Raw genomic sequence first — 121186 nt, 5'->3', positions numbered from 1 at the left:
CTCTGCGGTGGTGGGCAAGCTAAAAGTGGTTTATAGATTATTCAACGTCAGCGTGAACAAAAGTAGCAATTCAAGTAAATTGGGTTAGGCTTGGGGTTAATCCTAACTTGACCAAACCTCATCTTTCAACTTCAAGTCAACCCAACCTGAACAAGGTTCAAATCTTATGTTAAGCTAAGTTGGGGTTGGATAGACTAGTTTCAAGTTGGACTGCGATGGCACAAATATCCAATCAAGTCATATAAATAAGGTAAGATTGGATATTTTTGTTAAGCCAGTATTTATTGCTCGAGATTTTATTTGTTTAAACAATTATATAAGAATATTTTCTAATCAAAACGACTCCATAAGTTAGGAAATGGCCGAGCGATGCTAGCATGTGTTAGGACAAAGATTTACGTGGTTCGGCTAAATACCAAGGAGATTTGACAATAGGCTGCATTACCATTTTTTGTCCCAAAACTTGTCTAATATTAGTATAAGCATGACAAGGTGCAATCTGGCGCTTGTGCACCTTGTTATTTAGGTTTCTTGATCCTGTATAAATATCTAAAATCTACCTAACGAATAACTGATATGAGACTAAACGCACACCCGCATGAGTCCTTACATACTCCCCCGTTTAAGCCTTGACGTCCTCGTCAGGCTAAGAGTTCAAATCCATTCAAATCTAATCACAAATACCACAATCGGCTCGTGGTTAACCCCAATGGATCCGTGCTGCAGTGTTTCCTAATCTACATAGGTTATAGGCTGGGTCCGCTCTGATACCATTTGTAAAAATTCAGGATCTCATCCAAAATGGCTAGCTAGAAGATATTATTTGGGTTCCTTGATTCTGTATAAGTACGCAAGATCTACTCAGCGGATAGCTGATGTGGGACTAAATACACGTCCTGCATGGATCCTCACAACCCCCTCCATCCAATACACACACACACATATATATATATATATATATATATATATATATATATATATATATATATATATATATATATTCTCAAAAATAAATAAATAATAAATAAGATAAAATAAAAGAACAAAAAAAATAAAACAGAGAGCAAGTTCTTGGGCTGCAGCCTGCTTTATGGGCTGAAATCCTGGGCCTGAGTCCCTGTATTCGGCTGCAGTGTCCAAGTGAGCTCGCCCCCAACGAATTCGATGTGTTTTAGGTTGACCACAATCCTCAATTCTTGTGGCTTGCAGGCCTGATCTAACCGATGTAAAATTGGCCCATGGGCTGGTCCATATGCATCCCCAGCCGAAAGGACATGTATTCCGAAAAATAGGGAAAGTAAGATTGTGAAGTCCCGCATCAGCTTATTGAACATTGGGCATTATTTTTAAGAAAGAGAGGTATAGCCTACGCAATGGGGAATAGCTCTCCCAAATATCCCTGATCCTCTTGAAGGTGAAATTTGATCCCAGTCATCTGATACTGCTGCTAATGACTTTACCAGGTTGAAAATTTGGCACCTTATAGTTCACTTTATTCAAATCTTAAGAGTATGAAAACAATGCAAGTACCTTTTCTCAACTAACCAAATTATTTAGGAAAAAGATTCGGGATTATTTGTGTAAGGAACCATGCGGGCGTGTGTTTTGTCCCACATCGGTTATTCGCTGAATAGATCTTGGGTTCTTATATAGGATCAAGAAACCAAAATAATACATTCCGGCTAGTCCTTTTAGGTGAGCTCTTAGTTGTGACAAATTGTATCAGAACGGATCCGATCCATAATCTATGTGGACTAGGGCCATGCCGAGAACATCATGACTTAAATGGGGGAGAGTATGTTATTATTTGCTAGGTAAATCTTGGGTGCTTATATAGGATCAAGGAACTAAAATGATACCTTTTGGCTAGTCATTTTGGATGAGATCCTAAGTTGTTATAAATTGGTTAATAGAAGGTTTGATTCTTTATGAGGTGCGAACCGTTACTCTTAAGATAAAATGGGAGTGTGGCGAACATTCAACAAAAGTCTACCGGCTAATACAACTAAACTGTACTCGAACTATGTCTTATCATGAAGAATTAACCACTTCTTTAATTATTTTTCTAGAAAGTGACAAGCTGCTTGACTTGAGTTATTAGCATATAAATCCACATTAATCTATGCCCTTCAAATTAGCCCTTCAAACTACATCCATAAAGACACAATGTTCAACTAATATAAAGTCACCTTTACAAGCCAACATTATAATTACTTGTATTTGATTTATGCACGCCACTCAGTGATTTGGACATGAGGTTCCCCCAGATGGCTTATGGGATCAAATTGAGCACACCATGATAGATTAGAATCGACTGATGTCGATTGATACAATCCATTTGCACCTCTTAACTAATCAACGTTTTGTTTTAGATTGGAGGTTCAATGTAAGTCATTTCAGCCTGGACCAATCAAATTCACCAGGCACGTCCGATTCCTATTCATCCAATTTCTATTCTAACTGTGGACAAAATCTGCATCTAAATAAGATAATTGTAGGGATCTTAGGATGAGACATGCGGCCTTTGGGACAAGACTGTCGGTAGGATATCCCTAGCATAAGTTTGAAAGGGCAATACTTGTCAGACTGCCTTTATTGAGACCCAACTTTACCACCTCGGATTCTTTACTCACTGGTAGTTCATCATCAACCGGAAGACAGACACGAAAGAGACAGAGATTAGTGAGCGGAAGGATTTTGAACGCCATGGCTGACTTCATTGGAGGGGAGCATAGAGAGAGAGAGGCTGCTTTCTCGCTTGCTTGTACGGCCAATCAATATATTGAGATAGCACCGAAAGTAGTCATCAATGGAATTGGCTTACCAGTGGGTGGGGTCACTTATGATTTCCTTCACAATGTTTCTCTTAAACTATTTCCTTTTGTTCAAGCTAATATGTCCATTTTACTCCACGCTTTGTGATGTCACGACCTTTGTGACATTGCCCAGTTTTCCAATAGCCAATCCATCGACCTATCTTTTCCAAATTCTGGAACTCCATTATTTTAATCTTGCATTCTGTTTCCAGGACTTTTTTTTTTTTTTTTGATAGAAGAGGAAGAGCAAAGCTTCACCTTATCTTCGTTAAGCAAATGAAACAGACTATAGGTCTTCCTCTATAACATAAGCATAAAAACCGTTAAAATATTTGGAGAAGATAAGAAAAATAAGAGAAAAAGAAAGGAAAAAGCAATTTTATATAGGATGAGATAGATTTATTTATATATTTTATATTTTCTTACACTTTTCCTCACATGTGACCTCTGCTCTGATACTATTTTGAAATCACCACTTGTCCCAAAAACTTAAACTGATATGATGAGATAGATTTATTTATATATTTTATATTTTCTTACACCATACAAGAAAAATAATATAGGTTGATATAGAATCATGCTAATAAAGAAAAATAATACTCACTGGTATAAGTTGTTATATGACCTCTAAAATCACTATAACAAGACTATGCTAACAAAGGAAAATAATACTGATCGATATAAGATCACGTTAACAAAGAAAAATATTATGAACTGATATAGATTGTTACGTAATTCCTAAAGTTAGACCAACAGAAACAAATGGTTACAAAAAATAAAGAGGTTATCTTCTCCCACACATTTTATCAGCAACATTTCATACCCAGTTAGTAATCTGCATGGAAAAAGCTATTCCCAGGCTCAGAAGTTTTCCAATGCCTCGAGAAGAAGAGTTTGTTGATCTTTGAGAAGTATTCCAGAGCTGCTGTGTTTTCTCTATCATGTTAGCCTAACACTCCACGAAAATATTGCTTCCACGGTATAATATCCAAAATCCAGAAAACTTGGGCTTCTCTTTACTTAAATGTCTCGAGTGAAGTTGCCCCTTCAATCCCGCATGATGTTGCTGCAACTACCATATTTGAAATACCAGCTGAAGATGACAAGGACTCGAAGCTAAAGCTGCTTCCATGAGGAGGTCATCAGCAATTGGTCTAAGCCATACTTTTCCCGGTTATTTTGCGCCCAACTGATAAGAAGAATCAAAATGGCTTGCAAGCAAGTGCAAAAGTTTGTTCGTTCTCAGATCTTAAAAGAATGTGACATTCCATGGATTGTAACGTGACATTGAGCCATGAAAACAGGCAGTAGGCCCAATGCATAATCATCCACAGTTCACAACCCAATATGCATTCACATCATGCTAGTTCTCAAGAGAATACATTGTTTGGTAATGAATCCTAGAGAATTCAAGTTACAGAATGCATCATATAAAGACTACAGCTAAGAATCTCTTTCTATTTGAAATCGAGCTGCCATGTCAATGGGGTAGAGCTAGAGTTCCATAAACAATAGAACCTCGGTATCGAGGGAAAGTCGTACGCAGTTGGCATGCCATGTAACAAGAGGAGATTAGTGTGATTCATAGGGTTGTCGCAATTTATAGGACATTCTAAAGTGCCAATCCTTGCAGTCTTGGAGTCCCTTTTTTTTTTTTTAGGCGTAAGATTAGGCTTCGAGGAAGCATTGTTATTGCACAAATTAGAATGTGTCACATGTTATGTACATGGTTTGAAAAATATAGATATAAAAACTAGGGGCACGCAACAAGTAATTTAGAGAGAGTTTGCATTATATAATAGAATAGATAATGCTGCTAACTCAATTGTATAAACTTCCTATAACTTGAGGTGGAGAGGATTCACACTTTACTTATTCTTTGTACTTGGTCATTGTTCTAAAAACTTATTTATTAGCTTATTTGGCTTACAAAATAATGTTTATATCTTTTTTGAATCTTGTGCAATTATGTACAGTAATGACTAGATATTTCATCTAGTTCCATTGGATTAATGCACCAGCATTATTCAGCAGACATTGATGGATATGAGGACAATCATGGCGACTAACTGGAATTAGTCATCACACTAGAGTGAGAGGACACAAACTTAAAACATTAAACAACAAACATAATAAAAAGAAAGGAAAGAATCAATATATTTGAAATGGCCCAACACTTTCCTTAAGTCGCCTCCAAATTGGACAAGCAATTAACCTGCCTAATTAAAACTTCCTTCCATCAAAAATTGCTCTTTAGTATCCTTCTCACCTCATCACTGTCCCTGCCTATCAAAAAGACTTCCACTAATTGCTCTTCTTGTGAGGATATTCTTCTCTAAGCTTCACACACTACTGTGGGCCAAAACAAGCCGAGTGCAAGGGATGTCTCCCACGTCATGGAGTGCTACTGCCGACCCAACCCGGCCCTCATTTGTTCACAAGTGGAGAGGACAAATGGATTGATGTGAGTTAAACTACAATGGTCAGATATCCTATTCGTATGGTCGGCTTAGCATGTTTTCTACCTAATAAATACTATATATACATGGTGTTATTCCATATATTTGGCGATGGCCATGTGGTGATGATTTGGATTTGGATTCGGTGTTGGATTTGGCATGCCTTTGTGCTGAATAGAGGTTGTGATGTCACTTTCATGATCAATTATTTTCAGGTTTTGTTGGTTTAGCATGGACGGACTTTTCTGACCAAGAAATTTTGCCGGCTGACCATATAAATCTTCCATAAGATTCTTGAGCTCGTAAATATATGGTTTCAAGTAGAGTTGATGAGGCACTGCTATATGAAGTTGCATCGAGAGGTTCGATGCTTGTGATTGTTTTGTATGTATTGTAGAAAGTTGGATGTTTTCGAAATCTAGGTAATTATTTTTATGCAAAACTTCTGATTTATTTGAGAGTTTTTATTTTTTTCTGAATTTTAATTTAGTGTAATCAGATTATCGAACTTTTAAATTTGTTCGACTCAGACCCTAGCTATGAATTCCTTCCATCTGCCATGATGAAATTCTCACATGATATTACATGAGGCATCATCTACCTCTACTCTATAAGCTGGTCACGTGATATCATGCGACAAGTCCATCACAGTGGCGAGACAAAATTTATAGTCAGAGTCCGAATCAAACGAGTTTAAAAGTTCGATGCTCTGATTGCACTAAATTAAAATTCAGGAGGATATTAAAAATCTCCAAATAGTTTAGAATTTTTTATGTGATTATTCCTTTTTATAAGTGATGAAGCTTTTGAGGATATGTTCGAGCAACAAAAACTGTTTGTGTTTGATATAGTGAAGAGCTAGCTACAATCAGATGTATATGGAGTCAACTTTCTTTTCTTAGCTGGTGTTTTTATGTATCTTCGCATACTGGTTAGAGTGAACAATACTAGAATGAAAAGATACTCTTACCACAGAGAAAATGATTGCTTACACTGTGCAGCGAACCCGAAAAATGGACAACCGGTTTTTTATTAAATGGCTCATGCCATGGGTGGGCACTGCACAAGAGCTGGACCATTACAACATAACAAAGAGCTGGTGGGATCTCAAGAAGTTTGGATGCATTTTGGTGGTCCTCTTAACTAGTTAGATTCTTTGTCTGCCCCCTTTCCTGATCTTGGTCTTCTTGAGATCAACTGTAATTCTCTCCCATTAAAATCTAGTTGGGATGTTCTAGCAGCTGTTACTACTTGTTGCCTATGTACTGAGAGGAAAACGAGAATTTTCTGAACGAGTCTTTTCTTCATCCCCAGATCATTGACATATCAAAGTTTTTGGCAAAGGATTGAACAAGAACTCTTGGTGATATTAGGGGTGTAGGAAGTTGCACCCTATGAACTCTTGTTAATGTTGTTTCCTTTCAAATTATAATTAATAATATTCTCTTCCTTCTCTCTCGTTTTCTTTATGTTCATTGATTACACACACACACACACACACACACACACACACACACACACACACACACATATATATATATATATATATATATATATATATATATATATATATATTTCCTTTTGTCATCTTTCATTCCCTAGTAAAAGAAGGCCGGGCTTCCCCACTCTTGCTAGAAAAAAAAAAAAGAAAAAAGAAAAAAAAAGGGAATTGGTAGGGGCATCTCCAGTGTTAAAATCGAATTAGATATTAGTATATTTATATCCATATTTATTTTATTTAATAAATATAGATACAGATATATATGTTAGTCAGATGCAAAAAAAATTACATCCATATTTATTATAAACGGATACGGATACAAATCATATACCAAAAGTATGGATAAATATGGATATAAATCGGATAATTAAATTTTATGACCACGGAGTCAAAGATATTACTAAGTGCATAATAAATTAGATAAATCGCATGTTAAGATGGTTATTTATTTTTTTTTAAAGTTTATGAGTGTATTAAATAAGGTTAGAAATAGAATCCATAGCCATTTTTCTTCGACGAATATGAATATGGATCGATATGGATATTAGTCGAATGCTCAAATTTATATCTATATTTGGATAAATTTGGATACGAATATAGATTCGGATGGATATTATCTAATCCACTTTTATCCCTAAGCAGCTCAATTATCTCCTTTAGGCAAATATTATGGCTTTGTATGTGACCGTTTTGTATTGTGTCAGCGAGGTTGGTTTTTGTGGGTTATTATCTATACGAAATCTATTGATAGGAGCCAATGCCATACATCAACATTGTCCCCAGTGAAAAAGAAAAGTTAAATGTATTTAGCCTACTAGACCTCCGGAAATCGTTATTGTGCAGCTTGAAGCCACAAGAAGTGGAGCCCTATAGTTCATGTTGATATAACCTATTTGGCATGGCCCACCGTGCCTTTTGGCAAGCCAACCGGATTATCTTTAGGCATAACTAAACATTAATTAAGATGCTAAAGAGGCTCCTTGATTTGGGACTGAGGAGATGGATGAAGTGACCATCTGCTCCTTGATTTGGGACAAAGCCACAAACAAGACGAAGCAGACGGATATATAATCCAATAAAAAGGTCCAATTCAAAGCAAATTTAATGGAGACGGATCAACTGATCTGAACCATATATGAGCCAAAGAGGCTCATTTCTCGAGTGCATAAAGTAGTTGGTTCTATATGTAACATGGAGCTAATCTTTTTGGTTTCATAAATTAATTAGAGGATTTTTGCTTAACTAATAACTTCCAGATATGTTTGAGTGAAGGCTAGCGCTTAGATAGCTAGACTGTGAATGAATATCAGGTCCTAACTCATAATGATTGCTACACTCAAAAGGAAAGAAAGAATGAATGAAAGAAATCATAAATGATTGAATAGATTGGCTAAAAGATAGGCAAGATGGAGACCGATTTGGAGTCGGGACCATGGAAAGCATAATTTTTGTAGAACTATTTGATTGAAATCACATCCTAGAAGAGAGACTAATTAAAAGTCAAAAATATACCATTTCTTTCTTTTTTTATTGGAAATCCACATTCTTCATTTTGGTTCGACATTTGCTCAAGTGATTAATACGAGTTACCTTGTCATCACTCCGACTTTAGAGATGCCTCTTAACACCATCATCCTATCAAAAGATAGAATTTTAAGCTATAACACTAATGAAACAAACTTCTAATAATTGACACTCGAGTAAGTAGACTTTATAACACCATGCCAAATAAAAATATTGACAATGTATTAGGCCACACATACATGTCTTTAAACCTCGAGGCTGAGATCTAGCATTAATTAAGGTTAAGATAGCATCAAGATAATAATCCGAAATGCCAGTCTAACTACCAAAACACGGCAAGTGTCATTACAGCATGAAGGTTAATAGAACATAGATGACAAGACTCAAAACTGTCAACTGATAATTATCAAGCAGAAAAGTTTCATTTTCCTTTCCTTCTTTTGAGTGCGTGTGAGAGAGCAAAGTTAATTCATCTAAGTCTACTATTGTACCTTTTGTAGGCTTCCATTTCCCAGTACTTCTACAAGCCATATATATTCTCGAGTTCAAGAAGTTGCCAAACCTGCATACTTCCTTGCTGCACTTCCACATTGAACCAATGCTTCAATTGTGGCCATATATATCGAATACGATCGAATTATAACCCAATTTATGCTGGTCTTTCACCTATAAAAAGCTAAGATGCAGCTTCTGAGTCTCTAGCAGCAGAAGGTCGAGATTAGGCCTGAGAGATGGTTTTCTGCAGAAATTTTGGCTGCAAATTGTAATACTCATGAGGACTTCTTAGCTATGAACTGTCTGCTATGAAACCATGACAACCAGCTGGTGAAGCTTGTGCTCTTACCAATTCCCACAGTCGAACATAGCACCTCCGAAGGTAGGTAGTTCCATTAAACCTTTTTTTGTTTCTATTCAAGTATGGAGGACAAGTGGATCATTAGTTTTTGGCATCATCTTTTTTTCTTTTGTCTTTTTTTTAAAATTTTTGAAAGAGATTGATGGATCATATCATGCATGTGGTCGAAAAATCTAATAAATTCGACCGTTGCTTGGCCAGGAGTAACAACAATGTCTTGTGTCATGCACCAAATGACACCAGTTCTGTGATATTTCACTGAGAATTATATTGTGCACAAACATGTTCATTAGGCCTAAAGCCTAATTTTTCCTGCATATATCATGACCGAGCACAAAAATTTAATGATTTTTAACTTTTTACATATCAAAACTAATGTAGATGATTATATACATTGTAAGGCAAGTGAACTATACCTTAATAAATAGAGATGATTATCTTGCATTCAATTGGGAATGCCTCTCCCAAAGTTCATGTTGACAAGTCGTATACATATATAAGCACCAATTTGGAAAAGATTCAGCTACCGATGATTTACTTTTCTTTCTTTATTTTATAAGATGAAAAAAATTAAAAAGAATTTACGCATATGTTTTCTATATTTACATAATAATCTCTATCTTTTCTGTATTTATATTTTAATCCTTCAAATCTTGTAACTTATGGCTAAGACATCCCTCGTGTCAACTGGATGATAATGGAATATTTTACTTATATTCTCCTAATAATATTAATTTCATATTTTCTAGATAGCCTTGTCTCTAGCTGTTAAACTCATCCAACCCCTTAATTAACCATGCCTCTCTATCATTGGTCCTCACAGCAGCCAAGTGCCGAGCCAAAACAACACAAAGCAAGCAAGAAGAGGCCGAGTCCTAATTCCTTATCAACTTAAGGGCACTTATGTCATTCTATAGTCCTAGTTAACCTTAATCTATGTTAGAACAATAAAATTAGCGGAAAGACTGATTTGCACAAATAGAGAACTTTACAAGGTCTTTTATATAAATAAATAAATAAAGAGATATGGGCTAATACACAAATATAGAAGATTCAGAGACTAATCTACAAAAAACTCAAAATAGAACTTTTGCTGCACATTATGATAGACAAGCAGTGAAAATGATCGGCAGTGGATTGGTTGGTGGTATTTGCTGCTCGCTAAACTTTATCTTTGATGAGAACTTGCCATTATGTTAACCAAGTTCTTAATAAGAGTTCTGGTGAATATATTCACAATATTAGTGATATTCGAGATTGTTTCGATATCAATTAAGTTCTTCTATTTAAGGACCATGTGACCTCTTGTACCAATCAATCTCTAGAGTCGCAATCAATTATTAAAACTAGCTCCTATGTTATCTCAAATGTTTATGGGAAGTACCATGCAATGCCAAAAAAAAATTTACAGTTCTTTTGGAGCCTTGAAATTTAATCTTTACTCCTCCTCATATCTAGCCAATTTTTCGGTTTGTCTTCGTGCAGCCTCCTACCATCGTCCTCGCAAGTTCCAACCTAGTGGGCCCACGCAATCTCTCTATTTATATCACATTTGCTCCCATACGCTCCCTCGCTGCTCCCCCTCATTCCCTCTTGTCTTCAACCTCCATGGCTCCTCTCCTCCCCTTCCTGCTCCTCCTTATGTTCCACTCTACCTTTTCCCAGCCTTCTCCCGGATACTATCCGAGTTCCAAGTTCAGGCCTATAAGCTTCTATCAAGGTTTCAACAACCTTTGGGGCCCTCAGCATCAGTCAGTCTCCCAAGACCAATCCTCCTTAACAATTTGGCTCGACAGCAGCTCAGGTCTTCTACTAACATTTCATCTCCTTTCACTTCTTCCCTTCCATCATACTTTAAGCTGTCTAAATGCGAACTGCTCACTCTCTTTGTGCCTAATACGTATGCAGGAAGTGGATTCAAGTCGATCCGCCCATTTCGAAATGGATACTTTGGTGCATCAGTCAGGCTTCAAACTGGCTACACTGCTGGTGTGATCACAGCGTTTTATGTGAGGAAACTCAGTCATTAAAATAAACAGTCATGCAAAACTCTATCAGTTATTACGTTGTTTAGCTTTTGCTTGATGGTTTGGTGATCTGTAGCTTTCGAACAATGAAGCGCACCCTGGATTCCACGACGAGGTGGACATCGAGTTCTTGGGGACGACGCCAGGGAAGCCATACACACTGCAGACTAATGTGTATGTGAGGGGGAGTGGAGATGGGACGATCATTGGTAGAGAGATGAGGTTCCACCTATGGTTCGACCCCACTGCCGACTTTCATCACTATGCTATACTGTGGAACCCTGATGAGATCATGTAAGTGATTGTAATTCAGTATTGGGCAATTAGGATAATGAGGTCATCATGCTTTGTAGGAAAAAGAAAATAAAATAAAGGAGTTTTTGTACGAGTATCCTTCTAAATATTGAATTTTGCATGAATACCCTTTCAAAATTAATATTCGTATGTATACCATTGTAAAATACTTGTTTTGCTATTTTACTTTTTTTTTTACTCTTGATTTTGCATACGTACCCACACCATCTAATGCCGCTAAAAAATTAATAGGTTCAAATTAAAATGACTAAAATACCCTTAATGAGTAGATGTGCAAAAAATAAATATTTATAAGGCGATCGCGATGGACGACAAAAAAATAATTTTAAAATTTTATTTTATTTTTAATTATAATAAATATGGTTTTTATTAGTGGTGTTAGAAAAACAATTATGTTAAGGGCATTTGTGCAAAAACAATGTTCTATGAGGGCACAGGAATAAATATAAATTTTAAGAAGGTATTCGCGCAAATTTGGATTTTTAGAAGGGTATTCATGCAAAAAATTCTAAAATAAAAGATGAGATCATCATATCCAGCAGTCCAAAAGGACCGACTTCTTTAGGAAAAAAAGGTGGCAAGTTTCAGAACATATCACTTAAGAGATCTAATTTACAAGCACCTGTGTTGTAGAATGAAGGAAAAAGTTTAAAGTTTTTTTTTTTTAAAAAAAAAGAAGTCAATAAGCTGTTGAATTGTTTCAAAAACTCACAGTACTATACAATTATCAGTGAATTGGGTTAGCCCAGTGGCGATGCCCCACCTCCAAATTTTATGACATGGGTAATTTTATGATGTGAGCCCCACCAAGTACGTCATTTAATTGAAATTATAAATCAAATCTTTCTTATACATAAAGCTAATGAAAAGTTTGCTAGAAACATGCAACTTGTTCAATGGCTCTTTTTAATATGCTACAGACCAAAATCTCCCATTAGTTTAATGTGGGCATTCTTCTCTTTGAACTGTGCAAGCCATGGCTCCACAGATATCAATCATGAAGGAATTATGACAACCACTGGGATCTCTCTCTCTCTCTCTCTCAGAGAGAGAGAGCAAACAGGTTCATGCAGAGGACTTGATGGATGTGGGGACTTACAGCCTATTTGGGCAGAAAGTCACGCCTGAGACTACTCAGTCCAAATTGGTATGGTCTTATCCAAAAAGTAAATAACATAGAGATTAATTTTAAAAATAATCTTTAACTTAAAAAGTAAAACAAGAAAGATGAATGATACAAACTGATAACAAAATAAACAACCAAGTTATATTCTTGGATTCCTTAACAGTTAAAAAAGAATAGAGAACAGTAGAACTCCGAGGACTTAGGTAGGTAAATATTGTTATTCTCTATCTACAAAAGCACATACTAAGCTATATTATTCGAGAAATGTCCTCAATGATGTGATACACATTTTAAAGCTACTTTCTTCATCTAAGTCTTGCATGAGTGCTAAGTAGACTCAGCTCAATATATTCATCTGCGCAGATTCTTTGTAGATGATGTGCCGATAAGGAGGTATGTGAGGAAGGATGAAGCAACATATCCGGTGAGGCCAATGTGGTTGTATGGCTCAATTTGGGACGCATCGTCGTGGGCTACCGAAGACGGCAAATACAAGGCCGACTACCACTATCAGCCATTCGTTGCGAGGTTCGCCAAATTCATGATCGGAGGGTGCTCGGCCTACGCGCCATCGGATTGCCGCCCGGTCGCTGCATCACCATCTGGCTTTGGGCTCAGCTCTCAGCAGAATGCTGCAATGACATGGGCACAGAGCAATTATATGGTCTACTACTACTGCCAGGATTCCAGGAGGGATCATTCCCTCACGCCTGAGTGCTTCAATTGATCCATCTTACTGTCACTTGGTCTGCTCTAGACTCTTTTGGTGTCTCTGCTTTTGTGAGGGCTGCCCTACTACTAAATGATTCAGTAGTTGAGGCGTTTGGGGTATTAAAATTTTATCAATCATTTATGTGTGGGTGTTGGTATTGTATTTGAAACTAAACAAATAATGTTGGTTTGGTCTATGCTGCAATTTGGGTAATAAAAATTAGTGAATGAAAATTTCAGCAGTTTGCAGCAGCAGCAGCAGCAGTTTAAGCCATCTCTAGGTGTAATCAATGAAAAAATTTAGGTTCAATGTGAATGGATCCACGGGTATTTAAGACTTCCAGAGGATTTGAAAACCTATGTCATCATCCAAGTCTTCTCATGTCGAGTGTAAGTTGAACTATGAAGCAAAATTCCAAGTGGATGAAAGGATTGAAAAGATATATCCGCAAAGCTGTCAACCTCGCATCAACTCACTAACAGTTGCATAAAATCATATAATCATGAAATCTCATAATTCTAATTCTCCTCTCAATATTCTAATGCTGAATATTAATTTTGAGTTCAATTTGTATACGACTCTTCATTTGTCAAAGAAGAGGAGGGGTAATTTGACAAGTTCGACCATGTCATGACATTATGCTCTCAGATTTTTCAAATGCAGAGAACAGGTTAAACATACTTTTTTCAAAATAGGGAAAAAAAAATCTGGAATCACAATTAAACAGGTTTAACATTGGTATATGGTGTTCTTGGTTCTTAATCCCTGTGGCTTTTTCATCTATTCTATTAAAATATACATATCATAGACATTAATTAGCAGCAACCACAAATTAACAAGGGCATCTGGAAATCGTGGAAACCATGAATCCATTTCTTAAGATGAAATCCATGCACAATTGAACTTTGAAGAAAATAAGAAGAGGTTCATGGGGTGAGGGTGATTGAATCATTTTAGGCAGTGTGGGTTGCAAATATTAATCTCTCGATCCTCTACAAATCCAGATTGTGGCTTTTAATTTATAGAAAATGAGCCCAAGCTGCAGCTGTAAATTAAGGACATCCATAGAGCAACCAAGATACTTTGGGCTACACCACCCAAGACTCAACTTGGAACCTCCCCAAAGAAAGGAGAACCATGAGCACCGGGGTATTGTCCGGTTCACCGCTTAACATGAGCATGCTAGGATGCCACAATGGATGGAAAATAAAAATATGATAATAGTCATCTCAGCTTATCTTGATTCTTGAGTGAACAAAAAAAATATATTGACCGGAAATGCAGCCAAAATAGACAAGAACCTAACAATAATGGATGACCTCTTGGATGGATTATCTAACGCAATTCGATTTATAGGACTTGCAGGACCAATTAGGCCTCTCTTGATTTGAGAATTGATGGAATAAACCTAAAAATCCACTTATCTAGCTTTATTTAACTAAATAAAAGCTGTTCTTGGCAAACCAAGAGAGTTGGAATAAGAAAAGATATTTTGGAAATTCAGAATAAAATTGCTAAAAAAACAATTTAAGGTGCTATTTTTCTTTAACCTGGTTAAAATTATTTATCCATTTAGATCAAACAGGGACTCAGTGAAGTCCCTTGATGTTCTTGACCAAAGAAAAGGTGCCTTGATTTTTGCACAAGATATTTGGGGTTGTGCCTTGATATCATTAGGAATGAGGGTTTTAGGAGTATTATGGGAGTGCAACCCCTGCTAGATCAGAATACCTGCAAGCCTCTCTATATTTTTTTTCAAAAGAAAGAAGAGGAAGACTGGTGCAAAAAACGTATTGTTTGGCCTTTTCCATGTCCCTACGAGCATGTGGAAATGCAAGGGTGAGCTCCACAGTTGCGACTCCAGCTATACCTAATCCTTTTTGAAAGGTTCATGCATGAATGCATCGCCTTGAACATGACAGGGTAGCTACCAATCATGCAAGCCACACTAATGAATCATAAAAACAAAACAATAAAAGCAAGGGATGGAATTCATCTTGCTCTCTACTAATAACATATTTTCCTATTAAAAATCACAAGCTTACGTATTGGTTGCGTGGCACCAAAAGCTACTTAACATATGCATGGCCCTGCTCAGGATGTGCCGTGATCTTTCTTCCCTCTTTCTCCTTTGGATGGTCCTATGATCTGATGTTTGATAAGATGTCATCCGGCTACATTATTAACTCCCTGCATGTATGGAGAATAATGTGTACCTCAATTGCCAGCAATCCCATCTAAGATAATGGAATCTAGCGTCAAAAGATAGTGGATCCGTAAGCCATCTAATAACTATCAAGAAGTCCCCTCTAAACAAATATGGAAAGCTCTTCATATTTGGTAGTTCTGCTAATAAAAATATTGTATCAAAACTTCTAATATTATCTGCAGCTACAAGAGTACCACTAATACTTCTAATAATAAAACAGGCTCCACTAAAAATCTCTCTTATACTGCCGTCAAAGTTGATCTCTAAGAAGTAAGAGAAACTAAGTGCCCAACATATCATTTTAAGAGTCAAAGTGACATCTCTCCAACCAACTCATGATTGGGGAATCTAGTGTGGCATCATTGTCATCAAAACATCCTCTGTAATTTCCTTATTTTGTTTTTGGTCGTAGGGGTGGGGAGACGTTATATCGATGGCGGGCCGAGGGGATCCCACCGTCACAAACGTCTCATCTATCTCTGATCCTTCGACTTTTGACGCAGAGGCTACAACGTCTATATGGAAGTCTGGAAGTCTGTCTCCCCGACAAGATTGAAACATGACCTGCCTTGCGAGGGGCAATGCCATTGGCAAAAAACTTGGCTAAAACGAATTGGTCCACCGATATATTCCATGTGTGGTCTCACTTTTGCCTTGGAGTTTAGAAACCTGCCAAATTTCTTGTGTCAGGTCCCAAAAGAATTTGCTTGGCTACGTCCATGTTTGTGGTTAATTGGAGAGTGAAAATAGTGTAGCAGTCACGCAGGGAGGAGCATGGCGGGCATGACCCTCCTTTGGTTTCTCGGACGGAAAGAGAAGTAGTTCAACATTTCCTCTCCTTCGAGGATTTGTTAATGAAAACATTTCAAGTAGAGTAGCAAACAATGCATTTACTTTTTCCTGGTTAGTTCCCTTGAAACTGCTTCTTCTTGTTCGACTTTATGAGATATTTTCTTCTCATTTCTCATTCAAAAGAGTTCTCTCTATCCATCCTTTCATTTTCCTACTAAAACAATCGAGCGTGATCCTAACTATTTACAGGTCATCTTTGCTTGTGCCTTAAACTAACTCTCATGTAAGTTTTTATACCCTTCCTGAACTTCCATCGATGCATAATAATTAGGTCCTTACCTTCTTGCCCGGCTCCCACATTTTTAATGAGTTCCTTCTAGTGCTCATGGTGGGTCACATGGAAAATACAAGAATAAGGATATCTGCAAACGATGGAGGAGAGCCAGGAAGTCCCTAGGGGATCAAAGCCTACAAAATATCTAATCTTGATTGTTAATACTATGATGTGAAAGCTTATCCATCAAACAAGCATGGATATGAACCTTGTGATCTCCATGTAAAAAATATGTGTAGGTACTCAGTTGTCATAAAATAACCTACTTGGTCCGGTTTTTGCTCCAAAAAAGGGAAATGCAAGTGCATCAGCAAAAATGAGTATATTCATCAGGTAACATAAATAATTAAAAAACTCTTAAACCAGATGGATATATCACAGGCATTCTGTCTCCACTCGCATGCGGAGAGCTAGAAATGCAAATTCTCATGTGTAGTTCGACTCCACCATCTGTTAAAGCATTAACGAAGCAGAGTATCGTAATTTTATATTTTCTTTATATCAGAATGAATACAGATTTCATCAAAAAAGAATGAAAACCGATCAACCATACTTTTGCCACAAGCAAAGACTTAATCTAGAATGCAAGTAGGGAGAGAGAGAGAGATTGACAAAACTTTTCAAGTGCATATCAAAATTTTCTTTTCTTTTACTTTTTACAATAACTTGCATACCCCCCACTAGTTTTAGCCGAAGAAGATCAGATTTTCAGATGATTCCACATCAAGCTGTTGATTTCGAAACCCGAGCTGCAAATAGGATTCTGTTCCCAAAAAACTCGTTAGCTTGTCATCAAGACATCAATTGCATTGCCACAGTTGCCATTTTCTTGCTGCGAAAACTAGAAAAATAACCCACCTTCACTTCTTAAAATATGACCTAAAAATGAAAGAGAAGTGATAAGATCCATAATAAAGATTATCACAGCAAGCCATCATGGACCAGATAATAAGCATGACACTTGAGTCCCATTTGAGGGACAAGTTAATCATACCCTTCTCATCAATTATTACTGCACATAGTTTGATGCTCTGCACAATTTAGCCCTCTCTCATACTCTGTACGGGTATAAACTCTTTAGTCCGTACACAGCCACTTACAATTTGAGCAATAGTAACATTAGACTATGCAAAACTTTTCCATACCTTCTCTTATGGTGAAGAGACCTCTGCAACAGCTTCAGCTACCAAAGAGTATAAGACATCATCGATCAATAACAAGTGAATAACTGCAACCTGTCCTCGCTTATACAGCCAAGGAATCCAGGGCCTGTGGAGTTTCGTTGGTACTTCAAATCAAGAATTGGGTGCTGATGTGGCTTTAGACGGGTATGGACTTGGAAAGAAGGCAAATCCCAAATGCACACCCCATGAGTTGACTCATCCCCATAAGCAAACAACGGGTTCTTGCCATCTCTGCATATGATCGCAGAATTTGACATCCGAAGTTCGCTTACATTGCCATAACCTATCTCATGTCTCCGAAAGGATGAACCATCAACCCTTTTCATGAGGACATGAGAACCTAACTTTCCCGAATTAGCAAGAGTAGGTGAAGGTGACAGTGAAGTTTGAGAAGGGATGCTATCATTAGAGAGCTCAACTCTGGGGCGAAATGAAGCTACTATGTCATTACATGAACTGCCACAAGCGAGAGATATGCATATATGTTGATTCTCCATTTCAGGTAACAAAGTTGGTCTGCAGCGAAAAATTAGTAAGGAATCATAATCTAGTATAATTTAATGAAAGTATCGAATTAAGCTTTGCTGCTTTAGCTTGTCAAAAATAATATATTCTACAAAGATTAGAAAAGGTAAAATATTTTATGATGAAGCGCATTAGCAAATGTTAACACGAATTAGAAACAATAGTAATATATTCAGCTGACAAAATCAAATCCAAGTCAACTTATTCAATTTGATTACCTTGCATGATACAAAAAGCATTAGGAGAACACCAAAGCACATAGAAACAAGTAGTATACATGCTTTTCTTGATCAAGAGAATAGCTGCTGCTAAGATGGTCTTGCCATGTTCCTCACGAATTTGCATAATTAAAAGGCCAGGCTGATCCTGATGCAGCCATTTTTAGAGCCTAGACGGAGTTGTTCAGTTTGGGCGTCAGGCCAAATAGGTAAAAGACCAGTAGAATTAGAGGCCGCCCAGTAGTATATCATAGCCTGATGGGCATTTGAAATAAATGTTTGAGAGATCAAAGATCTTTGAATTTACTTAGTGTTGGGCTAAGAAGCAAATCCATCCTGGTCTGTTAAAGAGATGTATTTGTGAAGAAAAGAGATTCAGGAAGGAAAAATAATACCAAAGGACATTATTTGTTTAATGATGTTTTAATTTTGTCATACCTTGCCGACAATTTCATATCCCCGTATGATTATATCTTCAATGAATAATGAAAGTATGAGTTATTCCTGTAGGCGTTCTAATGGAATTTAATACATTCTTCATGTTTTTCACTCTCTCTCATTTTGTTTCTCGAGAATTTTGTCACAAAAATTTTCTAGTTGGATTTAACGTGCTTAGCCTTGACAATAATACCTATATTCATATATATACCATTTAAAGTTGAATTATCATGAGAATTTGCAACAGGTTATAATAGACTTGGACTTGGTGTTGTATGCTGTTCTTGTACTATTTAAGTACAATAGTGATACAAAAGAAATACAACACCACTTTATAATGTAATAAATTCAGGAGATAGATGAGTTAATGCATTAAAGAATTTTCAGATTAATATTACATTCATGTTATTATTTTTACCAAAAAAAAAAGTCTTGATCAGGAAGAACGAAAAACCAATGTATTGACAATGAAATAAACAATAATGGAATTGGAAAGTAGAATTTATTCAAAATCAAGTTGCCTAAGGCAAGACTAAGTCAGAACCTGTGGATGCTGTTAGTTTTGCACCCCTAATGATCTGCAGAAGTGCAATTGATTTGAGCATAGTAACATAGTAAGAGTTGAGAATTATATTTGTCAAAAGATGAAACTCATAATATGGACAACGGACAAAGAGCAGACGAGGTCAAGAAAGAGAAAAAAAATGCAAAAATAAGATCAATTATCGGATGAAAGGAATATGTGCAAGTAATTCTAGATATTGCTGCGATATATATGAGTGCTTCCTAACTGAAAAATCAAACAAAGTTTGCAATGGATGGAGAGTAATATGCATGATAGCAGAATAATTTGATTTACTTGGAAAAAAACATAATTAATGGAATTATAGCAAATGAAAATCACAAGAAAGCATTCTCAAAAGCAATAACAAATGGCATGCCTCTCTTGGGAGGTTCTAGATATCAAATTCTAAACAAATTTCATACATCAGATAAGTGTATCAAGTGTACTACTACTAACCTTCCACTGCCACCAACGATCTCCCATGTACAGGGGCCTAACGATGAAGCAGTAAGGACTCTGTTGGCTCCATTATCAAGACCAATAGAGTGCACAGTATGAACTGGGTGCCTAGACAGGCCCTCTATGGAGTTCATTGGTTGTGCAGTTTGACGAACATCAAACACTAAAAGCATGCCATTCTGTGATGAGAGAAGAAACCAGCCACTTTAAATTTATGATTTAAAACACTCTGCAAACAAAAGCAAGAGCTACTTCATAATGTGAAGGACAAGTTTATACAGGAATAATACCTGCAATCCAGCATAAATATGATACGGACTGTTAATATCCCTTGAGCATGACCAGGCAGGACTCTACAAAATATTAACATTGATATGTAAGTTTTATGTTACAATGCTATGTAATTTGACAAAGAAGCGCAGAATGTTTTAAGTCCATTGTAGCGAATGAAAAGTAACTGGAATATTGTTAGTTCTGGAAAGTACAATTCATCAAGTTCTCTTTAGAAGCAGTGAAAAGCCATCCCTAATGAAATGAGAAACAGGGTGGAAAAAGGAGTGAAAATTTCTCAACAGAGCTTGATAACCTATATAATAAATCTGTAGATACCAAACCTGAATCCAATATGAGGAAGAACCATGAATTGAAAATTGCTTTTGGTACTGGATTTAGTCCAAACAAAGCTTGGAATGTCTTGGTAGTTGGTATGATGTATACAGAACTTTATGTTAGTTTTTGTTTTATTTTTACATTGTGATTTATTTGAGGGATAAAAATCAGGAAAGTGTTCAGAGAAACTTCGCCGGTTTAAAACTATAACCATAGAACTCCACTGGAAACTCCTTTTAATCAGGAAAGTTAATATTTCAGTTAATCAGGAAATTCTGTTAGTTCATATCTGTCAACAGAGTCTAAGTATAATAATAGGCTGGATTAGGAAGGTCCTGAATATATAAAGATTGCCCATTAGTTTCAACTAGGTCACATTCTATAAAGAACTATGAGACCAACCTTAGAACTTTCTTATAAAGGAATTCAAGGAGCAGGAAACTTCTAGTTAGGGTGCTGTACCCACTTCATAAATTCATCCCAGCACCTGCTTCTTAAGTACTACCTCATTCTTTTTTACTTTTTGGAGACATTTGCATCCCTGCATCCACACCTGTATTCACTACTGCACCCACTACCACTTCTACTAAGTGTGGATTCCAGCTCCTCGTCATTCTCATTCCTTCTTCTATGCCTCCTATTCAAATCTTTTTCTCTTTCTTCTTAGTTTGGAACCTTCAACCCTGTCCTTGGGGTTACATCAGTTGAATGATCAGTTACATCTTTCACACGGCGAACAAGATGATCATCCATGGAGGGAACATGGAGGACAAAACCTAAGGATGTTTGGAAAAGAGCTCCCAAAAACTATGGCAATGTGTATTGGTAATTTGGTATTTTTTCAAGAAAACGCATACAATTTTTACATTATTTTATATATTACAATAGTTATTAGGTGACATTAGATTATAAAGTCAATAATATGTCTAAAATCTATATATTTTTTAAAAAGTACAGATCCACTTTACGTAATTTGTAGTAATGAATGAGGTGGTTTATGATGTGCACTATCAAACTTGTAGAAATGGATTCAAGAAAGAAGGATAAGGATGCAAACATTGATTGGTTGCATGGTATAATGATTTCGAGCCAGCATCATTGGATGTGCAAGTGGTGCATGCAAAGTGGAGAGGGAATGAGACAGCTAGGTTTTAAAGCAGCATTTGGCTAGTGGTTATCCCATGTGACTATGAGCAAAAGATGTCCACGAGGTTCAATGGTTGATGAAAGCACTTTCATGACTTTAAGAAGGGCAAAGAAGAAAAATATAGAGAATAAGCAAAGATTGATTGTTGGGTAAATGAGCTATCATTTTATCACTCTAGAGATCAGGTGGACTATAAGGTATTGGATCCAGATGATATGGAGAAGGCCCAGATTCAGGTTGCTTTACAGAACAGTCTAAATAATCAGTGGCAGAGGAGGCAGCCATGCACATGGTACAGTTTGGCCCCCATAGTACAAGAGGGTTCTAGTTTCAAGTCTGTCAAGGCATATCCAGGCTATATAAGGAGCCAATCAGCGGCTGCTGGTACAGGTGACAGTTAGAAAGCATCTAATTTAGGACTTTTGATAACAAAAAGGGAAAGAAACCCAGAGATATAGCAACAACAATCAGTATTCATGACTTAGATCCACATACCTTACCAGCAAAAATTCAAAGTAGTAGAGGATTAATTTCATACTCATCAAAGGATAAGAAAATGGGCATGCGGAGAGCTATTGCTTCTTAGTTCCATTATAGCCACATTCCTGTAAATACTACAGACAACACTCACTACAATTTTGTTGTCAGCTCTATTCGGATAACTAGTCAAGCTGTTGATCCTCCAATATCAAGAGGGCTTTATGGTGAGTTGCTTGATAATAATAAGGGAGAGCTGGAGAAATAGATAGCCTCCTAATAAAGAAAGTGGGATGCATACAAGTTGGCATTGATATGCGATGGTTCGACAGGGCCCAACAGGTGAGCATCATCATTTTTTTGACATTTGTGACACGAAGACATTGTTCGATAATTCAGTTGATTCTTCTAACAAGGCGCACAATGCCTAATACATTTTAAGCTTGATAGAGCATATCATTAACCAAATAAAGGAGCAGCATGTTGTACAAGTGGTTACTTATAATGGACTACAGTATAAGGCCATTGGAGATTTTCAGATGATCAAGAGGCTATTATTATTTGCACCCCATATACCGCCCATTGCTTAAACCAAATACCGATGGATATAGGAACAAGGTGAAACATGTCTTGGAGACAAACTAGACCATCACTAAATCCATAGATAACCATACATGGGTATTGGCTCTAATGAGGAAGCAAACTAGGAGGTAAGATACTGAGGCCAACAATCACCCACGTCGCCACAAACTACATTACACTTGACAGCCTCATTTAGAAGATGGCAAGCCTTTGCCTAATATTCATGAGTACAAAGTGGCAGAAAAGCAAATATGCCCATAGTGACATGAAAGCGAGCCATGTGAGGAGGTTAGTAACAAGCTAACAGTTCTGGAAGCAAGCCGAGAGAGTAGTTAGGTGGCACTCGCACCTCTGTACCAAGGACTCGGGGTTGTGGATGACGAGAAGTATTCCCAAATGGGTTTTTTGTTCAAGTGATGATTACCGCCAAGGCCAAGATTAAGCAAGTGGATCCAAAGCATGCTGATGAGTAAATTAACATCATTGAGAAGAAATGGAATTGCTAGATGGACCAGGAGTTGCTTCCGATAGATTATCCAAGTACAATCCTCTTGTTGATTCTTATGACATATTATCATGCAATCCTTCCTTTGCTAATTAAATTTGCATGCCTTGGCAGCCTATTATCTTAATCCAAGGTTCAAATATACTGTCCCAGGAATATACCTAGATTAGGAACCGCTGACTGCTTGCTCGGTGTTATCTACAAGGTGGAGCTTGATACCAAAATTGCTGCCAGTTGCCTAGAGATAAGTAAATTTAATAGGAATAATACTTTATCAACTCAACCAAAGATTTGATGCCATAATTGGTGTATGTTTCCCAAATTAAAGCTTATAGGGAGGTCTCCAATAGCTTTGGTGAGAAGGTAGTTGTGGCAAACAAAGACAATATGAAACCATGTATTTTTGGACACAAACTCTAACTGATCTAATATTTCATGATAAATTATGTCTGAATTGAAATTTACTTGATTGCATTTGCAATTGAATGGTGTTCCATTTTAGGTTGTTATCCAAAAACTTTAGGATTTTAGCAATCCAGATCCTCTTATAAACATTCTCTTCCAATGGTTACGAGTGCAACTAGTCAACCTTCTCCTTAATTTACAATAACAAACTGAGGGACCGCCTAACAATGAAGAGACTTGATGACTTAGTTGACGTGCACTGTAATCTACAACTCAGATTAAAATGCATCCATGCAAAGGTAGAGCTAAAATATGATGACCGGCTTCATAATGAATTTATATAAGATGACGAGGATTCATTATTGGCTTGAGGGTCACAGCAGCCACAGCTTAATAAGCCAGGATCACATCCTCAACCAGCTAGTGTCATAGCAAAGGAGGCTAGGGTGAATGTAAAACACCAGGCAGAGAGATGCATGTCACACTCACAAGTGCCCATGCCTAGCAGTAAGTACAATCACAGAGCTCAGATGGGAGCTAATCAGGATCACAAGGATCTATACTTGAGACCACCCAGATGCTGAGGAGAGGTTATCATGAAACTCGATCCCATCAGGAAAGTAGGGCCAGTCAAGTTCGAGGGCTTGTCAAGCCATCAAGCAAAGTCGGTCAGTCAAGGGCACCCTCGGAAAGAAAGCAAACAAGAAAGGGAAAGTAAGATGTAGATCCACTGGAGAGGGTTGGTAAGGATCCCCTTCACATAGATTCTGAGGTCACCGAGCGCTCAGATGCCCAAGTGCCTCACAATACAAATGATGATGCCAATGACAGTTGAGATGTATTTGGTAAGCAGAGAGGTAGTAGTGAACATGCGGGGATGCACACCACTCACAGCCATATAGTATGAATCTAATCATCGATGAGTCGTTTAACTCATGCCACGCAAGATGCAACCACAATGCATGATTTAAAGCCTGCAAAGATATGATAACATATAGGAGATGGGCCCTCAAGGTGGTTCAAGATCTGAGACTGCTACAGCTAATGAAATGGTGCGCAGAATAAGATCCTTGGTCATCTCTAGATCTTCATTGTACATCGTATCCTTTTCTACATAGCTAGTGTACTACTTGTACGCATATCCTTTGATAGATGTCTCATATTCAAGTGTCTACCACCCTCCATAGCCTCAGCAAGATTACGGGTCAAATTTTGCTTATGCGATCTTCTCTCAGGTGGGATGGTCAGCCCAATATCAGATAGAGCATCAATATCAGGGTAGTTGTCCAAGAGGATAGGATTATTGAATGCAAGGGTGGATACAACACCTAGGCTAGAGTCAAGTCTAAGGCTACAAAAGAGATCCTGGCATCTACAATCAACATAGACATTCCATGAGGGACTAGATGGTGGTACATATTTTGTAATTCAAATTTATCTTATATGTATTTTCAATATAAAAACTATGGATTGTTTACTTTTTCTTATTACAAGTTTCCGGGACTATTTGATATGTATTTCTATGACCATCCGTTTATAGTCATCATATATCTTGACCCTCACACCCTTAGCATCGTACATAAGCATTTTTTTTGAATCTTTCAGAATTTGGAAATACATCATATCATCAAACATTGTCATGTTCTTTAGCTACTAGACCATAATAACAGGGAAATTTGCTCCTGAAGAAGCTATACATATACAAATAACATTCAACACAAGCCATATACACTAACAAAACATAACCCTCTAGGATGTAGAAACAGAACATAACTAAATTCTTCCACTATTAAGATGAGCAAGCAAAGGCAATAGCTAGAATGGTTTAGAGTAGCTTGTGCAGCAAAACTTAACATTTAATACCCTAAAGGCATGTTAGAATTTCTGAGACAGAGAGAATAAGACTACAATTGACAAAATCACATAAGCAAGATTGTTCTCGAATAATAATAGTGATGGTGACAAGCTCAGAACAAGTCAATGCTATATTAGCATAGAGCCCAAGCAAGATTGTTCTCGAATAATAATAGTGATGGTGACAAGCTCAGAACAAGTCAATGCTATATTAGCATAGAGCCCATCTTTGCTAGAATTAGTCTACCTTCTTAAAATGCAAAGGTATCTACTAATCAACTAGCATTTCAAAAAAAAAATTATCCGAAGGTCATTCAATCAAAATTCCAATAAGCATTCCATGTGAAGGTACTTATAAAAGATTACATCATATAAACAATATATCTGTTGAGGTTAAAAAATACCGGTAGGTCATATCTGAGGACAACATTGTTGCTTGCCACACTGCAATGAACAGACCCTAATTGTGTGAATTAACTTTTCACGAAAAATTACCAAGCAGAGCATTCAAGTAAAAGACTCTGCTAAATAAAAAGCATATGGACCTGAAAAGTGATAGCTTCTTGCCCAATGATGCAAGAAGTGCAAGTCCATTAGGAAGGAAGCACAGATCCCTAATAGCTTTAGTATCAGGAGGAAGATGGATTTTATCAATTCCATTCGGAACTAACATGCTAATCTGCAGAAAGAGCGAAAAGCGTCAGAATATAAAGCATAAAATAAGCAATGAACAAGTTTGATCTTTGACGTAATCACTGCTATAGCCTGTAAGTGGTTTTAGTTCCAATATTTATCACATACCTTACTTAAAATATGCTCCCCTCCTACTCCAGGTGCCTTCCCTGAGACAATTAAAATTTGTCTAGAAACATCTATTCCCATAACTCGAGCACCATCCAACGCTAATTCATTCTGTAAACATAAGCAAAATAGTGACATGGTTGTATGTAGCAGTTAGCTTTTTAAAATCCTAGATTCTCAGGTCGAAATTATTAAATCACAAAAATTGGTTCAAATAAAAAGCTAGGCATTCAACACAAAAGACATGCAATGCATATCTAAATAATCATATATTCAAAGCTACAATAACCTTATGACTGCAATACCTAACTTATTAGGAGCATAGTATGTCGTATCGGCCCGAACCGATCAGTATGAGGTGTATCATACCATACCAATTTAATACTGATACCTGGTAACGGTAGCGTACTGACATTCGGCGCACAAAAAAAATTTCGTACCATGCCATACCAACATTGTGCTAGTGTGGCACCAGTACGGAGTTCAGTACCGAGACAACAAACCTTGATTAGGAAGCATCAATCTGAAAAATGCCGCTTTAGTTGTCTAAACTCTAAACATTTTGGATATGGAAGAGTTCCTCTGCAGCCTCACAAATTAATCTCTAATGGTCTGGAATGTGATAACTCCAATATCAACTTATGAAAAGAAAAAATAAATTACAGACATGCATCACATGGGGTAATAGAAGTCCACAGTTAACAGCAGAATTGACATAATGATAGTATCAGCTCGCCAGAATATAACATGGCCTAGTAATCAAGCCATATCCTGATTATTTGGGGCTGGCAGCTAGCCAGTAATAGGCCAACAAAAACAATAGCCAATATGTTACAGATTTAAGTAGTATGCAGTAAAAGCAGACCAAGGGGAAGGGGGGGGGAAGGGGAAGGGGGGGGGGGAGGTTGACTCCTTAATTAACACAAGCCAAACCAACATTCCAGTTTGAATTTACCCAACACCCGCAAACAATTCTTACCTTAAAACCTAAAAGGGGCTTCTATTTCCTCTCAAACCAGAGCACAATTAAAGGGCTTATTGGTCAAATACCTTTCTTCTTTATGAATTGGTGTCCAATCTACCATAAACATAATCAATAAGTTAAAAAACTCACGAGATTTAACCTAAACTTATTAATTAGAGATACAACTAATGAAAAGACAATAAGTACTGCTTCTAACTCTTTCAAAAATGCAGACCAACCAAGACTAAAGCAAGTGCTGACACAGTCATAACATAGCACCTTATCTAATGATCAACAAAAGAAAGCAAATTTCAGCTCTTGAAGTATCAAAAACCAAGCATCTTCTTATAAAGAGCACCACAAAAGTATATGACTAGCCAATGAGAAGTTTCCATCATCTATCATCTCGAAGATACGACCCTCCCAATCCCAAGCTACACTATTGGAGAGTTTCTCACAATCCACCAAAAAATTAACAGCAATCCCTAAGACTTCATATTTTCGAATATAAATTGTACTTACTTCAATTAACATATTTCATAAGCCTAAACTACAAAGATCTACAAAACTAGTAATGTTTAAAAAATCCTATATATGCAGCCGCATATTAGGAAGTGATCTGCTGACTTCACCAAATGCTCTCTTTGCAGTTAACTTATGTGTCTGGGCTATTGCAAGATTATAATGGATTTCCTAGGGCTGGAAGTTTATGGGAAAGCAGATATTATCAGGGAAGCAAGAGGTTTTGCTTGGTGAATGCTTGGTGCCAGCAAGCTTTAGAAGCAACTGGGATGATATTCAGGTAGTTTGCAAGCATCCTGCATGTCATGGGATGTGAGCCCATGGAAATGATGGATGCAGGAAGAAGACACACAATAATCAGTAAGGAAAGAATGAATGAGGAGTTAATTTGGCCTAAATTAAATTTAAGTTCAACATCATTTCAATAATATGGATGATGTTAATTAAGTATACAAATACTATATATCAAATTTAACTAATTAACTGATTAAAGTCCATTGTCCGCCAAACTATATTTGAAACCTAAAAATCTAATATGACGCAAAGCTAAAGTTTACTCAGCTAAAAAGCCAACTAAAGAAGCACCAACGTCAAAAGTTCTCTAGGAGCTTGCCTTGATGCTCGGCCGAGGTGATGAAACCCCTAAGCACCTCAACAATCCTCAAGAGAAGTAGGTTCACTAAGGCAACACCTAGGCAAGCAACTAGGACTAAGCGAGAGGCATCTAAGCAAGCACCTATCTGATGTCCAGCACTACTCTTCTATCTTTTTTGCCCATCCTTTTAAAGCTTTGTTAGCTTTATTTTGATGTTGATTTTGGTCTCCTGGACCTCTTATAAACAGGGGGCTGCTCAAGGATAGTAAGTGGTTTATTATTTTGTTTTATGTGTTGTTTAGAAGCATGTAACATTTACGGGAAGTGGTATTTCACAGTCCTATTTGAATTTTGAAGCTAGTTAGGATGTCCAGTGGTTTATTTTCGCCAACTTTTATATAGAACCACATTACGGGTCGGAAAGTGATATTTTGATTTCTTGTTTCATAAGATGTGAAACATGATATCCAATGCTCAAGATGATCGTGATTTAGGAATGTTGAAACACGAATAAGTAATTTTATGATGTTTATATTATTTTCAGATATAAATACATTTGTTTCTAATGCAGTTATTGGACTTTTCCTACATTACCACTTTGCTTTCTTCAGGCAAACACCTTTTTGATGCCTAGCGCCTCAGGCAATATAGGGGTCTTGTCATCTTGAGGACACCTTTTGCTTTTGACGACCTTGTAAACAAGGACAACTAGATAGTGTTTGGACCAACCTAGGCCCGTTTTAATCATTTGCACCCATGGAATGTCTCATTTCTCCTAAACAAGAATTTCGCTGTCCACTTCTTAACTAGCGATTCCATTACTCCAAGAGTAAAAATCAAGCACTTGTCAGTATGACACTCTTCACAACTTCAATCTTTTCTTAAATAGCCATGTCGAGGCAAGGCAACAACCATAGCCATTATTAAGGAGATTCATGGTGCTTAGCAGATGGATAATCAAATTCTCATCCCCTCAGTGCAGGGGAGGTTCCATCCAGGTAGAAGATAACCAACAAGATCAAGGTTTGTTTCAGTGGCTTGTTTGAGTGGATAACTCTTTAATAGCTTGTGGCTTCCGCAAAAGCATAAACCAACAAGATTGGATTCCATAACTAGGGTGATGATAATCTCTAAGAATTCATGATTGATATTCTTGTCAAAGAATTCCATTATATCTGCAACCATCTATAGGTCTAACAGACCTATACCAATGTTTATTTCCTCTACCCTTCTTTGAAGGACACAACCAAAACTTTTATGGCTAGTTCAGATGCTTCGATTAAATTTCCCTCAATAATAATATCCCCAGGGAAACAATAGTCATGATCATGCTTTCTTAAATTGTAACACTTTATGTAACACCATGGTTCTTTGTCCAGTAATGGCCTGATTTTACTTAAAGTGAAATATCTGGCACTTGTTTTAGATGGATAAGAATCTCACTTTTCCAAATTCTTAATGTTAAGAGCCTTCACCATATGAAAAGTGCAACTTATCAAGCAATCATGCAAACCTATCATCCAAGGTTCGTCGTACTAGTGCATGCCAACCACGTACTAGGCTATTGTTCCATGCCAATACCAAAACGAGACTCGGTATGCCCTTCATACGGAGTCTCCATATACCGAACCAACCCCACATCGGGCAAACCAATACTGTATCAGCATGGCACCGCTGATAAGGGGTCCGTTACCAAGATAACAAACCTTGCTATCATCAATATCCAATTAAAGCATCACCCACAGTTTCATGCAAATGATAGATCTTACCTTTGGGATCTCACTTGGTAACATCACATATGACCACCTTCTTGGGGATCATGTAAAATAGGCATTTGGTGAGTCACATGCTTTTTCATTGTTCACCTTAATTCACTATGTAATTCTCCAATACATCTTCATATCTACAAGAAACCATCATTTGCTCTCCCTCTTCTTCTAGTATTATTCCACATCTTTTGATTTAATTGATCGAACATGTGATTTTGCTGATCATAATCCTAATACTAGATCATGAAACCTCCTTTAAGGCATCCTCTTCTGGAAAAGCAAGCAACACAATATAACCTTTAACAACAACATTATAGGTGCATTTGGTTTGCGGTCGGAATCATACTAGGAGAGAGTAGAGATTCGGTTTTAGAGGATTGGAGTATATTCCTACTCCCCCCGAAATCGGAATGGAAATGAGACTCCCCCCAACCAAATGGCTGGAATGGGAGTCACTTGTTCCCATTCCCATTCTCGAGTCCAACTCCGTCCAACCAAACATGCCCTAAGGTTTGATGGCCCAAGCTTTAATGGGTGTTTTCTGAGTTCTAACTTTATCACCTTATAATGCACGAATACAGCAGATTCACAAACCTAAACTTGCAAACGAGTATTAGTTTAGATTTTGTAGGTAGAAGAACCACAACAAGATCAATTGTCAGTTTGTAATTACCATCTATACATTTGGATGCCTCCCAATTTCCATTGCCTTAAGCACCTCAGAAACATTTTTGTAGGCTCTTAACATCTCATGGATTCCAAAATCCATTGATATGCCACAAAATTTAAGGGGTTATCAAAGATGTAAGAACTATATAGTTGTTTCGTGTCTGTAAATACAGCATAAACCAATGTTTTAAGTCTTGATATTTGGCCTTGTTCCGGTACCTTATTGGACCTTATTGGTACAATTTGGTACAGCACACCCCTTATAACAACATGTGGCATATCTTGGCACAGATTCATACATGTGAAGTGCCAGGTCTGCTGATTATAAGCATACTTAATGGAAAACTGACAAGGATTGGTTGATTTGTTGATTTTTTTGCAGCTTGAAAACAGTCATTAACATAAATGAGCAATTATTTGAATGGGTAATACAAACCATTAACAGTCAATCTCCACAGCCAGATTTTTTTAAGCCACAATTTCAGCTTTTCATTAAATTTTTACCAACTATTTTCCTATTATTAGATCAACTTTGTAAAAATACATAGGGACATTGCAAGAGGTATGGTGATGATAATCTTACTGAAGTGTTTTAAATATTCAATTCCACGTGATGATATGCATAAATCTTAATATTGCAGATTTCAAAATGCATGATTAACAAATCCATACAATTGAAGATAATTTTCATTACTTATTTTCCCTTTTGGAAGAAAACCGTTGGAAGCACCACCTATTCAAATTCATGATGATCTGAACCTGGAACCTCCCCCCAGAGCATGGCATCAAGGAGGGGCCAAATCATCACCATGGGTCTTTGTTCCTTTTCAATTTCATTTTTCTGTATGATTGTATGTGTACATGCATTTGAGTCCATCATGCAGAATTTTGTCGATACAAAAAAAAGAAAATCATGCATGAAATAAATTTAAAAAAGGAAAAATTCACAAGAATTGTTTTGAAATCAAATGCGATGGAGAATCATCTTCACCTCATCATCATATATATATGTATGACAAACCTGTAAGACAAAGCTGGACCGACGGAGTCCACCACCACAAAAACTTCCAGAGGCATGGATGTTTTCTGCAATCACATAACTCATTATTATTAATGACTTGGTGTGACCGCAGATGAACTGTGTCTAAATACCATAATATGTCTTATTAACCGCAAGCATAGACCAATCTAAGACCACATCAGTGAAGACCACCAAGCTCATATGCTTAGATGTGTGTGATAAAGCAGTTGACATATCTGAATAAGAATTACCCAATGAGGTCTGTGCTGAACCAGCACTCAATGTTACATCAATATTTTCAAAGAGCCTCCTCCGTACATCTCCTGATGATGAATGCTCTAGGCATGCCATTTTCTGCATAACCAGAACACAAGCCAAGCTTAACAAAGACTTTTTTGTATATTGCAAAACATACAGTTTAAGTGGTTGTAGCAATAAATTCAAGAATGAAAGATCCAGAACTTTCTTACCTGTTTCTCAAAACCCTCTCTATCCATTGTACGCTTCTGCAAACCATAAAGCAGAAACTAAAAGATGCCAATTCGAACAGAGAAACTAAACTAAAATCTGCTGGATAAGGAAACAACCTTTTTTGTCCACTAAAAGACCAACATGAAGACCAAAAATAGGCATGACTATCTTGGAGGTAATATTATACTCAGCCATACTATTTCACAAAACCAATAATATATACATATATCTCAGAGCAGACAAACCATAGTTTAACAGAAAGGAAGATGCTGCTTGCATGTTTACAACAAAATCAGCACTGTTGTCAACAATATAAAAATTATGCAGCTATACAGTAACAATTTTTGCTGTAACGAGCTGTACCACCCAGTACCACGCAAACCTTAATATACCAGTAAGCACAGTCACAAATTCGGTGTTCAAGAATTATTCACTTAATGATAGTGTTTCAATAAACAATATGGGAAACTTGCCAAAAGTTCGGAAAGAGTTTGGATAACCAAGAATTTGAAGAAAAAAAAAAGTAAAACTACAAAAATATGTGTTTCTACAATATTTGTTATATTCAATTAAAAAAAGCATTGAAGGGCAAGAATAATAAATGATAGTAAAAAGCATCAGCACTAGCAACTATATATTGTATCATCAATTTGTGATGCATATTTTTTTTATTTTTCGTAATTCACGAGTAAATTGTAAATTTCATGTAGAATTCGGAAATAATTGTATAGTCCTTAATTGATTCATTTTTGGAGAATAATTTGGAGAATCATTGAGCCAAGAGAAAAAACTAAGAAGAATTTGACAACTTCTCAATAATTCAGAAAATATGTCACTATGCTGGTAACATACCAATACGGTACGGAGGCTCGATATGGCACTATGTCAACATATGGTACAAGTGTTGTCTCACCACTAGCAGCATACCATTTGCCGATATGGGGCATTATCATACCAACCTGTACCTTACTAGTAAGCTACCAATATGTTGCCTAGTACAAAAAATCCTTGACAATAGCATAAGAAATTTGGCAAGATAATTTAGGATGCTTGTTGATAAAAAAAAAGGAGGTTCTATTATACCTTATGCTTGCTTATCTCCTCAAGTAATTGAGTTTTCTGCACAAAAAGAAAAACCTCAAGAATATATAGATATTGAAAAAAATATTGTGAAATGTTCAAAATGAAACACTCCAGCCTCCTATTCTTACTGGAGAAGTAATGGCAACTAGCTTAGATGCTGGTCAATGTTCTGATATATTGCAGCAAAACAAACAGCAGACAGAACAAATGCTATGGCCCTATATAACTTAATCTAGAATAACTGAAACAACTTATGAAAAGAGTACAACTTATGATTCGAACAAGAAATCGTTTTCACATAATCATGACCAGAAGCATATAGTTTTACATGACTGAGGAGCTCTTGGTTGCATGTAATTGAATTTGCTGCAGTTCCAGTTATTGCAATTAGTTCAAGTCTAGAATTTGGCTTCATGTACTTTTGATACCTGACATGCAATTGGAACTATACATTTGGGCCCCAATGCATCATTGTTTTTTCTACAGCCAAAACAACCAAAGGTTGAACTGTAGTAGTTGGCTACGTGCCAAATAACAAACCAAAGAAATGAGAATTTGTTCAATGTAGTATCATAATATTCTATAACAATAAACAAATGTCATGATGCAATATAATATAACAATATTATAATATTATCGTAGTAATATGCAACATTATAATGACAATTGGCTATTATAATACTAATAGAGTAATAGTAGTGATATTATATCATTATCATATAAAAACATAATAACATATCAAACTTACACTTATCGAGTTATCGTACTTACATAAACAAGTATTATTATATCTGTAATGCATGGTACAGCATTGTCCCAACTCTATGGCAAAGTATGTTAACATAGTATAAGAATAGTAAGCGTACAATAATAACATTACATTTGGGCCCCAATGCATCATTGTTTTTTCTACAGCCAAAACAACCAAAGGTTGAACTGTAGTAGTTGGCTACGTGCCAAATAACAAATCAAAGAAATGAGAATTTGTTCAATGTAGTATCATAATATTATATAACAATAAACAAATGTCATGATGCAATATAATATAACAATATTATAATATTATTGTAGTAATATGTAACATTATAATGACAATTGGCTATTATAATACTAATAGTAGTGATATTATATCATTATTATATAAAAACATAATAACAGATCAAACTTACACTTATCGTACTTACATAAACAAGTATTATTATATCTGTAATGCATGGTACAGCATTGTCCCAAGTCTATGGCAAAGTATGTTAACATAGTATAAGAATAGTAAGTGTACAATAATAACAATACATTTGGGCCCCAATGCATCATCATTTTTTCTACAGCCAAAACAACCAAAGGTTGAACTGTAGTAGTTGGCTACGTGCCAAATAACAAATCAAAGAAATGAGAATTTGTTCAATGTAGTATCATAATATTATATAACAATAAACAAATGTCATGATGCAATATAATATAACAATATTATAATATTATTGTAGTAATATGTAACATTATAATGACAATTGGCTATTATAATACTAATAGTAGTGAAATTATATCATTATCATATAAAAACATAATAACATATCAAACTTACACTTATCGTACTTACATAAACAAGTATTATTATATCTGTAATGCATGGTACAGCATTGTCCCAAGTCTATGGCAAAGTATGTTAACATAGTATAAGAATAGTAAGTGTACAATAATAACATAATTGTATAGTATACAACATAACATATAAAATTTTAATATTGTAGTAATTTTTTAACTTCTGACATATATCCTATATGTTATATAATATACATCATAATACTATAATATTATATTGTTAGAACATAAAATTATGGATATGTATTTTTCAAAATATAAATATTACATAATATGCATTACATGATACACACACACATCTATATAAATTACTACAATTTTATGTTAGTTTAATACTTTGATGTATTACTAATTTATTACCTAATATTTTTGTAACAAGTTTAAATCATTAGTTACAGCAACAATAATATTGTTATAATAATGAGACAAAGTAATGGCATATTATCATATATTATAAAGACTAGAAAATCACACGCAATGCATGTTTTAGAGAATCAACAAAATAAACTAATATAATTACAGACATTTTTACCTTTTATTTCTTTTACTTTTAAAGTTATGTATCATACTATTAGCATATGGAATGTATTGAATTATATAACCTGAATCTGACTCATTTACACTCTTATACAGGGTTGTACTTTGAGTCTGGATTTGAACCTAATACAGATACGATGATTTGGGTATGTAAATTGGCCAAACTTTACTCTCTGATCTATTACCCCTGTAACAACCAGCAACAATCTTATGTCAATGTCATGGTAGCTATATATAATCAAAGACAAACATTAGGACTAACAATTATCTTGAGATAAATCTTTAAATTCCAAGAATTAAGAGTCTAAACTTTTCCTTGTAAGATAAGAATAGTAGAATATTAGTGTATCCTTTGGGAAGGCGGGGGGGGGGGGGGGGGGGGGGGGGAGAGTGGGGGAGGTGGGGAAGGGGGAAAGAATATTAGACCAGTAATATTCCTGAAAAAAGAAGTCCAAAAGCTTATATCACGATCATATTTTTTGTTTAAAAATAGTAGTTTTCAAATACTAAAACATGTATAATGTCACCATTGTAGTTTAGTTATAACAACTAATATTATCATTGTAAAAACAGCTTCAAATATATAAAAAATATCTACAAAGTTTTGAGGTTTCAAGCCACTGTATATTAATGGTATTATCAATAAAGTACTTATTATTAAAATTTGTAAAAAATAGTTTCTTTTTTTAACAAAATAGTCATAATTTTTATAATTTAATATATGATGGGACTATAAGTATAATCCATAAAGGCATCATTTGTTTGAATAACTTCTACTTCCAAAGAAAGGAGGCCCATATGTCCATCCAGATCAAGCATGTCAATCCGGCATCTCCAAATCAAGCAATGGAAGGACTATCTACAATTGTGATGCAATGACGTCTGCCGTAAGTGCTCGAGTCGAGACAGTTCAATTCTCCGGGGAACAGAAAGACGGTGAGAGTTGAAAGGAGGCACATCCCTCATCGCCTTACTATCCTTGGATTACATTTGGAGGGCGTCTAGCATATGTCTTAGTGGATTGCCTAATAACTAAAACGAATAAAATAATTGCCCAACCCAGCATGATCGAAAGTCCCGCTAAGATGAGGAATCGGGAAGGCAATATTGCCTTCTCATTTTCAGTGCACATAGTCGATGAGCATCAGATAAAACTCAACTAATTATATCTATTCATCTCAATGCGAACATCCATTAAATTATCTAATGATTTATTAACATCAGATCCATCAAATCCAACTAGATTCGTGAGCCCTCTATATGCACTAATTATATCGTCTATTCATCTCAACATGAACATCCATTAAATTATCAAATGAATTATTAACATCAGATCCATAAAATCCAATTAGATCTCCGAGCCCGCTGATATGAACTTAGCTCATTGGACGAGCTCGGACCATCGACCTTGAAATCCATATCAAATCATATAAATTTGATGAGATTTAAGTTATTATGATCGGAGCCAATATCAACAGACAAGATTAGACAATACTTTGCGATCCACATCAGATCCAACAGATCAAATAAGAAAGCAATCAAGTGATCTCGATTTGCTCCATTAGGAGCAGGACAAACTGGCAAAATCATGCAGGTTCAATTTAGATACACGTCAAGGTACGAAAACCACCAAAGCAAGCAAGTTTGGTCTCATGGAAGATTTCAAAGTGTCCATGTTAACTTGGGCCTTTCAATTTCAGTATAGTCCATCAGACGGATTACATGTGAAGCTTAAACAAGCATCATGCTCCTCCTAAGGAATAGGAAACAGAGTTCTTTGGAGAAAACTTAAAGTGGATAAAAGGGGGCTTCTAAATTTCAATGTTTAAAGGTCCTCGAGCTCCTTCTTCTCCTATCTTTCTTATCTTCTTTCTCTTTTTCCCTCCCTACATTCTCCCCTTACGCCCTCTCCCTCATTCTTGTTTGTGGTTAGCCAACACAAAGGAGAAATCATGGTTTATATTATTGGTTTCAATACCTGTCCTAGTACCATGCTAGTACAGTAATTAGTATGAGTTGGTTCAAGGTACTGACACTCAGTACACCAACCAAATATCAATTTGCTACCAGTATAGTCTAATATGGCGAAACATGGGTCTACGATAACTCTTTGATAGTACAAGATGAGCTCCCTTAGAGCTCTTGATCAACCCATTGAAGGCTTAATTGGTGCCATGTCATAGGGAGAGGGCACAGGGCAGGCCCCTCCACTCTCTGTCCCTTGTCAGTAAGGGTGGTATGGAGTGTTTTCCTCTCTCCTCTCTACGTCTAACAAAAGAGAGATAGATGGGATGAGGTAACATCCACAAATATTAAAAAAAAGAAAAAAAAAAAAAGAGGAGCTATTGCATGCAAATCCCAATATGCACCTACACAAATTAAAGACGAGATAAAGAGCAAAAACAGAAATTCTTCACAAATCACTCCCTAAAAGCCCTCATGTCCAATATTAGGAAAAGTGAAGGGCAGAAATGTATAATGTCACCATTGTAGTTTAGTTATAACAACTAATATTATCATTGTAAAAACAGCTTCAAATATATAAAAAATATCTACAAAGTTTTGAGGTTTCAAGCCACTGTATATTAATGGTATTATCAATAAAGTACTTATTATTAAAATTTGTAAAAAATAGTTTCTTTTTTTAACAAAATAGTCATAATTTTTATAATTTAATATATGATGGGACTATAAGTATAATCCATAAAGGCATCATTTGTTTGAATAACTTCTACTTCCAAAGAAAGGAGGCCCATACGTCCATCCAGATCAAGCATGTCAATCCGGCATCTCCAAATCAAGCAATGGAAGGACTATCTACAATTGTGATGCAATGACGTCTGCCGTAAGTGCTCGAGTCGAGACAGTTCAATTCTCCGGGGAACAGAAAGACGGTGAGAGTTGAAAGGAGGCACATCCCTCATCGCCTTACTATCCTTGGATTACATTTGGAGGGCGTCTAGCATATGTCTTAGTGGATTGCCTAATAACTAAAACGAATAAAATAATTGCCCAACCCAGCATGATCGAAAGTCCCGCTAAGATGAGGAATCGGGAAGGCAATATTGCCTTCTCATTTTCAGTTCACATAGTCGATGAGCATCAGATAAAACTCAACTAATTATATCTATTCATCTCAATGCGAACATCCATTAAATTATCTAATGATTTATTAACATCAGATCCATCAAATCCAACTAGATTCGTGAGCCCTCTATATGCACTAATTATATCGTCTATTCATCTCAACATGAACATCCATTAAATTATCAAATGAATTATTAACATCAGATCCATAAAATCCAATTAGATCTGCGAGCCCGCTAATATGAACTTATCTCATTGGATGAGCTCGGACCATCGACCTTGAAATCCATATCAAATCATATAAATTTGATGAGATTTAAGTTATTATGATCGGAGCCAATATCAACAGACAAGATTAGACAATACTTTGCGATCCACATCAGATCCAACAGATCAAATAAGAAAGCAATCAAGTGATCTCGATTTGCTCCATTAGGAGCAGGACAAACTGGCAAAATCATGCAGGTTCAATTTAGATACACGTCAAGGTACGAAAACCACCAAAGCAAGCAAGTTTGGTCTCATGGAAGATTTCAAAGTGTCCATGTTAACTTGGGCCTTTCAATTTCAGTATAGTCCATCAGACGGATTACATGTGAAGCTTAAACAAGCATCATGCTCCTCCTAAGGAATAGAAAACAGAGTTCTTTGGAGAAAACTTAAAGTGGATAAAAGGGGGCTTCTAAATTTCAATGTTTAAAGGTCCTCGAGCTCCTTCTTCTCCTATCTTTCTTATCTTCTTTCTCTTTTTCCCTCCCTACATTCTCCCCTTACGCCCTCTCCCTCATTCTTGTTTGTGGTTAGCCAACACAAAGGAGAAATCATGGTTTATATTATTGGTTTCAATACCTGTCCTAGTACCATGCTAGTACAGTAATTAGTATGAGTTGGTTCAAGGTACTGACACTCAGTACACCAACCAAATATCAATTTGCTACCAGTATAGTCTAATATGGCGAAACATGGGTCTACGATAACTCTTTGATAGTACAAGATGAGCTCCCTTAGAGCTCTTGATCAACCCATTGAAGGCTTAATTGGTGCCATGTCATAGGGAGAGGGCACAGGGCAGGCCCCTCCACTCTCTGTCCCTTGTCAGTAAGGGTGGTATGGAGTGTTTTCCTCTCTCCTCTCTACGTCTAACAAAAGAGAGATAGATGGGATGAGGTAACATCCACAAATATTAAAAAAAAGAAAAAAAAAAAAAAGAGGAGCTATTGCATGCAAATCCCAATATGCACCTACACAAATTAAAGACGAGATAAAGAGCAAAAACAGAAATTCTTCACAAATCACTCCCTAAAAGCCCTCATGTCCAATATTAGGAAAAGTGAAGGGCAGAAATGTATAATGTCACCATTGTAGTTTAGTTATAACAACTAATATTATCATTGTAAAAACAGCTTCAAATATATAAAAAATATCTACAAAGTTTTGAGGTTTCAAGCCACTGTATATTAATGGTATTATCAATAAAGTACTTATTATTAAAATTTGTAAAAAATAGTTTCTTTTTTTAACAAAATAGTCATAATTTTTATAATTTAATATATGATGGGACTATAAGTATAATCCATAAAGGCATCATTTGTTTGAATAACTTCTACTTCCAAAGAAAGGAGGCCCATATGTCCATCCAGATCAAGCATGTCAATCCGGCATCTCCAAATCAAGCAATGGAAGGACTATCTACAATTGTGATGCAATGACGTCTGCCGTAAGTGCTCGAGTCGAGACAGTTCAATTCTCCGGGGAACAGAAAGACGGTGAGAGTTGAAAGGAGGCACATCCCTCATCGCCTTACTATCCTTGGATTACATTTGGAGGGCGTCTAGCATATGTCTTAGTGGATTGCCTAATAACTAAAACGAATAAAATAATTGCCCAACCCAGCATGATCGAAAGTCCCGCTAAGATGAGGAATCGGGAAGGCAATATTGCCTTCTCATTTTCAGTGCACATAGTCGATGAGCATCAGATAAAACTCAACTAATTATATCTATTCATCTCAATGCGAACATCCATTAAATTATCTAATGATTTATTAACATCAGATCCATCAAATCCAACTAGATTCGTGAGCCCTCTATATGCACTAATTATATCGTCTATTCATCTCAACATGAACATCCATTAAATTATCAAATGAATTATTAACATCAGATCCATAAAATCCAATTAGATCTGCGAGCCCGCTAATATGAACTTATCTCATTGGACGAGCTCGGACCATCGACCTTGAAATCCATATCAAATCATATAAATTTGATGAGATTTAAATTATTATGATCGGAGCCAATATCAACAGACAAGATTAGACAATACTTTGCGATCCACATCAGATCCAACAGATCAAATAAGAAAGCAATCAAGTGATCTCGATTTGCTCCATTAGGAGCAGGACAAACTGGCAAAATCATGCAGGTTCAATTTAGATACACGTCAAGGTACGAAAACCACCAAAGCAAGCAAGTTTGGTCTCATGGAAGATTTCAAAGTGTCCATGTTAACTTGGGCCTTTCAATTTCAGTATAGTCCATCAGACGGATTACATGTGAAGCTTAAACAAGCATCATGCTCCTCCTAAGGAATAGGAAACAGAGTTCTTTGGAGAAAACTTAAAGTGGATAAAAGGGGGCTTCTAAATTTCAATGTTTAAAGGTCCTCGAGCTCCTTCTTCTCCTATCTTTCTTATCTTCTTTCTCTTTTTCCCTCCCTACATTCTCCCCTTACGCCCTCTCCCTCATTCTTGTTTGTGGTTAGCCAACACAAAGGAGAAATCATGGTTTATATTATTGGTTTCAATACCTGTCCTAGTACCATGCTAGTACAGTAATTAGTATGAGTTGGTTCAAGGTACTGACACTCAGTACACCAACCAAATATCAATTTGCTACCAGTATAGTCTAATATGGCGAAACATGTGTCACGCCCCGGACCCGGATCCGTGACACGGCCGTGCTATTGCCGACTATCGCCCACAGTAGCACGCAGCCTCATACAGGGGTAGCAGGTAGCCAAAAGGATTCATCCTTATATATATATTAAAAGTTTTGCAGTACAACCTTCAAGTTTGAAAACCAAAAATACAGAACTTCTATACTATTCAAATATACAAAAGTATATAAGCTTCTTCCAAAAATACGAAGCTCTGTAACAAAATAAAAACATATCTGATGGCGATCACTGATGAGGATCTGAAAGAAACGAAACATAAACAGATGTGAGCTACACGGCTCAGTAAGTAATCCTGCATAATCGTATCGGATCAACCAGTATGCTAAACATGTAAATCAGGGTTTGAGAAGCTGACATGCACGTTTATCTAATGATCATCATGGCATAACAAGTATGCGATTTAAACAAAGCAGTAGTGCAAGTCACAAAAATTTTCATAATATATGCATATGAAACCGTGCCCCCGGCATGCCGTGGTCCTTTTTCTCTCGGATGCTACTGCGAAGTCAGACTCGACCACTGGCGGGGCCAGCTCAGTTACTATTCAGCCACTGGCGGGGCAGGCTCAGTTACTATTCAGCCACTGGCGGGGCAAGCTCAGTTACTATTCAGCCACTGGCGGGGCAGGCCCAATTCCAACTCAGCCACTGGCGGGGCAGGCTCAGTTACTATTCAGCCACTGGCGGGGCAGCTCAGTTACTATTCAGCCACTGGCGGGGCAGCTCAGTTACTATTCAGCCACTGGCAGCTCAGTCATTCTCAGTAGCATCTTTGAGCCCATTATAGTGCCTCTTGGCTAGATAGTATTTCATTATACTAACTTGCATGCATGATTAAAATATCAGCATCCTCATGTTGCGTACATAGCCATAGCTTCTGGGATCATGCAAGTTACTTATGCATTGTAACATATCATGCATGAAACATATATACTTAAAATAAATGCTTAGAAAAATATTAATAACATGACATGATCCATAACAGGATTAGGACAGGTTACTTACAGTGATTCGTTTTCTCCCAAGTTTCTTACGTCCTGGTGACGGATCCTGAGTCACCTAAAATCACATTATAATGAGCATATTATTTCCTTTTACTTGTTTGGATTCTACCCGAAATTTAGCCCAAGTCTAATGTGTTCATATTGGAGCCTTGATTGGGTCCATATGGTTTAATTGGCCTTCTAATTGGTCATTAGGCTTAATCCCAAGTTTAATTTGGGTTTAATTTTGGTTAAATTTATAGTCTGGCTTGTCCAGACTTAGCCCAAATTTGATTGGGCTCGGGTTTAGTCAAATTTGGCTAAACCCTTTCCCCTTTTTTTTTTTCTTTTTCTTTTTCTTTTTCTTTTTCTTTTTCTTTTTCTTTGGGCTTAACGGGTTGCGGGTTCGGATTCGGATCCGACCCGCGAACCCGTTATCGGGTTCTTTCTCCCCCCCTTCCAGAGGCTTCCGCCTCTTCACCTTCTTTGTCTCTACCGAAGCCCATGCTTCCGGCCCTCTTCTCCGGCTCCCCTTCTTCTCCTCCGGCCAGATCTGTGGCCTTCTTCTTCTCCGCCGGCCGGATCTACCGCCTCCTCCTCCTTCCGACCTTCACCGAACCCTCCCCGGCCAGATCTACCAGCCCGGAGTGGTGTTTCCCCTTCGGGGCGGCGACGGTGGGAGGCCGGCCCTTTCCCTCTCCTTCGAAGTGGTGCCGGAGGAGAGGAGAAGAGCCGGGAGGTGGGATCGAGGCCGATCTCCTTCGGGAGAACTTCTCCGGCTCCGACCACGGCGAGGTAAGGCCGTGGTCCGCGGTAAGTATCCCCCTCTTCTTCTTCTTTTTTTTTTTTTTTTTTTTCTTTTCCTTGTTCTTCTTCCTCTTCCGTTTTCTTCTCTTTTTTTTTTTTTCTTTTTTTTTTTTTTTGTGGGAGTCTCGCCACCACCTCTCGGCCGGCGGAGAGGTGGGGCTCGGCTGAGGCTGGCGGCCTTGAGGCCGCGTTGGTCGCCGGCACGGCAGACCCGGCGGCCCTTGGCTGCCCCTCAGCCCTAGGGCAGCCACGGCCGGGGCCTGTCACCCGCAGGCCGAGTCCGGCTGGGCTCGGCCCGGGTGGCGTGGGCTCGGCTTGGGCCGTTCTCAGGCCGGCCCGCGGCCTGTTGGTCCGGCCCGCAGCCTGTGGGTCCGGCCCACGGCCCTCCTCCTGTTCTTCCCTCCCGTGCCGGTCTCCTTCCTCTCTGTGCCAGTCTCCTCCCCTCTGTTTCATCAGTGAAACAGAGGGGAAAATACCCTACAGAGGGGTATCTCCACTCCCTAAAACTTTATTATTTAACCTAAGGGCCACTTACCTGGATTTTTGCTGGTTACCGTTGGGCCGTTCCTCCCCCTCGTAGTCCCTCCTTCCTCTTGGAGCTTCAGGGCTCTTCCGCCTTAGGCTCCAGGGCTTCGGCTCTCTCTCTCTTTCAGTGTTCTTGGGGGCCTCCGACTTAGGGTTGCCGGCAGGGACTTAAATAGTGGTTTAGAAGATGAGACCCCCCTCTCTGAGAGGTCCCATCCGCTCCATGCCTCCCCTCTCCGGGAATGGCCGCCGCCCCCTCTGTCTCCGGTGCGCCGGCATCGACTGCCAGCAGGGGTGGGGGTCACCCTTCCCTGTCGGTCTTATCCCTTCGTTTTTTTTTTTTTTATAATAATCATTATACTGGCTACAGTAAAATTTGGGCCCAACCCTTAACTGGGCCTATTTTTCTATTGGGCCTAGTAGGTTGTGGGCCCGGACATTACATTCTTCCCCCCTTAAATAAATTTCGTCCTCGAAATTAAACATACCTTGGTTCTCGAAGAGCTGAGGGTAGCGTTGTCGCATCTCTTCCTCCAATTCCCAGGTAGCTTCCCTTTCAGTGTGGTTGGTCCACTGGACTTTAACGTAGGGAATGGTGCGCCTTCGGAGGATTTGCTCTTTTCTGTCTATGATGCACAGGGGAGCCTCCTCATAGGTTAAATCTTTATTTAATTGCAGAGGTTCATGTGGTACCACATGGCTGGGATCCGGGACGTACCTCCGTAACAAGGAGACGTGAAAGACGTTGTGTACGCCTGATAGCTCTGAAGGTAGGGCCAATTTGTAGGCAACTTTGCCTATTCTAGCAAGAACCTCAAATGGGCCAATGTAGCGAGGACTTAATTTGCCGTGTCTTCCGAATCGGGTAATACCCTTTGATGGTGAAATTTTTAGGAAGACAAAGTTCCCCTCCAAAAATTCCGAGGCCCTTCTTCCTCTGTCAGCCCATCTTTTCTGTCTATCCTGGGCAGCCTGAAGCCTTAGCTTAATCAGGAGCCTTGGAGACTGGCCCCTCTCCTGGTGCGAGGTCGATATCAAATTCGATCTCTCGGTCTGGGGGTAATCCCGGTAATTCCTCCGGAAAAACATCCGGATATTCTCTAACTACTGGAATATCTTCCAGTTTGATCTCTTTCTGAGCATTCTTTACACAGGCCAGATAGGCCATACACCCCTTTTTCAGAGCCTTTCCAGCTTTCAAAGCGGAAATGAAGTGCAATGTGGGAGCACCCTGAAGGGGTATGTCGCCCTGAAAGAAAAATTCTTGCTCCCCAGGTATCCGAAATACCACCCTAGTCCATGCCCAAGATAATATCAAAGTCTTGCATGTCAAGCTGTAAAAGATTTGTCTCTAATTCTCTCTTCTTTTTTTTTTTTTTTCTCTATCTGAATTATGCAATCTCTATGTTTAGTGTCAACAATTGCGATTTTCTGAAGGGGTGTAGCAACATGCCATGGTTCCACTAATTTCTCAGATGTGCTATGTAATTGTCTGGAAAAGCTAACTGACACGAAAGAATGCGTAGAACCAGAATCAAATAGAATGAGGGCAGGAACCGAGTTGACCAGAAGTGTACCTGTCACCACCTGATCGCTAGCACTGGCTTCCTGTCGAGTCAGTGCGAAAACTCGAGGGTTACCCCTTGATCTCTGGTCCTCTGGTGCAGTGTGTCTGGGCTCGTCCTTCTTTCGACTCGGGCAGTTGCGGGCGATGTGTCCTATCTGCCCGCAAGAGAATCAAGCTCCGGTCTTCATTAAGCAGGGTCCGCCATGGTTCCTACCGCAGGTGGGGCAGCTTCTGTTCTGTTTCTTCTTGGGCTCCGACCCCTTGCTGCCCCCGGATCCACTACTCTGAGCTCCCGACGATCGGGTCCTCTTCATGTCTTCTCTCTCTCTCCCGGACCGTATCAGGTCAGCCTCAACCTTCAAGGCTCGGTCCAGTACATCCTTGTAGCTTGAGAACAGATGAGAGGATATTCGGGATCGAATCCCGTACCTCAATCCCTGTTCAAACCGATTCACCTTACTTCTCTCCTCCTCCATGAACTGGGGGCAAAATCGTCCCAGCTCGTTGAATTTATTGGCATACTCCAGAACAGACATCCGGTCGGTCTGGGTCAGCGCCAAGAATTCATTCTGCTTAGACTGGTTGACTGAATCCGGAAAATATTGGTTGTAAAACAACCTCTTGAAGTCCCTCCATGTAAGTCCGTCAACGGCATAAGCCGTCTCCATGGCCGTCCACCAGTATTCGGCGTTTCCTGTCAGCATAGAGGTCGCCAGCCGGACCTTCACCTCATCGGGGAAAAGAAGAGCTCGGAACATCTTCTCTATTTCCCGGATCCATGCTTCTGCTGCCATAGGGTCAGGCCCACCCTCAAAGGTCGGAGGGTTTAGTCGGCGAAACCTCTCATAGCAGGTGCCTGCCGGTGGCATAGCGGCCAGCTGCATCATCTGCTGCTGTTGCAGCACTTGTGCCATAAGCTGGTACACTCCGGCTAGGCCTGCCTGACCTGCTGCAGATCGTGGAGTATCTGGGGGAACCGACTGCTCACTAGGCTCCGGGGAGGGTGGTCTCTGGTCGTCGTCCATATCTTCCTAATGATCGCCTAACAGTCAAAAATTTTTAAAGTGAGGTTATGATAAACTAGCATATTATAACATTTTCTATGACGGTGGCATTCTTAACTACCCCTTTCCTTAGGCATTTTATGGTTATCCTATTGTTTAACCTAAGGCTCTGATACCACTAGAATGTCACGCCCCGGACCCGGATCCGTGACACGGCCGTGCTATTGCCGACTATCGCCCACAGTAGCACGCAGCCTCATACAGGGGTAGCAGGTAGCCAAAAGGATTCATCCTTATATATATATTAAAAGTTTTGCAGTACAACCTTCAAGTTTGAAAACCAAAAATACAGAACTTCTATACTATTCAAATATACAAAAGTATATAAGCTTCTTCCAAAAATACGAAGCTCTGTAACAAAATAAAAACATATCTGATGGCGATCACTGATGAGGATCTGAAAGAAACGAAACATAAACAGATGTGAGCTACACGGCTCAGTAAGTAATCCTGCATAATCCTATCGGATCAACCAGTATGCTAAACATGTAAATCAGGGTTTGAGAAGCTGACATGCACGTTTATCTAATGATCATCATGGCATAACAAGTATGCGATTTAAACAAAGCAGTAGTGCAAATCACAAAAATTTTCATAATATATGCATATGAAACCGTGCCCCCGGCATGCCGTGGTCCTTTTTCTCTCGGATGCTACTGCGAAGTCAGACTCGACCACTGGCGGGGCCAGCTCAGTTACTATTCAGCCACTGGCGGGGCAGGCTCAGTTACTATTCAGCCACTGGCGGGGCAAGCTCAGTTACTATTCAGCCACTGGCGGGGCAGGCCCAATTCCAACTCAGCCACTGGCGGGGCAGGCTCAGTTACTATTCAGCCACTGGCGGGGCAGCTCAGTTACTATTCAGCCACTGGCGGGGCAGCTCAGTTACTATTCAGCCACTGGCAGCTCAGTCATTCTCAGTAGCATCTTTGAGCCCATTATAGTGCCTCTTGGCTAGATAGTATTTCATTATACTAACTTGCATGCATGATTAAAATATCAGCATCCTCATGTTGCGTACATAGCCATAGCTTCTGGGATCATGCAAGTTACTTATGCATTGTAACATATCATGCATGAAACATATATACTTAAAATAAATGCTTAGGAAAATATTAATAACATGACATGATCCATAACAGGATTAGGACAGGTTACTTACAGTGATTCGTTTTCTCCCAAGTTTCTTACGTCCTGGTGACGGATCCTGAGTCACCTAAAATCACATTATAATGAGCATATTATTTCCTTTTACTTGTTTGGATTCTACCCGAAATTTAGCCCAAGTCTAATGTGTTCATATTGGAGCCTTGATTGGGTCCATATGGTTTAATTGGCCTTCTAATTGGTCATTAGGCTTAATCCCAAGTTTAATTTGGGTTTAATTTTGGTTAAATTTATAGTCTGGCTTGTCCAGACTTAGCCCAAATTTGATTGGGCTCGGGTTTAGTCAAATTTGGCTAAACCCTTTCCCCTTTTTTTTTTCTTTTTCTTTTTCTTTTTCTTTTTCTTTTTCTTTTTCTTTGGGCTTAACGGGTTGCGGGTTCGGATTCGGATCCGACCCGCGAACCCGTTATCGGGTTCTTTCTCCCCCCCTTCCAGAGGCTTCCGCCTCTTCACCTTCTTTGTCTCTACCGAAGCCCATGCTTCCGGCCCTCTTCTCCGGCTCCCCTTCTTCTCCTCCGGCCAGATCTGTGGCCTTCTTCTTCTCCGCCGGCCGGATCTACCGCCTCCTCCTCCTTCCGACCTTCACCGAACCCTCCCCGGCCAGATCTACCAGCCCGGAGTGGTGTTTCCCCTTCGGGGCGGCGACGGTGGGAGGCCGGCCCTTTCCCTCTCCTTCGAAGTGGTGCCGGAGGAGAGGAGAAGAGCCGGGAGGTGGGATCGAGGCCGATCTCCTTCGGGAGAACTTCTCCGGCTCCGACCACGGCGAGGTAAGGCCGTGGTCCGCGGTAAGTATCCCCCTCTTCTTCTTCTTTTTTTTTTTTTTTTTTTTTCCTTGTTCTTCTTCCTCTTCCGTTTTCTTCTCTTTTTTTTTTTTTCTTTTTTTTTTTTTTGTGGGAGTCTCGCCACCACCTCTCGGCCGGCGGAGAGGTGGGGCTCGGCTGAGGCTGGCGGCCTTGAGGCCGCGTTGGTCGCCGGCACGGCAGACCCGGCGGCCCTTGGCTGCCCCTCAGCCCTAGGGCAGCCACGGCCGGGGCCTGTCACCCGCAGGCCGAGTCCGGCTGGGCTCGGCCCGGGTGGCGTGGGCTCGGCTTGGGCCGTTCTCAGGCCGGCTCGCGGCCTGTTGGTCCGGCCCGCAGCCTGTGGGTCCGGCCCACGGCCCTCCTCCTGTTCTTCCCTCCCGTGCCGGTCTCCTTCCTCTCTGTGCCAGTCTCCTCCCCTCTGTTTCATCAGTGAAACAGAGGGGAGAATACCCTACAGAGGGGTATCTCCACTCCCTAAAACTTTATTATTTAACCTAAGGGCCACTTACCTGAATTTTTGCTGGTTACCGTTGGGCCGTTCCTCCCCCTCGTAGTCCCTCCTTCCTCTTGGAGCTTCAGGGCTCTTCCGCCTTAGGCTCCAGGGCTTCGGCTCTCTCTCTCTTTCAGTGTTCTTGGGGGCCTCCGACTTAGGGTTGCCGGCAGGGACTTAAATAGTGGTTTAGAAGATGAGACCCCCCTCTCTGAGAGGTCCCATCCGCTCCATGCCTCCCCTCTCCGGGAATGGCCGCCGCCCCCTCTGTCTCCGGTGCGCCGGCATCGACTGCCAGCAGGGGTGGGGGTCACCCTTCCCTGTCGGTCTTATCCCTTCGTTTTTTTTTTTTTTTATAATAATCATTATACTGGCTACAGTAAAATTTGGGCCCAACCCTTAACTGGGCCTATTTTTCTATTGGGCCTAGTAGGTTGTGGGCCCGGACATTACAACATGGGTCTACGATAACTCTTTGATAGTACAAGATGAGCTCCCTTAGAGCTCTTGATCAACCCATTGAAGGCTTAATTGGTGCCATGTCATAGGGAGAGGGCACAGGGCAGGCCCCTCCACTCTCTGTCCCTTGTCAGTAAGGGTGGTATGGAGTGTTTTCCTCTCTCCTCTCTACGTCTAACAAAAGAGAGATAGATGGGATGAGGTAACATCCACAAATATTAAAAAAAAGAAAAAAAAAAAAAGAGGAGCTATTGCATGCAAATCCCAATATGCACCTACACAAATTAAAGACGAGATAAAGAGCAAAAACAGAAATTCTTCACAAATCACTCCCTAAAAGCCCTCATGTCCAATATAAGGAAAAGTGAAGGGCAGAAATGTAAATTGCTTGTGAATAGACAAATAGTTCATGAAAGAGAAGGGACAATTAATTACTAAAATATCCATGAGCCTGAACCGACCAAAACAAGAGTGCGAGCCAAGTCGTAGAGGGTCATCACAACATAGCACAACATGCTCCAAGACTAGTTACAAACACAAGTAGGGTCAAAACAAGATCAGATCCAAAGAATGACTTCCATGCCTATGTTTGGAACGAGCCAACGAGAACAAATTTGAAGGTGGTGGGTCATGACTAACTCCATACCTAGACAAAATAGGCCTACAGAATCAAGGGCCCAATGCCCGATTACATCCAAATCATGGCTCAATCCAGTTTGCATCAGAACACGAAATAATGTGGGAAGTTATGTTTGAACAAAAACAACTTGCAACTAAAAGTAATGATAAAAAGAACAAGTCAATTCTTATCGTGTTTAAAACATTAAAAGAAAGCATTTTATTACTAGTTTGAAAACAAAACACCAACATGGCTGAGGAGCAAGATTATATAAACATATGCAACAAACATCTAAGGAAGCCCTAATAAGGAAATTTGCTCAAAATTGGATGCCAAAGGGTTGTCAAAGCATGGAAATCTGAAGATACCATGGATTGAAGTTGCAAGGAAGGATTTAGCGAACGAATTTGATGGCATAGGATATAAAACCTTAATTTGATTGAGTGGCACATAATGATTGATGAAGCCAATCCACACAATTAGAACAAGTCTTGATGGAAATCATCATAGCAAATTATTCTTTACAACAGGCATTGATTACATCAAAAACTTTCAATAGCACTAGACAACAACTAAATCGCCATTGGCACTAAAGAAATTGTTAAAATAATGCCAAGCAAATTTCTAGTTGTCAATTCTCCAGAAAAACCTTCTAACCAAAGGACAAATAAAGCAAGAAAACATGGCTAAAGGTTTCAATAGCATGCCAAATCATCAAAATCAACATCAAAATAGAATGTAGAAAAAAAATCTCTTTGACTTATAGTTCAAAGATAATATATGGATTTATGGAGGCATAAGTTCACAAATAAGGTAATAAGCGCAGAGCGAGGTGGGTTATATGGCCCTCTATTTGATACCATCAACCAATACCCACTTCAAGTCTTGTTTGATAAAAGACAAGGGGGATGAAGCAGTGAACTACTCCAAAGAAAAGTTTGTAATATTATGTTCTTAAACAACAAATCAACTTATTTAAAGCAGATTGGGAGGTGGAGCCTGAAATTTTTGCATTATGCAACTAGAAACACTGACATTTGAATTATTTCTAACTACCATCTGATTCTATCACTTCAGTGAACCAATAGGTTTGACAAAAATCTCATTGATGCCCATAAACAATGAACCATAGAAATCTATGAAGATAGCTTGATGATATTATGACAAATTAATATCAATGGTGCTTAAGAAGAAGTGCCAGAAATATTTTGGGCCTCGAGAAATAACTTAAAGTTTATCTAATATTCTAATTAAACTTTCCTACCCGGTCCAGTAAAAATCACAATGATGATTTAAAATAATGTTGAAACGCAGAATTGCGTAATTTGGGTAAGAAGAAGAAAAGCGGAAGATAACATCTTTTTGACCTTTGAGAAAATGAAATTCACAAGGACTTTTGCAGTGTTCACAACTAGAGAATTAGCACATTATAGACTACTGTGTTTGTCCTCGTCTATAATATCATTAACTAAAGTAACTTTACCATAAGACCAGCCCATAAGTTGATGATAGACCACATAATTAATAGAATGCCAAAGACAAAAGATATACAAATGAAGAGAATTAGGAATTGTCATTATCTCTATAATGTAAATGACAACATGTTTCATAAAACAACAACTATGCAAACCAACTCCCATATGCACATGCATCAGTAGTGTACCTCCAATTTGAGGGATTTATTTTTCTCTCTCAGAGAATGCAATTCCTGCATAAATCAGAGTCATTAGGCAATTAAATATCATTGATGTTTCTAGAGAACATTGCAGGAACCAGAAAAAACCTTTCGTAGATCATCATTCGGTACAACAATAAGTGGTGCATACAGATTAATAATCTCCTTCTGCTTGAAGTTCCTATTACATTGTGGACACTGCAAAATTATAAAGTTAAGCAAGCAATGAAGTTATAACATAATATAGCTCAGTGGAGTTCCGTTAGGATAGAACGGCGATGTGTACCTTTCCAGTTTTCTTTCCATGTTGATCAAGCCATCTCTCTAAGCAAGATCTACCATATACATGTCCACAAGGAATACAACTACATCCAAAATACTTAACAAGTTTGGTCATTCAGATATTAAAATTCATATTTACAAAATCAAACAATGAATTCAAGGTCAATAACATGTGCCTATTGTTTTTTAAAATAGTCTCGTATTCTACCAAAAGAATAGTCTGGTAGCTGATCTTCTTGAAATCAAAATGAAGTCAGCTTTTGGATTTCCACAATTTTACCATAATGAAGTGTCACTCATACTCTTCTCCATCGATACTCTTTTCCTTTATTCCTTCAAGCAACAAGAAAATTTCTTGCTTGTCCACTCTTTCTTCCATGGTATACTTAAGTTTAATTAGTTACAAGACCAACATTACCTCGTTGCTACCATATGTTTTTCACCTCAACAAGTATTTGATCCAGTAAAAGGTTTCTAATCTCCTTAGAGCCTAATTCTTTTTTTTTGTGTTGGTAAACCAGAAATTTAGATTAATTGAGTGTGAATACATCCGAGAATGTCCGTCCGTACAGGATTCCTAAGCTGATTGGATACATCGATATTCACCAGAAAAGGGTTTCCGTGATCTGCAACAAAATGGGTCAACCAATCTTTCAGTGGTTGGCCTCTCCATAGACATGGATTGAAGCCCAATTCTTTTTCTGGCGAAAATTAAAGTGCATAGAAACTCCTGGCCCTTAAAAACCTCCATTGTTCCTTCTTCTTCTTGAACCCAACATCTACATAATATGAAAACCCTAAACATCTCTTGGTTCGTAACTTGTAGTTCTTGGTAAAAGGACATTGCTACAACGCCAAACCCTAGTACATTAATTTCCACGAAGAAAGGATTTTCTTTGGAAAATAAGAAGAATTCAGCAAACACATAGCTCGATTCCACAAAACATCAACGGAAATAAAAAAGTACACTAGAAGGAAGAAACGAGAACAGCATCAGGACACGATCTTTCCTCACCTGACCCGGTGAGGCCCATCAGAAGTCCACATCTCGAAGCAAATAGGGCAATTGGGGGTAAACGACCGATCCAGCTCGACCCCATTCGTCTTCCCCGTATCAATGCTCGCCCCGCACTCCCCTCTTCCGCCTCCACCTTTCTCCACCCCATCACCTCCCTCCTCCTCCCCCTGATATTCCTCTTCTCCCCCCCGATTTCCTCCATCTCCCCCTCCACTCGCCCTTTCCACGCTCGATCCAACCTCCACCACTTCCTGCGACTCCTCGAACAAATCCGTCGACGTTGCCGTGGCTACTTCGTCGACCACAGTTCCCTCATCTACCATGGATGCAATCACTGCCGCGGCTTCGCGTAGGTAGGCATGTACTTCGTCCTCCTCCGCTACAAGGGATGCCACCATGGCCTCCTCATCCTCGTCGGAGTCGAGGACCTCGAGATAAGGTTCGTAGTCTTCGTCGTCCTCGTCCTCGGTTTCTTCCGCTCGCTGTCCTCTCTCCTCCGGCTGTACTCCGGGGGGACTGAGAGTAGGGCTGTTCGACGCCATCGATGGAGCCGGGAGAGAGTGTGCGAGAGAGAGAGAGAGAGAGAGAGAGAGAGAGAGAGGGGTCGAGCCGGGAGAGAGTGCGCGCGCGAGAGAGAGAGAGAGAGAGAGAGAAGGAGGGGGGGTTTGCGAAAGGAGAGCAGAGACGAGAGAGAAAGGGCCAGCCCCGCCTCGTCTGTTTGATTGTCTATAGAATAAATAAATAAAAAACTAAAAGTGCACTTTTGATACTCACAAGTGCCTTCCCCCAAGCGGCGGTGCAAACGATTGGAGCTTGGTCGAGTTTGGACCTGATGAATCTTGGTTTGAAATTTAAGATTGTACTTTTGAGTTTAAGCTTCTTCATGCTTGATTTCAAATCAAGCCGAACATAAGTGGTGCGCTAATTTTAAATTGAGCTTAAATCAATTTGAGATTAAATGAACTTTTATTCAAACTAGAATGAAATCCCCAATTCTTGACCAAAAGCTTAGTTTAAAGTTTTGTTAAGATCTAAATTAACATTTAATCGGTTCGAAGAATAAAAAAATATGCTAATTAAAATTTTAATTCATTGATCTATTATTATAAAATATATATTTATGTATAATTCGAATATATTTGAGTTTATTCAACAAGCTGGATCTATTTGTGGGTCAGATTGAAATTAATTTCAAGCTCATTTTGCTGGATCAAGCTTGATTTGTTAACCTTAAAAAGGAGCTTGATTCAATTTTTTTTCTTGACACCTAACCTTTTAAAAAATTCAAATCAACAAAAATGAATATACTTAAATACTTAGATTACAAATATCAAGTATTGCTGCTTCTATCTTTCTAATCTCTTCATTGTGCTAGGACCGTAAACAATTGAGTTATGTGAATTAAATCAATCCCCACCCCCATTTGAAATTCTAGCTATGCAATCTCAAAGCCCCCAACCAAGTGAGAGATACTCGGGTGCAAAGCTGAGGTAGGAAAGAAATGCCTGCGCCTCCATGACAATGCTAAAAAAGTAATTGTTTTTTGGTAGACGAGAAGCCTGCTGCTGTCTGAAATTTTCCTTCATGTAGAAAGCTTTCGAATTATTTATTTCCCACCTCCTTGCTAGGGCACGATAAATTGGTGCAAACTTTAGATTGCCCTTGTTTTATAACTTCTGTTTATATTGATACTATTTGATCAGTTACCTTATGTTACCTAAGGGTGGATAAGTTTTTAAAATTTTGTATTAGGATCTACAGCCTTCATTGCTTCTTGTCCTATGCTTCTATCAGTTTTGTGGTAACCGTCAGATTGCTACAGTCATTTTCTGAGCAACTGGATTGCTTCAATCATTATTTACCTTGTTGATCATGCAGTGGTTGATTTTACATGTCTTTTATATTCTATCTATTCGGAGGTAGGATATGGATAAACTTATATAAGATCTTCCTCAAGAAACTAAAAATGTGCATATTTTCATAATAATGGATTTTATTTACATAGGATTTGTTGCAGCAGCTAAAACTCATCACTTCATGCATGAACATGGCATAGTCTGCCTGGAGGAGGTTTGAAAAGGTGATTTCCTTACTCTACCCTCAAATTTCAAATTTTAGAGGGTAAAATCTTGTTGCTTCTTATAGGTTTTTTTTGGAGTCGGGTCGATCTGCCCATGATAGGTTGACCCAATCCATTTTATTTGAAGGAAAACATCCTTTCAAAACATCTGTTGGATAACTGATAACTGCCAAATGTAGTTAATTTCTACCTCTATATATAGAGATAGTTGCAAAACTAAAAAAAAAGCAGAGAGAGAGAACAACATACAAAGAAAAACCACAAAGCAGAGTGATCTTTCTCCATATTTTTCTAGCAAAAAGGGTTCTTGAGTTATGATCAAAAAAAAAATTCAATTCTGTAATCACGCTTACGACTTGTGATTCGACCGAAAATTGGTGATATAACCTGATCTACAATAAGTAAGTTTATTTCGATCCGTTATAATTATGATAAATTTCCAACATTGGTATCAAAGAATTTAGGGTTGTGTTCTAGCATATTTGTGAATTAAAATAATGATTTGGTCACTGTTTTGAGAATAATCCACATAAACTAGAGTTTTAGATCAAAAATTGTAACTTTCTGTATACATGTTATTTGATCTAAAAATTTACATGAATGTATCCAACATATAGGAGAAGCTACAGTAAAAGCTTCGGGACCCGACTCTCACTGTGGTGAGAGAAAACTCAAATCCTAGTTATGGGATCCGAAACTTTGAAGATTTTTAACTTTGAGTACGATGCATATTTTTAATGATTTTCGTGCCATTGGATCGATCTTTTCACAAGCTTTCTATGAATATAAAATTCCTAATTTTGGGACAAGAATTGAGAAAGTTATAAGGTCTGAAAGTTTTTAAAATTTCTAAAATTTTGTTCGCTTAAGGAGGAAGAAGATGAATAGTAACTTTAACTATTTCACTTGTGGTCCATGAGAGTATGATTTACTCTCCATCATAAAGACATCAAAATCAAATTTTAACCACACCAATGGGCCTCATCTCAATTTACTAAATTTTTTTGTGTCATTTATTTTATTTTTCTGAACATAAAATAAATCATTATTATTTTTGTTTCAGAATGAGAAGGAAATGACGAAAAAATTATTTTTGGAAATTAAAAATTCTAAAAAATTTCTGGTGGCATTTGGGCTTCATGTTCTAGGGGGTTGAAGTCCAATGGGAGAAAATGACATACGCTCAGTGGGGGCAGTGAATAACACCATAACACGTAATTCATACCATGTGTGCTATTTTGACCAATAAAAGAAGTGAATGAATGGATCCAAGCTTCCTCACTGTGTGAGTCTTTATGAGATTTATGGACGACCTCGTATGATACCCTTATGACTTTTGACCGTCTTTATATTTCAGTTTAATGTTTGCTACTTTAGCGTGTTACCTATAGCCATGGATGATTCGGCTATACGGGACATATCTAGGAAAGCAATCAAATTGAAATTGAGAGATTCGAGTAAGAAAGAAAAATTATTTTGCTTTACATCCTCACTTATATTCATCAGCCGAACAATTATATTGTATTTGAGAAAGTTAGATATAATTGTGAATATATGTAGTGAGAATGATTAAGCATACTCTCAAATTATTTGAGGGATCAGAGATGCTTGAATCGATGTAAAAAGATCGATCTGGGGTTTGGTGAGATATAACTTAATGCTCTTAATTGGTGAGCTATTATATATCCCTAACAGGTGCATAGCATAAAATCTCAATTGCATACACTTACTGGTCGCATGACTCATTGGCCAAATATAAATTGCCATGAGAGAAATATGAGAAAAGATCAACTATATTGCTGCGGGGATCATGTCAAGCCCATCATGTGCGAGTCAGAGATATTGGTTTTTTAGAGTCAGGTAGATCCGCCCATAATGGGTCGACCCGATCCAGTTTATTTGAAGGAAAACAATCCTTCAAAACATCTATTGGATGACTGATAACTACCAAAGGCAATTATTTTCTGCCCCTATATATAAAGGCAGTTGCAAAACAGAAAACAGAGAGAGAGAGAACAATGTACACATAAAAACCAAAAAGCAGAGTGATCTTTCTCCATATTATTCTCGCAAAAAGGGTTCTTGAGTTCTGATCAAGAAACGTTTCTCAATTCTGTAATTACGCTTACGACTTGTGATTCGACCAAAAACTGATGATACAATTCAATCTACAACAAGTAAGTTAGTTTCGATCCGTTATAATTATGATAAATTTTCAACATTGGTATCAGAGCATTTAGGGTTGTGTTCAAGCATATTTTTAATTAAAATAATGATTTGGTCACTGTTTTAAGAATAATCCACATAAACTAGAGTTTTAGATCAAAAATGGAAACTTTCTGTATACATGTTATTTTGATCTAAAAATTTACATGGATGTATCCAACATATCGGAGAAGCTGCTATAAAAGTTTCAGGATCCGACTCTCACTGTGGTGAGAGGAAACTCAAATCCTAATTATGGGATCCGAAACTTTGAAGATTTTTAACTTTGTGTACGATGCATATTTTTAATGATTTTGGTGTCATCGGATAGATCTTTTCACAAGCTTTCTATGCATATAAAATTCATAATTTTGGGACAAGAATTGAGAAAGTTATGATGTCTGAAAGTTTTTGGAGTTTCTGAAATTCTGTTGGCTTAAGGAGCAAGAAGATGAATAGTAATTTTGATTATTCCACTTGTGGTTCAGGAGTGTATGATTTTCTCTCCATCATAAAGACATCAAAATCAAATTTTGACCACACCAATGGACTCATCTCAATTTACTGGATTTTTTTGTGTCATTTGTTTTATTTTTCTGAACATAAAATAAATTATTATTATTTTTGTTTTGAAATGAGAGAAAAATGACAGAAAAGTGAATAACACCGTAGCACATAATTCATACCATATGTGTTAATTTGACCAATAAAAGAAGTGAGAGAATGGATCCATGGTTCTTCACTATGTGAGTCTTTATGAGGTTTATGTACGACCTCATATGATACCCTTATAACTTTTGACCGTCTTTATATTTTAGTTCAATGTTTGCTACTTTAGCATGTTACCTATAGCCATGGATGATTCGGCTATACGGGACATATCTAGGAAAGCAATCAAATTGAAATTGAGAGATTCGAGTAAGAAAGCAAAATTATTTTGCTTTACATCCTCACTTATATTCATCAGCCGAACAATTGTATCGTATATGAGAAAGTTAGATATAATTGTGAATATATGTAGTGAGAATGATTAAGCATACTCTCATATTGTTTGAGGGATCAGAGATGCTTGAATCGATGTAAAGAGATCGATCTGAAGTTTGGTGAGATATAACTTAATGCTCTAAATTGGTGAGCTGTTATATATCCCTAACAAGTGCATAGCATAAAGTTTCAATTGCATACACTCACTAGTCGCACGACTCATTTGTCAAGTATAAATTGCCATGAGAGAAATATGAGAAAAGATCAACTATATTCCTATGGGGATCGTGTCAAGCCCATCATGTGTGAGTGGGAGATATTGGTTTTTTGGAATTAGATCGATCTACCCATGATGGGTCAACCCGGTCCATGTTATTTAAAGGAAAACAATCCTTCAAAACATTTATTGGATGACTGATAACTGCCAAAGGCAGTTATTTTCTGCCCCTATATATAGAGGTAGTTGCAAAATAGAAAAGAGGAAGAGAGGGAGAGAGAATAATGTAAAAGCCGAGTGATCTTTCTTCATATTTTTTGGTAAAAAAGGTTTTTGAGTTATGATCAAAAAGCGTTTCTCAATTCTGTAATTATGCTTACAACTGTGATTTGATCGAAAACTGGTAATATAACTCGATCTATAACAAGCAAGTTTGTTTCGATCCGTTATAATTATGATAAATTTCCAACATTGGTTTCAGAGCATTTAGGGTTGTGTTCTAGCATATTTGTAAATTAAAATAATGATTTGGTCACTATTTTGAGAATAATCCACATAAACTAGAGTTTTAGATCAAAAATGGTAACTTTCTTTATAAATGTTATTTTGATCTAAAAATTTACATGGATGTATCCAACATATCGAAGAAGCTGCTGTAAAAGTTTCAGGACCCGACTCTCACTGTGGTGATTGGAAACTCAAATCCTAGTTATGGGATCCAAAACTTCAAAGATTTTTAAATTTGTGTACTATGCATATTTTTAATGTTTTGGTGTCATCAGATAAATCTTTTTACGAGCTTTCTATGCTTATAAAATTCATAATTTTGGGACAAGAATTGAGAAAGTTATGAGGTCTGAAAATTTTTAGAGTTTCTGAAATTTTGTTGGCTTAAGGAGGAAGAAGATGAATAGTAACTTTGACTATTTGACTTGCGGTTTAGGAGAGTATGATTTTCTTTCCATCATAAAGACATCAAAATCAAATTTTGACCACACCAATAGACTCATCTCTATTTACTAGATTTTTTTGTGTCATTTATTTTATTTTTTTGAACATAAAATAAATTATTATTATTTTTGTTTCGGAATGAGAAGGAAATGACGGAAAAGTGAATAACACCGTAGCACATAATTCATACCATATGTGCTAATTTGACCAATAAAAGAAGTGAGAGAATGGATCCATGCTTCCTCACTGTGTGAGTCTTTATGAGGTTTATGTACGACCTCATATGATACTCTTATAACTTTTGACCCTTTTTTTATATTTCAGTTTGATATTTGCTACTTTAGCGTGTTACCTACAACCATGGAAGATTCGGCTATATGGGACATGTCTAGGAAAGCAATCAAATTAAAATTGAGAGATTCGAGTAAGCAAGGAAGACTATTTTGCTTTACATCCTTACTTATATTCATCGGCCGAACAATTATATCGTATATGAGAAAGTTAGATATAATTGTAAATATATGTAGTGAAAATGATTAAGGATACTCTCATATCGTTTGAGGGATCAGATATGCTTGAATTGATGTAAAGAGATCGATCTGGGGTTTGGTGAGATATAACTTAATGCTCTTAATTGGTGAGCTGTTATATATCCCTAACAGGTGCATAGCATAAAATCTCAATTGCATACACTCACTAGTCGCACGACTCATTTGCCAAGTATGAATTGCCATGAGAGAAAAATGTGAAAAGATCAACTATATTGCTGTGGGGATCGTGTCAAGCCCATCATGTGCGAGTGGGAGATATTGATTTTTTGGAGTCAGATCGATCCGCGCATGATGGGTCGACCCGATCCGTTTTATTTGAAGGAAAACGATCTTTCAAAACATCTGTTGGATGACTGATAACTACCAAAGGCAGTTATTTTCTGCCCTTATATATAGAGGCAGTTGCAAAACAGAAAAAAGAGAGAGAACAATGTACACAGAAAAACAAAAAAAGAGAGTGATCTTTCTCCATATTTTTCTGACAAAAAGGGTTCTTGAGTTGTGATCAAAAAAATATTTTTCACTTCTGTAATTACGCTTACGACTTGTGATTCGACCGAAAACTGATGATACAATCCGATCTACAACAAATAAGTTTGTTTCGATCCGTTATAGTATGATAAATTTCCAACATTGGTATCAGAGCATTTAGGGTTGTGTTCTAGCATATTTGTAAATTAAAATAATGATTTGGTCACTGTTTTGGGAATAATCCACATAAAGTAGAGTTTTAGATCAAAAATGGTAACTTTCAGTATACATGTTATTTGATCTAAAAATTTACATGGATGTATCCAACATATCGGAGAAGCTGCTGTAAAAGTTTCAGGACCCATCTCTCTGTGGTGAGACAAAACTCGAATCCTAGTTATGGGATCTGAAACTTTGAAGATTTTTAACTTTGTGTACGATGCAATTTTTTTAATGATTTTGGTGTCATCGGATAGATCTTTTCACAAGCTTACTATGCATATAAAATTCATGATTTTGGGACATGAATTGAGAAAGTTATGAGGTCTGAAAGTTTTAGAGTTTCTGAAATTTTGTTGGCTTAAGGAGGAAGAAGATGAATAGTAACTTTGACTATTTCACTTACAGTTCAGGAGAGTATGATTTGCTCTCCATCATAAAGACATTAAAATCAAATTTTGACCACACCAATAGACTCATCTCAATTTACTAAATTTTTTTTCTGTCATTTATTTTATTTTTCTGAACATAAAATAAATCATTATTATTTTTGTTTCGGAATGAGAAGAAAATGATGAAAAAATAATTTTTGGAAACTAAAAATTCTAAAAAAAAATTGGTGGCATTTGGGCTTCATGTTTTAGGGGGTTGAAGTCCAATGGGACAAAATGACATACGCTCAATGGGGGTAGTGAGTAACACCGTAGCACATAATTCATACCATGTGTGCTATTTTGATCAATAAAAGAAGTGAGAGAATGGATCCATGCTTCCTCACTGTGTGAGTCTTTATGAGATTTATGTACGACCTCATATGATACCCTTATGACTTTTGACTATTTTTTTATATTTCAGTTTGATGTTTGCTACTTTAGCATGTTACCTACAGCCATGGATGATTCGGCTATATGGGGCATATCTAGGAAAGCAATCAAATTGAAATTGAAAGATTCGAGTAAAGAGATAGATCTGAGATATTTTGAGAATAATCCACATAAATTAACTAGAGTTTTAGATAAAAAATGGTAGCTTTTTGTATACATATTATTTTGATCTAAAAATTTACATGGATGTATCCAACATATCGGAGAAGCTATTGTAAAAGTTTCAGGATCCGACTCTCACTGTGGTGAGAGGAAACTCAAATCCTAGTTATGGGATCTGAAACTTTGAAAATTTTTAACTTTGTGTATGATGCATATTTTTAATGATTTTGGTGTCATCGGATAGATCTTTCCACAAGCTTTCTATGCATATAAAATTCATAATTTTGAGACAAGAATTGAGAAAGTTATGAGGTCTGAAAGTTTTAGAGTTTTTAAAATTTTATTGGCTTAAGGAGGAAGAAGATGAATAGTAACTTTGATTATTTCACTTGCGGTTCCGGAGAGTATAATTTCCTTTCCATCATAAAGACATCAAAATCAAATTTTGACCACACCAATGGACTCATCTCAATTTACTGGATTTTTTTATGCCATTTATTTTATTTTTTTGAACATAAAATAAATTATTATTATTTTTGTTTCGGAATGAGAAGAAAATGACGAAAAAGTGAATAACACTGTAGCACATAATTCATACCATAGATCTAATTCGACCAATAAAAGAAGTGAAAGAATGGATCCATGCTTCCTCACTGTGTGAGTCTTTATGAGGTTTATGTACGACCTCATATGATACCCTTATGACTTTTGACTGTTTCTTTATTTTTCAGTTTGATATTTGCTACTTTAGCATGTTACCTACAACCACGGACGATTCGGCATATGGGGCATGTCTAGGAAAGCAATCAAATTGAAATTGAGAGATTCGAGTAAACAAGGAAAACTATTTTGTTTTACATCCTTACTTATATTCATCGATCGAACAATTATATTGTATATAAGAAAGTTAGATATAATTGTGAATATATGTAGTGAGAATGTTTAAGCATACTCTCATATTGTTTGAGGGATCAGAGATGCTTGAATCAATGTAAAGATATAGATCTGGGGTTTGGTGAGATATAATTTAATGGTCTTAATTGGTGAGCTGTTATATATCCCTAATAGGTGCATAGCATAAAATCTCAATTGCACACACTCATTGGTCGCACGACTCATTTGTCAAGTATGAATTGCCATGAGAGAAATATGAGAAAAGGTCAACTATATTACTGTAGGGATCGTGTCAAGCCCATCATGTACGAGTGGAAGATATTGATTTTTTGGAGTCGGGTCGATCCGCCCATGATGGGTCGACCCGATCCATTTTATTTGAAGGAAAACGATCTTTCAAAACATCTGTTGGATGATTGATAACTGCCAAAGGCAGTTATTTTCTGCCCCTATATATAGAGGCAGTTGGAAAATAGAAAATAGAGAGAGAGAGAGAGAGAACAATGTGCATAGAAAAACCAAAAAGGAGAGTGATCTTTCTCCATATTTTTCTGGCAAAATGGGTTCTTAAGTTGTGATGAAGAAACGTTTTTCAATTCCGTAATTACACTTACGACTTGTGATTCAACCGAAAACTAGTGATACAACCCAATCTACAACAAGTAAGTTTGTTTCGATCCATTATAATTATGATAAATTTTCAACATTGGTATCAGAACATTTAGGGTTGTGTTCTAGCATATTTGTAAATTAAAATAATGATTTGGTCACTGTTTTGAGAATAATCCACATAAACTGGAGTTTTAGATCAAAAATGGAAACTTTCTGTATACATGTTATTTTGATCTAAAAATTTACATGGATGTATCCAACATATCGGAGATGCTGCTATAAAAGTTTCAGGACCCGACTCTCACTATGGTGAGAGGAAACTCAAATCTTAGTTATGGGATCTGAAACTTTGTAGATTTTTAACTTTGTGTACGATGCGTATTTTTAATGATTTTGGTGTCATCGGATAGATCTTTTCACAAGCTTTCTATGCATGCAAAATTCATAATTTTGGGACAAGAATTGAGAAAGTTATGAGGTTTGAAAGTTTTTGAAGTTTCTGAAATCTTGTTGGCTTAAGGAGGAAGAAGATGAATAGTAACTTTGACTATTTCACTTGCAGTTCAGGAGAGTATGATTTGCTCTCCATCATAAAGACATCAAAATCAAATTTTGGCCAGACCAATGGACTCATCTGAATTTTTTAGATATTTTTGTGTCACTTATTTTATTTTTCTGAACATAAAATAAATTATTATTATTTTTGTTTCGAAATGAGAAGAAAATGCTAAAAAAATTATTGTTGAAATTAAAAATTCTTAAAAATTTATGGTGGCATTTGGGCTTCATGTTCTAGGGGGTTGAAGTCTAGTGGAAGAAAATAACATACGCTCATTGGGAGCAAAGAATAACACCATAGCACATAATTCGTGCCATGTGTGCTATTTCGACCAATAAAAGAAGTGAGAGAATGGATTCTTGCTTCCTCATTGTGTGAGTCTTTATGAGGTTTATGTACGACCTCCTATGATACCGTTATGACTTTTGACTGTTTCTTTATATTTCAGTTTAATGTTTGCTACTTTAGTGTGTTACCTACATCCATGGATGATTCGACTATATGGGACATGTCTAGAAAAACAATTAAATTGAAATTGAGAGATTAGAGTAAGAAAAGAAGACTATTTTGTTTTACATCCCTACTTATATTTACCAGCTAGATAATTATATTGTATATGAGAAAGTTAGATATAATTATGAATATATATAGTGAGAATGATTAAGCATGCTCTCATATTGTTTGAGGGATGAGAGATGCTTGAATTGATGTAAAGAGATAGATCTGGAGTATGGTGAGACATAACTTAATGCTCTTAATTGGTGATCTGTTATATATCCCTAACAGGTGCATATCATAAAAACTCAATTACATACGCTCACTGGTCGTACGACTCATTTGCCACGTATGAATTGCCATGAGAGAAATATGAGAAAAGATCAACTATATTGTTGTGGGGATCGTGTCAAGCCCATTATATGCGAGTGGAAGATATTGGTTTTTTGAAATCCGATCGATCCGCCCGTGATGGGTCGACCCGATCCATTTTATTTGAAGGGAAACAATCCTTCAAAACATTTGTTGGATGACTGATAACTGCCAAAGACAGTTAATGTCTGTCTCTATATATAGAGGCAGTTGCAAAACAGAAAAGATATAGAAAGAACAACGTACAAAGAAAAACCAAAAAGTAGAGTGATGCAAAAAGGGTTCTTGAGTTGTGATCAACGAGTATTTTTCAATTCTGTAATTATGCTTATGACTTGTGATTCGACTAAAACTGGTGATACAAGCTGATCTACAACAAGTAAGTTTGTTTCGATCCGTTATGATTATGATAAATTTCCAACACTTCTGATATCTAGTGCTTACTTATGTATGACCTTTCATTATTTCTTTTCCATTTCCTAAGAGTGTTTATATGCATAAATTTTGGATGCCTTTCTAATTCTTTCAAGCCTGCAACAATTCAAACCAAATTTATATATTACAGTCCTGGCTCAATAAAATATTAATACTGTGTCTACTTTAACTGATTCTTTCTCTCTCTTGACACCAAAAACTTGAAAGCCTGAGAATATGCTTCTATCCTTTTTCATATTATCATGTTACCAGCATATTACAACTCTGCTCTTCCTCATGTAGTTATGACATGATATTTATCAATGTATACATTGCAAATCTTTTTTGACTTGGTACCTCAACTCAGACATCTTGAATTTTTCTTTTGGGGTTTAATTAATTAAGCCTTATAAAACTGAAATATAGAAGACTTTACAAGATATTTTTTTCATAATAACAAACTCCAGGATCAGCATGCTTTATGTGTACAAGTTTGTAAGAACTGGAGCTTCATGAAAGCCTATAATCTAAACTAGCAAATATGTCAGTATCATTCTGATCAGTTTGTGTTGGATGATGCTTCTTCATTTCAATTGCTATTAGTTTGCGCATGCCGAATTTGACCCATTCGACATGGATACATACCCTACTGTCATCAGGCAGCCAAGTTTATCTTATAGTTCAGTTTTATGAGTAAACTACATTTGTCCTATAGCCATAAACTATTTTCTAATTGCTTATTTCTGAATGTTTGCCAAACAAGATACCATTTATTATTTAATTTATTTTTACAGAAAGAAATGCAAATATAGACACATCCTGTGCCGGCTAGATTTTTTTTCAAGATATTCATTATGAAATAATAAATTCTAAGATTTAGATCTATGATATCGGAGGATGTCAAAAAACAAAGCTAGGTCTCCTGTGAATAGCATGTTCTCCATAAAATTAGAATAATTCTTAAGAATGTGTTTAGTTTGGGAATTGGAAAAAAGAACACCAAAATTTGTACCCATGTAAATTGTTAGGCCAGGAGTTATTCCAGCAATACTCCTGGATTATTCATGTTCCCAAGGGCTGTTTGGAAGGCATAAGGCTCATTCCAAGCTTTACACCTACTTTATGCCTAAACAAAATTATGAATACAATGAAATTTGTAAAGAACGCCATTGCTAAAACTATGTCATTCTCCCAATGCAACAACCAAGTCAGGGCTAGCCGAGCAGGGTAGAAGAGTTCTTCATAGCCAAGCTGCCCAAGTGTGCGAAAGAATAGAATGTTTTTATTTTCTAAATTCCCTCTCTAGAACTTTGGTAAGAAAGCCTAATAAAGACATTGGCATGCTTTGAGCTAAGAAAGAGGTTTTCATCTTTTGAAAGGATCTAATCTTCAGCATAAAAGCAAATTGAAAAAGCAGTTACTCTCGGTTGTTGACAGTAGTAGCATTATTCAAGAAAAGATATCTAAGCTTTAAACCCATAATTCTCAATATTTAAAATTATTAATTATAAATTCATAAAAAAATTGAAGAACTAAAATTCTGCTCTATTATATAGATCACCAAGCTTGTTAACGCGAACTTCAAGTTTGGACCATCATTCGTTCCTATCGAACTTATTTGTCTGAAAAGAGAGAAAAAAATAAAGGTATATAAGCGTCATAGCACAATAAGTAAATTTTTCACTTTATTACCAAATCAAGCATAAGTTTTTCATGTCAATGCATCATTTAAGAAAAATAATAGATATTTCAAAATAAGCATTTCATAATATAGTATATTAAGAATGAGTCATAAAACAAATCATGCATGAACAAATCATCCATCTTTCATAATCATATTATCCACTTTATTATTACAAATAAATTCATAAATCATTCTTTATGTCGTTTAATTCTATCATGAATCAAAATATTGCTTACAAGTCACTATAACCCGTGATAGGGCCATCTTCATAATTGACAAGATATCATAGTTCGTATTCATTACTAACTTTAGTCCGTTGGCAGAGGGTCATTTTTATTGGATGCTAGCTCCAAGATGTCGATTGCCACCATTTTTAGGGGTGGTCATAGCATAGAGGGAGAAAGAGTACGGGAGTGGAGTGGAGTGGAGAGGGAAGAGAGGTTAGTCAGTTTGGAGCTGGTACTGGGCTTGGATTTGGGTTGGGTCCGAGCAGGACAGGCATCAGTCTGATAGCGGTCCAAAATTATTTGGGCTCTATTTTCAGGCCCAACCCAATCAAGAGCGGCTTGGGCCAACGCAGGAAAAGTTTGTCCAGAAGGTCGCCAGGGGAACCTAAAAATTTACCGCATTTCTTTTGCATTTTAACCGTTTACCTTTATTCTTTCGTATTGTGCAATCTTTTTAAGCTGCAGACACTTAACCCAGCATCAACGCTTCATGTGCGGTTCCGACGCCTACCGGAAGACCGGCTGGTATAAATATCTTGGCTTCGCCGGAAGAACCAAAAGGGGATCGGCCGACAAAGACGAGGAAAAGAGACGGGAAGGAGGAGGTGAAAAAAGAGCAGAGATGGCGAGAAGCCTCTCCTACATCGCTCCCTCTCAGCTCATTTCAATGTCTCGGAATCCAAGAGTGGCCATAGTAGACGTCAGGTATAAAAATACCCCATTAATCTATCTCCAATTATATCGGATTCAGAGATAGAGGTTGGGAATACATTGAGATTTATTGACATTTGTTCGGTTAATTAATTAAGGGACGAGGAGAGGAGCTACGACGCGCACATAGCGGGGTCGCACCACTACGCGAGCGACACCTTCTCGGAGAAAATCCCCGACCTCCTCCAAGCCGTCAAGGGCAAGGACACCCTCGTCTTCCATTGCGCCCTCAGCAAGGTCCGTCTTTGGAATCTGATATTCTATTTACTTCTTTGTTCTTTTGGTTGGTTTGTTGGATCCGTTTGGTTGATTGTGCCTACGGTCATGCTGATGTCTGGAAGAAAATTGGATGATTTCTTGAATTTGTTGTTCAATTTGTTGTTGTTGTTGTTTTTGTTTCTAGAATTTGATATTCTGTTTCCTTTTTTTTTGGTTGGGTGGTTGGATTAATTTGGTTGATCTTGGATGATTTCTTGAATTGGTTGTTTAATTTGTTTTGATTATTTGTTTTTTTTTTTTGTGTGTGTTTTTGTGTGCGCGCGCGCGCTGTGTGTTGGTTTCACAAGAACATAGGGCTCGTTTGGTTCGCGGGAAGTATTTTCCCTCCTAGGAATATGATTCCTGGGAATCAGATTCCTAGGAAGAGGATACCTAGGAAAGTACTTTTGGCATGTTTGGTTAACCATGGGAAAGTGACAAATTTCCAAAGTGCTTATGTTTGGTTGACCATCCACTTTCCTAGGAAAGTTATGTATAATTCCTATTATGCCCTTAATAAAAATTAGGTCTTTAATGCCTCTTTAATGCTTCTTTAATGCTGAAGGGTTTTTTTGGGAAAAAATAAAAAAGGAGTGATTCCCACCTCATGGGAAAGTAACTTTCCCATGTTTCTCATAGGAAAGACTTTCCCATGAAATGTGGGAATCATATTCCCATGGGAATACAACTTTCCCATCTCTCTCCTTTGAAAACTCCAACCAAACAAGAGGCATTTCATTACTTTCCCGTTGACCACACTTTCCCCCCTCCTTTTCCTGCGAACCAAACGAGCCCATAATGCCGTCCAAGAAAAGAGCGGGGAGGAAGGATTGTGAGGAGGGGGGCTTGGTTTGACGAGAATATAATGCCGTCTAAGAAGAGAAGGGGGAAGGAGTGACAAGAATATAATGCCGTCTAAGAAGAGAGGGAGGAAGAAGGGTGGGGGGAAGGATGTTCATTTCGATAGTTTGCTTCTATAACTTCAAAAAAGTTGTCCACTTTTTGGCTAGTTTTCTTATTATCGTTTCTTCATTTTTCATGAAGGGCTGATAAGAGAGAAGCTTTGATGGATATCTAGAACCAAGGTATGCTGAACCGACCGTTTTTATACACTGTATCGTACAGGTGCACGTCGGCACCTGTACAAGCCGGTACCCGGTTCGCACCGGCCCAATTACTATTTTCCCGTTTGGGGCAGCGTGCCCCGCGCACTGGGAAGAGCGCCCACACGGAGCCCGCGTAGGCCACTTAATGCCACAGAGTGGCCACTCTGTGGCATTTAACGCGTCCGTCGCGACTGTTGTCATAGTCAACGACGGTTGAAACTTTCAGAAAAAAACTTCGAATTGGGAGGGCGATCCTCCCGGTGAACTGACCGGGAGATTTTTTTTTGGAGAATCGCGCGCCCGCATGCGATTCCCCGCGCCGGAACTGCGCCCGCGGCCGATTCCCCAGCAGGAAATCGCGCCCGTGCGCGTGGCAGCGTGCCCACGCGGGCTGCCAGCCCGCGTGGGCCACTTAATGCCACTGTGGCACTTTACGCGTCCGCACGGACGCGCGCAGACGAGTTGTTTTTTTTTGTTTTGTTTTTTTTTTAACGGCCGCGCGCGTGCGGGGCTGCGGACGAGCACATCTCCGGTTCGGTACCGTGCTAGTATCGGTGCTCACCGGTACGTCGGTACGGTTGGTCCGGCGAACCTTATCTAGAATAGTTTTGCTCATATTTGAGAGGAAATATTTCCCCTTGCAAAATGATTTCTGCAGAATAAATAATACAAAATGCAGTGGGATTGATGGAAAGAAGTAAAAAGAGAAAGAGAATGTTTATAGGAATAATAGATGGTTATTTTTTACAATCTTGTAAGAAGAGAATTTGAAGTTCAAAATGAGGGGTTGCATTTCATGGAAATTGATAGGAGGAAGAAAGAGAAGGCTTTAGCTATTGATATATTCTTCCATATTTTCAGAAGCATTGACAGTGTTTCCTGTAAGATAACTTGCCTGCTGGAACATTGAGCATGACTTGATTCTGGATGAGATTAGGCCTTGTTTCTACATCTAGAGGTGGAGGTCCTACTTGTTTTCTAGGCCCATCATGGAAATGGAGTACACTTGATACATAGCTTGCCTTTTGGTCCCTAGAGGTATCTAGTGTATACTGTAGGAGAGAATAGAATCATGACCTAGTTATGCAAACCGTACTTTCGACTATTAAATTGCGGCAAATGGATTGACTTGGGAAGAAATAATCACCCATTATTCTGACATCTAGACCACAAAATTGTTGAAGATCTCTACTTCCATTTACATGTCAAGTGGTTGTGTTGGAATTTAGAGAAACCTTTTCTCTTGGTGCTAATAGATGTCAACTTACCATTTCTTCTTGTGGAGCTTATATGCAGGTTATCTTTACAAGAACATATCTCCCATGAAATGCCAGCTATTGTCATACATTGACATTACATATGGTCTATATGTACATGAATCCGTGCTAGGATTATATCACCTCTTGTATGCAACAATCATAAAGCCAAACCACATAACTTGATCACTATTTTATGCAAGTACCATATAAATTAACAGAGTGCAATTCTAGCCTTGGAATTGTCCATGCAACCAGTCAACACTTAACTTTTAGGTATTGGAAGTAAGATAGTCAAGAAAAGGTCTTTATATCCCAAGCAATGTTTTAAAAGGCACTTGTGATATCCGGGCATGAAATAGATGCAGTTAGTGTTTTTAACTTTTTAAAATAAATATATAAATATAATACTATTAGTAATTATATTTTTTGGATAAACAATAGCAATATTTACAATTAATATTCACTACTTAGTATTTAGTACATAAAAGAAAGAACTATAACATGTAAATATTATTTATGATTACTATAACTAGCCAGCCCAAAATCCACATTCAACTCAACTATCAAGTGGCAACTTGAACCCATCCAATTTGCATGGACCCTAATAAATGTGGATTGCATCTATAGCCTCACAACTCTAAGCAGACCATATGTGCAGCTGCACGATGCTATGCGTATCACTTTTTCCACCTACATGCGGCCTAAATGCATGCATAAACTGCATTTGGAGAGGGTGTTATGAACAAGGAAATGCATCTGCATATGCAGCCACATAGACCGTATTTCAAAACAATGATCCCCAATATTATATAAAACGTCAACCCACCTTCAAAATCCAAAATCTACAAATTTTGATTTTTATGTCTCTTTATAGTATGGTTTGGATCTTGAACTTAGATGGTCTATCATTAATTTTGAAGGTGGATGGACCGATTTTCTGGTCTACCTGAGTTGACTATAGCATCTCTCTCTCTCTCTCTCTATATATATATACACACACACAAACACACATATATATGTGTACATGTATGTGTGGGCATTTTTCAGGAGTTAGCTAGGGCTTGGACTTGAAGTAATTACTATTTAGGCCCCACAAGCACTAGCCCTTTGAGTTAGATTTATGGCCAGCATTATGAAAAGTATGGCAATGGAGTAGTTTGGCTTTATAAATACTATTATTATGATACAATATGTCTTTTTGACATAAACACAATATTCACCATCCGCATTCCCAAGAACAAGGAGGTTCTGGAATTTAGGAGTATAGGCTAATCATTTTATCAACAGATATACAAAATTTTGTCAAAGTTATGCCTAAAAGGTTCAAGAGGATATAGGGCTTTCTGACTTCTGAAGATACCATGCCTTCCCATCGCTACAAGAACAGAGTTGCTGATAAACTTCTTATTCCTGTAGTTGTTTAAATGGTTGATAGAGGTATAGGAACATTTTCTTTGTGTGTAAAGTTGATCATGAGAACTCTACAACATGAAATATTTTTTTAAGAGGTGCTGACAGGCTTGATCAATTTTCCAAGCCTGGTCTGCTTCGAATATTTGAGGCACAATTCTCTGCCAGATTTATCTACTATCTTGAGTGTTATAAACCTACAGTTCATGTTCGATGTAATAAATGCCAATGGCTACGTGTTTATAAAAGACATGGGTGTGTATACCTACATTCTTTACACAGACAGATATGCGCACAGACACACACGCGCGCGCGCGCACACACACACACACACAGAGAGAGAGAGAGAGAGAGAGAGAGAGAGAGAGAGATTGGATGGTTCCAATTCCATGTCTTACAAAATAAACTAACATAAAAGCACTCTTTTTTGAAATCCATCAACATCTGCCAATAGTTGGAGTATTTTCTAAGCAGGCACACTAGTTGTTTAATCCACATTCCATGACAATTAATGCCAACAGCTGGGAGTTTAATAAAAGATGGATATATGTACTTACAAACAGAGATTGCATAAGGTGGCTTGTGCAAAAATATCTGCCAACCTTATTTGGAAATTAAATATAACCATATCATAATGGTAGAGAAGATAGATACATAGATAGTTTTGGAGGGGGGGGGGGGGAGGGGGGGGGGGGAGAGAGAGAGAGAGAGAGAGAGAGAGAGAGAGAGAGAGAGAGAGAGATCTCAGATTGTTCACTTCCTCATGTTAGGTGGCAATTTGTTTTGTTGAATTTGTCAACATTCAAATAATTTTTTGGTCATGCTTCCAAAATATGGTGACTGTAAGTTTGAGTTAAACTTTCCTATCGCTCTACAATAAATGTATGATTCCTTCTTAGGGCAAACAGCCAGTGATGATAGTATGAAATTGAATCATTTCCAACAATTATGAGAACTCAAGGAAGACTATTGTATTTCGAAACAAGACCAAATATCTTTTGATGGTAAGTTGTTCCTAAGGCCCAACAATCTAGCCCAGTTTGTGTGCGGCTTAGTGTTTGAAGTCTGTCAAGGATATGGTTTATAGATTGAATGATTTGGTGCATGAAAAGTTGTACCATGGGATTGACCTTGTTTGTGGCGAGCAGATTCGGTTTAGGTCCTTCCAGAGAAAGCTCAGGCAAGGGATGCCATCTCCTCTACAATAATTAATTCCTAAAAGGGCTTATTTGAGGCTTACCTAATGTTATGCATCAAGGCAGGCATCTAATAGCCTGGAGACTTATAGGTGATACTGTGATAGTATCTGAAGTGTGGCAAGCCCAGATTATATGAGTGTTTCTGCATTATTATATGCCTTTTATGTGGCTATATATAACAGGCTTAATTACTTAAACAACTTGTGGAAGGAAAGCGATAATACTTGTATTTGTATTTATATCTGCATAATGTTTTGCATGGACTTCTATGCTAAACTTTGGTATTGTATGACCTATTATTGTATGTTTTAGCCCTTGATGAATATAAATGGCAATGACATCAAACCAACTGTTGCTTCCATATACTATATTAGCTTCAATATTATGCATCTCTATGAGGGTTCTCACTTGCTGAATTTAGGCACAATATCTCACAGAAGTAAAATGCTTCTCTCATTCCATTTCTCTTTTTTTTTTTTACTTAAGAAGGAGGTGCATGATTCTTATTATATCGCAAGGCTTAACCATCCCCTAATTAAGAGTTTAAATGCATCTCTTGGCCTTTTCTAACATCTTCTTGTTTTAATCTTTAATTTGTATAAAGCACCTTATACTTGGCTCGAGGTTGCCTATGGTGCCTAGTCTTTGATTTCTTTGACAGTTTGATTGGATGAAAAGTTGAGATAAATTTCTTTTCTTGAAGTTTTTATCATGACAAGGGGTTTCCAAGAAGCTGTAATTTTTATGTTGATGAATTATTTGATCTATTCTTAGGAAAACTAAATGCTACATGATTGGTCCTAATAGCCCACTTATGGAGAGGTTTAGGGCTTATTTGGTACTTTTTATTTATTTATTTATTTTTAAAACAAAAATACGAAATCCAATGCATAAAATATGTTTGGTTACCTTATTTCTGTTTTTGTTTTTTTAAACAACTTCTATTATTTCTGAAAAAAGTAAAAATGAAAATTTTTACTTCTATTTTTTTAAAAGTGGGTTTTCACCCTTTTCTGCCTAACCCTTCTTCTTTGTCCAATCTCGCCCTCAGCCTTGTCGTCTCCACCCAACCACATTGGCTCCCGAGGCCTTGTTGGCCATCCCTCTACCTGAAGTTGAGCCATCCCTCGTCCCCGGCTGCGTCACCAGCCCTATTCCTACTTCTTTTGCCTTTGCCTCTTCCTTGACTACCTCGCCGCCCGACGTCAGGCTCTCCCTTGTCCTCGACCTCATCGCCGGCCCCATCTCCCCTCCCTCTCCTTTGTTGCCGACTACATCACTGGTCCTCATTGTAAAAAAAAAAGTGAACCAAACATGTTTTCTATTGTTAGAAATCTAAAAAATATAGGAATAGAATTCTTGTTTCCAGATTTTTAAAAAAAGAAAAGTGACAACAATGCCAAACGAAACCTTAATAAGAGGGATAGCATGTTGCTTTCTTATGAGGGTAGATTTCTATCAATAAAATTTGATTTAGTTGGCCTGCAGGCAAGGTACGCTGTATCGGCCCGATCCGAGCGGTACAGGACGTATCGTACCGTACCGGTTCAGTACTAGTACCTGGTATGGGTGGTGTACGGACACTCAGCATGCCAAAAAAATTTTATACTATACTGTACCGACACTGTGCTAGTGTCGCGCTGGTACGGGGTTCGGTATCGAGATGGCGAACCTTGCTTGCAGGTGTACTCTTTATCTATGTTTGGAGCGCTTAATTTTATTGTTGACAAAGTTTGTACAGACCTGTCATTGTTACACATAACAAATGAATATAAGTTGTTAATTATTATTTTCTACTTTAGAACAAGTGACACTTATGATAAGTTGTTAAAGGTTTAAATAACATGAAATGTGGCCCTCTTTATCTACTTTATCTAAATTCTAGGTTTTGCCTTCCCATTCCACCGTTAAACCAACTACTGTTAGAAAGTTTCTTTTCCTCGAGATATAAATGATCTAGATGCTTGGCAATGAAAAGGGCAAGGTTTGAAGTTTCATTGAAACAAATCCATCTTGCTGAAAGGGCTCGGTTTTGGCTGAGACCAAGTCAAAATTGATCAGCCAGTTTGAGTTCCAATCAGTTTCAGCTGAATCTGACGATTTCCATTTTAGTTTTGGCAGTTTTGCCTAGTTTCTGCTGAAATTGACCCCTTTGAGGTTCCTTATGAAATGATGTATGGAACAGTGCTACCACAGAGAAGTTTCGGGAGTTACAAAGGAAGCTTTGGATTCATATTGTTCATGGGTTAAGAACTGGAGTTGAACTCTATGAGGTTAAATCTTCCATTGTTCCTCAAAAGCTCAGTGGTGGAGTGGTTGGTCGTTAACTAACTGTCGTAGGTTTAAATCCTACTTGTGGACAAAACTTACCATAACCAAAAATAGGTGCTTCACTTCAATTTTTCTTTTAGAGTTTGTCATGTTGGATTATTTTGTTGATTACTTAAGTATATAGGCTATATATTATCAATTTTTATTTTATCTTTTCTTTTCTCTCGAATTAAAATAAGTATTGTTGATAAACATGACTCTTGATAGGTTGAGGTCTTCAAAAAAGCACTTACTTTTAGTGCTGTCTAGAAAGACTAATGTGAATAGCTAGATATAGCTCATTTCATAGGAATAACATCCTTTTCTATATAGAATAAATATTAAATTCTACAACCATGACTATTTGATTATATAAACACTTAACAATAGAATAGTGAGTAAGAGTGCCTAAGTGCAACATATATGTGAGTAAGAGTGCCTAAATGCAACATATATGTGAATTACACTAAAAAAATAAAAAAATGCTTCACAATTGCGTAATGAATTCTTGACCAATTAAAGTTCCAGAAATCAATTATATATACACACTTACGTACATACATGTCTATTTAATATACATAATATCTATTGTACGAAACATTAGTATGCTCAAGAAATTTCACTTTTAAGCTATATTAACTTCAGCTTCAAATTGTCAAAATTTATGTATAAAAATCAATGTTAAATAAAATATATAAAATATTCTGTAATAAATTTCCTAGTTTCTTTTACATTTCTTCTATTTTTCCACACAAATTCTCTGCTCCTCCCTCTCCCTTCTCGTTGCCTAATTCCTTTTTTTTTTTGACTGAAACTTCTGAAACTGCCGAAAACAAAACTGCATATGCCCAGCCAAAACAGATGTAAGCTAAAACCAAAATTGAGTTTTAGGATTAAGCTAAATATTATAGGGGAATAGATGTTTTGCAATGAAAAGGTGATCAGATGATGTAAGGATTCTGAAGGACATTGTATGAAACATTGACATTATCTGGATGGCTGTTAGATCTAGAGGATTAGTGGTTCGAGTCCAGTATTGAAGTCCATGTTTAAATAGGCATTGTGGATATTGCACCTTAGCTTCCTTGTTCTTCTAACTTTTGTCCATTGCGATTTGTGACTCGTTTAATGCTCATGTTTGTCTTTGTTTGGTTTGAACCTTGAGGGGGAGGGAGGTGGTCTTTATGGGATTTGCCAATAAGAATGTCTGTTGCCTAATAAGGATATTGGTGCAGGTGTGGATCAAGATTGATATGAATATATAGAATGCTGGAGAGTAGAGGTTGAAAAAGGAGCTGTTTCTGTTAGGTCATATACTCGTATTGCTGCTTTATTACCTTTGGAAGAATTAGGGTGCGTTTGGTGTTGCTTCTGATTTCTAGAAGAAGTAAGAAGTCAGAAATTAGGTTTTTTAGCTTCTCCTAAAAGCCTTTTTTTTGAGTTCTTGTAGAAGCATTTTTCTTGTAATGTTACCAAAAACCTATTTTCCTTGAGGAGTAGTTCTTTTTTTTATTAAAAAAAGTCACAGAAGAGCTTTGTTTTAGAAGTTGCAAAAGCACTTTTCTTGAACCAACACAAAATACACTCTTAGTATTGATGGTAAGATGTGATTTTGGAACCCAAAAGCACTAGAAATTTCTTTAAACCCTTATTTGGATTTACATATTTGAGTTGTATGCTTGCTGAAGTTAGCTTGTCAAGAAGTAGATGATATGTTGTTGAAGGATGTATCAGTGGACTATTTGCTACTTTACTGCTCATTAATGGAGTTCATATGATGGGGTTTGTTTTTAAAAATTCCATGTTTCTATTTATATCACAAGGGACATGTTGGCTTGGATTTAGCATGGTCCCTTCCATTCCTCAACTTCCAAACCTATGCTAGCTGGTATTTGTGTCATATGTGATATGATGGACACTTTAGGAAGGGAGACAAGTAACCTTCTTTACTGCGCCACACATTTGTGGGGAGGTCAAGGCAGCAGCTGATTCATTAACTAATAATTGTACCACATCCAGCATGGTCTCCAAGTGGACCTCATGTTCTTGTGAACTCCTTGATCTCTCTAGAGCTGAGCTGGTGCTAGTGGTTGTAGTTTTTTCAGTGCCTAGAACCGTTTAAAAAGGGTGGCCCATTGCACAAGGCTCCCGCTTGTGCGGGGTCTAGGGAGGGTCAGATGTACGCAGCCTTCCCCGACCTGTGGAGAGGCTGTTTCCATATTTCGAATCTATGAACTCCAAGTCACCATGGAGCAACCTTACTATTGTGCCAAGGCTCATCCTCACGTTGACCCTTTTCCTTACAAATATTTAAGATAGAAAAGAAAAAGATTGACCTTCAAAGTGCAATCCACTTGCTCAAACAGTATACAAAGATGTGTTATCTCATGTATTAGGATGTGGTGTGTTGGATTCTCTTTAAATTAGTGCAAAATTTCGGTGAAGTGCCCCTATCTTCAGTATTTTTTTTAAAGTTTTTTTTTTTTTTTGTTATTTGTGTTTCTTAGTCATATCTAATTGAGGAAATGGATTTTTTATTGTTATTTAAAATGATTCTTAGTCATAATCAGTTTTTTATAGGAAAATTAAAGGGAGAGATAGAACACAAGGCCTTCTTATGAGGTAACCTAGTCATGCTACTCAGATACAAGCTTGCTTAACCGTGCAATTTATTAGTTTCCAGCACTTCAATGCTTGTACTAGCTTAAGCTCTTGTAGGAAAACATAATTTGTCACTTTTGTGTCCAATTGTATTTTAATCTGCTCTTGTAGGAACCTAGGCCGGTGTATATGATATAGCCTGAAGGTTTTATTTCTGCAGATGAGTCTAAATCTCCATTTAAAAAAGCGGTTTTAACATCCATCTGCCAGATCTCAAAGTCCAGATGGGCCGCAATCGCAAGCATGATCCGAATGGATTTCAGCATTGCCACAGGTGAAAACGTTTCGTCATAGTCAATACCATAACGCTGACGAAATCCCTGGGCAGCCAAACGGGCTTTATAGGTTTCCACCTTTCCGTCTGCGCCTTTTTCGTTTGAAAATCTACTTACACCCTATAGGTTTAAATCCTTCGGGTGGATCAACCAATGTCCATACATCATTGACCTTCATGGACTCCATTTCAGATTCCATGGCTCCAAGCCATTTATCAGAGTCAGACCTTTGCATAGCATCCATATAGGTGACGGGATCCTCATCGTTCTCATCGAGACCAATGGGATCATCGTCCAGGACAAGAAAACCATAGTATCTATCCGGTTGATGCGGTACTCTACCGGATCGCCTAACGGGTGCAACCTCAATGGGTTCTGAGTTTGATCCAATCAAATCAGACTCTAACGGTTCAGTTCTAGTTGTCTGATCCTCTACCTGTTGAACTTCATCAAGCTCAACCTTAGAGCTGTTCGTTCCTTCACCAAGGAATTTCTTCTCTAAGCAACAATTGCTTAGGGCAATCAGTCAATCACATTGACTATTTTACCTCTAGACGATTCTCAATCGTCAATCGGCCATTTGATCAATTCAGAAACCTCTAAGCGTGTGACCTCATAGGTTCGAACCTAGGCCGGTAGTACAAGAACACTTTCTGCACTAATCGAAGTAACCATCTAGCAATGGGATCCGACGACCGGATAGGCCGAATAGATGCAAAGCAACATTCTAGAACCTATGGATTATGGTTACCGCATAATTCATTCTCTTGACCAGAAAAATGCCCAGGGTGGGTTCAGAGTCTGTTTACCCTGAAACGATCCATCCTTAATTGAAAACACAAGGCATTCATCCTTATTTCTAAGGGAGGTCAATCCCATCTTGATATGCAACTGACTACCACAAGTACTTGACTGAACCCAGAAACCTTCCGTCGCTGGATTAGAAATCCAGGTAGTCCGGCACCAAAGTACAGTGAGTTGCTTGCAAGCCACCGGTTGCAATCTCAGGTCTAAAGGATACATATACCCATATCCACTCGGAACAATTCTTGACAAGAGAGAGTCCATCAATTGGTCACGTTCAGTGAACGTACACTACCATTCACCTGTATACCATACTAGTATCTCTATACTCTTTGGTTTGGAAGACAACTAACAAATATGATACACAATGACCTACGCCCGATAATACTATCGTCCTATTAATAGTATATCATACGGTCATGAACATTTAGGTGAATGGTATGAGCCCCCGGGTGGAGAGCCACGCTTCGTCACACGATCACGCGTGAGAGCTCCCGGGAATCGGATAATCTCCACTAATCTTTTGCTTTGACACCAAATATCACAAAGCCCTCAGATCCCGAGGATTGTGTGATTCAAATAAATATGCATAAATCACAATTTCTTGTGATTTGAAGATTGAGATCATATCTCAACCATAAAAGAGATCAGATCTCTTACCTTTAGAAGGAGGTTCCTTCAAGGATGCTTCGCAGCCGCACAAGCGTCCGGCCTCGATAATTCGTCCACGCGAAGCTCTGGAATCATCAGCTTCCCGGGGAGTGCTGGCTCACAGGGAGGCAGAAGGTTGGCTGAAAGGGAGAAGAAGGAAGAAGATGGACCTTCACAGCTCAAGAACTCCTTCTTGGGCTTTCACCTTCAGAACTACTCTCTCCTCTCACTCTCTTTCTCTGGTGCTCTTGATCTAAAGAAGAAGGAAGAGGGGTGGCCTATTTATAGGCCAAGAAGAAGGTGAGGTGTCCCTATGAGGTGTCCTGTGAGGTGTCCTGCCAGGACACATGTCACACATGGAAGAAAAAGAGGTGTTCTGCTCCGCCATGTGTCACGCATGCAAAGGGGTGAGGTGGCCTGGAGGGCGATGTCATGGATGACCTCATGAGGCAGATGAGGTCATGGATGACATCAGGAGGAGTGTGAGGTGTCCAGGCCCGCCACATGTCACACATGCAAGCAAAAGAGGTGTCCTGCTCCGCCACGTGTCACGCATGCAAGCAAAAGAGGTGTCCTGCTCCGCCACGTGTGATGTGCAGTTGAAGACTGTCTTCGACTGGTACCAGAGTTAAAATATCTAAAAATATCAAGCATGTTATGGGTTAAAATGTTTAACCCGTTCTTTCCGCATAAAAATTTTCTGAAATTCATGCTTAGCCCTCTGCACGCACACCATCAGTGGTATCAGACGGTTCACAAGTTCAGGGACTTAAGAGATATTCAGAATCAAGGCAAAGTAATTATTTATTATTATTATTATTATTATTAATTATTATTATTATTATATTTATTATTATTAATCCGATTTTGGTTGGACAGAAAACCCATCCCCGCCTGCTTGCGCTCGAACCATCTCCTTCGACTCTTTCTGATCCTACTGCCGTTCCAGAAGCTGATGAAAGAAATACTGTATGCGCTCGGCTAGCTTAGTCATCCCGAAAACTGTCCGGTGGTTCCCCCCTTGATTCCACTATTTCTCTCTCTGAATCCGGCGAAGAAACTGTACTTTGATCACCCGCTACCTCTCTTTCCCCTACCGTGTTAGGTGGCTCAATGCGAAATATTCATTCTCTTAGAAGCTTTTAATAGTAAGGACTGCAGCTGAGAAGGGACAAAAAAGGGGGGCTTACTCGTGACGATGTCGGGCAAGGTGTCATAGAAAGATGTTTGGGGGTAGTGGCTGTAAGTTCGGAAGGGTTGTGTGTTATTCGAGTGAGGAGGCCGTCTCATCCTCGATAGAATGATCAGTGCAGAGATCTTGAAAATATGGTATGTCGTACCGTATCGAATGGGACGGTACTGGGCATACTGTAGCAGTTCGGTACCGGTACTGGTGGCATACCGACCCTTGGTACGCCAAAAAAATTTCGTATTGTACCATATTGACACTATGCTAGTGTGGTACTGATATGGGATCCGGTACCGGTACGGCGAATCTTGAATGGAAATATGTCAAATCTTTGAAATGTAACAAGGTGAGTGAAATATCTGTCATGTTCTTCCTATGTTTTCCAAGTTCTATGTAAATGTTACCATTACTATTAGTAGCAATTCCTGCCTCTCTACTTAGTGTTAGTTTTATAATGTTTCCTTCATCATTTACTCACTAGAAGGGATATATCCCCAGTCATTTAAATTCATTTTTTCTTTTTTAGGACCTCTTCGGTTTTATCTTTAAACAGAAATCCTAGTCCTATCCAAGAGATCAGCAAGTTACCACAAACAGAAAAATGAGAATCTTCTTAATAACATGTCCAAGAACTTAGAGCGCTCGGTCATAAGTGTGGTGGGCCTCATAAGTCATCTGTAGCTTCTATAGGTTTCTTCTAAATGTTCAAGACAGGTTCAAGGAATTATTTGAAATCTTATGCATATAGCCTCAACTACTGAGCTTTCATCTTGTTTCATGTTCCCTAAATGTCAAAAACAACGAAAGGTGGAGAACAGTTAGTTCACCGAAGCGGCCCCTTAAGGGAAAAGAACAATAAGAATAAGTCAGACGAAGTAAAATATGAAAATAGCGATGAAAGATTAGCAGTAGGGGATTCACTACCCAAAAAATGTTTCTCAATCCATCTTTCCATCTGTCTGTCTATCTATCTATCACACATTTTCTTTTTAAGCAAGTATACCACTTTATGTTCACTATGTAATACCAATCAAAGGAGAGGAAAAAAGTACGTTGACTAAAATAGAAAGTACTTTTGTCAAATAGACCTCAACAATGATGATTTAGGGACTATCTGTCTTTCTTTTTTAAACAAGTGGACCACTTTATATTCACTATGTAATACCAACTAAAGGAGGAAAAAGAAGTACATTGACTAAACTAGGGGGATTTTTTGGTCAAATCTATCTCAACAATGATAATTTATGGGATCACCGCAATCCAACAAATGTTCCTTCATCTTTCATAAACCATGCACGTTGCACGTGCCTAGTGCTTGTAAAATTCTGTTCTTCCTTCTATTGAATCTCATTCCTTCTGCTCTTTTTCTCAAACCATGCTTATAGGATCCAAACACCTGTTTTCTTAAGCTTTTAGTAGGCTTTTCTTTTTCTTTTTCTTTATTGTTTTAACATTGCTGATCTGACATTCTACACATTCTTTAAAATATGGTGAATTTTTTTCTTGCTTCTTGTAGCACTTTGATTTATCTACAAATAAACCCAGATTCTAACCTACTAATTACCTAAACAATTAACGGCTGCCCCGAGACACATGCACTTGACCTAGTGTTTCTCTGGGCTTCTGTCCATCAAAGTTGTTTCATTTGCGAATTCTAGTTTTTATTTGCCTCACAATTTTAATTGCCTGGATCTGTTTTTGCAGGTGAGGGGGCCTTCTTGTGCACGCATGTTTCTGGATTATTTATCAGAAATGAAAGAAGATGCAGGAATTGATAAGGTTATGGTTTTGGAGCGTGGCTTCAATGGATGGCAAGCTTCTGGCCGACCTGTTTGTCGCTGCACTGAGATCCCTTGCAAGGGTGAAAGCCTGTAACTAGCTGCCCAGAACAGTGCTAGTGCTACCTGATTGATCCATTTAGAGCAAAATCTCATCATAAAAAAATTAATCATCTTGATGCTAGACTATAGAGGCATATTTTGCTTAAAAATTGCTGATTTCACTGCTGGTTTATGTCTGGATTATGTGAATACTTGGGCTTATTATAAGTATCAAAATCTTAATTTTTATTTATGTGAATACTTGGATGGATGGCCTAATTGTAGTGTCATGCATTGGACCATTGCTGGGCTGGTCTCGGCATGCCAGACTCACATGAGATGATAATCATGGGCAGCTGTGATTGAAGTTGAGCATATGTGATGCAGATGAGAGGAGTATGGATGGCTCTAGATTAAAGATTTTTCTATTTTACTCATACAAATTGCTGACATATTATCTTTTTAGCCCATTAACTAGATAAGGTTACTCATACCTTCTTGATCCATATTTGTCTGATTAGCTGGATAACCTTGTCTTATCCACCCTCTAACCAGCATCCAAACACAACCTAAATGACGTTTACGAGGGAATAGGTTGCATTTCCTGAAACACGTACTTACAATAGCAATGTCATGATATAAAGGGACATCTAAATGAAATTATAAATTACTAGGTGTACTAGTTGTAATGCACATGTTGATGCATGTGACTACTCAAAATTTTAGATTAGAAATAATTTAGCTATAATTTTAATTTGAGATGTCAAAAAATAAATAATTTATAACTATTTTTAATACATTATATCCAATCTTAGCCTGTTGGTTTAGAAGTATCTCCTTTCCTCCTTGGATAATTTTTAGAGTTCAAACTACATCTTTTTTAAAAGTTTTTCTTATTTATTGCCGAATCAGATTTTCTCTCAAAAGTCCATCAAAATTAAAATCCCTTCTTTTATAGTAGTCATAGCATACTTTAGGCGCTTTAAGAGATAAATCTAATTAGAGTTATTAGAGAAATAAAATAGCATGATTAGGATTATTTTTGGAATTGAAAAATCAAGATCAAGAAATTAGGCAACTCTCATATAGTTTAAGGATCGAGGATTTAAGGATATATATCTTGACAAATACAATCCTTTAATTGATGTGCACTTCTGTTTTCTTTTCATAAAGACGTAAAAAGTTAATCAAGAAGGGCATACTTATTAGACATTGGAGTACTAATAGACATATGAAGCATAGAAACTCCAAAAGCTGGTCTTCTTCTCTCCTTTCTAGAATTGGATTTAATAGTAACGGTGGCAATGAGTCAAGCTTGGGTTGAGAAATAGGTATAAGAAAAAAAAAATATCCACTTAAACGCCGAACCAGTTTATTAAATATGTCAAAAATTAAAAGATCAATATATTTAGTAAACAAATAACACACACACATACGCATATATAACCTACTTATAAAAAAACTGCATTATTACGATGTCCAATTAACCAATTTGACATGGGTGATTAGATTATCTTGCTCAGGTTCATGTTGGAATGGTGGGTCGGATTATTGATTCCCACCCCCAATTCCCAAGGCCCCGAATCCTTAGCTTTATCCATCGATTAGTTAAAAGGGTGTTAAATGAGTTGATTTGCAATCAAGTTGACAAGCCTTGAATGTAAACTTGCCAAATTAGATTAGATGGGTCAAGATTTTAAACTCAAACCAACCAATTTAATAAACAAGCTAATCGAATCGGCTCATCTACACATGAACTAGTTTATTCCAAACCTAAGTTCATTCATCGTGGATGAGGTTTAGGTTGCATTGTTAGGTAGGTCATGGATTGCCACCCTCATCAGTGAGAGTCAGAGAGTGTTATTTCATAATGTAGGCAAAGAGTTAGGGTTGAGTTGAATCTGATCACATGCATTCCCAAACTCATGTATACGACAAACTTAAGCTGATTGTATAACCCCATATCCCTGCCCTGGTGGACCCAAAAATAAAATAAGGATCTAGGTTGGCTGTTAAATAGTGAAATAATAATAAATTTTTACTGAGTTATTTTGGCTTTTTTTTTGGTTTTTGGTGAGCACTGGGAATTTGTTTTTTTTTTCCCCCCTTTTTTCGTGAGAACTAGGATTGGAAAAAGTCCGAGTAAAATCCACGAACCCAGCCGAACTAGGAATTTGTTTTTTTTTTTTTTTGGGTTTTTGGTGAGAACTTAAATTGGAAAAAGTCCGCGTAAAATCCACGAACCCAGCCAAATCAGGTGCCTACCGATTATTAATTTTCTGTTTTTAAGATTGTGGAGGCATCTTTCCTTTATAATGGTCAATAGGCATCCGGATCGGCTCCAGCCTCTTCCTTCGCCTTCGTCGATCAAAGAGGGATTCGCTATTGTACGCGATCATGGAAAGTGCCTCAGAGTTCCATGCTCTTCTGCTACTAATTCCTTCTTAATTCGATCATAATTCTGATTTAATTCATATTTCGTTAATTGGAATTTTTGCTTACTAATTCATAGATCGTGCTCTTCTTTTCTTATTGGGATTTCAGGTGTGCTTGGCCTGCCTTCTGCCCCTCTTTCTCATCCCAGTCGTCAACGCCTTGCCGTTGCTGGTGCATTTCATCCTCGTAAGATCATCTCCTGATAGAATTTCTTCCTTTTTCTTTGGATTATCTTGAAGTTGGGTTTTGAGTCCCAATAAGGTTAATTTTTCATGAATAAAATCGTGTCAATTTCTTTTTTTTCTCCCTTGGGGATTTTATGGAAAGTTGGTTTTGCTTGGTTTTTTTCCCTCTTTAACCCCCTCTATTCCTCTCTTCTTAGGTCCTTGGTTGGATTTATGCCAATTTCAGTCATTTCTGTTTGTTTTTTTGTGCCTGCGGGTCATTCCTCCTGGAATATGCGTGCCATTTTATGTTTAATTTGTTGACTCTGGAACGTACCCGAGGGTTGTTTGATGGTTTATAGGTGAGGCAACAGAGTATGAAGGTGGTTTATGAGTGGAAATTGGGGTTGTGTAAAGGATGTTTGTGAAATTTGCTGGAACTAATTCGAGGCAGCTCCTTACCTCCTAACTTGGATACGGGATTTGGGTTTTTTTTCTTCATCTCCCTCTTCTACTCTTTTCAAACTGAAATATAAATGATTCCTCTCCTATATTGGAGGAGGAAGTTACAACCACTCCTAATACTCCTATAACTGAAGCTTGGACTCCATCTTTCCACGCAGGAGAAGTTACAACAACCCAACAAAATACAAGCAAACTACCTAATATGTGTGCAACTCTTTTCCTGAAAGAATCGCCACTTTTGTAGGAAAACAGAAATATACTAACTACAAACTACTGAACAGGTCAAACACCAAATATGTCACGAGCCTGCATAAGGAGGCACGTTACAGACTCTAAATGGTTGCATGGGTATTCTTTTTTATTTTTATGTGTATGTTTTTTGGTGGAAATTGGATGGATATTCTCTGTGGTGGTAATACTCGTAGATACTTGGATTGGAAAATGAAAGTAAGTGCCTACTAGGAAATTTACATAAATAAAGCTTTAGAGGAGGCACGTTTCCTTGTGCAACTTTGAGGAGAAGACCCTCTTATAGGACTCTCCTTTCATTCTTCATTTATAGGCTTCTTTATGTTCATCGGATTCACAAATTTGTAAAATCACCAAGGTTGTCAATCATATAGTAACACACTGAATTCAAAATATGATCGGTGTAAATATTAATTGATTCAGATCTCTCTGATCTATTATTTATGAAGCTCCTTTTTTTTTAATAAATAAAGCATTAAGTTATTTTATTTGCTCTCTCTCCCTCCCTCCTTCTCTCTCTCCTCACTACTTCCACCCTCTTTTGAATTTATTAGGTACTACTACTCACCATTGTTAAACTTATCATTATAGTGATGCATTATACTATGTTATAACAAGAAAACTTTTTTGAGTGCAGCCGTAGATAATTCTCCAATTTTGAGCCCTCATAATTATTTTGAATTGTAAGATCTTTTACCAAAGATCTAACATTAATAAGTGAGTAGTCCATCTCTCTGTCTCCTCCTTTTACGCATTAGCACCACTCTCTCCTCCTTTATTTCTATTCCCATATTTAATATAAACACCTTAGTTTAGTTCTTCATCATTAATGACCAAAATCAAACTCTCAAAAGTATGAATAATTATACATTCATTGTCTCATTTTTTTCAAAGCAAAAGATATATGTGTATATATTAAAAAAAAGAAGAAAAACAAATTCACAAGAATTTACTAGAGTTCTGGTACAATAAATCAAGGTAAAGAGGAGATGACTTTATTAATCAAAGTTTGGAGGTCTGGTTCTTAACCACATTCAGCAAGTAGACTTAGGCTGGGTCAGGGATTTGCATGATCGAGGTTCAGCTATTCGATCTCATATGAATCTGGTCCAATATTTGCATCCAATCTAACCACTTATTGATTGTGTTGGGTCGGGTTAGCAGCTCTAAGACCAATGAGGATAATGTATTTGGTCGGGATGGTCTAGATCCAAATCTAACTCCATATTATTGAGTTAGGTTGGAGTTGGGTTTAGTGTCAGTAAATTATCGTGAGATAAAGTAATCTTCTGAACACCAATCAAGTTCTATAATAGTTCTTGTATGGAAACTAAAGAAAATTCTGGGTTTGCATTATAACAAAGAAAATTCTGTGTTTGCATTATAACTAGCTTTCATATAAACATCCACGAGAGCTTGTTGGATTATAGCTATCTAAGTCTCACAGTGGTGGTTTAGGAAAATTTAGGTGTATTTGAATGGAGATTTATTTCAATATATGTTTGACCGATATACCAAAATTCCAGACTGCCATGAATTTGTTCATCTTCATGCCTTCATTCTGCTATAATTGTTTTTATGTAAAGTAAATATACCTCCAAATAATCTTATTCTCTCTTAAAAGAAGAAAACAAGATTAATGCGCCTCAAAAACTAGGAATATTTATCAAATTATTGAATACCAAAGAAATTATTTAAATTTCGAGATCATAACAATTGATACTACCTTATGTTTATGGCACATGCTGAGGATGTCATTAGAATAATCACACATGCTATGATGTGTATATATAGGTCTGGTCGGGTCTTGACAAGTCAAGTTGGGCTGCTTAGCTACATCACCCATCCCATATCTTATTTGGGGATAGGTTTGGATTGGAAATTGGATTTGAATGAAGAAATTGTAGACCCAATCCCAATCTTAAACATAGTGAGGCTAGATTTAAACCCTATGTGACCATGATCTTATATAGTTTAGATGAGATTGGGTCTTATTAGGTGGATCCGGGCCTAGGTTGGATCTCCCATGGAGCTAAATCATCCACAACACTAGTGGCAGGCTAGATTGCAACTATTTCAACTGATAAATAGCCAATAGAATGGAGTATAGCAGAATCATTGACATGCCTTCTTCATGTTATTTGTAATGAGATATGGTTTGGATCAGCGTATGCCGAACCGGCCCGTACCGGCACCGGCCGGTACAAACCGGTCCGGCCAGCTACCGGTATGGCGGAGCCGTGGAAACCGGTACAGGCCGGTTTCTTGCCGGAGACGAAGAAGACGAGGAGAAAAAGAGGGAGCGCGGGGAAGAGAGGGAGGGAGCCCACCTTCGGCCGCCATCGGACAGCCGCGGAGGGGCGTCGGAGGCCGGTGGGGGGCGGCGGAGGCCGGCGGTGGGGGATTTTTAAGTGAAGTCGGCAACCGATTTGCCGACTTCACTTAAAATCCCCAAATTAAAAAACACGGCCGCGTCCCCTGTTTCTTTCGAAACAGTGACGCGGCCGCGGCCGCGGCCTCCGCAGCGCCCCCGCGGGCTCCCCCGCCCCCGCCGGCCTCCGCCGCCCCCACCGGCCTCCGACGCCCCTCCGCGGCTCTCCGATGGCGGCCGAAGGTGGGCTCGCTCCCTCTCTTCCCCGCGCTCCCTCTGGTTCTCTTCTTTTTCCCCGGTTCCGGCGGGGAAGAGCTTCCCGGTTCGTACCGCCCGGAGCACGGTACGAACCGGCCCGTACCGGTCCGGTAGGCAACCGGTACGCCTACCGGACCCGGTACGGTGGACCTTGGTTTGGATCTTACTGCTTATAATTGGTGATGTTGAAGAGGTAGTCATTTTTATGAAATCATGAGTAGTGCAAAAATAGCTATTCCTATTCAACTTGGTGAAGATGACCCCACATGCTTAACACTAGTGCTAATAACCATATATGCAATGAACCTAAAATTGGGCAACACCCTTGGCTAGAGGATGAAATACAAGATGCTGATTGAATGATAAGTAAACTAATGTTCACTTATGCAACACAACTCCGAATCTCATATGTGGTCTAAGGGGATTTAAAGTTTATGTAGGTTCTATTATTTTATAGGTTTGTCCTTGGACCCCCTTTGGGTTTGATTGATGTCTCTCATCGTAGAATAGATTTGAATAGACCCGATTGTGTTTGTACATGCAAGCTGGCACAAAGAAAGGTTGCTGGCTTTAAGGCCAGGCCTTAATTTATAAAACCATCGAACAATTAACTGTTAAGGATGCAAAAAGAAGGCATAGCAAACAAACTAGTAATGCTAGACAGGAGAGGGAAATGGGTTTCCATTGATCGGACACTAGAGAGTTAAAGGGTTTGACCCTTCTTTATTGACAACAAGATTGATGGGTGGAGGAATCGTCCCTCATTCTCACTTCTTTCTTGGACATGGGCTTGTACATGATAAATGACTAGTTTTAGTTAGGGTGCACTAGACCTCGACCGAAATTGAAATTATTCCAGGGCTGGGTGGCTTGGCTCAGGCCAAAATTTTTTGGCAAGATAGTGAGTTGTGATTGGGCCTGAACTTGGACTGACTTGGCTAATGCATAGTCCTATTTCTCTCCTATATGGCTGCACATACTCCCTGTTTAAAAAATATGCTTCTCTTCAGGGGTGCTAATTGGGACCCTAACCAATAGAACCAAGCCAAAGTGGAGCCAACCTGATGTATAGGTCCAACAAATCAGGAACATGTGAGGCTTCCTTGATCCATGAAAAACCAGTCAGGTTGTGTATGGGTGATATGTTTAATTTTTGAATGTATTGAACTTGAGTTTGAAAAGAATATTTTTATTTTGGTGCTGTTTTTTCGAGGCCTTCAACCTAATTCTGTTAGCACTTGAAGGCTGAAAGTGAAGTTTGCTGTTTTATCATAAATCCAAAGATACAGTCCAAACATCATGGAACTGGTTTTAAGAAATTTAATGAGTAAAGCTCAGGTTACTTAGGCTGCCCTAATGTTGTGCTTGCAGCAGGTTCGGTCGAGGCTACTAGCGTTGATAATGGATGTTAACCCTAACCAAACTTAACCTGACCATTGCCAGCTTTAACCCTCTCAGTTCAGTTCTTTATGTGAAGGCAGACAAAGGCCCACCAAACCAAAGCCAAAGTTTGCTTATCAAATTGTATAAAATATCAAACGGATCATAACCATCCATGCTTCCTCTCAAGATGAAGTGAACACCAATTGCACTGATGTTTCATTTCCATAGCTCTAGTTGTTTGTTATTCTTGGATCGTTTTATAAATCTAGGTTCAGCCTCGAAGTTCATTTACTTTCAGTCGAACCAGCTTGTGTATGAATCATTTGGTCCCATCCGGAACTAAATTAAAAGGAAATTTATTGAGCCTAACAAGAAAGGAGCAATAGGAGAAAGAACCATCAAGCAGTGGAAGCTAGCCTCATGACCACCCCTCCTCTTGTTGGTTGTGGCTAGCGCTTGCAACCTTTTGCTGTGGATCGGCCAAACTTCTTGGAGTTCACCTTTCAGAATGATCTTAAGAATCAGGTAATGGAGCTCGGCTATCTATGTTCCTTGACAGCAAACCAAACTAAGAGACATTGCGCACATGTGCCATCCTGCTGAGCCTCATCAGTAACTTGACAATGCTTTGGCCAAGGATCTCACTCAATTTGAGGTTCGTTACACATGTGGTGTCTAGCACTAGTTTTGGGTCCAAAAATTCAAGTCTTCACTGAGTCTAGTAGCACCAAGCCACCAACTGGTTCAGCGGATCCTTGATTATTAATCAAGAGAATTGGCTTCAAAGAATTCTCATTCTCTTACTTGGGGTAGTCATTAATTGGAATAGACAGGCTTGGGGTTGGAGAAAAAAAATATTATCTAGTTACTAGTCACTATTACAAACTTGCGAATTGTAGTAAAATATTTTACTATAATACAACACAAATTTTTTGAGCCGAGACAAGAAGGGTGTCCCACATCTTCGTTTTCTTTTAATAATTAACATAAATGTGATCTTTCAAGGAAATGAGAAGTGAGAAATGAAGCATTTATCCTCTGTGCATCCCCACCACTCTCCCACCTTTTTCCCATCTTTAATTAGTACCTAAATTTGTTTTGCTCTTACTATAAGGGAGGTAAAACACAAGGAGTGAACTTTCCAAAAGTTGGTCTTTAGCTGGCCGTGCAAATATGTAGAAATGTTTTTAATCCAATGCGTTATCACAGCGATCCATAATTCATCTTCCATTGAGAATATTTTAATTGTGGTATTTCTCAGATCTCCTTTGAATTCCTTTTATGAGATTAAATTTTTGTACGTGGCAATGTAATTTAGAGTATTTTTTACTAATAGTTTTGACTATCTCGATTTTCTTTTTTTTTCTCCTCAATTTTTATGTCCTTGAATTATGAAATATATGAAACTACTTATGAGACCATTGGCTGATGATTTTCAATTACTCTCCTAGAATTTGGTTTCTTTTTTTTGTAATATATAGTTTGTCCCTATTATAGAATCTCCATCATATGTCATTTGTATATTTCTTCTCTTTTTCAATTAATTATTAAATGCATTTGTTTAGTAAAAAGGAAGAAATGCCAATTGATCAAGCAAACTCATAATTTTATTTCATGGTCCCATGCTGTTTAGTAGTATCTAATATCCTGCAACTGCTATTTATGAATTTTATGCTTGCTTATAAGTGGAGCTTGGATTCTCTTTCCTTGGCAGTCCTAGACTCCTAGTAAAGTCAGTTATTATGATGATTAATCTTTAGTATTTAGAAGTCAAAATTTGTATGAGGTAAAAAGGTTTTAAGTTTGTTTAAGTTGTGCTTGATGTTCTTTAATGTAGCATAAATGATGTTTCCTCCTGTAATTTTTAGCAATTTTTTCTCAATGTATATAACCCATGGTACGCCGTACTAGCAATTTTTTCTCAATGTATATAGCCCATGGTACGCCGTACCGTCCCAAACTAAGTGGTATGGGGCGTATTGTACCGGTTCGGTACCGGTATCCAGTATAGGTGGCGTACCGTCACTCGGTGCGTCAAAAAAAATTCGTACTATACCGTACTGACACTGTGCTAGTATGGCACCGGTATGAGGTCCGGTACCGAGACGATGAACCTTGATATAACCAGATGATTGGTAATGCAGCTGTTGTTATTTTGTAAAGTCTTTTAATATGTAAGTTGTGGATGACATTCATTTGTACAATGGAACTAATAAAATCATTCTATATTGTTTTAATGATTTCTTTTTTAATGAAACAAAAAATTGTTAAGACATCTATTATATTTTTTTGAAACCATTCTACCTAAGAAGTTTTTTTTTTCTCTGTCTCATGCTTGTCAACATTGGAGCTTTATAATGCTTATTAACGTTGATTAGGAGATTGGGCCTTAGGCATAAGATGATATATAGCATGAACATGTGGACCTATAATGCGGATGTAAGTCAAACAGTTCCTAATAAATATGAATATCCATAAATGACCAATTTGATTACAAAACATTACCTAATTGAAATTTCATTTTTAGTGTACCTTACCTAGTATCATCTAATGAAAATAATGTTTGCGCATGATTGTTTTCTCTTGTTACATTATGCTAACTTGCTAAGTCTATTTGTTGACACTTGACCTTTATGTACTATTGCAGAGTAAGGTGTACAGACTTTTTGGTTGGGAGTACAGGAAACCTGAAAGGGTTCCTCCTGCTTGTCCTTACAACCCTGGGAACAAGAAGGATACTCAAGTAAGTTCTGTACATGTGCTTCAACTCTGTTTTGGTGCCTATGTTCCTCGGGTTTCATCAATATTATCAGGAAAACATGGCATAGTTTGTCTTTTTTGGATAGTTAAGCGGTAGACAATGTGTTTATTGATTAACAATGGCGAATACAAATTAGTTTTGCAAAGTGGAATGCTAGTTGAGACTTTCATAATATACTTGAAAATTAATTTGTGGAAAAAATTGCCTAACAATAGTATCAAGAAAATTTTGTGAAACACTTTGAACAGGTTTTGATCCATGTCACTGCCTGTATTACATGGACATGCATGACCAACTCCAAGAATGTGTTTGGATACATATCCAAATCAGATAGGCATAAGATATTTTTGCATGACTATATTTTTCCTTTTCAGCTTTTACAGATAGCTTGATAATATTTGACTCTTCAAACAATGAGTTCAACCCACCATAATAATGTTGAAAAGTGACCCTTCTTTTTCGTTTTTAAAGAATGATCAAGAATATAGATATTGAAATAACTTTGCAAAGCATCCTTTTTCTTGTACTTGTCAGCAAATTAAGAAGTTTGAGAAACAAATTAGCGAAAGACCTTAACAAGTAACATCTTCTAATATTTTCTTCTACACAATTTTTAAAAAACAAATATGGTATTTATTACTGCATATTCCTGTATTTTTTCCCTTTTACCAAGTCAAAAACTTGGGCACTTAAAAGCAGTGCCAATTTTCATGTCTGTGTCCATGCAACACTAGTGGTAGTGCATAGAAGCAGTGCCACTTATTAAAATTTAATTTTTCATTGCATCTTACCAAAGTTTGGAATCAGTGTATATGAGGCTGCCCCAAGGTGGGGACTTAGGACTCCCATTTTTGACTCTGTTTTTCATGCTAAAGTCTGGTTCAACTTGTCTGTAGAGGTAGAGCTGTGACCAGGACCAGGACGTTTGATCTAAGTAGAGAATTGATGTTGAGACAGAGACTTTACAAGTTAAGAGAATGAAATTCTCAGCGAGCAAAAACTTTGCTTGCTGCCGTTGACGTAAAATATCTGTGTTAAATAATTTTTCTATTATTTGAAAAAATCCAAGTAATTTTACCTGTTTCAGAGAATGATGTGGACAAACAGAATCTAGATTTTAATGTGATTTCTAGTACATTTAAAAATGAATTTAGGTGTTTCTTATCACAGAACAGAGCGGTGTGACTTTTACCAGAAAATATTGATTGATGTGTATTGATATAGATTATTGGACAGAGAATTGGTCATGTGATGAAATCGATGGTGATAAAAAATAGTACCACATGAGGGCCTTATGTAGCTACCAGAAACCATTTTTTTAAAAGATTATATCATTTCATGCAGAATAGAATGATTTTTTTAAAAATTCTGGCAATAAAAAAAATCCAGAAAAAGCAAGTGGTTGTGTATCGCTCAGATCTACAGTGTAAATATACAGCTTATATTCATACTCATATACTGAACCTGTGTCTAAATGGAAAAACAATGTGCTCAAAATTGTACACCCTTAATCCTTTAAAAAAAAAGCAAATCCTTGAAAGTAGTTAGAATAGAAGATCATAGTATTAAAGTTTGACCACATTTACAATCCTGGAGGATGTTGCACCGAGGCATTCTAAGTTCTCATTGGAGTAAAATGTTTTGCCAACTTAGTGAACATAGTTATTTAGAAATTTGTCAGCAATGAACATGTTCACATAAACAAACAATAGTTTACCGAATGGATTTAAGTACCATGTTATTTGCCTTTGGTTTCAGTCTCTAGTTATTTTGTTCTGTTAAGAGATTCTAAAATACTTTGCAGTTCTTCATATTGGATGCAATGTAGAGCCAATTTGAAAATCTGACCTTAAAAGTTTTTTAGATCTGAAGCACAACAGTTCTCTCAAGTCTGGAAAGAAGTTTCAGTTTTACTGTTTGTTCCAGTCATGATCCGTATGAGGCAAAACCCTTTTCTTAAGAAAAATCAATTTATGAAGAAGAGAATATGAGAATACGCTAGACCTTTATTTCTCTCCATATTTACTTTCTATTTGGGCAATACTTCTGTCTCAATATGAGAATGAATAACCACTTGGTAGCCTTTAAATGATGGTTCTGCCAAAGTACCCACACTTGCATTTGCATCTACTTCCCATCTGCATCTCCAGTTTCACACTTGGCTGGTCCTCGAGGGGTTTGAGGTTTCTTTTTCTGTAGTATGTATCTCTACAATCCACTACTTGTGGACTCATCTCTTGTCCTCTCATGTTTTCTTCTCCTAAAACCTAGTGAAAAGCTCCCCCCCTCCCCCACGAAAAAAAAGAAGAAAAGATGCCATCACTCTTGTCTCCTAATGCAATAATTTGTGACCAAGGAAGGACTCTTGATAGACGGCTGTGGTTTCATGAATTAAGTGGAAAAACATTTTACGTTTCTTTGTTTTCCTTTGCCAGTATTTCTTGTTTAAATTTACAAGATTTTAGTACCGGACGAAAGGTGCTTGCTTCGACGAAACATAAATGTTAAAGCATGTATTCAATTTATCAAAACATCTATTCAGCGTACATGAATCATCTTATCCTGCAGGATTGAAGCCTTAATTTTTTGAGTGGTGAATTTTAGCATTCAATACTAATGGATGGTTGTTTTGCATGGGATTAGACTCCTCTTTCATTAGAAATATATTCTGAACAAGGAAACTCTTAAAGCTTGGTGTTGCAGAGAATGAAACAATTCTCATTCATCATCTCATAAAGCAAATTTTGGAATCTTGGATAATATAAGCGCTTCTACTTCCATCACCAGTTATCTTTGCAAACATGTTTTGGTTAAGACCCATTTGTTTAAGATCAAGAAAAGAATAATCACAGTCCCATCTTCTACTAATATATGCACTTTATATTTATGTTCAGCTCGAAGATTTGGCTGATTATCTGGAAGAATATCTCGAACCCTCTGTCATCAAAATCCTTAACCTTAATTATTCTGGATTCTGATACTACCCTTGGAACACATGCATACGAATAATTTCTATTGGGATACTTCAGATTCTATAGATTGTCCAACACTCCCCGCAAAAGAAGAATGCCTAACTTTTCTTTTTCTTTGGCGGCGAGAAAACTCTTGTGAGCTGTGATTGCCTGAAAAATCCTTACAAGGACATTTATTAAGCTAATCTTTTTTTTGCGGTATGATAGTTTAGCTGATCTTTACAACTACAAAATTAATGTACTGTTTTTTGGGGTTTTTTTGCAGGGTGGCAATGAGACACGCACACAACCAGAAAATCAGAAAGTTGCTGGAGATGATAAGCAAGAGTGATTGCTGGAGTTGTAGCGCTCCCTTTGCTTGCAGATGAGGTCCTGAGCAAGAGGGATCGCGATATCTGGACTCCTGAAAAATAAAACAAAAGTATTGTTAAGACCAATAAGTATCATCTCTTCTGCAAATCCTTTGCTATCCTCGTCTCAGTCAGTATGTTCCTCCATTCAAAACATCAAATAGTGATGGATTGCCTTTGTACACGCGCCTCTGTTCTCCATCTTGTCCGGTACGTTCGAATTGTTGGGTAGATTTGATTATGCAGAGTTGATTGTTATTTCTCAACAATGAGGTGAATGGAGCACCAGATGGTACATTACAGAAGAAGAAAAAAAAAATACAGTGAAAACTCATATGGGTGACTATATAATGAGTAGATCCTAAATACTTTTATAGATTCAAGAAATCTAAATAATATCCTTTGGTTAATTTTTTTGGGTGGTGGAACCCTGAATTGATATAAATACGAATGTTGCTGCAACCATCAGATCTCATCCTCAAATAGTTGAGTAAGGCTTCTTTTTTTTTCTTTTGAATTCCTAAGGTCTATGGTCTGGATTGCTCTTTTAAATTTGCCTCTCTCTGTGAGCTGGTTGGCACTCCTCTAGACAGATAGGTTCATTGATGCACGAGTACTATATTAGATTTCTAGCTGAACTACGTTACTTGTAACAACAAAACAACAAATATATACAAAGCGAACATTGTTTGCTGCAGCATACTATTAGTGTCACGTAAGTTCGTGCTTCTAAAATAAACACGAAGATACACTTCTAACCAGTTTCTGTGGCCAATGTTGCTGCCACTGCAGAGGCCATGCTATCGATTCCGCAAATGTTGTGGCCTCTGCATAGTCGATAATATCCATTTTCTCCCCACTGCTTTCCCCATGAGTTCTTTATGATCCAGTATGGTCGGTACCCAAGCCTCAGAATGGAGAATCCTCTAGCTCCATATCCAACCAGCAGCACCCCATGGTTCAACCACCGCTTGAAGCAGATCAATGGGCATGAGACACCTCGAACATATGTCTGCATGAAAGCTGCATTCAATCCTACTGCGTGAACATAAAAACAAACATAAATGATCAGTATAAAATTAGCCTAAGAAATGAGTGAGCTTACAATTGAAAACGCGTACATGCTCTGTTATGGAGAAAGAGACATAATTGCAATAAATGGAAGTCTTATTAAGATCTCTGCAGGGGGCTTTACCTGCGAGAGGACCATGATGGACTAGATTGGCCATGATCTGGTCTTCGTCAAGAGGTATGTTGGTGAAATTTGTGACTCGAACGGCAACTTTACTCTTGTTGAACCTGCATTCACCTTGTTTTCCAGTGTAAGGATAAGACTTATCCTCTTGTAAGCCACCTGCTTGCATTAAGTACTTGTAGGAATTTGTCATTAGACCGCCATTGCACCCGTTATTGCATGCATCCTTCTCCACTGTGTCGCACTTCATATTTACAAACAACAACAATTACGAAACTACTATTATGCATCAGAGGTAAAAAATGAAAAGAGGAAGAAGCAGAATTCTAGAAGCGTATTCATCTATTTTAAAGGAAGATTTATCAGTGGGTGTACAACCGTGTGATCGCAGTCTATGAGCTGCTGTTCGCTAAGGCTCAGAAGCTTCCCGGTTGCAATAAAGTTTGCTCCTTCAACAGCTCCAGTTGTGCTGAATGCCCAACAAGATCCGCAGCTTCCCTGCATTTAAAATACCAACCCATTTCAGAAAAGTAGTTTTCATGCAGCTTCATATCTCACGTAACTGCACTGCCTACTTTTGTTCTTTTCCAATTTCTAGTTATAAGTGTTTCTTTGAGCAATCCATTACGACCAAATTCGTTCCTCTATGCCATCCAAAATTGTCATTCATGGGACATTAAGGGAACTTCAAACCACCCTCGCTAGGTTTCCAATCGTTAACTAATTTTGTTTATCATGCAGCTGAGTTGTTACTCGAGATAGCATTAAGTTACCCGTCAGTCGCAGTGATTCTGACTTGATATCTGAACCCAAACAAAAAATAAAAGAAATCCAAATCCAGGTCCTTATCGAATGATGAGTGGAGTATTATTATCTTCTTGCTGGAAATATATTGTTTTGCATTTTTTTTCTTTTTAGGAGAATTAGGACGGGATGAAATCTGGCCAAAATTGGATAATGAGGGTGAGACCTGAATCCAGGCCAAATTCTTCTTCTTTATTCTTTTTGTCCAAAAGAAAAATCACATTCTAACAAATTCAACTCCCCAACTATTACGGGTGTTACTGCACATTTGACAATTCACAATTCACAAAAGAAGAATTCTAACAAATTCTTCCAATTCTAAATGCCTTCAGAAAAAGCAACCAGCAGTTTTCGTTACTCCTATATATCCAGGGTGGAAACAATTCCTACTACAATGCCAATTCCAATCCTCAGCATTTAGCACCCTTCCAGAGCTGTCCAGAGCCGGGTCAACTTTATTGACTATATAATGATGCAAGTTTGGCATCAGATTGCCGATTGCCAATTTGGACAATTTGATTTGGTTCTCATTTTATCACGACGATTGGTTTAATTTCTTTCTCGTTCCATATGATAGATGATTTATAGTTCAACTTAGTCACTCATATTCTAACCATTGTCAAAATGATGATTCATAATTTGTAACCCGTCAATTCAGATGATCTCTCGCAACAGTAAAAGCCATGCATGTTGGAATGAAACAAAGAATTTCTTTCGCGTTCCTATGACAGATGATTTGTAGTTCAACTTATTATGTAAAGTCACTCATATTCTAGCCATTGCCAATATATTGCCTTCCCAACAGCTCCTTGAATGAACTATCTATCTATCTATAAATATATAATTATACGATTACGACTTTGGAAACTCGTATACTTGACGACGCATGACGGCCTTTCTCCAGCACGGACACAGGTGTCCAGGCCGGCCAATGTCTGCAAACCAAATCCCGGATTCACTTACCTGCATCTTCACATCCGTGACAGCCCCTTTCTCCCTCCAATCAAAGCTTGATGGCAACCCGTCCACGTCCATCCTCGGCGCGGTCGGATACTTCGCGGAGGCGCCGCCCTTATCATGCTTAATTCGCCGCCATTCCCATGAACGCCCGCTCGAACTCCTCCTCGGTGAGGTCGGAGAATGGCGTGATCCCGTGCACCGCCGTGGGATCCAGCGCCTGGTGCTCCGCCTCCCTCGCCAGGTACCGCGCGAACACCCCCAGCCGGCGGCCGAACTCCTCCCGGCTCTCGTACTCCTTCCCGTATCTCCTCATGAAATCCCGGAATCGCCGCTCGGTGGCTCCCACCCGGCGGTGACCAGCAAGGTCCGTCACCGGCCGGATCTTGGGATCCTCGAGGGGGTCCGATGCGCCTGCGGAGCAGTATAGCAAGTAGACAGCGGCGGCGAGAACCGCGGCGAAGGATGGGGGGTTTCTTCCTCTCTTCTCCATCCTGATTCCTGGGGTGGTCGGTAAATGGGTTAGCTCTCCACTCCTTATATAATGAGATCGATTGTAAGTTTGACTTCGGGCTTCACTTTCACTCATATTACGCGTCTGCCATGGAGAGTGAGCCGTTAAATTTTGTTTATTCGAAAGGCAGTTGGGTAATTCAGTGCAGGTGGCCGGACAGCGGTGGCCGCATGCGAGGTCTTTAACGTCCACGTGGATTTTTTGACATCCACGTGGCATCACGGGAGCACTTTGGGTGTGCACAAGGGTTGGGGCTTCAGGCCCAGTCTATGTGCCCGTTGGGTTGTGCTTGGGCCCCATGACCGCCATATCAAATGATTTGATTGATAAGGATCTAGCTGGTTATCGTTGGTTATCTTCCGATTCTTCTTTCTTATAGAATTTAATTATTCCAAGTACAGAAATTTTGATAAATAATTCCTGCATTTTGCCTTTGTACCATAACAGTTAAGCCTCACCTTATCCATTTTCATTTGGCATCATCTATTATTTAAATTTATTTGTGTTGTTCTGATGCACTAAGATGCATGAATTCTTCCTTCCATGTCTCACTTTCAGGATTTGCTGTCCAAGAATGTCTTGAATTTCAACTTATATAATCAAAAAGATAATGAATATTCAACTATCATTAGAAATAAAATATTTAAATCAGAATCATCTTTCGGCTTTCGCTTGCTTTGTAAGTCATATATGTCAAGGCCACAGTTTTAAGACCCCTATTAATCTGGGGAACGAACCAATCCAAAGTTCTATTCTTGTTAGTTGAGGATACACACAAAAAACTTCTAAGGTTGGGTATATTATAAGCATCGTTCTAATTGTTACTGGTCAAATATTAGATGTATAGTGACTTCTGAAGGTACAATTTACTATTACATAAACTTGTTAATATTTGGAAACTCTAATATATTGTGTCATTCATAGTAAATAAACCTAGACATTTTTGGGCTGGGCCAGGTTCATTTCTGGTCATAGTGCAACGTCAAGAGCCAAATAGTTGGCAGGAGCCTAAACTAGCTAACTTTGCACCTACTTTAATATAGCCCAAATTCAGCCTGATTATTAAATAATTAAACCATAGGCCTGAGGTAAGATGAGCCCTGCATGGCCTAACCCTAGGTTCAACACTCAAAGGCAACCTTCATTTCATGGCTGCCTTGATAGAGATACGGGGGTTAAGGAGGGGGAGGGGCTAGGCCTACATGGGTAGAGGTGATGCTTGGGAAAGAGAAAGGAGGAAGGTTGGGGTTGTGGTTTAGTTTTGGGAAAGAGAGGAGTCATGGACCAGCGATTAGGTACTAGAGGGTGTAGTTGAGAGTGGTGCAGGGGAGTGGAGAGGAGAGCCATGAGATGGAGATTAAGGGATTAAGTTGATAGAGAGGGGACATAGCATACCTTGGGTGCAATAGTAGTCGCTAACAAGTGGTGCGTCTATGGAGGCAGAGGAGGGAAGGGATGAAGGGATAGAGGAAAGAGAGGGAAAGCTGCCAAAGTGGGAGGAGAGGGGAAGTGCGTGAAGGAATGGAGGAAGCAATTTTAGAGTTGAAACTAAGGATAATATTAAGAATTATTGACATATTGATCATATATAAATTGTTTGGGGCAGGCAAGCTAAACAAAGGTAAACTTATATCCAGCTCGTGCCTGGCCCTGACCCAAAATCAACTCAGGCCTAAAATTTTGAGGCCAATACAACTTGGCAGATCGATATTCCTTGTGCAGACCTGCTGAGAATCTGGCCAGGTGGGCTGGACAGAAAATGCTAGATAAGTTAGATTATATTCGGTAGATGTATTATTTGCGATTAGTTAATTAGATTTGATAAATGTACTATTTGTAGTTTTGAGAGCAAAATCATAAAATATTTAATTCTAGGGAGGCATTTTTGATTACAAAAGTCATAATGAGGTCAGGCCTTCCTTTGAGTCCCAATTAAATGAACGCTAGATGCAATTAACTAAAATGAATACTGAAAGTACCTGATAAGTAACTAAACAACTGCAAGAAAGCAATTTGTTGAAGCTGATGGCTTGAATATGATCATCAACTTGGGGAATATGAGATCAGATACTTTGTTATGCCTCGTAACCATTTACATGTGTGAGCTTAGAGAGTTCTGTACTTCTAATAAGAAATTATTGTCTAGGCTCCTGGAACTCTTGGAAGGTACAATGGGGTTCTTCATGCGCTTCAAGAAATAGCTAGGGAAGAAGGCTTGCAAGGTCTTTACAGGTTAGTGTAATTTCATTATCTCTCTGTCACATAGTTTAAATGAATCCATGTTTTTCCCCCAAAAAATCCGTGCAATCATTCTTCCTCTGTTGACAATTGAACAGCTGATTCACTTATGCTCTAAGCATGTAATTATGCTTGCAATCTTCAGTATTGAGATTACTTCACCTAAAATTTTGCTATAAGCTGATATTTTCTCTTTTTCCGTGTTCAGGGGCTTGACTCCGAGGTTGGCTATGTATGTTTCTCAAGGAGCGATCTTCTTTGCATCATATGAGTTTCTCAAGGCAGTTTTTGCTTTTGGAAGTTCCACGACCACCTTCCCAAGTCACGAGATCAAACAAAAAGCAGATGATCTTGCACCATCAAGAATGCACAAATTGCATTCATAAGTACAGTTTGAGCACATATTTGAAAGTTCATATGAAGTTTTTTCAAGGAAAGAAAGTCATAGATATTTAAGAAAGTATCTACAGGAGAGCTGTCGGTTGGAAGAACAATGCTCAAGTTAGATTCTACAATCCCATTTATTTCCAACCAACATATTTTAATTTTCTTTGAGGTTTTTTAGGTTTTGTTCTGCTGATACCTCTTTTGTTTCTCTAGAATTCTTTTCATCTCAAACTAAATGTCTTGTTGACAATTTAGACTCACAACCACACTTCAGCTGGATAAAGGCAGGATATTAGCCATCCCACCCCCCACAATTAAAAAACTCCGGAAAAGAAAAGCATTACATTCTCTTAGGGAAGATGAACAATTTGCTCCATCAATTTGGATTCTTTTTTTTTCGGTCAAAACGGTATTTCATTTTATATACCTCTAACGTGAGCACAACCAGCCATATCAAGTGAAAGTAAACAATACAAAGAGTGTGGAATGCATGCTAGGCTTGTCCAGATGACCTACCCCGAGTGCCGAGCAACATAAAAGGCGACCCAGTTTGCTGCACTGTTTGCCTCCCGATATACATGAGCAATCTAACAGGCGGTCAGCTCTTGCACCAATCTGCGTGTCTCGTATCAACGGATGGCCATCTTTGTACCTGTCCACTCCTCGGATCCAGTCAATCACCGTAGATGAATCATCCTCGAGGATTACGCTGTCGGCCCCTAACACCCATCTTGCAAACAAGATATCCTCCCAGGCTGCCCGCAGCTCTGCTCCCACTGCCGTCAATCTAAGTGTGTTCCGCCCTCCAACTGTAATAAATTTCCCTCCGTGGTTCCTAATCACAAAACCCACGCCCCCAAAGGCGCCATCCTCTGCCATGCCTCCATCGAAGTTCACCTTAAAATAACTAGGGAGTGGGAGTACCCAAGAGAAATAACTGAACGTAGACGCTAAGACAATAGTACAGGTATCCCAGATATCCCTAGCCCTCCCAGATGAGGTCGATGTGGCCACCCTAGTAACCTCCACCGCATGCCGCAAGGCTCTCTCCATCACAGCCCATAGGGACGACCGCCTGCCCTCGAACAGCTGGTCGTTCTTGTCCAACATATATGATAGACTAAGTAAGCCGCCACGATGCCTATCTCTGCATTGCTCGGCCTCCGACTAGAGTCGCTCAGATACCGAAGCATGTCCTCCACCGGTACCCACAGTGCAGGAAGTGGCACCGGTGCACATGGGTATACTTCTGCAACCATGGATGCAAAACTGCCTCGGGCATCAGATCCAACAGCATTTCAAGCAGCATTCTGAACATCATGGATCTTTCCATTCTTCAAAGATTTCGAGATTCTTATCAAGCAACAGAAAATGTCATCTGGATGTTATCTTTACATGGTTGTATGTTAGCTTGATCTCCTTGTCAATTACCTTTTTGTTTTTTGTATACGTTAACAAAACACGTACCAGTTTATGTGTTCTTAGACAACTCAATAAAAACGAATGTTGGATCTCCCTCCCTCCCTGAGCCAAGAAATATTTTCAATTAACATTATTTAAATGAAAAGCGGAAAGAATAGTTTGAATGGCATATCTGAAACTGCTTGCTCTTGTAATCGCAGCATCTTTTGGTCAGTATCAGAAAACACAGACATGCAATGCAGGAAGAGAAGATTCTTGTTCTCTCTAAGGCACTTTTAATAGAAAAAAAGAAGGGAAAAACAAAGTAACTATTGCTGGAAATTGGACCCGGGGGCGGCCGCGAACCGAGGAGGAGGAGCTCCGGCGAACACTGGCGGGCGGCGATCCGTCGGCGAGCGGCGTCCTCCGTGGGGGGCCTGCAAAAAGCCGGTGGCCGGGATTTCCGGCGCCGGCCCTCCGATGCTTAAGTCAGAGGGAGGCTTAATTTTGGAGAAGGAGAGGGACTGCATTTCCCAGTCCGAAGCCCTTTTTTTTGGGAGGAAGAAGCCTTCCTTTTTATAGGGAGAGTGGCAGGGTTACCTGTGATGTGACTGGGCAAATTAATGGATTACCGTCACGATTGGACGTGGGCGTGTGAAGTAATGAGTTGCCGTGGATGGCCCGTTCCCATCATGGAAGGAGATGGCGCGTAGCCAGAGCTTGCTTGTGGCGCGCAGTGCAGTACATTCTTGGGAATGATGAGGCGTTGACAGTCGTAGCAGGGTATGGTTCCTGATTAATATGTCGTGGCGTGGCCGGCAAGTAAAGCATGGTGTGGTGAGGCTGCTGCAGGGCATGGCCGCAGCATATAGACGACGAGGTCGGCCTTCTGAGGTCAGCTCAGCCTTCTGGTCTCGGCCTGCTGTGCTCGGCCTTCTGTGCTCGGCCTTCTTCTGAGCTCGGCAGCCTTCTGAGCTCGGCCTTCTGTGCTCGGCCTGCTGTGCTCGGCCTTAGTCTTCTGAGCTCGGCAGCCTTCTGAGCTCGGCTCGGCCTATGAGCTCGGCCTTCTGAGCTCGGTAGCCTTCTGTGCTCGGCAGCATGGATGAGCTCGGCAGCCTTCTGAGCTCGGCCTGCATGAGCTCGGCTCGGCCTTCTGAGCTCGGCCTGCATGAGCTCGGCCTAGATGAGCTCGGCAGCTTTCTGAGCTCGGCTTGCATGATGAGCTCGGCTCAGTCTTCTGAGCTCGGCTTGGCCTTCTGAGCTCGGCTCGGCCTGCATGAGCTCGGTCTTCTGAGCTCGGCAGCCTTCTGTGCTCGGCAGCATGGATGAGCTCGGCAGCCTTCTGAGCTCGGCCTGCATGAGCTCGGCTCGGCCTTCTGAGCTCGGCCTGCATGAGCTCGGCCTAGATGAGCTCGGCAGCTTTCTGAGCTCGGCTTGCATGATGAGCTCGGCTCAGTCTTCTGAGCTCGGCTCGGCCTTCTGAGCTTGGCCTTCTGAGCTTGGCCTTCTGAGCTCGGCTCGGCCTGCATGAGCTCGGTCTTCTGAGCTCGGCAGCATGGATGAGCTCGGCAGCCTTCTGAGCTCGGCTTGCATGATGAGCTCGGCTCAGTCTTCTGAGCTCGGCTCGGCCTTCTGAGCTCGGCTCGGCCTTCTGAGCTCGGTCTTCTGAGCTCGGCCTGCATGAGCTCGGCCTAGATGAGCTCGGCCTAGATGAGCTTTCTGAGCTCGGCTTGCATGATGAGCTCGGCTCAGTCTTCTGAGCTTGGCCTTCTGAGCTCGGCTTGCATGATGAGCTCGGCTCAGTCTTCTGAGCTTGGCCTTCTGAGCTCGGCTCGGCCTGCATGAGCTCGGTCTTCTGAGCTCGGCAGCATGGATGAGCTCGGCAGCCTTCTGAGCTCGGCTTGCATGATGAGCTCGGCTCAGTCTTCTGAGCTTGGCTCGGCCTTCTGAGCTCGATCTTCTGAGCTCGGCCTGCATGATGAGCTCGGCCTGCATGATGAGCTCAGGCTTGTTGTCAAATTTGGGTGCTTTAATTGTATGTGTAGGGTGGTCTATTTTTTCCCCCAACACTACCGCCCGACTTCCGAGTTCATCATGCATCGGAGGGCCGGCGCCGGAAACCCCGGCCACCGGCTTTTTGCAGGCCCCCCACGGAGGACGCCGCTCGCCGACGGACCGCCGTCCGCCAGTGTTCGCCGGAGCTCCCCCTCCTCGACCGACGACCGCCTCCGGGTCCAATTTTCAGCAACAGTTGGCGCTAGAGGAAGGGCCCGAGTTGCGGCCATGAAACTAAGGAGAAGAGGAGTCTTTAACGCCTCTCAGCATCATGCTCCAAGTCCCAAACGCTCAGTCCAGAATTCACCACCAAGATCTCCGGTAGATCAAGTTCCACAAGTCCAATTCGAGCACTTCGATGCGCTAGTGCAGCAAGTCCAAGCGCTGGCCATTGCAGCCCAAAGCCTGCAACAAGTGGAGGCCCCTCCTGTGCCGCCTCCACGGGATCATGTTAAGCAGAGGAAGAGACTTTCTCCCGAGCCATCTCGAATCAAGCATGGCTCCCGCTCCAATGACGTATGTGGGGGCAACCAGTGAGAAGTAGTAACCCAAGTCTCACGTCAACGAGTTGGAGCAAAAGAGAAATAAAAGCTGAGGTCTGGAGAAGGAGAGTTATGGAGCTTTAAAATGGGATTGCGGGCCTCTGTGGCAAAGGGACGGCGCCCGCGACGTTGCTCTCCTTCAGAGCGTTGCCATCACCGAAGCCCCCACCGAGCTCAGAAGATCGAGCTCATAGGCCGAGCTCATGCAGCCCGAGCCGAGCTCAGAAGGCCGAGCCGAGCTCATGTAGGCCAAGCTCAGAAGGCTGCCGAGCTCATTCATGCTGCCGAGCACAGAAGGCTGCCAAAGCTCAGAAGGCCGAGCTCATGCAGGCCAAGCCGAGCTCAGAAAGCCGAGCCGAGCTCAGAAGACTGAGTCGAGCTCATCATCCATGCTGCCGAGCTCAGAAGGCCGAGCCGAGCTCATCATGCAGGCCGAGCTCAGAAGGCCGAGCCGAGCTCATGCAAGCAGAGCTCAGAAGGCTGAGCTCAGCAGGCTGCCAAGCTCAGAAGCCCGAGCGCAGAACACCTCCCAGAAAATCGAGTCAAAGAAGGCCAGTGCTGAGCCAAGTCCTGAGGGACTTCAAAGCTCGAGAGCCATCAAAATATCTCCAAAAGGTACAGGACGCCACTTTGGCTTCAAATAATTTCAATATTTCATCTATTTTTAGGTCGGAGAATCCAAAAAACGACCTACGGGTATCCCTATCTCCAATGTCGCCCCACTCCGAATAAGGGCGCACGATTGCCAACGAAGTCCATCTCCTGTATGTATCTCCAATGATGCCCCGACTAAGTTCAGGATGCCCCGAGTGTCGACAGTGCGTGCCCAGACCCCTCAACACTTCGGAAAGATGGGGTAGTACCTTCGCGGCCCTCCGTGGCGCTCAACACCAACAACGGGGTAGTACCTTTGCGGCCCCCCGTAGCGCCTCCTCGACTAAGGTCGAGATGCCCCGAGTGTCGACAGTGCATGTCCAGACCCCTCGACACTTCGGAAAGACGGGGTAGTACCTTCGCGGCCCTCCGTGGCACTCAACACCAACAACGGGGTAGTACCTTCGCGGCCCCCCAGCGCCTCCTCGACTAAGGTCGAGATGCCCCGAGTGTCGACAGTGCGTGCCCAGACCCCTCGACACTTCGGGAAGACGGGGTAGTACCTTCGCGGCCCTCCGTGGCGCTCAACACTAACAACGGGGTAGTACCTTTGCGGCCCCCGTAGAGCCTCCTCGACTAAGGTCGAGATGCCCCGAGTGTCGACAGTGCGTGTCCAGACCCCTCGACACTTCGGAAAGACGGGATAGTACCTTCGCGGCCTTCCGTGGCGCTCAACACCAACAACGGGGTAGTACCTTCGCGGCCCCCCGTAGCGCCTCCTCGACTAAGGTCGAGATGCCCCGAGTGTCGACAGTGCGTGTCCAGACCCCTCGACACTTCGAAAAGACGGGGTAGTACCTTCGCGGCCCTTCGTGGCGCTCAACACCAACAACGGGGTAGTACCTTCGCGGCCCCCCGTAGCGCCTCCTCGACTAAGGTCGAGATGCCCCGAGTGTCGACAGTGCGTGCCCAGACCCCTCGACACTTCGGAAAGATGGGGTAGTACCTTCGCGGCCCTCCGTGGCGCTCAACACCAACAACGGGGTAGTACCTTCGCGGCCCCCCATAGCGCCTCCTCGACTAAGGTCGAGATGCCCCGAGTGTCGACAGTGCGTGCCCAGACCCCTCGACACTTCGGAAAGACGGGGTAGTACCTTCGCGGCCCTCCGTGGCGCTCAACACCAACAACGGGGTAGTACCTTTGCGGCCTCCCGTAGCGCCTCCTCGACTAAGGTCGAGATGCCCCGACGAGTCGACAGTGAGCTCGAGCTCCCTCGACCTCGGGATGACGGGGTAGTACCTTCGCGGCCCCCCAAAACGTTCGTGCTTGACAACAAAACACCCCCAAAATGTTCGTGGATAACAACAAAGCAACGCCCACACAGATCTCCAATGGCAACTATTTCTCCTATTGTGTCGGCGTCCCTAGAAAGCGGACCCCGAACAAAAGAGCGTCCACAAAAGTTAGTCGAGGAGCAAAGCTGCCGACCTCGGCGTGAGACGCTCGACTCCGACAGTAAACAAAGGGGCTCATGGCCTGAATTTTCATCTCGCCAGCTGGGAGAAGTGCGACGCGGAAGATCTGTCGCGTCGTCTCGACGTTCTCGAGAGCTGAGTCCTCCTATTGTGTCGGCGTCCTTAGAAAGCGGACCCCGAACAAAAGAGCATCCACAAAAGTTAGTCGAGGAGCAAAGCTGCCGACCTCGGCGTGAGACGCTCGACTCCGACAGTAAACAAAGGGGCTCATGGCCTGAATTTTTACCTCGCCAGCTGGGAGAAGTGCGACGCGGAAGATCTGTCGCGTCGTCTCGACGTTCTCGAGAGCTGAGTCGACCACAAGCCAAAGAAGGCTGCTGAGTCGACCTGAAGCACTTGACTCCAACTGCATGAGAGGTACACCCTACTTGGCACGTATATCTCCGTATATATTTGGCTATATTATAGGATGATCGACGACTGGACTACTTCCTTCGCCCAAGCCAAAAAGCAGCTCGAACTCGGAAGTCGGGGGGTAGTGTTGGGGGAAAAAATAGACCACCCCACACATACAATTAAAGCACCCAAATCTGACAACAAGCCTGAGCTCATCATACAGGCTGAGCTCATCATGCAGGCCGAGCTTAGAAGGCCGAGCTCAGAAGGCCGAGCTCAGAAGGTCGAGCCGAGCTCAGAAGACTGAGCCGAGCTCATCATGCAAGCCGAGCTCAGAAGGCTGCCGAGCTCATCCATGCTGCCGAGCTCAGAAGACTGAGCCGAGCTCATCATGCAAGCCGAGCTCAGAAAGCTGCCGAGCTCATCTAGGCCGAGCTCATGCAGGCCGAGCCGAGCTCATGCAGGCCGAGCTCAGAAGACCGAGCCGAGCTCATGCAGGCCGAGCTCAGAAGGCTGCCGAGCTCATCCATGCTGCCGAGCACAGAAGGCTGCCGAGCTCATAGGCCAAGCCGAGCTCAGAAGGCTGCCGAGCTCAGAAGACTAAGGCCGAGCACAGCAGGCCGAGCTTAGAAGGCCGAGCACAGAAGGCCGAGACCAGAAGGCCGAGCTCAGAAGGCTGCCGAGCTCAGAAGAAGGCCGAGCACAGAAGGCTGATCACAGCAGGCCGAGACCAGAAGGCTGAGCTGACCTCAGAAGGCCGACCTCGTCGTCTATATGCTGCGGCCATGCCCTGCAACAGCCTCACCACACCATGCTTTACTTGTCGGCCACGCCACGACATATTAATCAGGAATCATACCCTGCTACGACTGTCAACGCCTCACCATTCCCAAGAATGTACTGCCCTGCGCGCCACAAGCAAGCTCTGGCTACGCGCCATCTCCTTCCATGATGGGAACGGGCTATCCACGGCAACTCATTACTTCACACGCCCACATCCAATCGTGACGGTAATCCATTAATTTGCCCAGTCACATCACAGGTAACCCTGCCACTCTCCCTATAAAAAGGAAGGCTTCTTCCTCCCAAAAAAAAGGCTTCGGACTGGGAAATGCAGTCCCTCTCCTTCTCCAAAATTAAGCCCCCCTCTGACTTAAGCATCGGAGGGCCGGCGCCGGAAACCCCGGCCACCGGCTTTTTGCAGGCCCCCCACGGAGGACGCCGTTCGCCGACGGATCGCCGTCCGCCAGTGTTCGCCGGAGCTCCTCCTCCTCGGTCCGCAGCCTCCCCCGGGTCCAATTTCCAGCAACAGTAACTAATGCTCCAACTTTCCAACAATTGGTGTGGATGGAACCGGACGGGCCCAATGACCCGAGCTTCTAATTGCATACCGTCCAAATTTTTAATTTCCATCGCCTTTAGGAATATTTAACACCATGTTTGCAAAACTATCCGCAACAAATAGCACAATAACTTAGCACCACTACCATGTTATGAAGAAAGCCACCGGAACAGCTTTGCAGCCATGAAAGAGTGAGATCTTGAAAGGGTCTTTAAAAAAAGATTGAAAACCAAGATGACAGCATAGAAGAATGAGCACATTGTGAGGATCCGTACAGGCGTGTGTTTAGTCCCACATCGGTTATTCGCTGGGTAGATCTTGGGTACTTATACAGGATCAAGGAGTTCAAATAATACCTTCCGGCTAGCTATTTTGGGTGAGGTCCTGGATTGTTACAAATGATATCAAAGCGGACCCGGCCCATAACCTATGTGGACTAGGGGACTACAGCATGGATCCATTGGGGCTAACCACAGGCCAATCGTGGTGTTTGTGATTAGATTTGAATCGATATGAACCCTTAGCCTGACGAGGATGTCAGGGCTTAAACGGGGGGAGTATGTGAGGACCCGTGCGGGCGTGTGTTTAGTCCCACATCGGTTATTCGCTGGGTAGATCTTGGGTACTTATACAGGATCAAGGAGCCCAAATAATACCTTTCGGCTAGCCATTTTGGGTGAAGTCCTGGGTTGTTACACACATTGACTACTAGGATAATCTTTCTTGGTTTCCAAGATAAATATCGGCAGTTCAAATCCATCTCTGACGTCCTGTGTAAACAAATGCAAAGAATTTATTCTAAATAACATACTTCTACAATATTGTATTTCCCACTTATTTCTCTTCACAATACTTTTGCAGGAAAGTTTTTGGTCTCGCTCTACCTTATCCTTTATATCACAAGCTGAAATCCAATGTCCACTGAATGTCCTTAGCTATCCAAAACAAGGAATTATACATTATACAAACAGCATCACAGCACGTAAGTGTATAGGATACTAACCATGGTATCATAATGTTGCTGGAAACTGGGCCCGGGGGCGACCACTGGACCGAGAAGACAGGGGCTCCGGCGAGAAGAGGCTGGCGCTGGCGGCGGCGGTCCGTCGGCGGGCGGCGTCCTCCGGGGAGAACCTGCAAAAAGCCGGTGGCCGGGTTTTCCGGCGCCGACCCTCCGATGGCTAAGTCAGAGGGGGGCAGAAGTAGAAGGTGGAATCTCCACTCCAGAGAGAGGGAGTGCCTCCCCCGCTAAGGTAGCGGGGTATCCCTTTTATAGGAGGATACTGGGTTACCTGTGATGTGATGGGGTGAGTCATCGTACAATCATGTACACCGCCTGAATTGATGCATGGCTGCGGAAGTTAATGCTGTGTCGAGGTCGGAACCAGAAATCGCCTTGCAGCCGAGCTGGCTCGATGTGACGATTTGGAGATTTGCAGACAGCTGGGAGCCATGCATTAATTGTTGAGCAGGCCGGAGATTTGTAAGAGCGATCTGGAGATTCACAGTCAGTCGGGAACCATGCATTTATTGTAGAGCAGACTGGAGATTTGCGAGAGCGATACGCATTAATTGTGGTGTAAGCTGCTTGAGATGTCCTGGGACCAGGCGCATTAATTGTTGAGTGAGCCGCCTAAGGCGTGCTCCTGCGTCGGACCGTAATGGAAAGTATTCGCAGTGGATAATCGGTAGAGTTCGACTCCCGGGATCGGGCGCCCTTCAGGTAGGGCGTTCCGAAGTCGGGCATCAAGTTCGGCCGCCCGAGGTCGGCCGTCATCCGGTCCCGTACCGGCAAGGCTCTCATGTACTCGGGGGAACTTGCATTCCCCCAACACTACCCCCCGACTTCCGAGTTCGAGCTGCTCACAAGCTCGGACGTGGGAAGTAGTAGCCTTTATTATGGTGGCAGGAATCGAGGAGAGTTAAACTACGTTGGCGCCCCCACGCATCCCGAAGCGTTTATAACGGAAGGGAGGCGGGGGGGTGGCGCCTCTTTGCCTTTCGATGCAGTTTCGTAAAGCGAGTTTATGATGGGGTCCTAAGACCCGATGGGGCGGCGCCTCAATTCCGTACTCGAGGCGCCCTTCCTGAATAAATGCTCTATCACGATCCTTGAGGCGGACACGTGGTGTGATCTGGACAGAAAATATTTTGAGTCGAACGCTTTGAGGTCGGATGTCAGATCGGCCGTTTAGGGCTTAGAGCCAGGTCGGCCATCCGAGGTCAGAAATCAGGTCGGCCATCTAGGGCTGAAAGCTAGGTCAGCCATTCGAGGTCGGAAATCAGGTCGGCCATCCGGGGCTGGAAGCTAGGTCAGCCATTCGAGGTCGAAAATCAGGTCGGCCATCCGGGGCTGAAAGCTAGGTCAGCCATTCGAGGTCGGACGTGCTTAGCCTCGTATCGGCCGAACGGGGATTTGGGAGATTTAAATTGTGTCGGCGCTCTGCGCGCCCCGGGGCTCCTTTAATGAGGGGAGCGGGGAGGACACTTGCTCGTCTTTTGAGGCGATCCGGCATAGCGGGCCCATGATGAGGCCACGAGATTCGATAAGACGGCGCCTTGATTCCGTACCCGAGGCGCACGTCCTGAGTGAATGTGCTACTTCAGCTTCCGAGGTAGACACGTGGCGCGATCCAGGCGAAAGGCGGGATTAGAGGTCGACGATCTGGGCCGTTGGAGGGGCCTATATAAACCCCCTGTATCAATCCTAAAAAAGGAGGCTTTTGTTTGCTTCTGTTGCCATTTTTCTTTTCTCTCGCTCTCTAGTTGCCGCCGACTCCTTGGCGACGCCCGGAGCGATTTTCGGCGACCTAAAGGCGATTTCTGGCGACCTAAAGGCGATTTCCGGCAACCCTCATAGTAGGTCGCTCTTCCACATTAGCTCGGGTGCTTTTTATTTTCTTTTCCCGTCTCTTTCCTCCTTTCCTTCTGTCTCTTCTTCTTTCTCTTCGTCTTTGATCTTTGCTCCCTTCTTTTCCAAGATGGGGCTTGGTCCTAACGAAGTCGGGTCCACTTTGACCGAGGAGGAATTGGACCTGGTCCGCTCCCATTTTTTCTTCCGACCTGGGTTCCGACTCGAGCTTGCAAGGTCGGAGGATCGGGTAACCAGACCTCCACCAGGTCGGATCGGGGTGTACATCGATACACTCTGGGCCGGCCTGCGATTTCCCCTCCATGAGTTCGTGAGTGACTTACTGGTAGAATACCGGCTTGTCCCCGCACAGCTCACCCCGAACTCGTGGAGGACTATTATCGAGTTTATGTCCCTCTGCCTTGCGCACGGGATCCCGATCTCGGTGAGCATTTTCTGCCAGTGCTTCATGTTGAAGACAAACCCGGCGGATATAGAGTGGCTATACTTCGCCTGGAGGAGCGGTATGTCACTCTTCCGAGGTGCCCCCTCCTCCATTCATGAGTGGAGGAAAAAATTTTTCTTCCTTTCCTCCGAGCTCCCGTGGGGGTTCGACCCAAGGTGGGGACGTCCAAGTTTGAAGGCCTCGAACAGGCTCAGTGGTCTCTCGGTAGACGAGCAGGGGGCCTTTGATGCCCTATGAAGTCTCGGGAAAGACATCCTCCTGACCGAGTTTCTAACCGAGGAAGCTCTGGTGGAGGCCGGCCTGAGCTCGGCGCGCCCTGCGGGTAAGGGCATTTGTCCGTTCCTTCATCTCTTAACATTTACTTCGTTTATTTCTCTTCCTTGTGTTTCTAACGTCAGTCTGACATTTGACAAAACTTTTTGCTTCAGACATTCCCAGCATGCCGACCAGCAACGTATCCATCTTCGCTCGGCTGAAGAAGCGAGGAGCTGAAGCTGGCGGGGCTGTTCCTAAGCCCCGGAAGAAGTCCAAACCGGGCGTCACTTCCGCCTCTGCTGAGGTGGGAGGCCCGGAAGCGGGAACCTCGACAGCCGTTCGAGGGCGAACACCGGCCGCTGAGCACGTGAGCTCGAGCTCCGCGAGAGCATCCGGCTCGGCGGCCCCATCCTGCCCCGCCCCCGTCTCCCAACGGGAGGGGCGGACGATCATCCGACTGCGGCGCTCGGAGCCCGAGCCGAGTAGGGGCCCCGAGGTCCCGAGTGCCGCTCACCCCGACGCCCCAAGTTCGGCTGGGCCGAGCTCTTCGAGGGGCCTAAGGGGAGAATTGGCCGAGCCGGGGTCCCCAATCCTTAAGGAGAGCTCGGCCTTCCACGACACCGATGTTGCGCGCGCGGTGTTCCGGCGCGCTATGCTTCCAGCAGACCGGGCCGAGTTCCGGAGCTCGACGCTGGAAGAAATCATCGACCAAACCTACTGCAACATGGTTCGGGTAAGACGCTCTCTTAATTTTCCTTCGGCTACTAATGTATATATATATATATATTTTCCTTTTTTTTACTTATGATTGCTTTCTTTGCAGCATGTTCACGAGGTCGACACCCTGATATTTATCGCCCAAGGATGTCAGGAAGAGACTAGGCGACTCAGCCAGCAACTGGAGCCGGCCAAGAAAAGAGTCGCCTGTTAGATGTATGCCCTAGAAGCCAATCTGGCAGACACATTATTTATTCTGGGACATAAATTTGTACTTGACTTTATTATTATTGAATAATAAATGGGCATCTTTTCATTCATATTGTTTATGTGTCTATGAATCGTCCAAGAAATTAATAAGATGATGATACATATTCTCAAGAGTTGAGAATTTGAGCCATGTATCATTGGTGATTAATTTCTAAATGCTCCTGATCAATGGATCATCACGAGGACGGTGATCGATCCGATCAGTGCACAGATCGCTTTCCTTATGGATGGACGAGACTCGAGTCCACAGTGTAGGAACACTGAAGTGAGAGTGCAGGTGCTTGTTAGAGAACAAGGGTACTGAGCGTGACCAAGACAAGAAGTCACTTGGATGTCTATCCACTCGTCAGTGACTTGCTTGATGTTGCAGTAGTGTGACTGGTCCTTTAACCTGCGGTGCTTCGGCTATTCACAGTGAGGTTATTGTAGTTTGACTGCACATATACATGGTCTCTAGTCATATGGGTTCTTGTAGTGTAGATTGGCTGCAGTAAGTTCACTGTAGGAGTAGGGTACGCATCTACATGGAATCTATCGACCTTAATAGATGAGGAGAGATCCTATGTGATTTGTTAGACTGAGTTCTAAGACCTTGGCCAGGGCAGTAATATACAGTGGAGAAAGAGTTTTCCACTATCGAACTCAAGTCGAATAAATCTAGACATATGACAGACGACGGGGTTTGACGAGTTATCCATGACCTCCGGTCTGTAGGGATCCATGATAGAAGGACTGTATCATACGATAACTGCACCTAGAGGTTCATCATTCTGTTCTGCTGGGTAGCCACTACATACTGCTAGGTGTCACTGGTGGATGGTGAGACTCACAGGGATCATCTTGATGGTCGATGAACCCTGATGAGTTGAGTTGGAATTGTTTCAACCCATTGAAAGAAGTTTTCAATGATATTGTGATAGAGATAGCAATATATCTCACTACCAGTCAGAATAAAACCTATAGGGTCACACACATTAGAGGTATTGACCGATCCGATGGTTGAATGTGATTAGGAATCACAAATAATCAATTAGATTGATAAATGGATAACCCGCTAAGAGTTAGTGGTTGGAAGAAGGAATAATTGCAATCGGATTGCAATTTAATTAATTAGATTTAATTAATTGGACTAGATCATGAGTCCTACTTGGAGTAGGATCCTTGGAGTCCTAATTGGATTAGGATTTCAAATTAAATTAGAATCCTATTTGGAATAGGATTACTAAAGTCCTAATTGTCTTAGGGCTGAAATTTGAACAAGTCCTGATTAGATTAGGATTTTCTTAAGTCCTAATTAATTTTAAATTTAATCTAATTAATTTCATGACTCCTAATTGGATTAGGATTGAAGAGTTCAATAGAGTCATGGTTCAATTAAATCCTAATTAGATTAGGATAAGGAGGAAATTGAAATGGGTTCATAAAAATCCTATTTTGAATAGGATTGGACTCATGAAATGAACCCAAATTAAATCACCCTTTAATTTGATTAAATGGTGGATTTAATTGGACTTGAGGGAGGGGCCCACGCCCCTCCCCTTGGTGCTTGCGTGAGAAGAAAAGGAAGGGGCTACGCCCCTCCTTGCTTGCCATCTAAAGGGATAAGAATGAGTTCCTAAAAAATAGGAACTCATCTTTATCCCTTAATACTTCAAAAAGGAGCATGGGATTTCGGCCAAAAAAATAGTTTTTCTCCTCATTCCAAACGTGAGCACCCTCCTTCATCTTCCTCCTTTGAGCCACAATCAAGAGAAGAAAAAGAAAAGCCTAAGACGCCCTCTTCCTTCTTCATCTTGGTTCCAAAAGGAAGAAAAAGAAAAAGGCTGCAGGGCTTTGTTCTTGTTCCTTTGGTTCTTCCTTCTTCTTCCTCCTCTCAAGCCAATCAAAGGTTGATTCAAAGGAGAGGACTTCAGCCATCCATAGCCATCTCTGCAAGGGAGCTAGCACCCCGGTGAGATCCAAAGGCTTCAATCGAGTCAGTACTTCGTGTGGATACCCGTAGAGGCCGGACGCGTGTGCGGCTTTCACTGAGCCTTGATCAAATACCATGTAAATTAGATTTGCGGAGACCATCTACCCGCACAAGGTGAAGATCTGATCTTCTTAATGATTTTAAAATGGTTTAAAATAATTTAATTCTAATCTATCTACAAATGAAAGGTTTTAAAATACGTTCATGCGATGAACGGATCCCGCATATGTTTTTCCGCTGCAATCTGAAAATTATTTCGAAATTTTCATGGCATATGAGGGATGCTAACAGTGGTATCAGAGCAAAGGTCCAAGAGTTGTGACCGATCTCCGAAAACTCTCACGCGTGATCGTGTGACGAAGCGTGGCTCTCCGTCTGGAGGCGTATAGAGATGCGTGCTCTGATAGGTATACATGGGTGTCACCCTATTTTTAATAGGACCGAACCCATGTAGGAGTGGAGACTCCCCCTAACAGTGGTATCAGAGCCATGGTAATGTAGATTAAGATTAGAATTAAATTTTTCAAGGCATTTTAGATCTGAAATTTAAGGGATTATGCTTGCTGAAATTTATGTATGCAGAATTTTCAGCTTGCTGATTTTTCTGCATACTAATATTTAGATGCTTAGATTAATGATTCTAATGCTTTGATTGTTAGCATCCCTCATATGCCATGAAAATTTTGAAATAATTTTCAGATTGCAGCGGAAAAACATATGCGGGATCTGTTCATCGCATGAACGTGTTTTAAAACCTTTCGTTTGTAGATAGATTAGAATTAAATTATTTTAAACTATTTTAAAATCATTAAGAAGATCAGATCTTTACCTTGTGCGGATAGATGGTCTCCGCAAATCTGATTTACGTGGTATTTGATCAAGGCTCAGTGGAAGCCGCACACGCGTCCGGCCTCTACAGGTATCCACACGAAGTACTGACTCGATCGAAGCCTTTGGATCTCACCGGGGTGCTAGCTCCCTTGCAGAGATGGCTATGGATGGCTGAAGTCCTCTTATTTGAATCAACTTTTGATTGGCTTGAGAGGAGGAAGAAGAAGGAAGAACCAAAGGAACAAGAACAAAGCCCTGCAGCCTTTTTCTTTTTCTTCCTTTTGGAACCAAGATGAAGAAGGAAGAGGGCGTCTTAGGCTTTTCTTTTTCTTCTCTTGATTGTGGCTCAAAGGAGGAAAATGGAGGAGGGTGCTCACGGCTGGAATGAGGAGAAAAACATCCATCTTTTTCGAAATTCCATGCTCCCTTTTAATTAGTTAAGAGATAAGGATGAGTTCCTATTTTTTAGGAACTCATCTTTATCTCTTCTTTTTGGCTAACAAGGAGGGGCGTGCGCCCCTCCTCTTTCTCCCACACACACCCCAAGGGGAGGGGCGTGGGCCCCTCCCTCAAGTTCATTTAAATCTGCTATTTAAATAAATTAAAGGGGGTTTTAATTTGGGTCCATTGTTTGAGTCCAATCCTAGTCAAAATAGGATTTTTGTGAACCCATTTCAATTTCCTCCAATTCCTAATCCAATTAGAATTTAATTGAGCCATGACTCTATTGAACTCTTCAATCCTAATCCAATTAGGAGTCATAAAATTAATTAGATTAAAATTAAAATTAATTAGGACTTAAGAAAATCCTAATCTAATCAGGACTTGTTCAATTTTCAGCCCTAAGACAATTTGGACTTTAGAAATCCTATTCCAAATAGGATTCTAATTTAATTTGAAATCCTAATCCAATTAGGACTCCATGATTCCCACTCCAAGTAGGACTCATGATCAAGTCCAATTAATTAAATCCAATTAATTAAATTAAATTGCAATTCGATTGCAATTGTTCCTTCTTCTAGCCACTAACTCTTAGCGGGTTTTCATTTATCAATCTAATTGATTATTTGTGATTCCTAATCACATTCAACCATTGGATCGGTCAATACCTCTAATGTGTGTGACCCCATAGGTTCCATTCTGACTAGTAGTGAGATATATTATGATCTCTATCACAATATCATTGAAAACTTCTTTCAATGGGTTGAAACAATTCCAACTCAACTCACCAGGGATTATCGACCATCGAGATGATCCCTGTGAGTCTCACCATCCACCAGTGATACCTAGCAGTATGTAGTGGCCACCCAGCAGAATAGAATGATGAACCTCTAGGTGCAGCAATCGTATGATACAGTCCTTCTATCGTGGATCCCTACAGATCGGAGGTCATGGAAAACTCGTCAAACCCCGTCGTCTGTCATATGTCTAGATTTATTTGACTTGAGTTCGATAGTGAAAAACTCTTTCTCCACTTTATATTTCTGCCCTGGCCAAGGTCTTAGAACTCAGTCTAACAAATCATATAGGATCACTCCTCTTCTATCAAGGTCGATAGATTCCATGTAAGTGCATACCCTATTCCTACAGTGAACTTATTGCAGCCAATCTACACTACAAGGACCCATATGGCTAGAGACCATGTATACGTGTAGTCAAACTACAATAACCTCACTGTGAGTAGCCGAAGCACCGCAGGTCAAAGGACCAGTCATACTACTGCAACATCAAGCAAGTCACTGACGAGTGGATAGACATCCAAGTGACTTCTTGTCTTGGTCACGCTCAGTATCTCTAACAAGCACCTGCACTATCACTTCAGTGTCCCTACACTGTGGACTCGAGTCTCGTCCATCCAGAAGAAGTGATCTGTGCACTGATCGGATCGATCACCGTCCTCGTGATGATCCATTGATCAGGAGCATTTAGAAATTAATCACCAATGATACATGGCTCAAATTCTCAACTCTTGAGAATATGTATCATCATCTTATTAATTTCTTGGACGATTCATAGACACATAAAAAATATGAATGAAAAAGATGCCCATTTATTATTCAATAATAATAAAGTCAAGTACAAATTTATGTCCTAGAATTAATAATGTGTCCGCCAGATTGGCTTCTAGGGCATACATCTAACAATCTCCCACTTGCACTAAAGCCAAATAGACATATATCTAAGTCCCATCTTCTCAAGGTGGGCTTCTGTCTTCTGCTGATTTAACTGCTTAGTGAGCGGGTCTGCCACGTTGTCCGCGGAGTCTACTCTCTGCACCTCGACATATTTCTTCTCGAGGTATTCGCGTATGAGGTGAAAGCGCCGCTCTATGTGCTTGGACTTCTGATGAGATCTTGGCTCCTTAGCAAGAGCTATGGCGCCATTATTATCGCAGTAGAGTGTGATGGCATCCGATGGCATTACATCTAGCTCTGCAATGAATTTGTTGAACCAGAAGGCTTCCTTTGCAGCTTCAGAGGCGGCGATATACTCAGCTTCCATGGTAGAATCAGCAATGATCGGTTGTTTGGAACTCTTCCAATTTACCGTACCACCATTGCACAAGAACACATATCCAGATGTAGACTTTCTATCATCAATATCAGTCATAAAGTCTGAATCTGTGTATCCTTCTACCTTTAACTCCGATGCTCCTCCAACGACCAAGAACAAATCTTTAGTTCTTCTTAAGTACTTAAGAATGTTCTTCACAGCTGTCCAGTGCTCTTCGCCTGGATTCGACTGATATCTGCTAGTGACACTCACAGCAAGGGCTATATCAGGTCGTGTACATAGCATGGCATACATGAGGCTCCCTATTGCAGAAGCATAAGGAATCCTGCTCATGCGTTGAATCTCTTCAGATGTGTTGGGGCACATCTTTTTGGAGAGATGAATCCCATGCCTAAGGGGTAATAGACCCCTCTTGGAGTTTTCCATACTGAACCTCTTCAGTACCTCCTCTATGTACATCTTCTGTGATAGGCCAAGCAACCTCTTAGATCTATCTCTATAGACCTTAATCCCCAAAATGTAGGATGCTTTCCCAAGGTCTTTCATGGAGAACTCTTTTGACAACCAGACCTTGACCGAGGTTAGCATGGGAACATCATTCCCAATCAAGAGGATGTCATCCACGTACAGTACGAGGAACACGACAGCACTCCCACTAACCTTCTTGTAAACACACGGTTCCTCTTCGTTCTTGATGAAATCAAACGATTTGATCGCATCATTGAAACGAGTGTTCCAACTCCGAGATGCTTGCTTTAGTCCATAGATGGACCTTTGCAGCTTGCAGACCTTGTGATCTCCATCACTGGAAGTGAAACCCAAAGGCTGCTCCATATAGATATCTTCATCAAGATATCCATTCAGGAAAGCAGTTTTCACATCCATCTGCCATATTTCATAATCATGAAATGCTGCAATGGCAAGCAATGTTCGAATAGATTTCAGCATGGCTACAGGTGAAAAGGTCTCCTGATAGTCAATGCCTTCGCGCTGACTATACCCTTTCGCCACTAGCCTTGCCTTATAGGTCTCTACCTTTCCATCCGAACCTATCTTCCTTTTATAGATCCATTTACATCCAATAGGTACTATACCTTCTGGTGGATCTACTAAGGTCCAGACTTGGTTGGAATACATGGAGTCTATCTCTGACTTCATGGCTTCCAGCCATTTCTCGGAATCGATATCAGATATCGCCTCGTCGTAGGTATTGGGATCCTGTACATGTTCCCTATCTCCCATGAGGAACATTTTCT

At 39.8% G+C, this 121186-nt stretch overlaps 6 protein-coding genes and 1 long non-coding RNA gene across 10 annotated transcripts; 3 read left to right on the top strand and 4 right to left on the bottom strand.

Moving 5' to 3' along the window:
* The first annotated feature begins 10728 nt into the window (after positions 1-10728).
* LOC103714134 (probable xyloglucan endotransglucosylase/hydrolase protein 32) lies at positions 10729-13609 on the top strand. The gene is made up of 4 exons (XM_008801287.2): positions 10729-10960; positions 11065-11165; positions 11260-11477; positions 12988-13609. Exons 1-4 carry the CDS (start codon positions 10765-10767, stop codon positions 13349-13351), a joined length of 879 nt encoding a protein of 292 aa, XP_008799509.2. The 5' UTR covers positions 10729-10764; the 3' UTR covers positions 13352-13609.
* A 3515-nt stretch (positions 13610-17124) lies between these two features.
* LOC103714133 (E3 ubiquitin-protein ligase RFWD3) lies at positions 17125-53878 on the bottom strand. 4 transcript variants are annotated; one of them, XR_005510724.1, is made up of 15 exons: positions 53168-53878; positions 52157-52235; positions 51979-52068; positions 51859-51903; positions 33535-33570; positions 32451-32486; positions 32232-32334; positions 31981-32045; positions 26441-26551; positions 26185-26318; positions 26044-26083; positions 20351-20413; positions 20058-20239; positions 17817-18371; positions 17125-17550 (listed from the first exon to the last, which is right to left on the bottom strand). XR_005510724.1 is itself a non-coding variant. In XM_039123671.1 (14 exons), the coding sequence occupies exons 1-14, from the start codon at positions 53710-53712 to the stop codon at positions 17882-17884; spliced, it is 2019 nt and encodes a 672-aa protein (XP_038979599.1). In that variant the 5' UTR covers positions 53713-53878; the 3' UTR covers positions 17147-17881. The 4 variants fall into 4 exon arrangements, 1 of the variants encoding a protein (XP_038979599.1); XR_005510725.1 differs by having other exon boundaries at positions 17125-17434; XR_005510723.1 differs by having other exon boundaries at positions 17147-17729.
* A 13679-nt stretch (positions 53879-67557) lies between these two features.
* On the top strand, positions 67558-83005 carry LOC103723939 (arsenate reductase 2.2). Its single transcript, XM_039123670.1, has 3 exons — positions 67558-67796; positions 67901-68039; positions 82629-83005. Exons 1-3 carry the CDS (start codon positions 67582-67584, stop codon positions 82797-82799), a joined length of 525 nt encoding a protein of 174 aa, XP_038979598.1. The 5' UTR covers positions 67558-67581; the 3' UTR covers positions 82800-83005.
* On the bottom strand, positions 72737-79974 carry LOC120109916. Its single transcript, XR_005510722.1, has 2 exons — positions 79745-79974; positions 72737-74313 (listed from the first exon to the last, which is right to left on the bottom strand). It is a non-coding gene; the product is annotated as an uncharacterized LOC120109916 (long non-coding RNA).
* A 1931-nt stretch (positions 83006-84936) lies between the features above and the next one.
* LOC103696982 lies at positions 84937-96472 on the top strand. Its single transcript, XM_008778729.4, has 4 exons — positions 84937-85144; positions 85289-85366; positions 92718-92813; positions 96069-96472. The coding sequence occupies exons 1-4, from the start codon at positions 85142-85144 to the stop codon at positions 96132-96134; spliced, it is 243 nt and encodes an 80-aa protein (XP_008776951.1). The 5' UTR covers positions 84937-85141; the 3' UTR covers positions 96135-96472.
* A 223-nt stretch (positions 96473-96695) lies between these two features.
* Positions 96696-97890, bottom strand: LOC103696984 (probable cysteine protease RD19D). Its single transcript, XM_039123668.1, has 3 exons — positions 97727-97890; positions 97349-97592; positions 96696-97191 (listed from the first exon to the last, which is right to left on the bottom strand). The coding sequence occupies exons 1-3, from the start codon at positions 97850-97852 to the stop codon at positions 96908-96910; spliced, it is 654 nt and encodes a 217-aa protein (XP_038979596.1). The 5' UTR covers positions 97853-97890; the 3' UTR covers positions 96696-96907.
* Positions 97891-98361: 471 nt separating this feature from the next.
* On the bottom strand, positions 98362-99641 carry LOC103700159 (probable cysteine protease RD19D). The gene has a single exon (XM_008782122.4). The coding sequence runs from the start codon at positions 99600-99602 to the stop codon at positions 99234-99236; it is 369 nt and encodes a 122-aa protein (XP_008780344.4). The 5' UTR covers positions 99603-99641; the 3' UTR covers positions 98362-99233.
* Positions 99642-121186: the final 21545 nt, after the last annotated feature.

This window comes from Phoenix dactylifera, chromosome 2 (genome assembly GCF_009389715.1).
Source record: "Phoenix dactylifera cultivar Barhee BC4 chromosome 2, palm_55x_up_171113_PBpolish2nd_filt_p, whole genome shotgun sequence".
Classification (NCBI taxonomy): Eukaryota; Viridiplantae; Streptophyta; class Magnoliopsida; order Arecales; family Arecaceae; genus Phoenix; species Phoenix dactylifera.
This window is presented reverse-complemented; position numbering and strand designations above follow the sequence as displayed.

Coding starts and splice junctions, on each gene's coding strand:
- LOC103714133 (XM_039123671.1), bottom strand. CDS start 53,712: ATGGCGTCGAACAGCCCTACTCTCAGTCCCCCCGGAGTACAGCCGGAG. Junction 32,487..33,534: donor AGGAGATAAGCAAGCATAAG/GTATAATAGAAC, acceptor TATGGTTTGCAG/AAGCGTACAATGGATAGAGA. Junction 20,240..20,350: donor ATATTTATGCTGGATTGCAG/GTATTATTCCTG, acceptor CTCTCATCACAG/AATGGCATGCTTTTAGTGTT.
- LOC103723939 (XM_039123670.1), top strand. CDS start 67,582: ATGTGCGGTTCCGACGCCTACCGGAAGACCGGCTGGTATAAATATCTT. Junction 67,797..67,900: donor GTGGCCATAGTAGACGTCAG/GTATAAAAATAC, acceptor TAATTAATTAAG/GGACGAGGAGAGGAGCTACG. Junction 68,040..82,628: donor TCCATTGCGCCCTCAGCAAG/GTCCGTCTTTGG, acceptor CTGTTTTTGCAG/GTGAGGGGGCCTTCTTGTGC.
- LOC103696982 (XM_008778729.4), top strand. Junction 85,367..92,717: donor TGCTGGTGCATTTCATCCTC/GTAAGATCATCT, acceptor GTACTATTGCAG/AGTAAGGTGTACAGACTTTT. Junction 92,814..96,068: donor GGAACAAGAAGGATACTCAA/GTAAGTTCTGTA, acceptor GTTTTTTTGCAG/GGTGGCAATGAGACACGCAC.
- LOC103714134 (XM_008801287.2), top strand. CDS start 10,765: ATGGCTCCTCTCCTCCCCTTCCTGCTCCTCCTTATGTTCCACTCTACC. Junction 10,961..11,064: donor TTGGCTCGACAGCAGCTCAG/GTCTTCTACTAA, acceptor ATACGTATGCAG/GAAGTGGATTCAAGTCGATC. Junction 11,166..11,259: donor GTGTGATCACAGCGTTTTAT/GTGAGGAAACTC, acceptor GGTGATCTGTAG/CTTTCGAACAATGAAGCGCA.
- LOC103700159 (XM_008782122.4), bottom strand. CDS start 99,602: ATGGAGAAGAGAGGAAGAAACCCCCCATCCTTCGCCGCGGTTCTCGCC.
- LOC103696984 (XM_039123668.1), bottom strand. CDS start 97,852: ATGCAGGGAAGCTGCGGATCTTGTTGGGCATTCAGCACAACTGGAGCT. Junction 97,593..97,726: donor TCATAGACTGCGATCACACG/GTTGTACACCCA, acceptor GTAAATATGAAG/TGCGACACAGTGGAGAAGGA. Junction 97,192..97,348: donor CCATCATGGTCCTCTCGCAG/GTAAAGCCCCCT, acceptor ATGTTCACGCAG/TAGGATTGAATGCAGCTTTC.